The sequence below is a fragment of the Tursiops truncatus genome, chromosome 6 (genome assembly GCF_011762595.2).
Source record: "Tursiops truncatus isolate mTurTru1 chromosome 6, mTurTru1.mat.Y, whole genome shotgun sequence".
NCBI classification, from domain to species: Eukaryota; Metazoa; Chordata; class Mammalia; order Artiodactyla; family Delphinidae; genus Tursiops; species Tursiops truncatus.
In genome coordinates this window covers 15,058,640-15,189,236 of record NC_047039.1, presented here as the reverse complement: position 1 = coordinate 15,189,236, position 130,597 = coordinate 15,058,640, and the positions used below count along the sequence as shown (strand labels likewise).

General features: G+C 45.6%; 1 protein-coding gene, 1 long non-coding RNA gene and 1 pseudogene across 9 annotated transcripts; 2 read left to right on the top strand and 1 right to left on the bottom strand.

Annotated features, from left to right (window-relative positions):
* Positions 1–13,553: 13,553 nt before the first annotated feature.
* Positions 13,554–52,915, bottom strand: LOC141278940 (uncharacterized). 2 transcript variants are annotated; one of them, XR_012332397.1, is made up of 4 exons: positions 52,481–52,915; positions 49,720–49,843; positions 42,221–42,308; positions 26,165–26,212 (listed from the first exon to the last, which is right to left on the bottom strand). It is a non-coding gene; the product is annotated as an uncharacterized lncRNA (long non-coding RNA). The 2 variants fall into 2 exon arrangements; XR_012332398.1 differs by lacking the exons at positions 26,165–26,212; positions 42,221–42,308 and adding an exon at positions 13,554–13,672 and having other exon boundaries at positions 52,481–52,906.
* Positions 26,207–29,140, top strand: LOC101332547 (alpha/beta hydrolase domain-containing protein 17B pseudogene; annotated as a pseudogene).
* On the top strand, positions 51,736–95,465 carry SLC25A37 (solute carrier family 25 member 37). 7 transcript variants are annotated; one of them, XM_033857651.2, is made up of 6 exons: positions 51,939–52,071; positions 75,368–75,434; positions 86,706–86,748; positions 87,553–87,781; positions 89,806–89,862; positions 91,720–95,465. In XM_033857651.2, the coding sequence occupies exons 4-6, from the start codon at positions 87,559–87,561 to the stop codon at positions 92,238–92,240; spliced, it is 801 nt and encodes a 266-aa protein (XP_033713542.1). In that variant the 5' UTR covers positions 51,939–52,071; positions 75,368–75,434; positions 86,706–86,748; positions 87,553–87,558; the 3' UTR covers positions 92,241–95,465. The 7 variants fall into 7 exon arrangements, with proteins under 7 accessions (XP_033713539.1, XP_033713542.1, XP_033713540.1 ...); XM_033857649.2 differs by lacking the exon at positions 86,706–86,748; XM_033857652.2 differs by lacking the exon at positions 75,368–75,434 and having other exon boundaries at positions 51,962–52,071.
* The last annotated feature ends 35,132 nt before the right edge of the window (positions 95,466–130,597 follow it).

Genomic DNA, 130,597 nt, shown 5'->3' with positions numbered 1-130,597 from the left:
CCCCGGTCCGGGAAGATCCCATATGCCACGGAGCGGCGGGGCCCGTGAGCCATGGCTGCTGAGCCTGCGCGTCTGGAACCTGTGCTCCGCAACGGGAGAGGCCACAGCAGTTAAGAGGCCCGCGTACCGCAAAAAAAAAAAAAAAAAAAGAAATACATTTGTAAGGCTATAGCTGCCATAGATAATGATTCCTCTGATGGATATGGGCAAAGGCAATTGAAAACCTTCTAGAAAGGATATGCCACTCTAGATGCCATTAAGAACATCATGATTCATGGGAAGAGGTCAAAATATCAACATTAGCAGGAGTTTGGAAGATGCTGATTCCAAACCGCATGGATGACTTTGAGGGGCTCAAGACTTCAGTGGAGGAAGTAACTGCAGTTGTGGTGGAAATAGCAAGAGAAGTAGAATTAGAAGTGGAGCCTGAAGATGTGACTGAATTGCTGCAGTCTCAGGATAAAACTCTAACGGATGAGGAGTTGCTTCTTATGGATGAGCAAAGAAAGTGGTTTCTTGAGATGGAATCTCCTCCTGGGGAAGATGCTGTGAAGATGGTTGAAATGACAACAAAGAACTGAGAATATTACATAAACTTAGTTGATTAAGCAGCAGCAGGGTTTGAGAGGATTGATTCCAATTTTAAAAGAATTGTGGGAAAATGCTATCAAACAGCATTGCATGCTACAGAGAAACTGTTTGTGAAAGGAAGAGTCAATTGATGTGGCAAACTTCATTGTTGTCTTATTTTAAGGAATCGTCGCAGCCACCTCATCCTTCAGTAATTACTACCCTGATCAGTGAGCAGCCATCAACATTGAAGCAAGACCCTCCACCAGCAAAAAGATGATGACTCAGATGATGGTTAGTATTTTTTAGTAATAAAGTTGTTTTTTTTTTCGTTACGCGGGCCTCTCACTGCTGTGCCCTCTCCCGTTGCGGAGCACAGGCTCCGGACTCACAGGCTCAGCGGCCATGGCTCACGGGCCCAGCCGCTCCGCGGCATGTGGGATCTTCCCAGACCGGGGCATGAACTCGTGTCCCCTGCATCGGCAGCCGGACTCTCAACCACCGTGCCACCAGGGAAGCCCAGTAATAAAGTATTTTTAATTAAAGTGTGTACCTTTTTTTTAGACAATATTGTTGCACACTTAGACTACAGTAGTGTATAAATACTGTACACTATACAGTTTACATACTGTATCAACACAACTTTTATACACCCTGGAAACCAGAAAATTCGTGTGACTTGCAATATTCACTTTATTGAAGTGGTCTGGAACGGAATCCGTAATATCTCTGAGGTAAGCCTGTATATGAGCAAATAAATTCTCTTTACTTCTGCTTAATCTGGTTTGAGTTGGATCTCTGACATTTGCAGCTGAAAAGTCATAATATAATCCCTAACCTGACTCACCCTCCCACCTCTCCTTTCTGTGGGGACATTTCATTGCGCCCTTTAGGAACACATGTTGAGTGGTCAGCACATTCCCCTGTCTTCTCACCTCTTCCCTGAATGCACCTCCCAGCTCCTTTCATTGGGTGAAATCTGGTGCTCCCTCGGGTCCCTGGTCCCCCCAAACACCCACAGTGCTCTCAGAAGACAGTTGAGGGGCTTCCTTGGTGGCAAAGTGGTTAAGAATCTGCCTGCCAATGCAGGGGACACGGGTTTGAGCCCTGGTCCAGGAAGATCCCACATGCTGTGGAGCAACTAAGCCCGTGCACCACAACTACTGAGGCCCACGTGCCTAGAGCCCATGCTGCTCAAGAAGAGAAGCCACCGCAATGAGAAACCCACTCACCGCAACTAAGAGTAGCCCCCGCTCGCCACAACTAGAGAAGGCCTGCGCGCAGCAATGAAGACACGACACGGCCAAAAATAAAAAGAAATTAAAAAAGAAAAAAAGAAGACAGTCGATTTCCCCCCCTCCCCTTCAGGTAGCTCAGGGCATGAAGTGACTAGGAGCCCTCCTTGCTCTCTGTTGCCGTTTTAAACCCGCTTCTCTTCCTTCTACTTCAAACTCTTCAGTTCTTTGAAGCTCGGTCTCCACCTGTCGTAACTGCTGTGCCTGACAACCTGCTGGTCACTGCCGCGCACTCACTGGGACTTCAGCCACAGGCTCGTGGACCTTCTCTTTGGTCCCCTCCTGGCCACCATTCTCTCAGCAACCTCAGCATCCATGTGAATGATTCTTCCAACTCATGGGGCTCCAACACCACAGCCACCTGAGACCTCCTAATCACCGGGAATCAGAACACATCCCAAACCTCAGATTCATATCCCACCTTCTATCATCTTTTATCCTTACTGCTCGCTTCCTGTCGTACCTCCAGTCAAAAATTCTTTGACCTTCTCACTGCCAGTTCATGTGATCTGCATATTCTGGGTCTTACGGACCATCATGATAGTCACGCCCCTCAAAATCCCCTAAATCCCTTTATGTGTCTTGTTTTCTATTATCCTTATCATGCTGTATTTTTATATTGATGATTCATTTACACTGGGAACTGTGTTTCCCAGAATCCCTTTCTCTGAATCGTCCAGGGTTCGAGTTGGCCAAAAGCAAAGTCGTGGAAGATTGGGGAGGCAGAGGGGAACAGCGGTCATAACACCCTGAAAGTGTTGTTTAGAGTCAGACACAGAAGTGCCGGAGGTTCTCTCTGGGTCTCTCTTCCCAACTGCTGGCCCTGCTGCCCAACAGTGACCCCAAGCCCACCCCGGACACTTTGGTGTGAACTCACAGAGACAGTAGCCACGGGGAACCACCAACCGTGCATGGACTTCTGTCCTAGCGCCCTTTGTGATCCTGTTGCCGCAGTTGGATGTGACTAGCTTACAGCATTCCTGCAAATCCCTATTTGTTCACCAGTGCCAGAGCTGGTTAGTGGCTTTTCTCTGATCTTTCAGCTCCAAATTTGGACTTTTCTTTCCCAGCTCCTCCTATGATTGTGTAAGGTCTAATTACTATAATAAGCTCCTATCCCACAATGTTTACTTAGCTCAGTCCTAACGGCCCACTTTCTTCGAGCTTGCCCCAAAGAGGCTGAATGTTGCTAGAGAAAACACACAGTCCTACTGACTGGTTTCACTTGAATTCATGACCACATGGTAGTCCTCTGGTTTTTGTCTGTCCAGGATCCTTTCCCTCTTCTTTGGGTAATAACATCACAGATTTGCTGGATGAAGTATCCCTCACGGAATACGGTCTTGGTGACACTTTCAATCACATGCTCATTTCAACGTGGGGGGATGGAACTTACTCATCCCAACAGCTGCATTCTAGAACTGCCGTCCATGTATTCCTGCTCTAGAGATCCCCAGGGCTAAGCTAGTCCCTGGTACTCTGGTCCTTCGGCTTTTCCCACAGCCATGTGAACTCCCTCCATTCTTCCAATAGATTTGTTACTTAACGTAGCCAGAGCCGATGGCTGAGGCTCGCACAGACCTCAGATGAGCACTCTACTTGGCCCAGCAATCCTGCTACGTTCCCCCAGACAACGTGAATTCTCACTTTCCAAGGCAGTTATTCCATATCTTTCCTCTCTTCCCAAATCTGCGTTCTGGTCCACCCAACTTTGGTCTCATACTTTGTTAGGGAAGTGGAAGCATTTGACATCTTCCCATCACCAAGTCTACAAACCTACCGGGAGTTGAACTCATATCTTCTGTTTTCTTTCCAGTCACAATGCTGCCTGCATAAGCATTTTAAATCTCTCTGCTCCAATCAAAGGTCAAGTCCTCCACCTGTGCTCTGGACCCATCTCCATGGCCATCTCAAAGATTATATGCCTGAGTTTATCAACCTTCCCTCTCTCCTGACCATCACTTTCCCTTCCTCTATTGGATCCTTCCCATCAGCACATAATTGTGTCCTAATACCTCCCATCTTTTAAAATACAGTTGACCCTTGAACAACATGGGGGTTAGGGGTGTGGAACATCTTTGCATTAAAAAATCTGAGTATAACTTAAGATCCGTGCTTGGTATCCTCTGTTCCTCCATATCTGTGATTCCACATGCACGTTGGATTCAACCAACTGTGGATTGTTGAAAATATTTCCTATTGAAAAGTAACCTGTATAATTGGACCTGCACAGTTCAAACCCATGTTGTTCAAGGGTCAACTGCATATCCTTCCTTGACTCTATGTGTATATCATTCCATTCTCTGCTCCCTGTTCATGGCAAAACTTGTGGGTTTCCATTTTCAGCACTCCGGTGAAAGCTGCTCTTGTGTTCTGGTAACAGATGACATCCATCTTGCCGAATTTTGTGGTTACTTCTCTGTTCTCATCTTCCTTTTCCTCCCAGCGGCCTCCACAAAGTCAACCTTTCCCCTCTGTTTCTGTGACACCCCAAACTCTTGATTTTCCTCTACCTCACTAATTGCTCTTGAGATTATATCCAGCTCTTCACCCTCCCCCCTTTCTTTCAATGTTTATCATACTATAATTATCTTGCTTATTTTTTTTATATACTAGCTTATTTTCAGTCTTTTTTAACATTCACAACAATGTAAATTTCTTTGAGACAGGAATTTAGTTTTTGTTGTCTGTACTGTTCAATGGGCACATAGTATGTACTCAATAAATGTCTTTTGAAAGATAATCATGACATGTTTCCCAGACCTTTTATCATCCAGGTCACCTTTCTCCCAGTGCCCTCAAGTTGGTCACTATTCCTCTAAAAATATGGCCCCGTTTGGAGGCCCATATGAGCATAATTACTTTGGACCCTGACAAAGATTCACTCCTTGATCTAATTCTAGTCTGGCTCCTCTGAACCCTCTTCTCAACCAGGCCCTGACCTGTGGGCTTCCGTGTTCATCTCTGCTTAGTCTAGTTTTAGCAAGGATTCTGCCGTGTCAGTTTAGTGACAGTCCCCCATCCTTGATTTCTGAGCAAATTCCTTATCTCCCCACACTCAATATCTTACCACCCTGGTCTGCCTTTAGCAAAAATTTTGTAGAGTTGGTTTAGCCAGAATCCCCCTTACCCCTGATGTTCCTTCTTAGTAATTTTCCATCCTCTGACCCTGCTCCTTGGCTATAAATCTCCACTTGTGTTCAGAGTTGAGCCCAATCTCTCTCCCCCTCACTACAAAACCCCACTGTATTAGTCCCCATTACATAAAGTCTGCCTTATCACCTTTAACACGTATCATGAAAAAAAAAAAAATAACAACCCTACAGTTCTATTAATACAGCCAAAAATCACTGCAGGTCTTGGGCAGCCATATCCAAGGCTGTCCATTGAAGGACATGTAAATAGTGCCCCCTGGAGTTGTGCAACTTGGTGGTTCCCTGTATTATTACATTGTTGACCAGCACTAAGTGGGGGGAGTTAACTGCATTTTCAATTTTTTTTTTCATAGACATGCTATTAGGTCATTTTCCCTCCTTTCTGGGTATAGTTTTTTCTGTCCTTTTTTTTTTTTTTAATTTCTTGGATAGAAAGGAAATCTTCATACTTCTTCCTAGTAGGAGGAGTTTTAGTCCATCCTTGAGATCCACTGAGTTTGGAATCTTGCTTTTGTCATTCAGCATATTAATTATATGTTACCTGAAATGTTTATAAGTCTGCTTTATCCACCGTCATCAAAACATTGAGCAGGATAGAGTCAAGGGTAGAGACCTGTGACACATCAGTAGAGACCTTCCCTCAGACTGATATGAATAAAAGATCAATCCTCTTTAGGCATTCCTTAGCATATTATCATCTGTGGTACACTTAGTTCTCAAATAGGCAGAAAACAAGAATGTTTCAGAATAAAAAACAGTCCAGTTGATTCACATGTGGAAGCAGCATTGGACCCAAGGCTTTTAGGTTTTTAGGTTTTAGTTCTTATCTCTGGTACTTACTAGATCTATGAACTTGTATTACCCAGTCAAATTCTCTTGAATGCAGTGTACCTTATCTGTAAAATGGGGATTAAGTGATTTTGAATCTAGTTACAGGGTGCCGGATGAGTGAATCTCTTGAGGTACAATAGACCTCTCGAGTCTATACTTCTGTGACTCCCACTGGGATGGGGTCCTTCTCATGAATGTAGCGACCTTTTAGCATCTGCTTTATTGTCATTTATAACAGTGAAGCATTGGGGGGAAATTCCCAATAGCCACCAATAAAATATAGACTATGGTATAGACACAATAGGCTGTTTTGAAAAATGGGCCATTTTGTAGTAATGAAAAATTATGTTTTAGAAGGATTCTTAAAGATGTGAAGCAATAACTGACAAATATTATTTATATGTATAAAATGATCCCAGAACAATGTGGAAGGAAGCATATGAAATTGTCAAAAGAGGTTATTTTGGACATTAGGGTTATTAATGATTTTTTCCATTCACTTTACTTAGCTCTACATTACATATTCTGGAAGAATAAAACTAGAAAGCGTTTTGAGATACCTAATATATGCATAAAAAGTCATAAATGTTTATGCCCTTTAACGATATGAATTCCATTTGGGGTATTCAGTCTAAGGAAATAATTTAAATTACAGAATATACTGCATACAAAGATGTTAACGTGATGTTTTTTATAATAGTGTAAAATTGGAAACAGTCTAACAATATAGGAATGATTAGTTAAGAACACATCATCTAACTGAAACCAAAGGCAGACTTTTTAAATTGTGTGTATAAAGTCTATAATAACAAAAGATTATGAAGTAATGTTCAGCGAGACAGTAGAATAAAATTTTTTTTTTTTTTTTTTGCAGTACACGGGCCTCTCACTGTTGTGGCCTCTCCTGTTGTGGAGCACAGGCTCTGGACGCGCAGGCTCAGCGGCCATGGCTCATGGGCCCAGCCGCTCCGTGACATGTGGGATCTTCCCAGATCGGGGCACAAACCTGTGTCCTCTGCATCGGCAGGCGGACTCTCAACCACTGCGCCACCAGGGAAGCCCTAAAATTATATTCTTATTACAACTATATTATTTTTTACAAGGCCAAAAATAATGCACTAATTATCTAGACTACAGGAGGTGATTGTTGCCAGTGGTGAGACTCAGGGTAATTGTAAATGTTATTTTGACTTTTATACGCTTTCCAAATAGAAGCATTTATTATTTGTGTAAATAGTAAAAAAAAAAAAAAAAAAAAAGTATAATTATTTTAAAGTAAAAAGTAGCTGCTCTAGGGCAGGGAGACTGATGAGCTGAGCCTATCTCTTTCTGGGAGGCTCCCAGGGTTGGGTGGAGACAAGAATGATAATCTGCTGTCCTTATTCAAGGGCCCCGGGACTCCACCCCCAGAGCAGGGGCTCCCTGGCCCCAGTCGCTGGTCAGATGGAACACACTCCCTCCCAGCCAGACGCAGCCTGGGCCCTGAAGGTCTAGCCCTGGACGTGGGTCTCTCCTATGGCTGCTTGAAATGCTCAGAGAGATATGGAGGGGGCCTTCTATCACTCATTACCCGGCCTGCTCCAACCAGAAAAATCCTCACTTCCATCACTGTCACCCTCTCCTACTTCTACTCCATGGGGCACTTTTGGTAACGATGGTGATGCTGGTGGATGATAATATCTTACCAAGTCCCTCCGACACACCAGTCCTATTATGTACAGCCTTTCTGTGAATCCTTGCAATGAGGTCTGTACCACCTTGAGAGATACATACAGTTATCCTCACTTTACAGATCAGGAGATTTGGAGAGATTAAGCCATTTTCTCAAGCTCATACAACTACTAAATGGTAGATCCATTTAGTGTTGACTATTCCCAGTTCGTGCTCTTACCCACCGTCTTGATGTAGGTTGAATGCCCAGCCTGTGCTCTGAGCCATACTGTCTCCCATCCTCCTGCAGGGGCCACCCCACTATTTCAGCTGGCGATAGCTTTCTTTTTTTGTGTGTGTTTGTTTTGTCTGACGCTCAATTCTTTTTAATTTTGGAGTTACAAAGCAAAACCAAATTGTGCTTATTAAAAAACAAGTTTCCCAAACCACATAAATAAGTGATTCTAAAAGGAAATTTTTCAACCATTTATGACATTTGCCTTTACTCCGATTTTTTTTTTCTTTTGGCTTTCTTTTTTTATGTCCTTCTCCAAGCATCCTTCTTCCCCCAACTTCCCGAGATGTGACGCAGCAATTTCAGTAACCTGTGTGTGTGTGTATCATAGGTTCCCATTAGTGCCCTCCCCCAGTGGCATTTATATGATGAAATTGAAGCTGTATAGATAAAAGTCATAAGGCTCCAATGCACAACCAAAATATAAACTCCTGAAGTTGCATAGATTTGTGGTTGCCTATGTAGGTGTTGCATCGTGGGTAAGGATGTGCCTGACTTTTCTCTGTATCAGCCTACAGTGCCCAGTACAGGGCCTGCCACCTCATGTGACTCAATAAAAGCTCTCTGAATAAATGAATGAAGGAGAGAACAAATGAATGTTTCCCATTTTTTTTCACGGCTTGAGGGATCGTAGTTCCCCGACCAGGGATAAAACCCGTGCCCCCTACAGTGGAAGTGATGAATCCTAACCACTGGACCTCCAAGGAATTCCCAACAAATGGATGTTTTAATGACAACACATGTGGCTTCAGTTTCTTCATCTGTAAAACAATTATGATTTTATTCTCGTCTATGAGAATGAGAGCTCTGAAGCATGCGGAATAGACTGTATTCTAGCACCCAACAAACACACTGCCTGGCAGACAGGATATACGCAATAAAGGTGAGTTGTCGGAAGTGAATTCCCCGAGACTCCTAGCGGGGATCTGAGAATGGCCGAAGCAAGGCCTAAACGTGCCCTGCCTATTTCTTAGAGAAGGACATTTTGCTGTTAAATGACTGAAATGGATTGTGTTATCTGCCACTTTTGCAGAGTCTGTGTGCAAATTATACACCTGAGGCTCTAGGAAGTGGTCCCCAAGAGCTGGAAGCATTCAGTGTCCTAGGGTAGCCCCAGGCCAGGCCCTCAGGGAGCTATAAGGGAAACCAGGATCCTCCACTCCCCCTGGGCTTCAAGACTATAAAACTCGGTCAGACCCAGACCCAGCTTCCTTTGGAGAACTGAGGCTGGAACCACCCTGGGATTCTGCTCCTCTTTACTGAGGACCTGCTAAGGGGGAGGAACTGGAATGGGCTGCTGCTGCTTTTCAGGCAAAAGCCCCTTTAATTGCTGTAAGGAATCCAGGAGGGTAAAAGGACTGGAGGGGTTCCGACAGGGTTTCTCATTTCTCTGGGGGAAGACTCGCCTGCCTTCCCACCTGCCTGGAATCTACAGCTCTGAATAGTCTTTCAAAGAGCCTCCCTTTCCAGCGCTTTTCCCTCCTTCCCCGTCTCATTTTCCCTCCTCCTCCCTCTCTCCGCAGCCTCCTTACCCACCGCAGCACCTACACAGAGTCCTCTCTCAAACAGCATCTTTGAATCAAAAACTGAATGAGCCCCTCCTTGCCCTCCCCTCCTCTCCCTGCCCCAAAGTCTCTCTCCTGCTCTCCCCTCCACACACACATTTCCCTTCTGCCACCCCTTCACCACCATCCAACACAGCAGCTTCCGGAAGCTAGTAGAGTCGTTATCTTATTTTGCTCCCATATCTGGGGATCCCTGAATGCTGCGGGCCGCCAGGTGGGAGGAGGACCCCCGGAAAAAAGATGGGTCCTTGGAATGGGTCCTTCCTCAAAAGTGCCTTGCAACCAATCCATCTCTCTGCCACCGATTTTCCAGAGTGAGAGAGGAATTCCGCCCCCAGCTTTGTCAACATCCCTTCCATGTCCACCTAGTAGAGTGGCCCACCCAGCTGTACGCTTGGCCTGTCTTGTTTCCATGGAGCCCAGCTGGGCCTCCGTGTGGCTCCCATTCTCCCAAGCATCTTGGTGGAGTTGGCAGCAAGTGACAGGCTGGGGTGCTGGAGGACCCGGCTGCCAGGGGAACATCCATTTCTAGGAGGGGAAATCCCGTTGAGTGGGACCCCCTGCCCTGGGTTGCACCCCTCTGTTTGCAGGTGAAGCCAGGTCAACACAGGTCAGAGTTGTCTAGGAGGGTCATGGGCCGCTAAGGATGTGGGTGGAAGCAAGGGGGGGTGGCCCCACCCATTTTAGTGCTGGGGCTGGGGATGCTCCCAGATTAATTACAGGTGTATGAGCCTAAGGTCTTCTGAGCACTGGGACCTGGAGTTCTCTATCTCTCCCCACTCCCCTCCCTTCTCTATCTGACTCACCGGAGCTTTCTACAGTCCTGCCAGGCTCCCCAATCTCAGGAGCTGCAGCAAGGGACGGCTTTCCCTGGGCTTTGCCACGTCTTTCTATTACATTTACATTGTTTCTGCACCTCCCCCCCAGTGACCCTGCCTTTGCCCCTACCTAATTATGATGATAAGAACTGCAACAAAAATAAGCTAGTATCCCATGGCCGCTGAGCACGCACGTCCGGAGCCTGTGCTCCGCAACAGGAGAGGCCACAGCAGTGAGAGGCCCGTGTACCGCAAAAAAAAAAAAAAAAAAAAAAAAAAAAAGCTAGTATCTATTGAGTGTATCAAACTTATTAAACCTTATTAACTCTTCCAACCACGTGGAGTAAGAATTATCATCTGCATCTTCTGGTTGGAGGAATGGAGGCTTAGAAAAGTCAAGAAACTTGTCCCCACCATCACCCAGCTGGTGAGCGGCTCCCTAGAACTCGTGCCTCAGCCACTCCTGCCCACGAGGGCCAGCTTCGCAGTCTGGCTCCCTTTTGACAACTTCTCCCCAACCAGCCCTGTGTTCCATCCATCAGTCCTCCCAATCAGCAAGTGTCTACAAACCCCAGTCCGGGCCTGGGCCCCTGGAGGGGCTCAAAAGGCAGGAAAGCCATAGCCCCTGCCCTGGAGTTACTGAGGAGACAGGACAAAAACAGAGAAATTCACACACAACCCCTGGCTGACCCCTGCCAAGCCACTTCCCTTCTCTGAGCCTCGGTCTCCTTACCTGCAAAATGAGCGGGTTGCACCGGAAGGCTGCAAGTACGCAATCCTACTCATCTCTGATCACCTGAGTGCACCCCACTTAATTAGAAGGTGGGAACACTGAGGCCCAGGGATTAGGGCCATACCAGGAAAAAGCTGGAGCAAAGTCAGAAAAGAAAATCACAAGATTTGACCCTTAGAAGAAAATGGCTTTGTTATTAAGAATAGGACTAACACTCAAGAATGATCCCAGCGAGGGCCCAGAGCGGGTAGATGGGGGGGCGCGTCTACTGCTCCATCCTTTTGTATCTGACAAAGCCCGAGAGAGCGTCAGCCTGGTGTGGGTTTCCCCTTAGTTCTTGGGCGCTCAAGGAAAAGTAAGCCGGTTGCTTCTGATCCTTTCATTTCCAGGGTACCGCAGGGTGCCCGGAGAGCAGAGAGGCTCCAAATGAGGCATTTCTAAGCCTTTTTCTTAGGAGCAAGAAATGGTGTTTGAGTGTGGAGGAGTGACCGGGATGAGGCACCTCCAGGTTTGGAGATGAGGGGACTGACCCGAACTGGAGGCTGCCTTTCCTTCAGGGCATCTGGGTAGGAACACACGCAGCTCACAGCGTGGTTGCTTCCCCCGCCATCCTACAGCAGCGGTGGCAGAGCGAGATTCAAGCTCGTCTTTTCACTGCCGATCCAGCCCCGTCTTCAATACCAGGGCATGACGCTCAGACTGCAATTATGGCTCTACAGTCAGAAGTCCATCTTTGTTCCGCCTCTGAAAGAAGGTCCCTATAAATCACAGTATAGACAAGGTGAGGTAAGGACTGTGGTAGGCTGAACAATGGCTCCCCAAAGAGATCCCTGGAACCTACGCATGCTCCTTTATAGGGGACTAGGGACTGGCAGGTGTGATCAGTGAAGGACCTTGAGATGGGGAGATTAGCCTGCATTATCCAGGTGGCCCTAAATATCATCCCAAGGGTCCTTAAAGACAGAGGCAAGAAGGTAAAAGGGGAAGCAGGAGATACGAGGATGGGAGCAAGAGGGTGTGTGCGTGGGGGGGGAAGGGGTCAGGAGACGAACATGGGTAGCCTCCAGGAGCTCACCTGGAGGAAACATTCCAAAGCCTCCAGGACTCCTCCAGGTGAACATTTTGATTTTGGTCCAGTGAAACTGACTTCAGACTCCTGGTCTCCAGAACTCCAGTAGGAGAATCAATTTGGGTTGTTTTAAGTCACCAATATGTGGGCATTTGTTAGAGCAGCTACAGGAAGCTTATACAAATGCTATTTACCCACTGATGAGAATAAACTAAAGCATTTCAAATGTATGTCTTCAGATGTAAATAATTTATGATAATTCATTGTAAGCAGAAACCATGATGGCTTCTCTTGGCCGGTTCTTGGATATTTGGATTAAAAATCATTTTAAGTTAGTGGTTAAAGCCAAAACTATACCCTACCAGACTTGGCAAGGCCTAATTTTATATTGGTGATATGCAACTTTTGTTTACATATTTGAAAGTAAGTTTTAAAATCTCTCTATCAGACTTCTACTAATGCAGACTGCCCTCCCCTCAATGCATCTAGGAAGGAAGTATACTTTAGTATATAGGACACAAAGACTAATATACTAAGCAAGGAGGAGAGAATTAGCAAGTTAATTGCCCTTACTTATGTGTTCACTTCCATCCTGGTGAAGAATTATTTGTTCAGTTCTGTCTGGAATGGAGGTGTCTACTTAGAAATATGTATCTTTTGGGCAGTAATGTATCATATGCATGATATAACTAGCTGATAATTCTAGATGTTATAACAAGGCAAGCGCACAAACCGTTAGCTTTGGGACCAGACGTGTAACTAAAAAGAAAATTCATGGTTTGCTAATATTATTCTCCGAGAAGGAGGTAGCATGTGGATTTCAGCTTTTCAGTATGTCTTGGATGTGTTTGTGCTTTTGTGTAATTGTTATTCACAAAGATGATGTTTAGCACACATATTATCCGATTGGAATCATCACCGACTATACAAATTACTATCTGGAATAATGGCTGTGTTGATTGTAATCCTTTTGCTGATGAACATGGGCTTGAAAAAAAATACAAAAATCTAATCAGCACAGGCTAAGGTGCAAGTCATGCCGTAACAGGGAAGAAATTTTGTATCCTATTACAAGTTAATCAGTAAAGGAATGTTGCCTATAAGCTTACATTATGCATAATGGCCCGTCTCTGGGAACTCTGTCTCCCAGGTAATGAGCATTAAGCTAAAATACCTTTGTTTAGCTCACAGGAAACATCCTGACCAGACCCACCAGTGAATGACTACAAGAAAGAAGAAACTAGCACATTCCCACCAAAGTCTGCCTGGAACCAGGACTTTACCCCCTCCCCTTTTAGTATAGAAGAAGCCTGAATTCTAATTCGGAGAAGGTAGTTCTTTGCGACACTAGTCCCCCATCTTCTCCGTCTACTGGCTTTCCTAGTAAAGTCACTATTCCTTGCCTCAACAACTTGTCTCTCTGTTTATCATCCTATCCTGGGGTGCACAGCACGAGCTTGGATTCAGTAACGATGCTATCATGAGGTATTAACCCGCTTGCTTTCCAAAGCAGCTAGTAAGTGTTCACCGGTGCTCACTGAATAGTGAGTTAAGGACAGGGACAATCATTAGGTACTTAGAATGGTCTTTACCATTATTTCCTGGTGACAGGATTGCCAGCTTTGTGGAGGCACCATGGTGGGGCTCAAAGAAGTATCATCTGCTCTACCCTCCAGAACAACCGTAGCAACCTAAATATAAAACATGGAATATAAATCAACTACTTCTGTTCTAAGAATTCTGACATGGAATTGGAAGACAGTTGGAGACGTCACTGAAGAGTAGATGTGAGGCTTGAACCAGACCTTAAAAGAGAGAAAGAAATGATCAAATGAGAGGTAGACATGTGGGGTGTACCTGAGGCCTGCAGTTGGATCCTGCCATAAACAGCTTGCATGCTGTTGAAGTAAATTTGGGGTCCCATTAAATATCTTCTTTTTTTTTTATAAATTTATTTTTATTTATTTTTGGCTGCGTTGGGTCTTTGTTGCTGCACGCAGGCTTTCTCTAGTTGCGGTGAGCGGGGGCTACTCTTCGTTGCGGTGCGCAGGCTTCTCATGGTGGTGGCTTCTCTTGTTGCGGAGCACGGGCTCTAGGTGTGCAGGCTTCAGTAGTTGTGGCGCATGGGCTCAGTAGTTGTGGTGCACAGGCTCAGTTGCTCCGCGGCATGTGGGATCTTCCCGGACCAGGGCTCGAATCCCTGTCCACTGCATTGGCAGGCGGATTCTTAACCACTGCGCCACCAGGAAAGCCCTAAATATCTTCTTTATGTTATCCTCAGGTAAAGTATATATAAACACTGCCAGATACTTTTTTTAAAGGCCCAGCTGCTATTGCTTGTAGGTGGGCATTGATGTGCACACAGAATGCCCGGGTGTGGTGCTGAGTTGTCATCCCACAACTCCTGCTTTCCAAGGCAGAGAAGCACCACTACAGTGTGTTCTGTTACAGCCCAGACTGGTACTAACCTACAGGGGGTACATTTTAGGATTTGGTCTCTGTGTTTTGTTTGGGGTTTGTGGTAATTTGGGATGAGTGTACTCATGGACTGTTTTACATGATATGGTTCAGAACCTGTTGTCTGACCTATCCTGGTCAGTTTCAGCCCAGGATGTGACTTTTGTCTCCCCCTCTAGATTGTGGACCCCAGGACCACATCTCACTCTTCTGCTACATCCTCTTCCACACCTTGCCTGGTGCCAGGCCCAGAGGGATGCACCCTAAACCTGAATCAAATTGCAAAGCCAAACAGATGCCAGTGGAAGGATTTGGTGCGATTTAGTAGCAACCTATGAACTTGGGAAGCTAGAGAGTAAGGGAGAATGAGTCTTTCCTATTATTCAAATTGTCAGAGTTGCTTTCCTTCCATATTCTTGTGTTGAAATCACTGCTAGAAACCTTTCTTGTCTAAAACAGGTAAGTAACCACCTTCAAACAGCCAGGGGGTCTCTCTAAAGCTGCCAGGACCATATGTAGAGTTTTAATGGCAACAGGCCACTGATACCTTTTTCTTCCATTCCACCTGGGGAAAAATCCCCCAAGCCTACTTTACTCTGAGGCCAATGGACAGATATGCGAAGGTCCACCTGTCACTGTGGGCTGCTGGAGGGAGGATGTGGCTACTGAGTGTCTCAGAGCTGACTGCACGGAAGACAGCCCAGGCCTGGCTCTCTCATCACACATAGGAGCAGGACAGGTCTGCCCATCCAGCCTGAGCCTCCCTGTGTGGCATCGCCAAGCTGGGGGCTATTTCCTCCCTTGCAGACCTGGAAGCAGTGAGTCTGACAGTGACAGCAATCTGCCCTGACAATCAGGTATGAACACAGGTGGGAAGACCGAAACACCTGCCCCTTCCCATGAGTACTGGGGCAGACGTGCAGCAGTGACGCCCCTTCCAGAAGCAAGGACACCTTCTTACCCCTTTGGTGACATTTGCCTCTTGTAGAAGGGGCACTGCCCCGGGAAGGGCACATGCCTTAGATCATATAGTCGCAGGCAGTGGGGGACTCTTGGTCTGTGGCTCTAACCCACAGCTTTGCCCATTGGGCCACACCACCCCGCTGCTGCCTGTCACCTGTGCTATCATCAGCTCCAACTGCTCTATCTAGAAAGTGCTTCTCTCTCATTCTCGCTTTTCTTTTTTTGTTCCCTGGGTCTATTTGTTTTTGTTTGTTTCTTGTTTATTTTGTTCCAGGCACCCTTGTTGGGGAAGTAGACCAGGGAGGCCCCAGATACCTGGGCTGGGTGGACTGCTATCTCTGGTCGACACATCTGCCTGCAGGGCTCGCTCCTCCCTCACAGCTGGCAGCTGCCCACCGGGAGATGGCTGCGGCTTGGAATCTGCAGCGGCCCAGCTGAGGGCTGGCTCCCCGCCCCTGCAGGTGGTGGAGATGACGCCTCTGGAGTGCCAAGCCTCCCCCACATCACCCCAACACACGCAGGGCCCTACAGCCCATTTCTTCTCTCCTCCTGTGGTTTCTTCTTGCTGCTGTTTGGTCAAGAAGAGAGGAAAGACCCCGAGGCTGCACCCTGTTATTATGCGACAGTCATTTACATCCTCGAGCTCTAAGTCAGGGGTCAGGAATGAACCCAAAAGTAGGCATCGCTGGGGAGAACTGAGCACACCTGCTCTGGTTTGGGCAGGGCAGGCGGAGGTGGTCGTGGAGCCCAAGACCCTTCCCGTCCGCCTCCCGTGCCTCAGTTTCCCCATCTGAACCATCTTCTCCAAAACAACTTACTGCTCTCAGAGCAGAAAAATTGGAAGAACCTGAAATATTTAAAGAAAAAAATCACCCACAATTCTGCCATTAATATCTTGCTGTTTTCATCTATCTTTTTTATATAACTGAATCACCCTGCCTATGCAATGATGGAGCCTGTTTTTAAACAACAACCTTTCCATGATGAACAAGTCATACATGTTCATTATGGAACATTCAGAAAATTCAAACACAAAGAAGGAAAATGACTTTTTGTTGCTCCCTTGAGAAATAACGAACAGTAATGTTTTGATGTTGTCTTTCTGGTCTTTTTAATAAGCATGATATACCAAAAGGAAAAATAACGCACAGTATTCACACTTTCCATACTTTTGGGCCACTTTTCCTTTTTCCCTTAACTCAGCGTGAATAATTTTTATATTATTATATGTTCTTTTGCCTCATTTATGATGACAGAACATACAGATGTGCTGTATTTTATTTAACCAATCTCTATGGTTAGTCCTTTGGTTTGGTTCCAATTTTTCCCCATCAATAACTGGGCTAATTGTAGCTAAATGTTTCCCCCAGTTCTGTATTAACACCTCTGAATACCCCAGGCCTGGCACCCTCATAGATTATGGGGAGATCGTGCCTGATAACATGTCTGAAATTACTTTGAGAAATAGGTACATTGCTGCACATCTGTGAAGGGTTATTGTTTGTCAGTTAATTCAGGGAGTAGGTGGTGTTGGTGGAAATAGTGCATGTATTAAGCAAAGAATAATCATAGAATCAGACACTTAACATGGTACTTCCCGTGTGCCAGGTACTGTTCCAAGAGCTTCACATTATTTTTAACGTGCTTAATTCTTAAAACAACCCTGTGAGGTGAGTACTATTAATTGACCTACATTTAATTTTTTAATTTATTTTACTGAAGTATAGTTGATTTACAAGGCTGTGTTAATTTCTGCTGTACAGCAAAGCGATTCAGATATATAGAGATATATTCTTTTCCATTCTGGTTTATCACAGGATAAACAACTATTGAATATAATTCCCTGTGCTATACAATAGGACCTTGTTGTTTATCCATCCTATATATAATAGTTTGCATCTGCTAATCCCAAACTCCCACTCCATCCCTCCCCCACCCCACCCCCCCTTGGCAACCACAAGTCTGTTCTCTATGTCTGTGAGTCTGTTTCTGTTTCACAGATAAGTTCATTCGTGTCATATTTTAGATTCCACATATAAGTGATATCATATGATATTTGTCTTTCTCTTTCTGACTTACTTTACTTAGTATGATAATCTCTAGGTCCATCCAGGTTGCTGCAAATGGCATTATTTCATTCTTTTTATGGCTGAGTAGTATTCCATTGTATATATGTACCACATCTTCTTTATCCATTCCTCTGTCAGTGGACATTTAGGCTGTTTCCACATCTTGGCTATTGTGAACAGTGCTGCTATGAACATAGAGGTCCATGTATCTTTTTGAATTATAGTTTTGTCTGGATATATGCCCAGGAGTGGGGTTGTTGGATCATAGGGCAACTCTATTTTTAGGTTTTTGTAGAAACTCCATACTCTTCTCCACGGTGGCTGCATAAATTTACATTCCCACCAACAATGTAGGAAGATTCCTTTTTCTCCACACTCTCCCTAGCATTTGTTATTCGTATTTTTTCATGATGGCCATTCTGACCAGTGTGGGGTGGTCCCTCATTATAGTTTTAATTTTCAAAATCAAAATCTCTAATAATTAGAGATGTTAAGTATCTTTTCATGTGCCTGTTGGCCCTCTGTATGTCTTTGGAGAAATGTCTATTTAGGCTTTCTGCCCATTTTTCAATTGGGTTGTTTGTTTCTTTGTTGTTGAGTTGTATGAGCTTAATTAACTTGGCTTTTAGATGAGGAAATTGAGGCACAGAGGGGTTGAGTGTCTTGCCCAAGGTCACAGAACTAGGAAGTGGTGGAGCTGGGATTCTAAACCAGTCTGGCTTCCAAGTCTCTGCTTGTAACCCTCTGTTAAGAAGCCAGTCCCCCTGAGTGTGGGCAACTGGGAAATGGGGGGTAGTGGTAGGGTAGGTATGAACCATGATTTTAGTGCACCCATGGAATCCACGTGATGGTAATAGGCACCTGACCCAGCATACCTTAAGGGAGCTCATCAGCCTTCAGGCTCTGCCTCAAAGATCAGAGCACTTGGATAACAGCACAGAAGTGATTATTCAAAACGAGATGTTATCTTTTAAGGGACACTCTATATGTAGGAATAAAATGACGTGATGTGTTTTGTTTGCTTCGAAATAACGCTGGTTGGGGGCAGGGTGGGGGGGTGCATAATGAACAGATGGAGTGTAAGTAATGCAAAATCAGCTGTGAGTTGAATTTGTTGAAGCTGAGTGGTCTGACTGACTGGTGGGTCTATGGGGGCTCTCTCTTCTCTTGTATTTGCCGGAAGTTTGCCATGCTAAAACATTTTAAAAACATCTCAAGTCATTAGATAGTTCATGAATGATATTTGAGGGGATATTCCAACCCACAGTGTAAAGTCTTTCTTTCTTTCTTTCTCGCTTTCTTTCTTTCTTTCCCCCGGTATTGATCAGTTTGCAGAAACATCCTCAAAGCGTCCAGGTCTTCACTGAGAATGTATAGAATGAGAGTTAGAGGTTTGTTCATTCATTCAAGAACTATATCTTCATCTTGAGCACAGGGATGAGCTGTGAGGGATATGGCTGAGTTTGGGAGAAAATATACACAAAGGAAATGTTAACCACACAAGGGAAGCATTCAGCAAATGTCTCAAACCTTAGCAGAAGCTAAGGGGGTAAGGGAGGAGGGTGTGGGTTGTGTCCCCCTGCCCAGGGCTTAGAGTTCCTGAGGGAGGGACAGCTGAGCCCGGAGCCTGGAGAGCTCTCTTTTTCCTCACTCCCATCCTTCCCAGCTGAGTGCCCTAGGACTCAGGACTGTACAGGGGGTCAGCACTCTACATTTTGCAAAGGGAGATTTAACTTTTCAGCTGGCTGAACCAAAGCAAGAAAGCACCTCTCTTTCAACACCATCTCTTATCCTTATATGGTGGCAAACGTTCTGACAAATCTGGCTGCTGTGTATTTTTTCAGTGACTTAATTTGCCGGGAGGGCTAGCAGTGTATGGTATGTACGTAATCTACTCCAAAATGGAGTTTACATTATAAGAGATAGATTAATACAGAACAAAGCCCCCCAGAAGGTGAGGTGGGCCGGGCCTACGGACAATGAACTAGTGGAAGAAACATCTGTGTGCTCCGGAAGATCCTAGGTCTCTTAGGATCACATGCTCATCTTCTACCAATGAAAGCTCAATGAGGTTCCACCCTCCCCCACTCCCTCGTCCTGCCTTCTCCCTCCCTTGAAAGAGAGTGTTTAGTTTCCGAATTAACTCACTCTGGACTACGCCAGGATTTAGGGCAAAACAGAAAACTGAGATCCGGAGCTCTGTAATTAGGCCTCCTCGTGGATTTCAAGCAGGGCCGATCTGTGAATATGCCTGAATTTTCCGGTCTGGAGGCAGCAGGAGAGGGCTGATCAGACGGGGCTAGTAAGGCCCCCAGTTTTCCTGATCTGCCCCCGCTGTTGTGGCATATGACCACAGCTCAAGAGCTGGGTCACCGCAGCCTCCTGCCCACGCCTGCGCAGTTGGCCTGGGGTGCTGACAGCACTGCTCCGTAGGGGAGGGAAAGGGAAAGGTGAGCCGGGAGGAGGGCATGCCAGGAGTCAGGCTCTCTGTGGATTAGAGGAGCTGCCCGGAGGGCCCGTTGGAGGCAGAGCCCAAGGGTACTAGGCGCAGAGTAATTGGGGTCCTGCGGTCCCGAGTTAATTTCCATCTTTCACAGAGGGGCACACACGTTGGAATAGACAAGACAGAAATTTAAGCTGTCACTGCTCCCAACCAATCCTAAGAAGCAAGACTGAAAGGGGGCAAAAGCTCAATTTCTCAAAAGCTGTCTACCGGGGCAGAGACCTATGCCTGGAACAAGGCACCCCCCAAAGTGATGCAGCCTGGGGTTTCTTCACTGATGGGCAGGCACTCAGTTTTCCTGGGCACAGAAGTTTTCGTGGCACCCATAATTCCACTACCTGGATTCTTCCAGTTTTTACACGGAAAGGCCTTTTCCCCCCCTTATTCTTGGCTTTAAAGACTCCTCCCAAATTTCACCAGTCTGCTAGGAGTTTTTTTTTTTTTTTTTTGCAGTACGCGGGCCTCTCACTGTTGTGGCCTCTCCCGTTGAGGAGCACCGGCTCCGGACGTGCAGGCTCAGTGGCCGTGGCTCACGGGCCCAGCTGCTCCGCGGCATGTGGGATCTTCCCGGACCGGGGCACGAACCCATGTCCCCTGCATCGGCAGGCGGACTCTCAACCACTGCGCCACCAGGGAAGCCCTAGGAGTTCATTTTTACTGGTGAGATCTGTTCTCTTGCTTACGTGAAAAGGACCAAAACTATTTCCTGATGACAAGGCCAAATAGCTGTAGCTTGAGTCTGTTATCTCAAACCTGAATGTAACCTGAGGTGCATTCATTTTAAAAAAATGCCAAGTAAGGAATGAGGTTCTCCCAACTTACTGCACTGGTCAGATGCAACCTGGAGAATTATGTTAACTTCTGCATTTCACCTTTAAGAGAAATGTTGGCTATTTTATAATACTGCCAGAGGAGAGATCAAGAACTATGTCCCAAAAGGACTGTTCAGGAATGACAAGTCTGTGGAAGATAAAACTGAAGGGGACAGGAGAACCAGCTCCAAAGCAGTGAAGGCCAATGTTGGCTCAAAAAAGCAGAACCAGGGCAAAGGGTGGGGGAGGGATATGCTGGGAGACAGATTTTGACTTTATAGCAGCCAGAGCCTTCTAATAATTAGGCTATTTAAACATGGGAAGGGCTCAGGGAGGTAGTGAGTCAAGGCCTAGTCAGACAGTAGCCAAGCAGTGGCTGGACAGCCACTCCTAGGAGAAGTGCTACAGGGGGACTCCTGCACTGGGCAGGAAAGGAGCGCTAAGATTCTGTTATTTTATAACTCTATGAAATGTAGGTCCTATACATCATAAATTAGATTAGGGGATAGACTACAAAATTTCAGTGGCTTCTTAAAAACATTTAGAGTTTTGTTTATAGAAATGAAGAATGAATGAAAGTAAAAAAATGAAAACCATGGGTCATTTTTGTAGGCTCCTTTCAGCATTTTGATTTCATGTGTGTTTGTGTTCCTCTTAATTTCAGATCCTGTTTTCTTTCTTTGACTTCTACCTATATGTCCTTATATTCTCTCTATCTCTCCTTTTACACAGAAGATTTTCATTTATTCCATGGATGGTAGGTCTTTGGATCATATTGGAGGAATTTAAGGTCTGGTTATTTGGAAATGATTAGAGTAAAAAATCTATAATATCTTACCTAGCCTGGTGAGTGTTTCTTTGTACTTTTTCTCTCTTCTCCAACCACATCTTTTGGTCAAGACCACGTTTGTGTTTACGAAAAATCATTAGTGCTCATAATATTACAAGTAAAGGAAAAGAAAGTAGAATTGCCAGAAGGATTCCAGAGGAATACACATGCAAGTACAACCAAACTAATCTTGAAAAAAAAAAAAAGAAAAAGAAAAGAAAGAAATAATAAGGACTTTCCATAAAACTAGAATTGCATACACCATAATTACAATAATTGACATAATGCTGGGAAAATGACACTCATCGATTAAAACTGAAAAGTTCAGAAAGAGACTCAAATCAATATATAATGAAAGTCCCATTTAAAATCTGTAAGAAAAAAGGTGACTTTCATGAAATGATTAACTCTTTGGAAAAGAAGAGGGTCACCCCAAATTTCATAAATAAAACCATGGAAGACACCTGAAACATTGTAAATCAACTATACTTCAATAAAAAAATAATAAAAAAATAATAAAACCATGGAAGTACTGGGGAAAAGTATAGGTGAACATTTATATATTCTTTGGGGAAAAGACTCTTAAAAACAAAAAAACACCTAAGAAAGTACTTGAAATAAAAAATATTGATACATTTAATTTTAAAATGTCTGTGCCTCAAAACCACAATAAACCATATAGGCAAATAGCAAAACAAAAAGGAAAGTATTAACAACATACATGAATAAAAGTTAATGTCATAATATATAAAAAGCTCTTACTAATCAATAAGATTAGGAGCATTGTCTCAATGGAGGACAGAGCAAAGCATGAGAATATAAATCAACTCAGAAGAAACACAAGTGTCCAATGAACATGTGGCAATTGAATCTTGAACTGATGGCAAATTAAAGCTATGAGATGCTATTTTTTTTTTTTTTTTTGTCTATCCATTGGACAACATACTTTTGTTTAATGTAAACATTTAGCATTGACTTCAGTTTGGGAAACAAGACATTCTCATATACTGATGTGTGTGAATTGATGCAACCTTTTGGGCAGCATACTTGGCAATATATCTCAGAAACCTTGAAAATATTCAGTCCTCTTTGACAAAGGAAGTCCACTTAGAAGAATTTTTTTCTAAAGAAATCACTAGGGCTGTATGCTAAGGGTCAGCTGTAGGAATGTTTGTATTGAGCAGAAACTAGAACCAATCTAAATGTCTAATGGTCCAATAGTGACCATTTAATCAATGTTGATATGTCCTATGTAGCCATTAAAAATGTTGTAGAAGACAATAAGTGCTGGAGAGGGTGTGGAGAAAAGGGAACCCTCCTACACTGTTGGTGGGAATGTAAATTGGTGCAGCCACTATGGAGAATGGTATGGAGGTTCCTCAAAAAACTGAAACTAGAGTTGCCCTATGATCCAGCAATCCCAGTCCTGGGCATGTATCCTGACAAAACTATAATTCAAAAAGATACATGCACCCGTATGTTCATAGCGGCACTATTCACAATAGCCAAGATATGGAAACAGCCTAAATGTCCAACGACAGATGAATGGATAAAGAAGATGTGGTATATATATACACAAAGGAATACTACTCAGCCATAAAAAAGAATGAAATAATGCCATTCGCAGCAACATGGATGGACCTAGAGATTATCATACTAAGTGAAGTAAGTCAGAAAGAGAAAGACAAATATCATATGATATCAGTTATCTGCAGAATCTAAAATACAACACAAATGAATTTATCTATGAAACAGAAACACACAGATGTAGACAACAAACTTGTGGTGGTCAAGGGGGAGGCAGCTGGGGGAGGGATGGAGTGGGAGTTTGGGATTAGCAGATGCAAACTATTATATATAGGGTGGATAAACAACAAGGTCCTATTGTATAGCACGGGGAACTATATTCAATATACTATGATAAGTCATAATGGGAAATAATATGAAAAGAATGTATATATATATATGTATAACTGAATCACTTTGCTGTAGAGCAGAAATTAATACAACGTTGTAAATTAACTATACTTCAATAAAATTTTTAAAAAGTGCTGTGAAAGAACATGGAAAGATGTTCATAGTGTATGTTTCTGTATATTTCTGTTGCTGTTGTTGAAATAACTGTCATTTATTTATTTTGTTCAAGTTGGTTTGTTTTTTAAAAAATGGTGTACACTTTGAGTAAAAGAAGCGAGATTTAGTCTGGAAGCTTAAAGGACTGGAGCAGAATTGTGGCTGCAGGGTGCCTTGGGTCTCAAACCATCCTCCTGGATACAACCGCAAAGCACTCAGCCTCTGGCCTGGAGAACTTCTGGCCACACACTGTGTTTTGCAAGCTCTGTGTTGGTGTTACATTGTGCACCAGGGGTGGAAGAATGGACTAAGGGTGAAGTGGAGCAGCTGGCAGCCCTCTTGGGAACTCCTCCCTGTCAGGTGGCTTCTGTTCCATGTCCTCCAAGCCTGGAGCTGTGCAAGGCCCTGGACGGTTAATCAAGTCAAATCCAAGAGCTGTCTCACCCTCTGGCTTATAGTAAACATGCCTTCAGGCACAAGTGCCCAAGAGCTGGACAGTGATGCCGGAGCAGGCACTGGGGAGCCAGCATCTTTTAGGAGAGTCTCTTTGTTTTCCCCTCTCTTCCCCTTCCCTCCTCACCCCTCCCCTCTTCAGCCCTTTCCTCTTCTCCCTCGCTTCCCCCTTCCTTCCCATTCCCTTCTATATCCTCCTTTAGGGATAGGCCTGAGGCTAATACAATTTGGGAGAGGAGAACCTCTTTAAGAAAACAAGTACACAATTATGAAATCAAATTCAAGTACAGGACCTTGAAAGGGTTCTGTCTAAGTGAGAGGCCTGAACTTAAGCTTCATAGGCTTCATGGTAAATCCACCTTTAATCCTGAATCTGGTTTTTATTGTTTGCATGGACTTCCTTTTAGCTTGTATTATGTATGTTTTCCTAAACTACGTTAAATATTGTTTTACATTTTTTTTTTTTTTTTTAGCGGTACGCGGGCCCCTCACTGTCGTGGCCTCTCCCGTTGCGGAGCACAGGCTCCGGACGCGCAGGCTCAGCGGCCATGGCTCACGGGCCCAGCCGCTCTGCGGCATGTGGAATCTTCCCGGACTGGGGCACGAACCCGCGTCCCTTGCATCGGCAGGCGGACTCTCAACCACTGAGCCACCAGGGAAACCCTGTTTTACATATTTTTAAGCTTTATGTAAATACCATTTATGTAAATGGTATTCTCCATGAAATTTTTATACAGATTGTTTTTCTTACTCAACATTACATTTGGGAAATTTATCCATATTGATACGCATAACTTTAGTTTCTTTTAATTGCTATGTTCCATCACGTGACTCAGAATGTATCTACTCTCCTGCTGCAGTTTTTCAGTAAAAACAGCAGATTATAAAACAAAAGCAGGTTGTAAATGCGCGCGCGCGCGCACACACACACACACACACACACACACACACACACACACACTGCAGAGCAAGTAAATAAGTGTCATTTGTTGTAAGACTAGAATAGAACTAGGTCTATATGATATAGACAGCATTTCAATTCAGCAGGCAAAAATGGACTACTTAATAAATTGTATTGAGAGAATTGGCTATATGTAGACAAAATAAATAAAAGCAAATCTCTAACTTATATGATACACAAAATTATAATTTAGATGAATTAAAAACCTGAACCCTCAGAATACAAATTTTAAAGTATTAGGGAAAAAAGTATAGGAAATATCATTATGATCCCATGGAAAGGGGAACCCTAAATAAGTCATGGAAAGCAAAACTCATATAGTAAAAGACCGAACAATTTAAATTAAATTACTGAATAAATATCATCTAAGTTGTAAAAAAAAGGGACTATATAATAAAAAATACCCTAACATAGAAAATAAACTTATGGTTACCAAAGAGGAGAGGCAGGGGAGGGATAAATTAGGAGTTTGGGATTAAAATGTACATGCTACTGTATATAAAATAGATAACCAACAAGGGCCTACTGTACAGTGCAGGGAACTATATTCAATATCTTGTAATAACCTATAACAGAAAAGAATCTGGAAAAAATATATATGTATAATTGAATCATTTTGCTGTACGTCTGAAACTAACACAACATTGTAAATCAACTATATTTCAATAAAAGTTTTTAAAAAAAATACCAAAATTTTTTTAAAAAGACACCCCAAACAACATGAAAGACAAGCTGAAGACTGGGAGAAAAATTTGCAACTTATGTAAAAAAGAATGAAATAACAGATATATGTGGGGGAAAAAAAACAAGCACCCTTTAGAAAAATGAGCAAAGGATATGAATAGGCAATTCATAAAAGAGGAAAAACATGTAAGAAGACGCTCAAACACAGTTTTTATCAGGCAACTACTAATGAAAAAGTTGAAGAGATGCTGTTTTACACCTAATGTACTGACCACTTGGAAATGTCTGGTAGGTGAAGGGTCACTGAGACTGCTGGGAAGTGGGAACTTCTCGATTCCATTTTCATACTCCAAGATGATGCAGCCCCTTGAGAGGCAACGTGGGCATAACCTTGGATCCACAATTCCTTCTTGTAGGAATTTAGAATCTTGAAATATGGAAAAGACACATAAGACATTTACTGCAACATTGTTGGAGTTAGAGAAAAATTGTTAACAATCCTAAGTATCCACTGAAAGGAGAGGATAATAAGTAAAATACGGTATAGCCATACAATGGAATACTATTCAGCAGTTAAAACAAATTCACTTGATCAATATATTAACACGATTAGATTTCCAAAACACTGGTAAATCGCAAACTCATACTTATAGTATGATGCCTTTTATGTAAATGCAACACACAAATACATCAACATATTGTACGATTATAAGATTCTGGAAGGAAGCACACCAAACTCCCAAGAGTGGTTGGTCACTTGGACGGAAGGAAAGGTCAGGGATTTTTGAGAGGTGGTCAATGAGAAATTTAGTTTTATATATGATGCTCTAATTTTGTTTAAAAGGTGCATGCATTTATGTAGTTCTTGTTCAATTAAAATAATTTAAAAGATAAAAGATTAGAAGGATGTATGTTCACAGTGATAACTCTTGGAATGAAATTATAAATTTTACCTTGTTCTTTTTTCTTATCTGTGTTTCCTAAAATGTCCACAATGTTTGCCCATCACATTTGTAATAAGAAACCAATTATTGAGAGAAGCCACTCCCAATAGCGTCTGGGTTTTTGAGAAGATTCTCTGTTGGTTCGGTGAAAGGGAGAGAAGATGAATAATCTTTCATTTAGTGAGCTATGTTGCCTCTGCTGCTGTCCACCTTGTCCAGGGAAAATTGCTTCAAAATTAGCATTTTTGCCACCTGACCCAACTTACGCGCTGATGTGTGATGAAAGTGGAAGCCGCTGGACGTTACGCCTATCAGAACGAGCAGACTGGCAATATTCTTCTAGAGAAAAAGATGCTATTGAGTGTTTCACGACTAGAACCAGTAAAGGCAACAGAATTGCCTGCATGTTTGTGCGTTGCTCACCCAATGCCAAATACACTTCACTCTTTTCACACGGAAATGCTGTTGATCTTGGTCAGATGAGTGGCTTTTACGTAGGACTGGGATCACGGATTAATTGTAATATATTCTCATATGATTATTCTGGATATGGTGCAAGTTCTGGGAAACCAACAGAGAAGAACCTCTATGCAGACATAGAAGCTTCTTGGCTTGCTCTTAGGACAAGATATGGCATTCGCCCTGAAAATATGATTATATAAGGCCATATATATATATATATATATATATATATATATATGTGATTATATATGGCCATATATATATATGGCCAAAGTATAGGGACAGTACCATCTGTGGATCTTGCTGCTTGGTATGAGAGCTCTGCTGTTATTCTTCATTCTCCTTTGACCTCAGGAATGTCAGTCGCTTTTCCTGAAACCAAGAAGACCTACTGTTTTGATGCATTCCCAAACATCGACAAAATCTCTAAGATTACCTCTCCGGTATTAATAATTCATGGGACTGGAGATGAAGTCATTGACTTTTCACATGACCTCGCATTGTTTGAGCGTCGCCAAAGACCTGTGGAGCCTCTGTGGGTTGAAGGGGCAGGTCACAATGATGTGGAACTTTACGGACAGTATCTTGAAAGATTGAAACAGTTTGTGTCACAGGAACTGGTAAATTTGTAAAATATTCTGAAGATTTGCATACTGGGGTTTCTTTCTTGCTGAACTGCACTCTTTGGTAAATAACATAAAACCTGAAGGTTTTGTTTGCAAATCAGTCAGTTGCCTTCATAAATGTACAGGTAATGATTTGTTAACAGACTTAATGAAGGTTTTAATTACCAAACTAGAAACTGCAAATAACAGTATCACGCAGTCAGGCTGTGTAATTTATATTTTTTCTGTGACTTTTTTTTTAAACATCAAGATGAGTACTGTATGAAATTTTAATTCTATAAGATCAAATGCTATGAAAGTATTGCCAAATGCTTTTGCATATCAGAAACAAATTTATAAATTTTTTTTTTTTTTTTTTTTTGGTGGTACGCGGGCCTCTCACTGTTGTGGCCTCTCCTGTTGCGGAGCACAGGCTCCAGATGTGCAGGCTCAGCGGCCATGGCTCATGGGCCCAGCCGCTCCACGGCATGTGGGATCCTCCCGGACCGGGGCATGAACCCGTGTCCCCTGCATCGGCAGGCATACTCTCAACCACTGCGCCACCAGGGAAGCCCTATAAATATTTTTAAAACATCTCAATGTACTAAATCTTATCCTGGTATACAAATGTAATATTCTTTCAATAAAAAGCTGTATATCTAAAACAATTCAAGTGCTCAGAATAAACTGTGTGAAAACATGCAAGTTCACTAAAGATGACCTAAACCCTGTTGTACAGGGATAGAGATTTAAAGGTTATTTTATTGTAAAATACATTGAATTTTCTGTATTCCCTGGTTATCATACATTTTCTCCTTTAAAAAAAATGACGTAAGTCTTAATTTTTATGCCATTTGTTAATTTACCCACTAGTTACCTTGTAAATGAGAAGTCACAATAGCACTGAACTTTAACTAGTTTTGATTTAAAAGTTTGGTACTGTGAGGCAACAACTTAAAATTTTCATTTTAGTCATTTAAAAGGCATTTAGAGCTTCAAGAATAATTTTGTACCCAATGTTGTTTTAAATTCTGACTAATCTCGTAGAAATGCAATACTGTCACTATTAGAAATCCTGAAATTCTATTAGATGTTCTTTAAGACCACACACAGACTGGCTATTTGATCCCTTTTCACTTTGACTCTTTTTAAGAATAGGACCTGTTGTTTTGGATTACCACCTGAGAATTTCCTGGATTTACTCCTGGATGCAGGAGATAAGAAAACGTTTAATTCATAACTTTTATATTAACGAATGTAGTGCAAAAAATAAAGCTCACACAAAAACTAAGTTGCCTTTCCTTGAATGAATCCTGCTTGAATAAAACAATGAAAGAAAAATAAAATGAATGGTATGTAATCTAATTCGTAAATGAATGATTATTGAAATAATGCACACTGTGGATATATTTTAAGACCTTATGTAGTTTTAATTGTTCTGCTTGTTCTGTGGTTATGTCTAAGACTATAGTGTATGATTCTCTTCAAAGTATATCAAGTATTGTGAATGCTTTAGTTCAGATGTGTCAAATTAACAGTAAAACAATAATATGCCACTCAAAAAAAAAAAAAAGAAACCAGTTATTCGTCAAGGATTGCTGGAAGTTCAAAAATTCTTAAAAAGTTAAGAATATACCCTTATATTCTTTAAATATACACTTTTAAATATACCCTCCCTGTCCCACCCCCCAATTTAAATACATAGCACTGTGTTTGGGAAGAGTGGCAGGTTTTATTGCAAAATTAGGTAATTCCCCAAAGTCTGGAAGTATAGAAAAAGGTTCTGGGAATCGTTTAGCTTGGTTCGGGGGGTTCTAGGCAAAGGGCTCTTGTTTTTTACTCACCGATGTTCCATTAACCAGGACACTCCAGGGACTTGACTTAAGATTTACTGACAATAAATATTTAACTACAGTTAAACTTAGCTACTTTCTGGGAGTGAGTTTTCTCAGCTGGCTGAGAGTTTTCATCTCTTTTACATTTTTACATTGTAATGATTTGGAGTAGAAAAATTTCTAGAATGTTTTACGTACTTTTCTGCCTTCTTAAACAGAACACAGAGTATCTAGTTTCAGTTTTCCCAACTTTGCTCTTTCTAAAGGTTGCCACATGGCACACTTATCAGAATCTGTCTATAGCAACACCCTCTTTCCTGCTAATGGCTGTAGAAGTTAACTTCTTGGAATTGTTTGTAAAATAATCAGTGTGCGGTGCTCACACTAAGAGGATTCCCTAAGATAAAAGAACACACAAACTTTATGGCATCTATTTTGGCTGTTTCACACACCCCCTTTTATTCCCCCCCCCCCACTTTCTTGTTTTCAGTAATGTTCTAAAGTGCTGGCCTCAAGTCTGGAAGGTGGTACAGGTAGAAAAGAAAGAGCAGCATTATTTATTGCAAAACTGTGATCTCTATCAATGTCAAAGCTTTTGCTGTTGGCACAGAGCTCTTGCCACAGAACTGAGTTGCCAATAGATGAAATGTGTGAATAACCCTAAATTAAGACAGAAACCATAACCTTATAGCAGTTACACAGTATCTACTAGAAAAATTTGTGGTTTTACACAAGAATTTCCCAAGATACAGAAGGTGACTGTTAATGAAGCCTTTGTGAGTAACAGCCTTATACATCTGAGAAAAATAGGGTTTGTATAGAGCTGGGTCTATAATCTCAGGCCTACTCTTTGCAAAACCAGAAGGGGGAAGGGAAGGGAGGGTATAAAACGTAGCCACATAGAGGGAACTTTCCTCAACATAATAAAGGCCATATATGACAAACCCGCAGCCAACATCGTCCTCAATGGTGGAAAACTGAAAGCATTTCCACTAAGATCAGGAAAAAGACAAGGTTGCCCACTCTCACCACTCTTATTCAACATAGTTTTGGAAGTTTTAGCCACAGCAATCAGAGAAGAAAAGGAAATAAAAGGAATCTAAATCGGAAAAGAAGAAGTAAAGCTGTCACTGTTTGCAGATGACATGATACTATACATAGAGAATCCTAAAGATGCTACCAGAAAACTACTAGAGCTAATCAATGAATTTGATAAAGTAGCAGGATACAAAATTAATGCACAGGAAACTCTGGCATTCCTATACACGAATGATGAAATATCTGAAAGTGAAATCAAGAAAACACTCCCATTTACCACTGCAACAAAAAGAATAAAACACCTAGGAATAAACCTACCTAAGGAGACAAAAGACCTGTATGCAGAAAATTATAAGACACTGATGAAAGAAATTAAAGATGATACAAATAGATGGAGAGATATACCATGTTCTTGGATTGGAAGAATCAACATTGTGAAAATGACTCTACTACCCAAAGCAATCTACAGATTCAATGCAATCCCTATCAATCTACCACTGGCATTTTTCACAGAACTAGAACAAAAAATTTCACAATTTGTATGGAAACACAAAAGACCCCGAATAGCCAAAGCAATCTTGAGAATGAAAAACGGAGCTGGAGGAATCAGACTCCCTGACTTCAGACTATACTACAAAGCTACAGTAATCAAGACAGTATGGTACTGGCACAAAAACAGAAAGATAGATCAATGGAACAGGATAGAAAGCCCAGAGATAAACCCACGCACATATGGTTATCTTATCTTCGATAAAGGAGGCAGGAATGTACAGTGGAGAAAGGACAGCCTCTTCAATAAGTGATGCTGGGAAAACTGGACAGGTACATGTGAAAGTATGAGATTAGATCACTCCCTAACACCATACACAAAAGTAGGCTCAAAATGGATTAAAGACCTAAATGTAAGGCCAGAAACTATCAAACTCTTAGAGGAAAACATAGGCAGAACACTCTATGACATCAATCACAGCAAGATCCTTTTTGACCCACCTCCTAGAGAAATGGAAATAAAAACAAAAGTAAACAAATGGGACCTGATGAAACTTCAAAGCTTTTGCACAGCAAAGGAAACTATAAACAAGACCAAAAGACAACCCTCAGAATGGGAGAAAATATTTGCAAATGAAGCAACTGACAAAGGATTAATCTCCAAAATTTATAAGCAGCTCATGCAGCTTAATAACAAAAATCAAACAACCCAATCCAAAAATGGGCAGAAGACCTAAATAGACATTTCTCCAAAGAAGATATACAGACTGCCAACAAACACATGAAAGGATGCTCAACATCATTAATCATTAGAGAAATGCAAATCAAAACTACAATGAGATATCACCTCACACCAGTCAGAATGGCCATCATCAAAAAATCTACAAACAATAAATGCTGGAGAGGGTGTGGAGAAAAGGGAACACTCTTGCACTGCTGGTGGGAATGTGAATTGGTACAGCCACTATGGAGAACAGTATGGAGATTCCTTAAAAAACTACAAATAGAACTACCATATGACCCAGCAATCCCACTACTGGGCACATACACTGAGAAAACCATAATTCAAAAAGAGTCATGTACCAAAATGTTCATTGCAGCTCTATTTACAGTAGCCCGGAGATGGAAACAACCTAACTGTCCATCATCGGATGAATGGATAAAGAAGATGTGGCACATATATACAATGGAATATTACTCAGCCATAAAAAGAAACGAAATTGAGCTATTTGTAATGAGGTGGATGGACCTAGAGTCTGTCATACAGAGTGAAGTAAGTCAGAAAGAGAAAGACAAATACCGTATGCTAACACATATATATGGAATTAAAAAAAAATGTCATGAAGAACCTAGGGGTAAGACAGGAATAAAGACACAGACCTACTAGAGAATGAACTTGAGGATATGGGGAGGGGGAAGGGTAAGCTGTGACAAAGCGAGAGAGGCATGGACATATATACACTACCAAACGTAAGGTAGATAGCTAGTGGGAAGCAGCCGCATAGCACAAGGAGATCAGCTCGGTGCTTTGTGACCACCTAGAGGGGTGGAATAGGGAGGGTGGGAGGGAGGGAGACGCAAGAGGGAAGAGATATGGGAACATGTGTATATGTATAACTGATTCACTTTGTTATAAAGCAGAAACTAACACACCATTGTAAACCAATTATACTCCAATAAAGATGTAAAAAAAAAACCCAACAAAACAAACAAAACAAACGTAGCCACGAAGCTCAAGTATCACAGATAAGGACTTTTCTTATGCATATGTCGCGTTCTTCATTTTTCTTCCTATTGCAATAACCAGGCAGCAACACAGAGAGGTGATGATTCACAACTACATTCCAAGGCTCTGAGTGCAGGAAGTTATGGCTCATTTGATGTTATCAGTTAGCTGGGGTGGGGGGTGACCAGATCTAATAAAAACACATAGGACGAAAGTTCTAAATTCCTTTCAGAAGGAGTGCTCTCACCCTAAGCATCGCAGGACCTGTGTAAATTGCTCCTGCAATGTGTCTATGTGAGATTAACTCACAGAAATACTGTAGGAGAGAGATGGTCTGTTCGTAAGTCTCAGCCAGGGCTACGATGTTCATCTCTAGCAGATGCAGAGCAGATGAGGGCTCCCAGTGAGTCGATGTTGTTGCAATGAAGATGCGAAGGGGATGGCGCCGAAAGCATAGGAGTCAGGGATAGATGGGCTGTCTCTTCGCTTCCCCACCTCTGTGTGCCTCCGTCTGTCTTCAATAAATGGGGAGGCTCACCCTTTCCCCTGCCTTACAAAAGTCCAGCCTTAGAAAAGTCTAGCCTTAGAAAAGGCAAAAATAAATGATGCCCATGGAAATGCTTAGAGTTATTTGGGGAGGAAGCGGGTTGTGTTAGATTAAGTATGGTATTGTCTCTCCTGAGAGGCCTAATCCTCATAAGGGAACAGGACAAAGCTCTGTGGTTTGTCACCTGATCCTCCTTAGGGTAAAGCTAAGTCTGAGGGTCGGTTCCCATTCTAGGAGATTTGGAACACCCACAGCCTTGGGAGGGCATTGTGAATGTGCCTGAACTCCTAGAATACTGGTCCTGGAAAGGGTCCGAAGATCACTTCCCTCATTCTATAGACACAGAAATGAAGGCCCAGAGAGGTGAAGGGGCTTCTCCGAGGTCACACAGCTATTGCCAAATCCAGGGCTTCAGTTGACAAGCCCAGAGGCCCAGAGAGGTGAAGGGGCTTCTCCGAGGTCACACAGCTACTCCCAAATCCAGGGCTTCAGTTGACAAGCCCAGAGCCCTTTTCACAGACCTTCTCAAAGTGGCGTGCTCTGAGATTGCATGTAGCAAAAGAGGACTGCAGAATCACCTGATGTGTATACAGGGGCGCCAGGGAGGTGGCGGTAGCGGTGAGGAGAGTTGTTCAAATGCAGATTCCTGGGCCCTACCCCAGACCTACTGAATCAGAATCTTTGGGATCAGTACCTGAGAATCTGTATTTTAGCATGAAGCTATTCTTACACAGCCCTGCTTTATTTCAACAACACCTTGAAGTGTTGCTTCTAAATGACCTATGTAGAGTGGCGACCCTTTATAGACAGTCTCCTAGAGAATGTGGAAAGAACATATGCTATTAGTTGCCACCAGACAATGCCATGCCCTCAATTAGCGACAATGTATGACAGTCAGCCTCATGTCCTGTAGGCCACAGTCATACCCTTGAATGTTCTGAACAATCAAAACATTTGGGAAACAAACACAACTCATGTGGTCCAGTCCCTTTAAGAGCCTCTCTTCCCCTGGGTTCTGGAATGGGTGTGCTCTCCTCGGCAGGTCACTCCCACTTTATCTTACTGTCCCCGCCACCTCTCTGAGACATCTCCCTTCATACACGTGTCTCTGGCCTGAAAGCAGATGGTTTCTGATACAGGGCTAAACCCACCCCTCCCTTAATCAACCAAAAGTGCTCTGGCAAGTCTAGGGGAGATAAATATAGCTGTATTCCCTGTAGGAACTTCTTGGGAGGTTAAATATGGTGTGTGAACAAGTGATGGAATTGCTAGCAGCTTCCACTTAATGCCCATAAAGGGCCCTTTGCACAAAGACATCAGCTGTGCCGGGCACTTCCAAGCAGAGTTAATCTGAAAGGGAAAACCTCTGAACCCAGGTGGATCCCTGGTTACTCCATAATGGCTTGAAGCTTAGGGAGGATTTGTCTCTTGGGTGCCCATGCACCTGATTGCTCCCCGTGTGCCTCCCAACAGGTCCTCACCTGGCTCCAGACGGCTCTGCTGGGGTTAGAGCCTTTGCAGTGTCCTCCTCTGCCCAGGCAGCACCAGCAAAGATGGAGCCAGATTTCAAGATGGGTCCCATCAGGGAGAACCACTCATTAAAAGACAACCTTCACGTCAGCAAAAACCCAAGGTGGAGCAAAAGAGGACTGCAGAGCTTTCCTTCGGTCTGCATTTATTTTTTAAAAAAGGTATTTTGGGGACTTCCCTGGTGGCGCAGTGGTTAAGAATCCACTTGCCAATGCAGGGGACACAGGTTCCAGCCCTGGTTCAGGAAGATCCCACATGCCTCAGAGCAACTAAGCCCGTGCGCCACAACTACTGAGCCCGCGTTCCACAACTACTGAAGCTTGCACACCTAGAACCCGTGCTCCGCAACAAGAGAAGCCACCACAATGAGAAGCCCACGCACCGCAACGAAGAGTAGCCCCTGCTCGATGCACCTAGAGAAAGCCCGCGTGCAGCAACAAAGACCCGACACAGCCAAAAATAAATACATAAATAAATAAATATATATTTTTAAAGATAGTATTTAGGCTTAAAAGGAGAGGTAGGAAAGGACTGTTATTTGAATTTCTCTGAAATTTGCTTTAGAAAACAAAACCAGAGGCTCCAAGGAAGCAGGAGCCAGGTGTCTCCCAAACTCAGCTCAGCGTCTAGCAGCTAAGACGGTGCTCAAAAATGATGTGTCAAATGAATAAGCCACTATCTGGGTGTGACCACTGGCGGTACGGCCACTTCTTGCTGAGTGTCATTCATTGACACCATGGTGACTGAACCATGGTCCAGGGTAGACTTCTAGACTCAGGAACCCGCTTTTGTTGGCGCCTTGAGAGTATTCTGATTTCTCAGGGGCTGATTCGTATGTATCAGAGTCCCAAGATTAATATGTGGAACTGGAATGCCAAGTTACCCAGGAATCACAGAGAGAAATAAATGTGCTGGGGCCTCACATGTCCCCTCTCTGTGCGACAACCCTCCTGGAAACCACAGGTGACCAGATGGTGACCTGGTGGGCAGAGAGCCAGAACCAGGGGAACTAGGAGAATCAGACGTTTCATGGTAACAAGATAAGTAACAGGGCTTTATACAGCCATTCAGCCAAAGGCACACAAATACAGCCCTGCCATCAGCACTCACGGCCCCTGTGTGTCCTGGCATCAGGCAGGCTGTCACAGGAGGGGCCGCTGAGGCTTTGCAGAGGCTGCATCTTTCTTCATCTCTACACAGACAGGTGTCGCTGAGGTTTCCATCTGTGACGCTCCTTTTACTTCCAGATTTCAAGACCATTTCTGACCAGCCCATTCTTTTCCCCCATCCCCCAGTTTTATGGAGATAAAATTGACATAAACACTGTATGAGTGTAAGGCGTACGCATAATGAGGTACATATGTTGTGAGAAGGTTACCACAATAACTTTAGTTAACATCCATCACCTCATACGGTTACAAAACTTCTTTTCCTCGTGATGGGAACTTTTAGGATCTATCTCTTAGCAACTTTCTGGTTGAGAGTCCGCCTGCCGATGCAGGGGACACGGGTTCGTGCCCCGGTCCGGGAAGATTCCACATGCCGCGGAGCGGCTAGGCCCGTGAGCCATGGCCGCTGGGCCTGCGCGTCCGGAGCCTGTGCTCTGCAACGGGAGAGGCCACAGCAGTGAGAGGCCCGCGTACCGCAAAAAAAAAAAAAAAAAAAAAGCAACTTTCAAGTATACCACACAGCAGTGTTAACTGTCGTCGTCATGTTTTACATCACATACCCAGGACTTATTTATCTCATAACTGGAAGTTTGTACCTTTTGATCCCCTTCCTCCAATTCCCCTCTCCCCCACCTCCAGGAACCACAAATCTGTTCTCTTTTTCTATGAGTTAGGTTTTCTTAGATTCCACATCTAAATGAGATCATACGGCATTTGTCTTTTTCTGTCTATTTCACTTAGCAGAATGTCTTCAACGTCCACTCTTTGTTTTTCTTTAATTGAAATATTGTTACTTTCAATCCATTATCAGTCAGATTTTAGGAACCTGGACGTCCTCTTCTCTCTTTCAGGTGACAGCCCACCTCTGATGTACTGTGTGCAGACTTGCGACACACTCAGAAGAAAGCTAAATTTCCCTCATTGCCAAAGTGGTGAGCGTTATCGTTCTGTAGGCCCCCAAGTACTAACTGACAGCAATTATAAATCAGATTTCTAGATAGAAGATCAGTTTAGGGATTTTTCTTTTACCTTTCTACCCCTACCCCTCTCAGTGCCATGGGTATATTACAAAGAGCTTAGATGGATGACGGTGGAAACCTCCAATGTCAGCTAAGAAGGCCATTACTACTGAGGAATTCACTAGTGGGGACTGTCTGCACTGCCTGCGGAGCTCTGGTTTCATTTAGGAATAGAAATGTTCAGCCTGTGAGATCCAGCACATGGCAACAATCAAAGCACCACCCGGAAGTCAAGAGGAATAGAAAACAGTAGAATCAGAAGGAAGTGACGGGGCTTCCCTGGTGGCGCAGTGGTTGAGAGTCCGCCTGCCGATGCAGGGGACGTGGGTTTGTGCCCGGTCTGGGAAGATCCCACATGCCACGGAGCGGCTGGGCCCGTGAGCCATGGCCGCTGAGGCTGTGCGTCCGGAGCCTGTGCTCCACAACGGGAGAGGCCACAACAGTGAGAGGCCCGCATACAGAAAAAAAAAAAAAAAAAAAAAGAAGGAAGTGACGATCAGAGAGCACACAGGACCAGGGTCAGTGCTCGCGGGCACTTGATGTTCGTTGACTGACGGCCTGACAGACTGAATGAATACCTAAATAATCCCAGCGCCTCATTACACAGAGGAGGAATTGAAGCCACAGGGGAGGTTAATTTGCTGAGTCATACAGCTGAGCAATGGCACCTGGGCTTATAGGGGATCTGAGTCTCAGCTCTGTGCTCGTGTTATCACAATGATGGCAACTGGGTAAATCAAGGAGAGCTGGGGTGGAGAGGAGGAAATAGGGAATCATAAAAGAGTAAAATGATTTAAAATACAGGCATACCTCGCTTTGCTGAACTTTGCTTTATTACGTTTCGCAGATAACTGCGTGTTTTACGAATCGAACGTTTGTGGCAACCCTGCATTGTCAGATGATGGTTAGCATGTTTTACTAATAAAGTATTTTTAACTGAAAATGTGTACTTTTTTTTGGCCTAATGCTATTGCGTACTTAATAGACTACAGCATAGTGTAAACATGACTTTTATTTTTTACTTTTTGTTAAATTTTTATTGGAGTATAGTTGATTTACAGCGCGTTAGTTTCAGGTGTACAGCAAAGTGAATCAGTTATACATATACATATATCCACTCTTTTTTAGATTCTTTTCCCAAATAAGCCATTACAGAGTATTGAGTAGAGTTCCCTGTGCTATACAGTAGGTCCTTCTTGGTTATCTATCTTACATATAGTAGTGTGTATATGTTAATCCCAATCTCCCAATTTATCCCTCCCCCTGTGAACGTAACTTTTATATGCACTAGGAAACCAAAAAAATTCATGTGACTCGCTTTATTGCAATACTTGCTTTATTGTGGTAACCTGGAACCAAATCTGCAGTATGTCCAAAGTATTCCTGTAATTATGGAAGAGGAACCCAACCAGCATCAACCTCAGAGTTTGCCCCTGTCCTGCCTTCACACTCTTTCCTCCTTCCTCCCTTCCATCCAGCGTCTCCCTGGACGCTTTTAACTTCCTCTTGCTTCCACCTTCAGGCTCTCCCCTCTATATCCCCTGGAGTCGACATATATGCATCCCATACTAAATAAAACCCTCACTAGATCCAGCTCCCTTCAAAACATGGCCTTGTTTCTCTTTACTTTTTACCATCCAGCTCCTTAAACAAAAGAAACTAGACGTGCATCGTCCAGTGTGGTAGTCACTAGCTTCATGAAGCATTTGAAGCGTGGCTGGTCTAAACTGAGATGCGCCGTGAGTATGAAGCATACACCGATTTCAAAGACAGTATGAAAGAAGAATGTAAAATATCTCATCATAATTATTTTGAATAAGTTGGAATAAACAAAATATATTATTAACATTAATTTTCCCCGTTTCTTTCAACATTTTTAATGTGGCAACCAGAAAATTTAAAATTACATTTGTGGCGTGCGTTGTATTTCTATTGGGCAGTGCTGGTCTAGACTCTGCTTCAAAGCATTTAAAGACCACCTCGAACACAAAGTGCAATGTTCATAAAATTAAAACGGGTGTTGAGTCTATGGAAGAGGTTGTGTTCTCAAACCATCATTTTCAATAACCTTTTAAGTGAGGACACGCAGAGGTTGTGTGTGACGTGGGAAATCATGATGGAATTAACGTGGTGACCCGCTTGTTAATCAGGGAACTTGACCCTGAAAGGATAGTAATGATACAGCTAATGTTGGTTCAGGCTTTATGCCTCTCATAGGACATCCTGGCCTTCTTAACATCCTCAGAAGTTGTTTGAGGATGTGCCTTCCTGAGGACAGCTTAGCACCTTCTGGGACCTAACAGGAATGCCCATGGGGGTCATTTGATGCCCCACGGTGGAGGAGGAAGAGTGCGGAGTCAGCATGGAGTTAGTGGAAGACCTGGGCCCAGATGCTAGCTCAGCATGACCTCATAGAAGTCACCAACACTCTAGGTTTCCTCCTTGGTGCAATCTTTGTGCTGTAGCATAGTGCTTTCTCTGGAGTTCCCATCTTTCTGTTTTACACTTAGAACTGGGGAGGCCTTGAGGAAATGACTGGAGATCTTTAAGCCTCCATTTACTGTTTGTAAGATGGAGACTAGGACAGTGCTGTCTTACAGGGTGATGGAGAGTCAACGAGATAATCCATGTCTAGTGGATGCCCAATAAACATTAAGAACAAATAAAAGCTTAAAAACTGAAAGGGATCTTAAAGGTCACCCAGTTCAACTCCCACCCAAACTCAAGGATGCCCTTATATTTCCCCTGATATCTGGCCTCCCCTTGTTCACTGCCAATGGAGGGAACCTCACTGTCTCACAGGGCAGAACTTGCTTGTTTGTTTTTAAATTTTATTTTATTGTGATAAAATATACCTAGCATAAATGTTACCATTTTAACCATTTTTAAGTGTACAGTTCTGTGGCATTAAGTACATTCGCTTGTTGTTGTATAAACTTCCCAGCTCCAGAACTTTTTCATTATCCCAGACAAAAACTGTACCTACTAAACAATAACCCCCCATTTCCCTGTCTCCCCAGACCCTGGTAACCACTGTTCTTTCTGTCTCTATGAACTTGACTACTCTAGGTATCTCAAGTAAGTGGAATCCTACAGGATTTGTCCTTTTGTGTCTGGTTTATTTCATTTAGCATGATGTCTTCAGGAGTCATCCACATGGTAGCATGTGTCAGAGCTTCTTTCCTTTTAAAGGCTGTATAATATTCTATTGTACATGCACACAACCTTTTGTTTATCCATTTATCCGCTGATGGATGGTTTTGAATGTCTCTAACCATCAGTTCCTCCACCAAGTGAGCTGAATTGTGCCTTCCTGTGACTTAAACCCTTCTGCCCAGCTCTGCCCTTGGGCCAGAGCATCAGACTGGCCTCCTTCCCACAAGAATCCCTGGATGTGAACCACCAACTCCTCAAAGGCTAAGCAGTATTTCATAATTTCCAGACCCTTTGCCATTGTGGTTTGAATCTTTAGACCCACTTCAACTTGCTGATCTCCTGTTCAGAAGGAATCATCCTAAACTGAGCTGATTTGTTCTGGACCCTGGAACTAACCTCCCTTACCTGGACCCTACTCACACAGCCTAAGAATGCATTGCCTTTTTTGGGGGGCAGCCATATTTCACTGATGCCTCTATTGAACACGTTATATTGGGTGCCTCGAAAGGTGAGGCAATTCAGTTAGCAGTTTAGGGCTTGAGCTCGGGGGCCAGACCTCCTAGGTCAGAATCTGAGATCCATCCCTTACTGTGTGCCATTGGGCCTCAACTTCTCAGGGCCTTGTTTCCTTATCTATAAAATAATAATAATGGTAGAACCTGCCTCATTGGATGGCTGTGGAGGTTACATGAATTAGTGCCCGTCAAACATGAGAAGAAGGCGTGGCAATCAACAAATGTGCTATTTCTCTGCGCAGGGCACTGCGCCAGGTGCTGGGGGCAGGCAGGCAGCCAGGAAGACCAGCTATGGGCTCTTTGTGGTTCCCAGTCTAGCGAAATGGTTGGACAAGCAAACCATTACATGACAACCAGAATTTATTCATGGGCAAACATGTAATTAAAAGATATGTTTTTAAGTAGAAAGAAACCCCAATTACACTACAGTGTATAAAGTCTTATGAGGAGAGGATTGCAGGGTGACATGGGGGCACAGCAGGGAGACACCTAACTTACCCTCACTTATTCACTCAGTCATTCATTAAAAATAAATTCGAATTGGTGCAGCCACTATGGAGAACAGTACGGAGCTTCCTCAAACAACTAAAAATAGAGTTTCCATATGATCCAGCAATCCCATTCCTGGGCATTTATCTGGACAAAACTATAATTTGGAAAGATACGTGCACCCCTCTGTTCATAGCAGCACTATTTACAATAGCCCAGACATGGAAGCAACCTAAATGTCCATTGACAGAGGAATGGATAAAGAAGACGTAGTACATATGTACAACGGAATACTACTCAGCCATAGAAAAAGAATGAGATAACGCCATTTGCAGCAACGTGGATGCACCTAGAGATTATCATACTAAGTGAGGTAAGTCAGAAAGAGAAAGACAAATACGGTATGATATCACTTACATGTGGAATCTAAAACATGACACAAATGAACTTATTTACGAAACAGAGACAGACTCACAGACATAGAGAACAGACTGGTGGTTGCCAAGGGGGAGGGAGAGTGGGGGAGGGATGGATTGGGAGTTTGGGATTAGCAGACGCAAACTATTATATATATGCATGACAATCACTTTGCTGTACACCAGGAACTAACACAGCATTGTTGAGTTACAGGATTGTAAATCAACTATACATCAATAAAATAAATTGATGGGCTTCCCTGGTGGTGCAGTGGTTGAGAGTCCGCCTGCCGATGCAGAGGACACGGGTTCGTGCCCCGGTCCGGAAAGATCCCACATGTCGCGGAGCGGCTGGGCCCGTGAGCCATGGCCGCTGAGCCTGCGCGTCCGGAGCCTGTGCTCCGTAACGGGAGAGGCCACAGCAGTGAGAGGCTCGCGTACCGCAAAAAATAAATAAATAAAAATTGTTTTTAAAAAGCAAAAATAAATACTTACTGGGTTCCTACCAGCGTTAGGTACTATTGTTGATTCTGGGAAGTAGCTGTGAACAAGACAAAGATCTCTCTCCTGGGGAGCTTACATTCTACTGGTGGGAGATGGACAAAAACATAATAAATACAAATAAATAATAAAAATTAGATTGTACATTAATACCTACAACTCTACTGTCTATTAGAGGCAGAGCTGGCATGATTCTTGATAGATCATATGTTCTATGTGAGCGACAATTAGCATTTTGGGATGAATCCAGGGGTTTTGACTTGAACAACTAGAAGCAAACCCGTGAAGTCAGGATGCTTCCCAGAGGAAGTGGCATCTAACTGGGGACTGGAAGGACAAACAGTGGCCGTCCAAGTGAAGAGAGCCAGGAAAAACGTCCTGGGAGCTGGAGCTTGTCCCAAGCTGATGGGCAACTACAGCATCATGCGAAGTCTTACCAGTTCAAGAGGGCCTGTCCTGCCTTGCTTGTCCGTAAGGTTCAGGATTTAAGGGCACAATTTTATCAATATGTTTTTAGAGATTTAAAAAAACAACTTTGACTTTTAGCCTTCTGTAAAGCTACTCCTAGTATTGCGTCTTCCAAGAGGTTGATAAGTTTGCATTCCATGACTTTTTCCAGTAGTTGATTAAAAAAAATAGTTGAATTGAACTTGGTCAAGGACAGGGTACTGTGTGACACCTCCCTTGCTGGTATTGGCCCCATTAAGCAACCTCCTTGGGTAGTACAGCTTACAAATCAATCCAACCATAAAATAATACAACATGGCCTGCATTTCTCCATCTAACTCTGTAATAACAGCCCTAAGAATCAAATGAGATAAGATATGAGAAAGTGCGCGAAAACTTTCCAGAGTTCTACAAGTTGCCACTATTTAGTATGACTTGGCCACCAAACTTCTGGGAATGAAGAGACATGGAGATTAAGTTAGGACTCTGCTGTCATAGGACAGGTGATTAAAGGACAGAGCAGCCTCTCTGTATTTCCACCTGTATAAATGTGCTACATTGCAATAACCTCACACCTGGGCAAGTGCACAGCCTTTTAAAAGAAACATGCCTTACTTGCACCAAACTGATCAGTTTTGAGAGATGGCTATAGCTCTTGAAGTGACTTTTGTGAATGTGAAGCAAATGGTGAGAATGTGAATTGGTCCTTTTTATGATAATATGGAAAGGAAATCTGTTAACTGTAGCAAGTAGTGTTCATGTCCTGATTTTATATACTTGCATTTATCAAAACATTTTGATAAAAATGTTACAGACTTGCATTTTTGAAAAATAAAAAGAACACTTAAAAAGCAGAATCAACTGCTGATTAAGAGACAGAAAATCTTTGGTGAACATCAGCGTGCTATGAAAAACGTCCGTGGCTACTGTAAGAGCTAAAAACATTTGTCAAACACTAACGGGGAAATGACATTTCTGAATACATAAATACATATACATATATAGAGTGCTATATATATTTTCTTTTTTAATCCTGTAATGTAGGAATTAATGTGCCCGTTTTATAATTGAGAAACTAGACTCAGAGATGCTAAGTAATTTTTCAAAGGACACACAGCTAGATAGTGAGTGGTAAGTCAGGACGTCTGAGTTCAAAGTTCATCTTTTCTGCTATGCTCTGCTTCCTCCTCAATCGATTAAACACATGCCTGTTGCTCTCCTTTTATGTGCAGGAATCTGTGCTAGGTTCTGGGCCTACAAAGGAGCATAAACCAGAGATTCGGCTCTCCAGGGCTTAGGGTCTAGATGGGGGACCAAGGTATGTTCTGAAACAAACTACAGTACAAGGAAGTAAATGGTAAATGTCATGTGGGTGAGGTAGTACACACATCCTAGAGAAGTTCAGTGGAGAAAGATGTGTGTGGGCTGTCTGGGTCAGGGAAGGCTTCCTGGAGGAGGGCACATTTTATTTATTCATTTGCATTTATTCGTTCGTAGCCTACTCTGTGCCAGGCACGGTTCTAGGCACAGGGACAGAGCTGTGAAGATGTGACACCCAATGTCTGTTTCCTTGAAACTTACTCTGTGTGATAGTCAGAAACACACACACACACACACACACACACACACAGAGAGAGAGAGAGTGCAAGAGGAAGAAAAAACAAACAAAAAAACAAACAAAGATAAATTAAGAAAGTAATGAGTGCTATACATTTTTTTAAAAAGTGATTGTGGTACTGGTTTAATTTGTTCTCTCTGAGGAAGTGACATTAAAGCTGGTACTTGAAAGACAAGAATCTATCCATGGACTTACATATACTACCAAATGTAAAATAGATAGCTAGTGGGAAGCAGCCACATAGCACAGGGAGATCAGCTCGGTGCTGTGTGACCACCTAGAGGGGTGGGATAGGGAGCGTGGTGGGGAGACGCAAGAGAGAGGGGATATGGGGATATATGTATACGTATAGCGATTCACTTTGTTATAAAGCAGAAACGAACACACCATTTTAAAGCAATTATACTCCAATAAAGATGTTAAAAAAAAAAAAAGAATCTATCCATGGGAAGAGCGGGCACTGGACATTCCAGGCAGGGGGAATATCATCTCCATTCTCCTAAAGAGCGCATCTTCTATGCTCAGCAATCTATTGAATGGTTGGAAATATGGCAGCTATTGCTGCCTAGAGGATTGTGATCAACACGTTCTCAATGATGGTAAGGCTCAGGGTGAAACTCACCTGCGGAATCTGGCAAATGCGGGCGTGTGCTAATGTGCTATGTCAGGGGAACCCGGCCAGAGCGAGCATCGATGACTATTGGTTTTTACAGAGAAGGCATCTGAGATAAGACTAATGACCGCAATAAAGGAGTCTTATCAGCTTCTAGGGTTATTTCAAAGGTGGGTGAATTGAAAAAGTACTGAATGGAACACCTGGGTTTTTATCCCAGTTCTTCCACTATCCACTTCTGTGTCTGTGGACAAGTTACTTTACCTCTTGGACCTCTTTGGTCACCTGTGAGATGGGATTATAGACTATATCATATTCTAGGTCTCTTCCACTTCTCAGGCTTTGCAACTCCATGCTCCCAAGAAAAGTAGCACCCTGTTTTAGCATTTGTGACATGTATCAATACTTTGGAAGAAAAGAAAATGTCCCTTTTATCTCTCTTCTCCACTGTCTGTGCTCAGAGCCTCAGGAGCTATGGTGCAACATGGTTTAATTTCCTGGAGCTCATGAATGTCTGTAGCATTTTAATGTTATTATATAGGAATATGGAGCTCCTTTGAAGGAAACTCTTACTACTGTAATAAATATTGATCATTTACTCAATTTACATCCTCAAAGAACTTGAGGCAACATAACTATAATAATAAATAGAAGGTTGGGAGAGCCAGGAAGGAGGCGTGAAAGAGTGACAGGGTTCAGCTCACTTCCTGAGGGTCAGAGAAGACTTCCTGGAAGGGGAACCATCTGAGCTGAGAAATGAGTACCTGTGACAGGTGGGGCATGGAAGGCAAGTTTAGGCTATAAGCAGGACGACCATATCCTAGTTTCCCCAGGACGGTCTCAGTTTCTACCTCTGTCCTGGTGTAATTCTCACCAGTGTCCCTTGTCACTCTCAAAAAGCATCCCAGTTTGGAAGATAAATTACACAGTCGCCGTAGCTATAAGTGACACTCTCTCAGAGGCCTGAATCTCCCCATGGCTGACAGGATCTGAGAGAAGAAGAGAGAAGCCAGGAATGACTGTAAACTTGCCAGTTGGTTGCTTGGTAAAACAGAGGTAAGATACAGGAAAAAGTAGCCTGAGAAGGAGTTGTCAACTAGGAGGAAAGATTATGAATTCAGTTTTAGATTGGACAGATAGAGCTGGAAGGCACAACACTGGGTCCAACTCTTCCTTTTGAAGATAAAGGGACGCGGGCAAAGGATATGAGTCAGGACTGGAACCCGGGCTTCTCCCCCGACAGCCTGCAGCTCTAGCCTCTCACCACCACCACCCACCCCCGTCTTGAGCTCAACAGTTTTCCTCCAATATTCATGTCTGCTCGGAACCTGTGCCCTTTTTAGAAATATCTGTGCAAATATAATCAAGCTAAAATGAAGTCATCCTGGCGTAATCCAATGACAGGTGCCAAGGAACGTCGAGGATTGCAGGGGAGCCGCCAGAAGCTAGGAAGGGGCAAGGAAGGATCCTCCCTTAGAGCCTTTGGAGGGGGCATGGCCCTGCCAACACCTTGATCTTGAACTTCTAGCCTCCAGGGCCATGAGAGAATATACTGCTGTTGTTTCAAGCTGCCCGTTTGTGGTGTTTTGTGACAGCAGCCCTAGAACACTGATCTACCATCTGAGCTTCACATGGATCTGAGAGGCACGAGAACATATGGGGCTGGAGTGCAGAGGAGTGGTCAGGATTAAAAACAGAGCCTGGGCTGGGAATGGGAACATGGGAATGGAAGCGAGGACCAAAGGGAAGAGAAGAAAGGAGCTCTGAGGACAGACTGTCAGGAGGAAGGAGAGGCCGAGGAGGCAGACGGTGCTGCCTGAAGGGCAGGAAGAGAGCGGAAGTGAGGGAGGAATTCCTGAGGAGGCGGGCTTCAGAGGTTCCCGCCAGGAGAGGCGGGCTGATCCGGCAGTGAGATCATTGGTGACCTTTTCAAGAGCTCCTTTCGAAAAGTGCGGGAGTGAAGAACCTAGGGGTAAGACGGGAATAAAGACACAGACCTACTAGAGAATGGACTTGAGGACACAGGGAGGGGGAAGGATAAGCTGGGACAAAGCGAGAGAGGGGCATGGACATATATACACTACCAAACGTAAAATAAATAGCTGGTGGGAAGCAGCCGCATAGCACAGGGAGATCAGCTCGGTGCTTTGTGACCACATAGAGGGCTGGGATAGGGAGGGTGGGAGGGAGGGAGACGCAAGAGGGAAGAGATATGGGGGTACTTGTATATGTATAGCTGAGTCACTTTGTTATAAAGCAGAAACTAACACACCATTGTAAAGCAATTATACTCCAATAAAGATGTTATTAAAAAAAAAGTGCAGGAGTTAGAAACCACGGGAAGGCTTCAGGAGTGAATGCCTTGTAAGGAGGGATGGCCAGGGGCGATCATTCTTTCTGGGGCTTCAGAATGGAGGAGAGAAATAGGGCAATAGCTTAAGGCGTGGAACGGGGAAGAGGGATTTTATTAGGCTATGGAGGATTGAGTATATTTGTGGAAAAAGATGAGGAAAGGGAAAGATGACAGATGGAAGCTCTTTTGGTGGGTGGCTACGGATGGCCCAAGGTCACCCATGCAAACACACAGATGTGGCACACCCTACCCACAATTCAGCCACTGCTTGGCCTCCACTGGGGCCTCAGGGCTCCTCTGCTACCCATTCCGTCCACCTCTGGGGCCTTGAGACATCTGCTAGCTGATGGGTTCTTGAGTGAGAGTGGGAATGACGGCAGTGCAGAGACCCTGATGTGAGGAGGGTATGGCTAGCATCGTTGGGTCTCATCTGTGAAAGTGCAGGGGGCAGCTGCCATGGAGGATAGCACACGCATCCACAGGACAGGAGTCAGGGTGGGGGGTGGCTGTCGCACAGCAGGGGGGCCCAGCCCTATCACAAGGGACTCAGCAGCAGAGTCTGCAGCAGTGCGAGCCCGGCAGGCTTCTGGGAGGCAGAGCTGGGCAACACTCCTCTCTCAACCCGCTGATTAAACTACCAGCTCGGACCCTCTCTTGTCACCACCTTTCATAAAAGGAAGCCCCGTAAACTGAGGCAGCTCTGCCTTCTCTGTGCCTGGTGGCCCACCCCCCCATCCCTTCCTTATTTGATGGGGGGCTCTGGAGGGAGGCTAGCTTTTGGCCTCCATTTCTTCTGTCTCAAGGAGGGACTCATCCCTAAGGATGAATCACAGATAGAGCCTTTAGGGGACACAGTGCTGTCTTTAGGAAAGCAAGAGGTTCTGGGATTATAGGGTCAGATGTGTAAATGAGGGAGACACCCTGCATGTCTAGAGGCCCGCGCAGCCCTTCCAACGTATACACTTGACTTAAAGATAACGCAGATGTGGAGGAGTTCACATTGTGAAAAACAAAGGCAAAATGCACACCCCACCTGGTACCCAGCACACGATGATCTAGGAGACATCACACCAGCTGCAGTCCCTCCATGGTCCGGGCCTCCCTTCTGTTAGAGGAATTCTGGGGCTCCAGGGGGAGACACAGCATTGGCTAAATTCTGGGTAGGGTGTTAATATATCTGTGTGTTGCATGGGTGGGCAGGTGGATGCCAGGGTTTAAGTAATTATTGTGAAAAAGGTAGGATTTTGGAGGAAGCCTGGACCTCTTAACTCTATACTCTTAACTCCTTTCTGTCCTCTTTCCTCCCAACACCCCCAAATTGTATGTACTTCACCACGAGCTTCTATTCTATTTTTTTCTGTATTTCATTCACCATGTGTTAAGTGGCAGTGCCCATGGTAAGCGGGTGAGGAAGCATGCCAACCAAAAGGGTCACAGCCACATAGCTGCTAAATGGTGGAATCTGGGCTTGAACAGGCCCATGACTCCAACTCAAGTGCTCTTCCCCCTACACCCTCTGTAACTTCCCGTTTCTAAGCGGAGCTTGACTCCCGGCTGGGCTAAAGCAGCATGATGACGTCTTCAGAACTTCAACATTCGGGAACTTTATGTAAGACTCGGCTGGAACCAGCAAGTCATTCTGAGTCTCCTGGTTTACCCCACAGGGCAGGATCTCCGCTCTGCTCCTGGGTCCTTCCAGTGCTGCCTCCTTGTTGGCAGTGTGGTCAAAGCACTGGGTTATGGTGTCTGGGATCTCACCCCTCCTTGCAAGCAGGCCTTCCTCAAAGATCTAAGACCACGTCTGGCTGCTGCACTCTGACATCTAGGGAAGCCTCCTTCATTATGATGCCCATTTGCTACTATACAGAATATTGTTGGATGGGAAGGAAGAGCTGAAACCTAGGCGGGGACTCCAGAGATGATTCTCAGACCCATACCTCCAAACTGGCTTCCCAAGGGAACCTCCACCGCATCCTCAAAGGTGAAGGCCACCTGTGGAAGCTATGGTGCTGCCACCATCCCTGCTGCCACTCCCACTGCCACAATTGCCTCTCAACATTCATGAACTTGGTGTCCGGACCCTGCAATGCTATCGTAACAGGCAAGCCACTGCCCATCCCAACTGCTCCTAACCCTATGATTTCACTAGGCAGCGTATAACTTCAAAGCAGCAGGAAGGTGGTCTCTATCTGCTCTCCACTTCCCAGATCTCCCTAGTTCACCTAACTGGCAGAATATAAATTATATCTAGACTCCTAGTTGCAAAGGAGTCTGAGAAATGTGGTTTCAAATTTTCTGGTCACTACAGTACAAGGAGAAGTTTAAGATGGACGCTGAGGGCCAAACCACCATATATATTGGTGAGAAAAAATATTGAATATTCAAAATAAATATTCCAAAGATTTTCTAAATGCTTCTGGCTTAACGTTTGTTTAATGAAATTTAAAAAAAGTCTTAGGTACCTGAAGATTATGGGCATGTTCACAAGTGCCAAGAGTCCTCTTAACCATCCACAAGCTTACTTTTCTGCACCACTATCACCATTGCAGAGTTCAGGGCGTTTCTCATCCGTTGGGAGATTAGATCCTAAAAAGAATGATCCATTTTCATTCTTTCCATTTTTTCAATTATAGAAACAATACAAGCATTGTTTGTCTGAAAAATATAGTAAAAATACCTCTAATCCTATGTCACTATCACAATAACCACTTCACTCTTTTCCTCTGCATATTTACATCTTTGTGAATGTAATGTTCATAGAATTTTGTTTTGTTTTCTCACATAACATTGCATCATAATTATTTCCCATGTCGTTGCGTAGCCACAATTTTAATGGCCCCATAATATTTCATGAATACAGGTATCATAATTTGCTCAGCCAATGTTCTCTAGTTGAACATTTTGGTTGTTTCCAATTATTTATTACTATGAATAATGCTTTGAAGAGCGTCATGCATATTCAGACAGTTGTGTCACATTCCCTGAAGTGGGACGATGAGTTAATATGTACTGGTTAAAGGGTATCCATTTTTACACGAGTATCAACAGGTTTTGACCAACGTTTCTTCAAAATCACCTCTGGCAAAAGCAATTACTAAATTGTTCTCCAGCAATTACTAAATACAGAGCGTGTTTCTACCTAGCCCATCCTTAGCACCGGTCTTGGGAGCGACTTTTGGCAGCTACCAAAATTGGGGAAATGGTGCCCTTGGCTATGAAGACTCTATTGACATCACTGAATCTCAAATCCCAGAGAGCTGCCTGGGTTGTTATGACCCAAATCTTGGGACCAGGGTGAGGCCAAAGAGGGTGTGCAGCATCTTCAGGGTCTCCTGCACCTTTTCATATCTCAAGGCACAGCTTTTCTGACCAGAGAAGCCTTCTTTGGATAAGGTGCAGTAAAAGTTGATCAGCTCCAGCCAAATCTTAAGCCCAGAACATGCACATTTAGATGTGCAGATGCCATGCTTTCAGGGAGCCTTAGATAAACAGGCAGGTTACTCCCCTACTTTTTGATTACTCCCCCTTCCCCCAGATGGAGAAAGACAATATTATTTAGGTTAGAATAAAACAGTCTGGGTTACACTTTATTTAAGAAGATAGCTTGGGATGAGTTTGAGATCGAGAAGACCAGAGTCTTTAAAGATAGGCAGATGCAATCCTGCACTCTCTTGGCCACTTTGCACCCTACTGTGAGACCAGGCTTCCAGAGCCCCTCCAGCCCCAGGAAAACGTGCTGAAGGCGCCTACTCAGAAGGGCTCCATCCTGGTGACTACTTATTGCCCGGTCCAGGGCAGGGTGGATTTAGCCTCTTGGTGAGAATAAGGAGGCACAAGTTTTGCTCTATGTATTATGTGTTTTCAGTGAGACAGAAAAATTCGAGTAAGTGGCCGTTCTCCTCAACGAAGCAGCCTGGCCCAGCATCTTGAGTTTTCACTTTGTTCCCTCCACGGGACATGCTCTCGAGCTGCACAAAAGGAGGTGCACCCCTCATATCGCGCAGTGGGTCCTCAATTCTAGAACTCCACTCCACCTCCACGTGTGCCTCCACCCCTCCCCTCCTCCAGCCACCATAACTGCTCCATAAATGACGTTCGCAGCAACTTCCCCCCTCCAGGCCTGAGGAATGCCAAAGCTTGCTGAGCAATACTGTTTGCAAAATCCCCGGCTCTGGGGGCAGATTTTCCGCTGCTCCGAATCTCCCTCCAGCCTCAAGCATTGCCCAATCCCTACGGTCCGGCTTACCCTCCCCAGCGACTGCCCCAAACCAGGCAGCACCACCCCAACAGGAGGTAAGACAACTTCCCGGGACACCCCAACGTCTCCTTTCGCCCCCATCCGGTAGCTTGGAAATTTGCACTGGGCAGTGACGTCACACTGGGAGGCGGGTCCCCACTGTCCCGCACACCAATGGTGCGGCAGCGGCCGGCCTCTACTTTCCCAGTGATTGGTGCCCCTCTGCTCCACCCCAGCCCGCCATGGCGTCAGGCGCCGCAGCACCCGGGAGGTGGTTCCCACTTTAAAGAAGTGAAGTTTTTCGCCCCCTCCCCCTCCCCGCCCGCCTCCTGCAGCCTCCCGCGCCCAGCGGAGCCGGCGGATGGAGCTACGCTGCGGCGGCGTAGGGAGCCAGGCTGGAGGGCGCAGGATGGATGGGGACAGCCGAGATGGCGGCGGCGGCGGCGGCTGCAAGGACGCCGGGTCGGAGGACTATGAGAACCTGCCGACCAGCGTCTCCTTATCCATCCACATGACAGCCGGAGCGATGGCCGGGATCCTGGAGCACTCGGTCATGTACCCGGTAGACTCAGTGAAGGTGAGGCGCGAGGGGACTTTAGGGACGGAGCGAGCGGAGAGGAGAGCGCGCGCGCGTGCGTTTGCATCCCGCGCAGGAGCAGCCTGGATGCAGCTCTCCGAAACCGCGCTCTCCTCGGGGCCGCGGCGCCCCGGGTCTCCTGGGTCTCACCGGGAGTTGGCGCGCGTAGCCGGGGCGCCGAGGAGCGCGCTGCGCAGCTCCTTCCGCTGTGCGCCTGGGCCCTGGGGGCACCCCCCGCGCCCACGAGGGTGCCCCAGCCGGCGCCCCGCTCCGCCGCTCCCGCCGAGTTCCCGGCCCGGGCTGCTGGCGGCGCTGCGGCCGGCGAGGAGGAGTGGCGAGCGCCGCTGGCCTCGGTGGTGGCGGCGGGGTTCCCGAGGGAGGCGGCCAGTGCAGCTTTGCACAGTCTTACCACTGTCTGGCCACGCGATCGGAGAGTTTGCGGTCCCGGGTCGTTGCGGCTCCAGCTGGCGCTCCCGGTGTCCAAGCCGTGGCGAGCGGCGTCCGCCGGCCGGTGCCGGGTGGCCGAGGCTGCCCACACGTGCGCTGTCCCGGAGGGACCCGCCGCCGGGAGCGCTAACCACGCTCGCGCCGAGGAACGTGTCCCCGGTCCGGCCGGCCCGGCCACCCGCCCTCCGGCTGTCGAGCCGCTGAGAGGCAGTAAGACTTGCAATGACATTTGCCTTCTCATTTTGTTTCAGGGAGGCGGGCAGGCAGGGAGAGCGTGTGCTATACAGCCTTTCTTACGGTTTGTGTAATAGAGATTCAGTTGGCCCGGTACTTCCCGGGTAGTTTTAAATGCATTTCTGTAAGGAGGCAGTTTTAGCCAGGCGGATTTTGCCTGAGTTGACCTCAGTCAGCCTGTTCAGGATACCGAATGGCTAGGGGATAGAGTGCTGAGGGGGAGTAATTCTAGTACTGACACATCGCACTTTTGTGGGCAGAACTCATCTAAAACACACAGCAACCCTGGGGATTAACAGATGAAGAAACCGTGGCACAGAGAGGTGAACAGATTAGCCTGCCCGGGCTCATGAGCCACTGTATCCTCCGACTCCAGCCTCAGTGTGCTTTGGGAGATTTGGGGACCTCTCCGGGTGGCAGTTATCTTGGAAGGCAGGCCCAGCAGAGTTCCCCAGTTAGCATCTGTATCTTGTTGCTGATGCTGGCCCCATGTGAGTGGCGTGAAGGCCAGAATGTCTAATGCAGAGGGTTTTCCCTGCCCTGGGCAGCTCTCAGAGCTGGCAGTCAGGGGCTGCACAGACACGGGTCCAGAGAGAAGACCATGGGCATTGGCAGTAAGGTGAGCCCAAGTCTTATATTGTGCTGCTGGGACTGAGCCATCACCCCTTCTCTCCCTCCGGCAACCCAGTGGGGAATTAAGGGAATGGTCCTTGCCTGCCAGGGTTACAGAGGCCACAGGGAGATCTTGTCTTTTAGGTTTCCGAAGCTGCTCCAGGAAAGACCCTGGACAGATACCAGGTGGCATTTGTGTAGGAAAGAATCCCTCACATGTAATAAAATTCCCCATGTTTGAAGTTGTTGTCTCAGGCGCCTTGGACAGAGTGTGGGAAAGTTAGGAGCAGGGAGATGTTATTTGAGCGGCACCAGACCCACTGGGTCGTGGAGATGAATGTTCCAGGGACCTGTACCACTTCTGAGGCCCTTGGTCTCTGCTGTGAGTTTGGTTCAGGGCATCATTTTAGTTTATCTTTAGGATTAGGAATAGTCAGTCATGCCTTTTGAGCTCCCTGTGACACTCTGAAGAGGCATTAATCTCACGTGTTTAAATGTTGTGATCTGTGTTTCGTTTCCTCCCTGCCCCTCCTTCTGCCCCATGGACGCTGGTCTGTTTTGATCCATTTGTCACTGTGTACTTAGTATTACTTTCCGTAGCGGTTGGTTTTCACCTGTGACCAGGTTAACGTGGTGTGTATGATCGAAGGAGCTGGTCTTCCTGTCCTAGGCAAGTCATTCTGTGGGGCTTGACTGTAAAATGAAGTCTTGGGTTAACTAACCAGGAAGGTTTTCTTGGTTCTGCGATTATAATCCTAGCTCTGAATAACGACCCTTAGGGGTTCTTCTGGTTTTGAGCATGCAGGTTTGGCTTTAAAGCCCCTCTTGTTTTTTGGCTACAACTTTCTTGGATTACTCTTTTCACTTTGCAGCAGGGATGAAAGGCACAGAGTTAAGTGGTATGAGCCCCGCTGTGTGACCCCAGTGAGGCTGTGGCAGAGTGCCAACGTGTGCCAAGACCAGCATGGTTGTCATGTGTCCAACATGAGATATGCTTCAGTCACGGGAATGCTCTACTTGGGGAGACCTTCACTGTGTTCTTCTTAAATATTTGGGAAGATGAAGACTGTGAGTAATTGAATCAGGAGCCCTGGGCTGGGGTTCAAGCCCGGCCCCTAACTTGTTTCATGCCTTAGGCACGGTTCTGTGTCTTAGTTTTGTCACTAGTAAAACGGAGGCTGTGGACCAGTTCAGTATTTCCCATTTGTAACCTGTCCCCCTTTCTATGAACACAGAACACTCGTCCTCTTTTTTTTTTTTTTTTTTTTTTTGTGGTACACAGGCCTCTCACTGTTGTGGCCTCTCCCGTTGCGGAGCACAGGCTCCGGACGCGCAGGCTCAGTGGCCATGGCTCACGGGCCCAGCCGCTCCGCGGCATGTGGGATCTTCCCGGACCAGGGCACGAACCCGTGTCCCCTGCATCGGCAGGTGGACTCTCAACCACTGCGCCACCAGCGAAGCCCCCACTTGTCCTCTTTACATTCTTGAAATTTCAAAAAGTTATTACACCTGAAGACAAATCAATGTAAGTTGTATCTTGAAAGGGAAAAAAAAAAGTTTTCTTTGATTTCATAAGGCACACAGTTTTAACCTGTTCTTGTAAAGTTCAGTGAGAGTGTTGGATGGGCCTGCTTTTTCCAGTTTTTCTCTCCTAGGCAGTGTGAACCATGGTGCTCAGGGGTGGTCACTTTCATTTCTGAGCCCAGCGAGCTGTTAGGTTGGGTCATTGAGTGCAAATAGGTCAGCCTTGCTAATGCTTCCCACTGTAACATTACATACATTTTCCCATGAAGTCCCATCCCCCCCACCATGTCACCTTAATGATCTGCATTTTTCAAACTGGGTGGTGACCCATCAGTGGGAGCAACATTTTTTTAAAAATTAATTAATTAATTAATTTGGGGCTGTATTGGGTCTTCGTTGCTGCGTGTGGGCTTTCTCTAGTTGCTGTGAGCGGGGGCTACTCTTCGTTGCGGTACGCAGGCTTCTCGTTGCGGTGGCTTCTCTTGTTGCGGAGCGTGGGCTCTAGGCGTGCGGACTTCAGTCGTTGCGGCACATGGGCTTCAGTAGTTGTGGCTCGCGGGCTCAGTAGTTGTGGCTCGCGGGCTCTAGAGCGCAGGCTCAGTAGTTGTGGCGCACGGGCTTAGTTGCTCTGAGGCATGTGGGATCTTCGCGGACCAGGGCTCCAACCAGTGTCCCGTGCATTGGCAGGCGGATTCTTAACCACTGCGCCACCAGGGAAGTCCCGGGAGCAACATTTTTAAAAAGCCAGATTGGTGCGAGTACAGAACACGGGCACGTGTGGCATGCGGTAAGGAGCAGTGTCGCTCCATGAATTTCTGCTTGGGTGTGTGTGTGTGTGTGTGTTCCCTGAGTGGCTGTGTAAAGTGCACTTCTGGCTGGGGATTATGGACAAAAACGTCAGAAAAACACTGAACCTCATAATCACTAGTGCCTCTTGAGCTCCAGCAGTCAACAGCCTGTGATTATTAAGTGGGTATTTGGAAGACTTTGGGCAACTTTTCTCCTCTTTCCTGTGTCTTCCTCTGTCACTTGTCCCCGCGCTGGTGGCATATGAGTACTCACTCATCCATAAAGGGCCAGGCTGCTGGGACCCCGTACTGGTCCCAGGGGAGCGAGCGAGGGGCCTCCGTAGGGCTCTCGCCAAAGGGTAGCCACGACTTGCTCCTTTCCAACTGGGGCTTTGCAGCCCCTCTACCGTGAGCCTCTCCCTGGTGCTCCAGAGGGGCCAGTGGCGTGGTCGCCTAGACCAGCACTTGGGGTGGATGTGAGAACCCCTGATCGGGAGCGCTCAGGGCTGTGGGGAGAATGCCAGGTGGGTGGAGGAGGAAATTCCAACCAGATTAGGCACACCGCTCGCAGACCATGCTGAGTCCTGCGGTGGCGAAAGCCGGGGCAGAAGGAAACAGGAAAGATTTGAAGCGAGGGAACTTCCGCTGACCCTTTCACAGCCCTTCTCTTGTTTTGCTTGTCAGGGAAACTCAGTCCTCAAGCTCTGCTGGGGGAAGCCCTCCTTCCCCGCCAGGGTGCAGCCCGATGGCAGGGCACTGACTGCCGGCCGAGTGGGTTAAGGCTCAGCCTTCTCTCTAGGAGCTGGTGGCTGCCGGGCCAGTTAGAAACCTCGCTTGGCCTTGGGGGTTTCTGTCGCCGGCCCTGCTGAGCTCTGAGCAGCAGCAGCAAGCCAGGCAGGTGCCAGAAGGCTCTGCATTCCTCCACTTCTGACTTTGCTCATCCTTCCTGGTCCCAGCAGTGCAAGCTGACTGCTAGGGTCCTCTGGGGAGGTGGGGGGCAGGGGGCAAAGGCAGCTGCCAGTGTCCCTCCCACCCACTCCAGTGCTTTCGAAACCAAGTACCGTCCAGTAGATGCCATTCTGCTTCGAAAGGGCGTGAAATCCCAAATTGCTCTCGTTCTTGCAACAAAATTATAGTGATCTTTCCTGTCTCCTAGAGATCCCGCCCCTCCCTTCTTTTCCGTCCTCCTTCAGCGGGAGGCGCTTTTCTAAAAGGTGGATTTCGGAGTGGCGTGGAGTCCAGCGAGGAGTCCTCTTGAACTTCTGTACGGTTGTCTGTGTCATGAACACCCAGGCCGCGTGCTGATGCCCAGGGCTGGGGTCTGCTGGAGGAGTGGGAAAAGGGATCTCAGGCGGTCCCAGATCAGCACTTGGCCCCCATGTGGCCACTTTCTGGCCGGCTGCGGGCCCCCTCTGCCCAGAAGTGGGGGAGAGGGAGGCTAGAGCAAAGGGCTTGGAGGGGAGCCCCTAGGATTATAGTTGGCAGTCAAGGCGGCCTCAGCTTTTTAACAGCGGGAGGCACTTGGGGCTAATTGGGGGGATTCAATTACATCGTTTAAGCCATACAGGGGTGTGCACATGGGGTAGGGGGGTGTGCACATGAAGTGGGGGGGCGTGTCATGTGGAAGGGAGGGCGTGGCTCTGTGGAGTAGGCCTTCCATAGTTTCCTGGTTTCCGTTGGGCACCTTTTAGCCATCTGTGGCCCTTTCATTGAAGAGGACTTTTGTCCCACCGCTCTTTGGGGCGGTGACCAATCTCCAGACTTGAGTCCCACGTTTCTTCTTTTACAGGCTTGGGTTCTGGACCCCTTCTGACTTTCCCTGACCCACTGGATGAACTGGCTTGCTTGTGTTCAAGGAAGCCTTTGGTAGTCCCTCTTGAACCCCAGAACTGGCTCTTTTCATATCTCCCCTGGTACCCAAGGGGTACTTTCCTTCTCAGAGAGTTTTCTTTTTGTTTTTAATCCTCATTGAGTTCTGCTTCTCCGAAAGTCTGCCCTCCCCTCCCAGCCTCCACCTGGAATGTTTGCTGCCGTCATTTTTCATAGGAGGCTTGCATCCAATCACTGTCTCTTTAACTGCAAACCTGCCCTCAAGCTCCTTCTGGCCACAGTTTCTCACCCTCAGAGAACTATCTTGGGGCAATTCAGGTCCCAGTCTTGGACTTAACCGGTTGGGCAGGACACTTAGCTTTTCTGAGGTCTAGTTCTCTTATCTGTGAAATGCAGACACAAATTTTCTTCCTGCTTTTTCTCACCTGAACCAACTTTCCATTGCTTCCTTCTTCCCTTGTTTTCCCGTCGGAACCCACGGAAGTTCCGCGTAGCAGGCTCCCTTACATCTTCACTGAGTTTTCCTTCCTCCTGCCGGTGCTCTTCTCCTGAGACCCCCACTTCCCTGAAGCCTCTCAAGAAAAGATGGTTCCCATCGCCTCAAACCACATGCCTTGGGGCTGCTGCCCTCTGGCTGTTCATCACCCCCCTTATCAACTGCTCCTTCCCCTTTGAGGCTCCCGCCATCCACTTCCACCAGTGTCCATCCCTCTTCTCTCTCTGTCCCCACTCACCTCCTGCTCTACTGGGATGGCAGGATGGGTAGGGGCGGGGGCCCCTGAGCCTGACTGCATGGACTAGGTCCTGCTTCCCACTTGGGTGTGACCTGGGGCAAGTTGCTTCATCTACTTCTGTGCCCAGTTTCCCCACCTGTAAAAAAAAAGGACAAGATGGTACTGATGTCCCAGGTGGCTGTGAGCGTTGAGTCCTTACAGCGCTTATCAGAGCCTGACGTGTGTGAGTGTCCCCTAGGTGGGAGCTCTCAGGTTCATCATGGTCATCATCAATGACGTGATCCAGTCACTTTCCCTCATTCTCTGAATGTTGGCGTCTGGCTCGTAGATCGCTCCTCTACCCTGAATCCCATCATCATCCTGAGACTGTCCCCTCTTGGCCACCACCCAACGAACACCCAAATCCCTCCATTCTTTACGTTGCTCCGATCGAGGGCTGTTACCTCCACGGGGCCTTGTCCTGACCCAGAACCTTTCCGCCTCTGAAATCGTGCGTTCAGACGTCTCATAGCCTGGCCACAGCTTTCTCATGGTGACACTGTGCTAGGGCTCCTGTCTCTTCTCTCTCTCCTCTGAGCGCATCCCTGGCTTCCTCAGCCCATCCCTGCAGCCACTCCCGGGCCCGCAGTTTCTCTGGCTTTGGTTCTTCCAACGCTGGCCTGCCCACACCTAATCCCTAACAACCCACCACCCGCTGGGCAGCCGAGCCCTTTGGGAGAAAACCACACTGCTGCCCCGTGTGCCAGGCCTCTGCGGCCCCCAGCAGACCCCACTCCTCCAGCAGACCCCAGCCCTGGGCATCAGCACACGGCCTGGGTGTTCATGACACAGACAACCGGACAGAAGTTCAAGAGGACTCCTCGCTGGACTCCACGCCACTCCGAAATCCACCTTTTAGAAAAGCGCCTCCCGCTGAAGGAGGACGGAAAAGAAGGGAGGGGCGGGATCTCTAGGAGACAGGAAAGATCACTATAATTTTGTTGCAAGAACGAGAGCAATTTGGGATTTCACGCCCTTTCGAAGCAGAATGGCATCTACTGTCCTTTCCCGTGTTCTGGTCAGTCTGCTTTTGTCCTCCTCAGCAGCTGCTTCAGAGCATCTTGCTTCTCGGACCCCCACCCCTCCTTCTCCCAGCCTCAGTGTGGCATCTCGCTCCCTGTTTATAGAGGAACCAGGCCCCCAGTCAGGCTCTCCTGTGACAGTCCTTCCAACTAGCCTGCCGTCTCCCGCCCCTCCCTCCTCCTATCTTAAGGTAAGAGGGTCCTTCCTTCCTGTAAGGGGAATCAGCGGGGGAAGGGTGACGTGTAGGGACCACCCCATACACCTGCATTTGAATCCTGGCTCTCCACCTGGGCCACCTTACTTGGCCTCTCTAAGCTCAGTTTCCTTGTCTGCAGAGTGTGGATGTGAATCCCAAGACCTACCTTACAGGGTTGTGGAAAGAATTAAGTGGGGTGACATACGTGAAGCTCTTGCTTATTGAAGTTCTCAATAAAGGTCATGGGGGTAGTTATTGTGGTCAGCTGTCTCATGAGTAACCCGGTTCCAGTATCCTTAGCATACCCCCTCCCAGCCCCACCCCACCATGGGTTCCTTCTTAGAAGCATTTCTACGTCCAGTCCGTACTTCTCCCATCTTAAATAACGAACCAACCCCAGGCAGCTCACCTTGAGCCCACGTGCCCTTAAAATAACAAATGTTAGAGAAGGACGGTTGACATTCAGTCTCTCCCTCCTCCCCTTGTCACCCCCCAGCCCTCTCTGGGTTTTTGTGCCCGTCGCTCTGCTGGCACTAGGGTGCCAGTGATCTCCTGGCCTAATAAATCCAGCCATCGTTTTCCTGGCCCCTCTGACGACAGGCAGCCTGCTGGTCTTCCTCAGAATTCTGCCCTCTACCTTCTTTTCTTTCCTCGGGACACGTCTCCATTTCTGCTTGGGTCCTGATAACTCGCAGATGGCATCTCTGTGTCTCTGGTCCAGACTCTCTAGGAGCTAGATAAACAGTTGCCTTGAAGACATGTCCATTTGGCTGTCTTGGTGTCCATCATGGACGTCCTGCCCTCCCCTCTGGCCTGCCCTTTGGCCTGGGCCCCCTCCCTCAGAAAATTGGGGATGGTCTTCAGCTTTTCCCCCACCTCTGCCCCCCTTCCCCTTCTCCCCGTATGCTTCCAAGACCTGTCCACTCCTGCATCTGTAATCCCTCTTAATTTGTTCTCTTCTCCCTCCTACTGCTTCTACCTTGGTTCAGGGGACTCAGCAGCTGTCGCCTTTACAGGGCAGACATCCCTGATCACGGAGTCACAGTTGAACAAACCCTCCCCTCCCCTCACCCACACTCCCCTATTGCCCGGCCCCGCTTTTTCTCCACAGCATGTGTTACCTTATAACACACAATACTGTTAACTCGTACTTATTTATTTATCTATTTTCCTGGCCGTGCCACCCAGCCTGTGGAATCTTAGTTCCCTGACCAGGGATCGAACCTGTGCCCCCTGCAATGGAAGTGCAGAGTCTTAACCACTGGACTGCCAAGGAATTCCCTCATATTTATTATTTATACCGTTTACTATTTTCTTCATATTTGTAATGTTATTTACATTGTTTATGGTCTCCCTCCATTGGAATGTCAGCTCCCAGTGGGCAGGAATGTTTTACTCCTTCGTTCTCTGGTGTGTTCCTATTGCCAGAAGCAGTACCCGGCACACAGTAGGTGCTCAGTTAAGTACTGATATTTGTTGAATGAATTCCCACAAATCCTTCCTAGCTAGTCCTGCACACTCCCAGTTTTCTCTCCTTAAATAGGGAAGAGTAGCAATACCCATCCTGCCCACCTTTCAGATCTACTTACTGGATCTTGGAAGAAAGTGCAGCCAGGTTTGCAGTGAACACAGTTTAAAAAGCATAAAGCTCTCTGCAGGTGCCACGCCATGGTATTTATTATCAAACCAGGATCGTGTTAAAGGGGTAAGTTTAGCCGATTGGAATGGAAAGTCCAGCCTGTTCTCCACGGTGCTGCAGAGCCTGCAAGGGGCCTGAGGGGGTAGAGGGGCAGCCCATTGTCTCAGTTCACATCCATTGGTGTCTCCCCCCACCTGACACTCCCCTAGCTGTCCCCGTTGCCTTCAGAATAAAACCTGGACTACCTCGCATGGCATGCAAAGACCTAGACCTTCTCCCCCTCTGACTTAGCCACCGGGGATATGTAAAGGTTTTCCATGACTCTTGGTTGAATGAATCAGTTGTTTTAAAAAAGATGTGGGGGAAAAAGTGCTTTAAAACCTGCTATGAAACAAATGCTAGTTTTTGTTTTGCTGAGCGTTTGGAATCTCTACTGTATCTTGGTCACAAAGAGACTTTCTCAGCCCTTTTGCCTGTCCCTTTCTTGTGGTAGAACCCATAAGCCTCAGTGAAACCCTGATGAGGCTAGGAATTCATCTGGCCAGCCACTTCATTCATTCCACACTTAACTGAGGCCCCTCCTACCCCGGGCAACAAAAATAAGTCCTGGCCCCTATTTCCAGGGCCCGCTCCCTATAATTAGACCCTGAGCTTAGGTGATGGGACCGGCTGGCTCCCTTTGAGGAGATGAATGGCCCAACTTGATATCTGCTTTCAGATGGGCATGAGGGCTGGGGTGTGGAGTCTGCAGGGCCCAGGCTGCCATCTTGAAGGTCTGGAGTCAGATTGGGAGTGTCACTGGGATGTCTTTGCCTGGCGTTCTTGCATCGGCTCCTGTCCCCTTGGGAGACACTGGCCCTCAGTTGTACTGTTCCTCCGTGCCCCCCCACCCCCATCTTCTTCCTCACCCCTGCGGTTGTTAGTCATTCTGGAAGCTGAAATTGGTTCACAGAAGGTACCTTTGAGAATCCCCTCACCGTACCCTCCCAGTAATCCCAGACTGCCGGGAAGGGCCGTTGTCTGGTCACTAAGAGGTGTTTTGGTTTCACATTCGTGCTTTCTCTCTGAAGAGAAAACAAAACATGTTGAAATAGAGAGAAATCCCAGCAGCAGCTTGGTTGAAGCAAGAGTTGCATAACAGGTTTAAGAAATGTCTGGCCACCGTGGATCAGGTGAAGGGACTGCCGCTTCGTGTCATGGAGAGGACGTCCTCTGAGGCCAGCGGCCTCCGGATTCATCACACACATCCTGCGAGAGACTCAGAAAGCCACGGTACCGTGAGGTCCGGTGGCAAAAGCCCCTGATGGATCTCTCATTGTAGCGACAGCCTTTGTTCCCTGGAGATGCTGCCGTGGGCAGGGGCTGGGAAGGGGGGCGTGTCTGTCAGACTGGTGCTGGTGTTGAAGCCCCTAGAAAGGGCACTGAACTAGGAGGGGTTGGGGCTGGCCCCATGAATTTAAGTCCCAGTCCTGCCATGCGCCAGCTTTGAAACCTGGACGAGTCATTTCTCTGGGCCAGTGTCTCCTTGTCTCATGGACTGCTATTAGTCACCTGGACTAACATCATCTGTTTACCTACTTGACAGGGCTGTTGAGAAGCTCAGGTGGGATCATGTTTGAGGGCGGCTTTTGTAAACCTTGACAGGCCCAGCTAATGACAGATCATATCAGAGGCAATATGCTTAATGATTAAGAGCCCTTCAAGTTAACAACACGGGCTCTGCGGCTAGACTCCCTAGGCTGGTGCCTGGACAAGTTACTGAAAACTCTCTGTGCCTTATTTTTCTCATCTGTGAAATGGGGATAAAATAGTACTCACCTCAGCGTGTTGCTATGAGAATTATGATACACCTAGAGTGTTAAGAAGAGCGTCAGGGACGTGAAAGCACTCCTTTAATATTAGCTCGTAATATCATTTCTGAAAGGGTTATTTCTTGAATGCCTGGTTATGCTTGTATGTTGCTATTGTAATTGTATATTACAGTATTTTTGTATCGTTTCAACCTATATTCTGTCCCTTGATCCTCCTAGATCTCCTTTTTTTTTTTTTTTTTTTTTTTTTTGCGGTACGCGGGCCTCTCACTGTTGTGGCCTCTCCCGTTGCGGAGCACAGGCTCCGGACGCACAGCCTCAGCGGCCATGGCTCACGGGCCCAGCCGCTCCGCGGCATGTGGGATCCTCCCGGACCAGGGCACGAACCCACGTCCCCCGCATCGGCAGGTGGACTCTCAACCACTGCACCACCAGGGAAGCCCTTAGCTCTCCTTTGAAGATAGGAAAAGGCATGTGCAGTTTCTCATTTCATAGATGAGAAAACTGAGCTTCAGAACAATAACATGCCCTGAAACTTGGGCCTCTTTCTGCTGTACCAGAGTTGAGGAAAGGAATCAGGTAGGAGCAAGCAAGTGAGGTGCTGGGGTGCAGACTCAGATGTTAATGATGGCAGAGCCCTTGAGCTGGGTTCTGAGAGGAGATGATGGGGCCTCAGCTGCATTCTTGGGAGGGAGGAATTGGAGTTGAGGGAACACCAGCAGGAAATCAAAGTGTGGCATGGAACACGGGGCTCTAACGTATAGGTAGGAGTTCCTGGGTCAAGTACTCTAGTATGCAGGGCAAGCGGATGATGACAAATGGTTATTGCCATAGGATATTTTTGGCTCTGTCTGGCTTCTCTCTCTCGAGCAAGTTGCAGCTCTCATTTCAGCAGTGTGTCAACGTTGGACTCAATATAGTAATTTGAATTTGGACTGGCCTGAGGATTCCTTTCCAGAACACAGCCGGAAAATGACCTGTTGGGAAGAGCATTACCTCATAGTTCCTCGGTCTGCTAGGGCTGCAGTGTCCTCATCTTAAATAGGGCAGAGTAACAATGCCTGTCGTGCCTCCGTTTCAGGTCTACTTAATACATCTAGTAAGAAAATACAGCCTGGTTTGCAGTGAACAAACCTTTATACCATTTAAAAAGTATAAAGCTCTCTGCAGGTGCCAGGTTGTGGTATTTATTATCAAACTGGGATCCTGTTAAAGGGGTAGGGTTAGCTCGTTGGAATGGAAAATACAGGCTCTGGTTCCAGCCACTGCAGGATTTGCTACAGCTGCATGGCCTTGGGCACTTAACCTCTCTCCTTACACACAGTGTCTCCCATCTGTTGAATAAAGACCAGGGTGGCCGGCTGCTGCCACCTCTTTAGCTGGGTAATGACGAAGAGCCAATTATACTCTGGGGCGTGCTCAGAAATACATTTAAAATTGATGATGTAGGACCAGTGACGAGCGGGGCCGCATACGGCTGGCTACGGTGATTAAGGCCAGTGATTAAGGCCGACTTCAGGGAGTGAGGGCCCCGTTCATCTCCGTGGGGTTATCGCCTTAGAGGCTCCATTTCACTCTTCAGGTGAGTCTGCCTCTTTGAGTGGCAGGCGTGTGAGGCTGGGGACCAGGGAAGGTGGCTGATCACCCTGCAGTGTGTCTCTGTGTGTCTGTTGATGCTCTTACCTACCTTGGTCCCTCCCATCTCTGTTTGCCTTGGTTGTTCATGGCCACTGACCGTGAAAAGTAAGAGGGGAAGGAGGTAGGACACAGATGCCTTTGTCTCGGGGTCCCTGGTCCTCCTTTCCTCGCACTGCCGACACGGAGGGTTTTGCTTGCTCATTGCTTTGCCCTGGGCCTGACAGCCAGTGTGGAGGGTGGAGGTGGAGAGTGGGCGCTGGCAGCCCGCAGGAAGCTTGCTGGCTGGCTTGCTGGGGATGGGAACATGCAGGGCCCTGCCTCTGGCTTGCAGTGGGGTACTCTGCTCCCCTGGAATAGAGGTGGTCCCATGGGTGTCCTGGGGCTGTCTCCAGCCTGGATTAAAGGAGTGGGTGGTTGGCAGATGATCAGATCTAAGAAGTCAGAGTGGAGAAACGGGGGGGAAGCCTTTCTTTTTTTAAAGTATTTATTTATTTATTTATTCATTCATTCATTCATGCTGCACCGGCTCTTCCTTGCGGCATGCGGGATCTTTTAGTTGCAGCATGTGGACTCTTAGTTGTGACATTCATGCAGGATCTAGTTCCCCGACCAGGGATCGAACCCAGGCCTCCTGCACTGGGAGTGCAGAGTCTTACCCACTGGGCTGCTGGGGAAGTCCCGGGAAGCCTTTCTAAAGGAAAGAGGATGCTGGTGTGTGTGTACTTGAGTGTGAGGGTGGAAGGACGAACCTGGGGTGTGTCATTGACTATAGAACCAAGTCTCCTTCCTTAGTCACTCTTTCCACGGCTTGTTTGCTAAATGTTGGCTTGCATTAGCATGATTCATAGAAACATCTCTACCAAGAAAGAGTTAAAAGGCATTTGTAAAAGTGCAGCTTCATCCCCTGGACTTCACTGAATAACTAAATTAATTCAGGCGTGGGAGCATGTGGGTGTGACCACATGTGCTGGGCACTGGGAGCTGGGGGGCTCGACACCTCCGAGGTCACCCCACAGCAGTCCCCCGTCCGCCAGGAGGACAGAGCTATCAATGAATCATTTCCGGAGGGGGCGATGAGCCTCTTCTCATGGAAACCGAACCTCAGGAGCAGTCAGGAAAGGGCCCCTCGAAGAAATAATGTCTCAACATATCTGTATCTAGACTGAAGGAGAAGGAGATGTTAGAACAGGGCTGTACGATTCCCTGTCCCCTAGAATGTCATGGCCTGTCCCCAAGGTACCCCTCCCCTGACACTCTGATTTTGGGCTTCTGCTCTGAGCCGTCTGTCTGATCACAGAATCAGCTGAGAAAGTTTTTGTGGTTTGGGGTCACACTGGGGCCTCCACGTGGGACCTGCCCCGCATTCTGAAATTCTTCTTCTCTCCCCACCCTGTTCTGAAATTTTAATTCACTGTTTCGCCTCCGAGTGACTGCCCGGTGGCATCCAGGAGGCCCAGCCTCGTCCCTGGATGAGAACTTTCACTGCAGAGCTGAGGACCAGAGGAGGGTGAAAACCCAGAAGAAGGGAGGAAAGCTGTCATGTCAAAGGCATTTCTGCTCATAATTGGCTCGTAATTGATGGATGACATGACTGGCAAACGCCAGCTGGAGCAGCAGCCAGACAAGTGGCTAAAAATTAAATAGTCACGTGACTTGTCGAGGTTTAGGGTTTGCCTGAGTAACCTTTTCGGCCCAGGTCACTGTTTGTAGGGTGACCTGAGAGACATGACACACAGTGTCGGTGACCACTTTGCTTTCTGAAGGACAGAGGTTGAGCTGGAGCCCCATACAGGGCCCTGTTCTTGACACTCAGATTCCTATCTCATTCCTTGTCACTTTTTTTTTTTTTTTTTTTTTTTGCGGTACGCGGGCCTCTCACTGTTGTGGCCTCTCCGGTTGCGGAGCACAGGCTCCGGACGCGCAGGCTCAGTGGCCATGCCTCACGGGCGCAGCCGCTCCGCGGCATGTGGGATCTTCCTGGACCGGGGCACGAACCCGTGTCCCCTGCATTGACAGGCGGACTCTCAACCACTGCGCCACCAGGGAAGCCCTCCTTGTCACTTTTTAAAGGCAGCTGAATAGCTGGAGATTTATCTCCTGCCCTCTCTTTCCTTTGAGCCCTTCTCTCTCCGGTGGGTCCTCCTATAAATGCAGAGGGTTCAGTTCCTGGGGCTTATCCATCAACCTCCAGTGATTCTGATAAAGGCTGGAAGCTGGACTCTTGAGGCTTTTCCTCCTGGTGCCTGTACTAGTCCAGGTTTAGACAGAAGCTCCTGGATCTCACAGCTTCTAAAATCTGAGTCCTGCTTCTCCAAAACACTGGTCCAGTGACATGGGCAAGAGCCAGCCGACCCCAAGGCCAGCCCTCCCTTTCTGTGTCTGCGGATTCCCGTGGCACAGGAGGTCTTTGTTACTAAATCTTCTGGGTGTTTTGAAGGAGGACGTGTGTGGGCCTTTTTCAGTGTCGATAGACAATGCGGAGCTGTTCTCCAGGAGAAACAGTCGGGATAGAAGCAAAGGATTGATCTGGTGGACGTTACGCCATAGAAAATGCCCCGTTGGGATAGGAGTTGTCAGTGAAAGGGTTAAAAGTCTAAAATATGAAAGAGAGGCTAGAGAGTTCTCTTTTTACACTAAAAATTGTTTTTCCTTAAATCTTGGCTTCTCAGGCAATCATTGAATTAATGAACGTGTATTTATGCCAGGAAGCGTGAAGCGTTAAATTTATTTCAAAAATGACTAAAGATTTATAGTTAGTCCTTAGAGTACTGAGAATATCCCCATCATCAACTCAGACAGAGAAAGACATATATCATATGATGTCACTTACGTGTGGAATCTAAAAAAACAACACAAATGAACTTATTTACAAAACAGAAACAGACTCATAGACGAAGAAAACAGATTTACAGTTACCAAAGGGGAAAGGGGGTGGGGGAGGGATAAATTAGGAGTTTGGGACTAACAGCTGCACACTGCTGTATATAAAACAGATAAACAACAAGGACCTACTGTATAGCACAGGGAACTATATTCAATATCTTGTAATAACCTATAATGGAAAAGAATCTGAAAAAGAATTGTGTGTGTGTGTGTGGGTGTGTGTGTGTATCTATCTGAATCACTTTGCTGTACACCTGAAACTAACACAAAGTTGTAAATCAACTATAGTTCAATTGTTTTAAATACATAAAGCAAGGGCTTCCCTGGTGGCGCAGTGGTTGAGAGTCCGCCTGCCGATGCAAGGGACACGGGTTCGTGCCCCGGTCCGGGAAGATCCCACGTGCCGCGGAGCGGCTGGGCCCGTGAGCCATGGCCGCTGAGCCTGCGCGTCCGGAGCCTGTGCTCCGCAACGGGAGAGGCCACAAGAGTGAGAGGCCCGCGTACAGCAAAAAAAAAAAAAAAAAAAATACATAAAGCAAGATGATTTAAATCAGCTTTAGAAATGACTTTTCATTGTAAAAACAATAGAATAACAATGAGGAATACATGGACAAGTTGGAGTGACTCCTAGTTCCTTCTTTACCTCCAAAAAAGTCTTTCAAGTTTCAGAAGGAGGTAGGGAAGGAGTTAATACTGCAGTTTGTCACAATGGGGTCTGTGTGGGTACAGTTTTAGGTGGTTCTGTTTATCCTTGGAATTAGCACTGTTCCCTCCACAGGCTCCTGAGATTGGGCTGGACAGTGGTGCTTCCCCTGACCTGGGGTAAGAATTCTCATTTTAACCTTCCCGTGAATGTCTCTTCCAAGGTTCTTTTGAATTTTCTGATAATCTAATCACAAGAAAGTTTCTGAAATTCTCTTTCAGACCCGAAAAAATGAAAGTTAACTACAAAGCTGGGCTTTTACTAGAAGTTGCTTTTAAGTTGGAAACAGATTTCTGATCCTCTCTGAGTTGAAGGGACAGGAAGAAGCTTTGTCAGCCCAGAACTTGAACGTGGAGGGCAGGGGGATGATATGAGGAGAATCAAGGCGAAACGGATTCTTTCTCTGGATACACACACAGAACATTTAATTTCCATTTTAGGGTGAGTTACAATTAGCTCCTGATGACCAAAAGCCCACCAACTGAGTGACCCTGGGAAAACATGTCACTTCATCTGAGTCTCAGTTTCTCCATCTGTGGAATGGCAAGATGGAACTCAAACTATATGGTTTCTTAGGAAGCTTCCCGTTCTAAAATTTCCACTCCTTATTTGCATGGGCTGTATAACTCTGGGCACTGTCTTTTGACTTGGAATGTAACATATAGACTTGCAAGCACTTCTGCTTGAAGGAGGAAGCTAGGAAGACCACCCCTGCCCACGGCCCCCAGCTCTGGAATTCTCCCAGGGCTAGAATGCCCAAGGAGGAAAAGAGCTAGATGCCCAACTACCATTTGGGGCCCCTGTTTCCCAGAGTACCTGCCGAGAAATGATCATTTATTTAAATTACTTGAAACCTCCAACTACAGCACTGAAAGACTGCAAACGATTCATTCACACTATTCCAGAAATGCTGAATGGCCACAGCCCCACCCTAGAAGCAAGGAGAGCCTTGTAGCAGATGCTTCTGGAAGGCTCTGTTTATAGCTCTCTGAGTCCTTCCTGCCGAGGACCTTTCATGAGCTCACTACCAGGAAGCTGAGTCATCGAGGGGTCACCCGGCATGGCCACGGTCACCCAGCATTGCCACATTGAGAGGCTTGCAGCAGCCATTCCCCGCACGGTGATGGGAACCCCATCACTCCCCACGGCTTGTGAGGTCGGGACCAAAGAGACTGAAACATCCCATGGAGGGTCAGAGGACTGTCCTCTTTTCAGGGCTCCACATGGGCTCTGTGCTGTGCTCCTGGTACCCAGCTGGCTGCAATGACAACACCTTTCTTGGGGCCTCTGTTCACATCCCACCTGCCACTACCCGTGCCCCCAGGTGGCCCCCTTCTCCCATGCTTCACCTGCGTGGCTCCCCCCAGGCTTCCGGTCCCTGCTTCGAAGTCACTTCCAGAACCCCGCCCCAAATCTAAACTAGGATCCCTGCCTTTACTGTCTCAGCACCTTCACCTTCTCCCTTGCTTCAGGACATTTAGAGTTTGAAAGTTTTTATTTGTATGACTTAAAAAAAAACATATATTTATTTATTTGGCTGCACCGGGTCTTTAGTTGCAACACGTGGGATCTTCGTGGGATCTTCATTGAGGCGTGCGGGAGCTTTTTTTTGTTTTTTAGTTGCAACATGCAGGATCTTTAGTTGCGACATGTGGGCTCTTAGTTGCGGCATGCGGGATCTAGTTCCCTGATCAGGGATCGAACCCCGGGCCCCCTGCGTTGGAAGCGCGGAATTTTCACCGCTGGACCACCAGGGAAGTCCCTATTTGTATGAGTTTTGGTTTGCTCTTCCCCTCACCTACTAGACTCTAACCTCCTTGAAGGCAAGGACTCACTGCCTGCCCCCATCCCCAGCACCCCTAGCAGCGCCTTGTTTATGTCGTAGGGAGAATTTGTTGGTCGAATGACCTAGTTTTACCAACGTGAGACTCCTGCGGTCTGGCCACTCACTCTCATCCCCGGCACCCATCTTCTTCTCTCCCCCTGGAAACCCTTCTCATCAGTTGACTTTGATTTAAATCATACACTTGAGCTCTGTTTCCAGGATGAGGGTTTTCAACGGCATGAAATCTCACCCAGGATTGAAGGTTCCTGCCATTCTCTTAGGCATTCCAGGGAAACTTACAAATAGCTCCCCCAAAACTTAGGAAATAATTTGTACGTGCAAAAAGTCGTATTATACATGCAAGTGGATTTTGGAGGCTGAGAGGCGAGTCTTCAGGATGCTACCTTTGGTGTCTTTCCCCTGAGACCCTTAGAACATCGAGCCTGGTGTTTCTGGTGTTTTGTCATCTTTGTTATTGTCTGGTATATGAAGGAAGCAGAAGAACATCCCCTCCAGCTGTGACCTGGCCCCGCCTACACGTAAATCACCCAGCATTTTGGAGATGATCTGACAGCAGCATTTGTGGGAAATCTGGCTTCGGACACATCTGGGACATTTACCCAGGGCCCATGCTTAGCCCTCTAGTGTTCCCTGAACTCTGGAGCCTGGCTCTCCTAGGGCTTATATCCTGGGCTCTTATCCTGTGTGTTAGATCCCAGCAAATGTGAGATGCGTCACACTGTGGGACATAGATCCTCAGTAAGCAGATAGATAGCTGTTTGGGGAGGAGAGTATATCTGGGGCTTAACGTGCTTGCTTTGTGTACGCCTGTGGATGAAATGCAGCGTACCTCTGAGTCCTTGACTATCGTTATGGAGTGTCAAAGCACAGTGCTGGGGCGCTGAGATCACAACAGATGAGGCTGCCCCTTCCTTCGTGTTTCTCTCAGACTTTAATGGGAGACAGGCATGCAGACGCATCACCTGATATAATTATAAGTAGAGGAATGAGCAAGAGAAGGCTGGTGACAGGGCAGCTTTGAAAAGGCTTTTTTTCCTGTGGATAACAGGCTCATAGTGGGGCTTGCTTTAGAAGGTATGGCTTCTCTGGCGGACGTGGAAGCCAGTCTTGCAGAAGCTGGCAGGACCGCACTTGACTTGGGAACCGTGCACGGGACTCGCGAGGTGCCTGGCTCCCTGAGCCTGTCCAGGGTGGATCCAGGAGGGCTGTCACCCACAGCTCCCTGGCTCTGATGGCAAGGTAGGCCTTGGAAACACCGGCATCATCACCCAGTCTCTCACATACAAACGTTTGGCTGGTTTTCGACAGCTACCTCCATGCCTGAGCAGGTGGGGTATGATATCTTCCTGGCATGATATCTTTTGGGCTGACACAGGCCAAGGGTGTATTAGACAGGGACACACTGCATCACTGGGGCCGGGGGCCAGCATGTGGAAAAGGGTGAGCATCCCAGCTCTGCATCTTAAGCCTTTCTGCCTTACGTCAAAGCTTTGCCTTCCGTCCAAGAGCCCCTGGGCTGAACTTCCAGGTACTTCCTTCCAAGGCAGGCCTTGGAGCCAGGGATGTTGCTGTGTCCAGGCGATTATGCTCTGCATTTGAGCCTCTGGTCGCCTTCGCCAAAAACAGACAAGAAAAACAAAAATTGTTCTCCCAGCTGTGCAAAGAAACCTCAGGGAACCATTGGATTGTGACAGGATTTCAGACTGTGATTTCAGAAATGCATACGGAGTGAGCTGTCGATTAGATTGAGGATTGTTTAAGAATTGTGGTTAAAATACACATAACATAAAACTCGCCATCTTACCCTTTTTTCAGAGTACAGTTCAGTAGTGTGGTATATTGACATTATTGTATAATACAACCGTCACCACCATCCATCTCCAGAACTTTTCTCATCTTTGCAAACTGAAACTCTGTCCCCATTAACCAGCATCTCCCCATTGTCCCCAGTCCCCTAGCAACCACCATTCTACTTTCTGTCACTTTGCATTTGACTATTTCAGATACCTCATGTAAGTGGAATCATACAGTATTTGTCTATTTTTTTTTTTTTTTTTTTTGCGGTACGCGGGCCTCTCACTGTTGTGGCCTCTCCCGTTGCGGAGCACAGGCTCCGGACGCGCAGGCTCAGCGGCCATGGCTCACGGGCCCAGCCACTCCGCGGCATGTGGGATCCTCCTGGACCAGGGCACGAACCCACGTCCCCTGCATCGGCAGGCGGACTCTCAACCACTGAGCCACCAGGGAAGCCCCCAGTATTTGTCTTTTTGTGATCGGCTTATTTCACTTAGCTTGATGTCTTCAAGGTTCGTCCGTGTTGTGGCATGTGTCAGAATTTCCGTCCTTGTTGAGGCTGAATAATATTCCGTTGCATGGATAATGGCACCTTTTGTTTATTCATTCATCTGTGGATGGACACTTGGGTTGCTTCCACCCCTTGGCTATTGTGACGAATGCTGCTGTGAACGTGGGTGTACAGATATCTCTTCGGGACTCTGCTTTCAATTCTTTTGGATGTATACCCAGCAGTGGGATTGCTGGATCGTGTAATGATTCTATTTAAAATTTTTTTTGGAACTTCCATACTGTTTTCCGTAGGGGCTGCACCATTTTACACGCACACCAGCTACACACAAGGGTTCTAACCTCTGCTGGAATCCTTTTTTTTTTTTTTTAATACAGGTGTTTTTAAGCTGCGGGTAGTCCTAAGGTTTAGTAATGTAGATTTGCCTCCCCCCCCCCCAGATAAAACACTCCCCTCCCACACGTTTTGTTTTTTAAAAGACTCTTTATTGGTTTTATAGATTTAGAATGTTAGAGGCCAAAAAGGACCTCCTTAGAGATAATCTATTAACTCCATTTATCCATTGGACAAATATTTGCAATTGTAATAGATGGGTGAACAAAACGCAGGAAATCTTCCACCTCTCGGTTTACCCGCTGGTGGAAATTCATGTTGATGCCCAGCTAGGCGAACCGATTGCTAGGAGTTCCTCAGGGATTTGGTAGCCAGGCTGGATGGGAGTTGAGGTCTTGTGACGCTTGGAACAGGGCTCTCTCTGTTCTGTCATGCTCACGTTTAGTTGCACGTCTTGGGGGGGATCCCCCAGATCCCCCGTTCGGGAGAGTGAGACACACTTGGATTTATCCCCAGAATCCGAGGGACCTGAGAGCCGGCCCACACCCACAGGTGGAACGCGGCAGAGGGAGCAGACCCCAAGCAGGGCGCCCTGTGCCCGGGCCTGTAGCTCAGTTTGGCCCCAGCTGGCTGCCTCCCTGCAGTTCCGAGGGTGGTGGGTCCCTGAGAGCTGGGGAGGGCCTTCACTACCACTGTGGTGACTGCACGGGAGTGGGTTCCAATCAGCCGTTTCAGGGAACCTTGGCACTTAAGGGCTCTGCCTGGCCCTAGCCCTGGACTTAAGCACCAGGTAAAGGTCTCCAGAACTGCCCTGAGCCCTTAGTGAACTTTCTGCAGCGCTTTCCTCTGGACCCTTTGCACCAGTGTAAATTGACACTAGATTTTCCCCCACCTCTAGCTCCCCTGATTGTTACATAATCAGGAATCATGTGAGCAGCCGGTTCCATTCATTTAGAAATGGGGAGCAGAGAAAGGTGACTGTGCAAGCGGGGTGGGTGGGAGGGATGGAGACCCTTAGGGGCTGTTTTGTGCAGATCCCTCACCTCCCTGGGCCTCAGTTTCTCTTCTGTTCGGAGGGTCAGCGAACTGAAGGGCTGCCGGGCAGTCCTGACAATCAGTCAGGTCGTCTAGTCCAAATATGCAGTGATTGCGGGGGCCTTGCTTCCAACCAGGGTGGATCCCGGGGGCATCCTCCCCAAGGAAATGAGCATCTTATGAAGGAATTAGAATAAAAGTGACATGACATCTTCCTAGGAATTTGCTGTTTATCTCCCCCTCACCCCCATAAAAAGGATTAATAGAAGCACCAGCAGCTGGAAGCTTCTGGTAGGGAAGCATCTGGGAGAGATTCAGTAATTCGCGGAAGGTGCAAAGGAGCAAAGGTGCAAGAGAGGAAGCAGCAGAGCTGGGATTTACGTCAGGTGAGGCCCCAGAGCCTGTTCAGCTGACTGTTGTGGGTCTGGACTCCACTGGAAACTGGAGGGCTGCTCCAGGTTTGTCCAGCCTCTTTCTGGTCAGAGGGGATTGGAGTAGGGCTTCCATTCCTGTCCCTTTATTATGAGATTGTAGGAATTGTGGCCTGGAGTCCCCAGTGCCCTGTGGCTGGTGGCTTCCTTCCAGGACCCTGAGCTCTGTTGTGTGGTTTATGGCCTATCCTATTCTGTAGTCTAATGATTCCGTTCAAACCTGTAATGAGATCCTTTGTGCCCAACAGCCATTTATGAGCAAGCAGGGAAAAATACCCTCACCTTCTAGGCAAGATTAAGCTAGTTTTGGTGGTAGTTCTTAATGATATTTCAAAGCCATTTGTATTAACACAGGTGGTAGTTTAGGGATCATACTCGCTGGAGCCCTTCTACAAAAAGTTGCAGTGATGCTAACATTTACTACCTCCTCTACGGTGCTAGGTGGTCGATGTGCTTCGTGTTTTCTCAGTTATTCATCGCAGGAAGCACGTGAGGTAGGGGTTTTCACTGATGAGGGAACTGAAGGGCAGAGAATTTTAGTAACTTAATGTGTACAGCTCAAACATAGTGACGTGGTTGAGGACGGGGCCATCTTTGTGTCCCCAGGTCCTAATAATGGCGTCTGGCATGTTGTAGGAGCTCAGTATGTGACGGTGGAGTGAATGGATGAACTTCAAACCCCAGGAACGGTCTGAGCATTGGGTGGGTGGGTGATCGAACGAGGTTTCTTTGAGATTCCATGATTGGGATTTTTAGCAAAGTACTGTTGAAGGATGGTCAAGTGGGCGGGGTCCGTCAGTCGGAGTGCTGTCCAGTGTTAGTGCAGTGGCGACTTAACTCTGGGAGCTTGGGCAAGTCATCCAACCGTTTCCTCGTCAGCCAAGCAGAATTGGGGGAGGGCTGGATGGGTGGGAAAACTCTGACATCAAACAGAAGCCCAGAGGGAGGAGCCCCTCCACCCCATGCAAAACAAAACAGATGTTGCTGGAGCTTGGGGGGGCTGAAGTAGGTAGCAGGGCTGTCCGGACTCTGCTTCTCCTGCATGCAGGAGATGCGCTGGTGCTCCAGGGTGGGGGACCTCGTGTGTTCCCTGGGCGCTTCCACGTGGACCCTCGTATTAAGCCTGCTCTTCAGTGCGGTTCTGTAATGCTTCAGCGAGTTTCCCCAGATGCCAGGAAAACAGAACACTTTGGAGAGTGAGGTGTTTCTCCAGTGCTGCCTCTGACGCCTTTTCCTTACTTGTAGGTGGGGTGTTTTTAAGCCAGTGACATAGACAAAGCTGCTGAGTCAGGGGAGGCCCCGGGGAGGCCAGGTGAGTGACATTCTTCATTGAAAGCAGCCTGACCATTGGAGTATTCAATCTCAGCCTTTGCATTCTGATAGAGTGCCGGGGGTGTTCGTGGGTCAGGATGCCCTTCCTGCCCACCACCTGGGTGGGCGAGCTCTTTTCCAGGACCGAGGTGGGTTGGTATTGAACCGGGTTCTATTACCCAGCTCTGTTTGAGCCCAGTGTCCAGGCTGACAGCCAGAGTTGGAAAACAGTGATGCTGTGTGACCTCCAGGGGACGGGTCTCCATGACTGACTCTAAGTACCACCTGGACATAGACACCCCCGCCCCCCTCCCCAGGACCTGCATGGACTTAAGCAGCAAGGATTTAGGTGACTTTGACGCATCAGGGCTACTCCCTCTTTAAAAGGTCCGGCACGTGAGGTGGTGTACGCGTGACTTAGCACAGTCATAGAAGCAGGGCACATCAGAGACCAGGGAGAAGCTGGAAGTCATAGGTGACCCTTCCAGTCTACCTTTCCATGAGAGGTCCTGTAGCCTGGTGCAGGCTAATGGTGCAGTCCTGGAGCCAGACCGTGTGGCTTCCGGTCCTGTCTGTACTCTGTGACCTTGGGGCAAGTCGCTTATCCCCCTGTGCCTCAGTTTCCTTGTTTGTAAAACGGGGATAGTTAGCTGATATCTAACTTTATTATAATTATTTTATTTATTATATTATATATAATACATTATTATTATAAATATTTTATTATATTTATATTTATTATTATTATTATTTTGCGGTATGCGGGCCTCTCGCTGTTGTGGCCTCTCCCGTTGAGGAGCACAGGCTCCGGACGCGCAGGCTCAGCGGCCATGGCTCACGGGCCCAGCCGCTCCGCGGCATGTGGGATCTTCCCGGACCGGGGCACGAACCCTTGTCCCCTGCATCGGCAGGCGGACTCTAAACCACTGCACCACCAGGGAAGCCCTATTTATTTATTATATTTATTTTGTGGGTATTGGCATTGGGGCTCAGAGAAGTAAGGCAGTTTGCCTAAGGCCACATAGTCCTTCATGCTAGATGTGGACTTGAACATAGGAGTCCAGCCCTGGCTCGTCTTACTGGAGCCAAGCAAGGTGGGTCAGAGTGACCAGTGGTCCAGGCTTCCCCTCCACCCAGTGCTCTCCCGCCCTCTCTGTCTCCCAGTGAGGTCTCCAATCCCACCCATGAAATTCCAACCCTGTTACCTGGAATCTTGGGAATTTGCCCACCTGTAGAGCAGAGATCATTTAATCCTTTGGGCGGGCCACCAACTAGGTACTCTGAGTGTGTCCTAGGTACCTGGGGCCTGAGCCAGGTGGATTCTTTCATCCCTCCCTCCTGCTATAGAATTTTCTAGAGAAGGGGAGGAGTGAGCAGGTTTGGCTCCTATGATGAAGCAATGTGGGAATGGCATCCTTGGAGCCACAGGCGAGGAGGCTGTGAGCTGCTGCCTGTGGGTGGGAAGGCAGACTCCGTGGTTGTGCTGTTACAGTGACCTTGCAGCTTGGGAGCCAGCTGCTGGCCCGTAATGGGACCCCATGGGGAGGGCTTCTGTTGCACAGGCCTGGTCCCTCCTCCCAGATGCAGGAGATCCCAGCCTTCTTGCTTACCGTGCTGCTCTTTGTAGCTGCTTTGTCAAGTGCGGGGCGTAACCATAGAGAACACTTGACTGTAAAGTAAATTCCAAACACCTTAGCAACCTATTCAGACAGAGCCTCCTGGAGTTCAGCCGCCCTCCCTCTCCATGCACACCTTACTGCTGCATCCCCTGCACATACGCCCTCCAGCCAGAACCTCCTCCGTTTCCCAGACCCACCAGCACATTCACATCCCCCTCAGCCCGAATGTTCTCTTCCTTTCGATGCTCTGTTTGCTTTTTTTTTCAGTCAAAGTCACACGTGCACCTAGTCAAAAAGGCAAATAGTGTGGAAGGGACTGTAATGACAGCTCCATTTCTTGCCAGTTGAAATACCATCCCCCTTTCCAGGTGCAGCTCAAATGGCCCTTTTCTGCCACCCTTTCTGGGTTGGATATGCTCTGGGGTCTGTGGCCTGTTCCCAGGAGAAGCGGTGTTTGGTGCTGTGGCTTTTTCCCTGGGAGGCTGAGGAACTTGGTTTGGGTTGTCTTGGTGGAATATGTGTTTTCTACTGACTGCATCGTGGAAGCTCTTCACTTAGTCCTTTTTAAAAAAAAAAAAAAAAAATTGAAGTATAGTTGATTTACAATATTGTGTTAGTTTCAGGTGTACAGCAATATATATATATTTTTTCAGATTCTTTTCCATTATATAGGTTTTTACAAGGTATTGAATATAGTTTCCTGTGCTATACAGTGGGTCCTTGTTGTTTATCTATTTGATATATAGTAGTGTGTATCTGTTAATCCCATACTGCTATTTATCCCTCTTTTCCTCTTTCCCCTTTGGTAACCATAAGTTTGTTTTCTGTGTCTGTGAGTCAGTTTCTGTTTTGCAAATAAATTCACTTGTACTATTTCTTAGATTCCACATATAAGTGATGTCATCACTTAGTCCTTTTGTCCCTAGAAATAGCAATGGCCCCTAAGCACACCCTTAATGGGCCTGAAGGTTTCAGGGTTGCATCCGGAGAGCATGAATGACAGATGGCAGGGATCCTTTGCAGTCCAGGCCCAGCACCACCGAGGCAGCAGGTAATCAGGAACGTCTGACGGTGGCTGGTCTGATGAGAAGAGCAAATGTGACTTTTGTGAACATTGGACCCCGTGGGAAATAAGTGAAAAGGCAGAGCGGGCTTGAAGGTTTGCTCTCCCATGTGTGAACCCACTTCCTCCCACCCTCCCCCAACATCGGGGCCACCTGAAAACCCTGGGAGGTCTGGGGCTTTCTGTAGGCGAGGCAGGGACGTTGACACAGGCCTGATTTAGCTGGAGGTGTGGTCTCACCCCTCTCATCTCTTTCTCTTTTCTCTCTCTTTTTTTTTTTTTGCCATACGCGGGCCTCTCACTGTTGTGGCCTCTCCCGTTGCGGAGCACAGGCTCCGGACAGGCAGGCTTGGCGGCCATGGCTCACGGGCCCAGCCGCTCCGCGGCATGTGGGATCTTCCCGGACCGGGGCACGAATCTGTGTCCCCTGCATCAGCAGGCGGACTCTCAACCGCTGTGTCACCAGGGAAGCCCCCCTCTCATCTCTTTTCTGTTCACCTTTTCTGCCTGGTTCTCCAAGAGCTGGCCCTTTGGCTGCTTTCATATAGGGGTTCTCAACAGGGGCTTTCAGAATGCAAAGGCCTGGTCCTCCCGTGCACCACCCGTCTTCCTGCTCCAATGTACAGCCGTTCTCCCAACAGACCCCCCTTTTTTGCGGATGGGGAGAGGCAAGGACTGCTTTTGAGGACTCATTTTCTCTTGCTGGCTCCTAAATTTTCCTTCTGATTAAAAATCAGAGACACAGTATATTCTCCTTATGGATATACTTTTGCCAACTTGGGAGATGTAAAAAGACACGATTTGGAATTTTGAACCTGGGAATACACTTTGATGTGCCTCAGAGTGCCGCGAACGGCATGGTTCCCCTAGAGGATTTTCTGCATTGCTCCGTTCCTGGTTAATGTGGTGCGGGGGTGATGCTAGATGCTGTCCTCATGCCTCATTTTTTATGATTTCCGCGCGTGCTTTCAAAGGGCCAGGGCGTGATCGCTGGAAGCACCACCAGGAGTCCATCCCCTGTCGTGAGCACCATGAGTTCGTGAGTCCTGTCTGAGTCAAGATGCTGGCCATTTTGAACTCGGAGCGCTGAAAGGTTGACTGTGCGTTGGCTCCCTTGATGTGGTTCGGGTTTCTTCGTCTGCTGTATGTCCCTCCTGAGGCTTCTGGAAGGTGCAATGAGGGCTTTCCAAGCCCTCGATGGGGTCTGTGGCTTTGCTCCGGAAGGCAGTCCTTTCCCCGCAAAGCACTGTGCCAGAAAAAGCCCCTCCTTCCTGGACCGCGTGTGAACCGGTTCTTGGGCGGCCGTCTCTCCTCTGGGCGGCTGTGCACGGGCGCTGTAGCGTGAGCGGCAGACAGACCCCAGTGCAGCTGCACACAGTGTCAGGGATGGGCTGCGGGTGGAAACGCGCTGCCAGGGAGGCCTTGCACCCATGGGTGCGTGGCTATGGGGCTTGGAAAATAGGGAGGGGGCTGGGGGCAGGCCCTGCCGTCCAGCGTAGGCATTTTACTGTGGTTCGACTTAGTGATGTCAGTGCTACTTGGAAACAGTTGGCAGATGGGAGGGAATTCAACTCGCCAACCTGACTTCTAATTCTGAAGCAGCCACTGGCGGCAGATGCTCACGTTGTTTGGCATTTTCCTAGCACTTTCTCGGTGCTTGAACCTTATTTCCTTTCTCTGGGAGGAAGTCTGGAGCCGAGATTCCTGGCCGACCTTCTGAAGCGCAGCCTTGTTCCCTCTGTGGGAGCTGTGGCTGCCCATGTGATGTTTGTTCATTCATACCCTGAACTGGGAGCCCCAGGCACGCCCCTCCCCGTCTCCCTCCCCATCACACCTGCCTCAGGGGAGGATCGTGGCAAATGCGTTTGAATGGATGGCTGAATGGATTTCACACTATCTTTTTCTGGTCTTGAAAGTGCCACTTGTCATGGGAAGTTTTTTTTTTTATCTTATTGCTTGGTTTTTATTTTTGAGAAATTCGGAAAGAAAGATTGGGAATCCCCAGCCGTGTCCAGGTCAGGTGGGAGGACAGTGGCCAAGGGACGCCGCAGCGGCTGGGGCCAGGCTGGCTTGGCCTCTGCAGGATCCCTGGGGAGGTCCGAGGACTCCCTGCCGGACTCAGCTTGCCCTCTTCTTTCTGGTGGGCCCAGATCCGTGACTGCTTATCCATGTGCCCTTGGGCAAGTCCCTTTTCCATTCTGGGCTCCAGTTTCCCAGCAGAAAAGGCAGGTGCTAATAAGCTAGATGTGCTCTCTGCCCAGCCCTTGCAGCTCCTGTTATACGATCCTTCGAGCTTACCTGGGGTGGAACACACATTTTCCACTCCCTCCCTGCCCTCTGGGTGCGAGAACAGGCCAGGACTTCCCTGGTGGTCTAGTGGTTGAGACTCTGTGCTTCCACTGCAGGCGCGGTTAAAAAAAAAAAGAAAAAGAAAAAAAAGAAAGAGAGAGTACAGACCTACAAGGTAGGCTTGTCCTGTTTTGTCTTCTTAGGGGAGAATTTGAGGAAGGGGCTTGACCCCTCCATTCCGGTCTTGATGGAGTTGGTTTAAAATTTGGATCCCTCCTGTAGAATTACTGTTCTAAGCTGGGGGAGGGGGGGTGGGGGGGGGTAGGGGGGTATTGCTTAGGTGAGGCAGTGAGTGGCAGAACCAGGCCAGAGACCCAGGTCTCCTGATCTCGGGGCCCATGCACTATCCTCCATCCCGTCCCTTTGAGAGCAACGGCAGTTATGCGAGTTGATGTGGAGTAAAAGGCCCCAGCACGTGCCACACGGGGCTCGTCCCGCTCACTTGTCCCTCGCACGGCCCCCCACCAGGCCTAGTCTTCCAGGCTGTTCCCTGCAGCCCATGCTCTGCAGGGGCTGCTCCGGGGGTCCCTCTGACTCCTAGAGCTGATCTCTGCACTTCCTGCTTCCAGGGTCCGTGCCACTGGCTGCCGCTGTGTCTTCTCAAGTGAGTTCTGCAAGGTGTGACTGATTATTCAGTGAGACGAGGCTTCCAATTGCCAAAGACAAACCTTGAAAAAGTGCCTTGAAACAGAGCTCAACAGTCTGCTTTCCTGAAGGACTTCCCAGAGTTTATTGTGCTAATTAATGTACATTATGAATTTCCAAGAGGGGAGAATCAAAGTGCAAAGAATGGGAATTTATTATAAACAGGAGAGCTGGACAGCTAGGTAGGAACCGAAACTCAGGACATGAATGGCAGTTGGTGAAATTCTGTCTCCATTTTCTTGTTTTTTTATTTTATTTGATTTTAATTTCTGCTTTTTCTCTGTGCATCTTCATTCATTTTCTTTTTCCTTCTCTCCACCCTCACACCTTTTTTTTTTAATTGTGGTAAAATACACATAACATCAAAGGTACCATCTTAACCATTTTTAAATGTCCTGTTAAGTGGCGTTAAGTATGTTTATACTGTTGTGCTGCCGTCACCACCATCCATCCACAAAACGCTACATCTTTTTTTTTTTAATTAAAAAAATTTTTTGTGGCCGCGTGGCTTGCAGGATTTTAGTTCCCTGACGAGGCCCAGGGATTGTGCCCCCTGCAATGGAAGCACAGAGTCTTAACCACTGGACCGCCAGGGAAGTCCCAGAACTCTACATCTTACAAACTCCAAATCCTACCCTTTAAACAATAACTCCCCGTATCCGCTCCCCCCCAACTCCTGGCAACCATCATTCTACTTTCTGTCTCTATGAATTAGAGGTCTCTAGGACCTCTTATAAGTGGAATCATACACTATGTGTCTTTCTGTGATTGCCTTATTTCACTTAGCATCATGTCCTCAGGGTTCACCCATGTCATAGCACAAGTCAGAATTTCCTTCACTTTTAAGGTGAATAATATTCCACTGTGCGGGTGGACCACATTCTGCTTGTCCATTCATCTATCGATGGACACTTGGGTGGTTCCCACTCACCCCTAACTTTTTCTTCTTCTCTAGTCCACAGGTAGATAGAAAATGCCCAGCCCTCAGTTGTACATTTTATGGGCAGTGTCACAGAAAAAGAAAAAAAAGAGACTCTATTGATTATCTCCTCTCCAGCCCTGGTCCCTGCAGCCTCGCTCTCACTTGCCCACCTTCAGCTTCTCTCAGGCTCCCTTCTGAGGATGCTTTCATGACCTTACGTAACGGTACAGATGGGTCAGTCCTGCCCCCTTTTCTGAGCTCTTTCTGACAGTCCGTATCATTCTCCTCTTACTTCACACTTTCCTTGTTTATTTCCTCTTCGTCTCCTGGCTCCCGACCCCGAGTGGGTGCCCCCTGCAGGCTGATTGGAGAAATGAAGGTGCTGCAGGACCAAGGAGGTGCTGGCCCCAAGCCTGGCTGTGGTGGTTGACGTGGGCTGAGAGGGGGCTTCCTGGGTCCTCAGCGCTCATGGGCCACTTGCTTCTGTTCCGGGCGGGGGTCATTGAATATGGCCTGCCCACCTGGGTAGCCCACCTCCCCGAGAACAGAGAAGTCCACTGAAGTCCAGCTGTCCTTTTCCATAGGATGATATGTTTTGGTTCAAAATTTATTTATTCCAACTGCCTCACCCCTCCTATAAAGAGGGGGGAGGTGAGAACTCAACCCCAAAGTTCCCTTGTAAGTCTCCGTGAGCCGGCTGACATGAGCAACTTTGTAAGGTAGAGACCACCCGTGCCCTCCGGCCCCTGCCCGCCGTGCCTTCCCATATATAGGGGGCAGGTAGGAGGGGGGACAATGATCGTTGACTGCACTCCAAGCCAGGCGTTTCCTGAGGTTACCTCACAGTCTGCCAACAGCTTTCTGGGGGATTTTTCCATACCCCAAGATTAAGGAACCTGCTTGAGGTCCCAGAGCGGGGATGGTGCAGACCAGCGATGTCAGCTCGGCCGGCTCCAAAGCCCTGCCACCGTGCGCCCACTACTCCCTACCTTCGCCTCTCCACATACACCGCCCTCCCACACAGCCCTCACCGCTCCTCAAGCGACCAAAGCTGTGTTGATTACTGCCGGGGCCGGGTGAAGAACGTCATTAGAAAGCGTTGGGGCCTAGAAGGGGCCTTTATTTTTTATTTTTTTTAATTTTTTTTTTTTTTTTGCGGTACGCGGGCCTCTCACTGTTGTGGCCTCTCCCGTTGCGGAGCACAGGCTCCAGACGCGCAGGCTCAGCGGCCATGGCTCACGGGCCCAGCCGCTCCGCGGCACGTGGGATCTTCCCGGACCGGGGCACAAACCCGTGTCCCCTGCATCGGCAGGCGGACTCTCGACCACTGCGCCACCAGGGAAGCCCTAGAAGGGGCCTTTATTTAGCAGTTCTCCGAAAGTGTGAGTGAGGATCAGGGTCATCTGGGGAATTAAAAAAAAAACTAAGCCAGACAGAGGAAGACGAATAATCATATGATATCACTTATATGTGAAATCTAAAAATTTTTAACAACAGATACCAGTGAACTTATTTACAAGACAGTAATAGACCTACAGACATAGCAAAGTTGTGGTTACCAAAGGGGAAAGGTGGGGTAAATTAGGAATTTGGGAGTAACATGTGCACATTACCATGTATAAAATAGATAACCAACAGGGACCTCCTGTAAAACACAGGGAACTATACCCAATATTTTGTAATAAGGAAAATAAAATTCTTTTCCCTGTAATGGAAGAGAATCTGAAAAATAATATGTATATATATATACACGTATATACATATATGTGTGTGTGTATATATATATAGAGAGAGAGAGAGAGAGAGAGAGAGAGAGAGAGAGGGAGAACTGAATCACCTTGCTGTACACCTGAAACTAACATGACATTGTAAATCAACTATACTTCAATTAAAAAAGAGTTTTAAATCAATATGTGTTGGGGTGGTGCCCAGACAGGTATTTTTAGACATTTCCCAAGTGACTCTGATCATTAGCCGCTGTTTGGATCCTCCCCTTTGCTTTACGGTTGAGGGCACTGGGGACCAGAGAGGTGAGATGCCACAACCAAGGCCACTTGACCCTGTCAGAGCCAGTGAGGGCCAGGAGCCAGTGTCTCACTCCAGTCCTGTGTGTTCTCTCGCACTGCCACACCCCTGCTTGCGAGGGGCTGCTGGGACCGAGGAAGGCTGTCCTCCGTAGGCTGGTCTTGCCACCCCAGGCCAGAAACCAGGAGGAGGCGGCACAGGCAGCTGCTGCAGACCTTCCCCGAGGCGGGTCTGTCCTCTGGGAATGGGCCTGGCAGGAGCCACTTCTTAGTGACAGGCCCCAGCTAGGCCCCCAGGGACAGGCTGCCTCTGGTCCTCTTGTGGCTCAGAGACTCACACTCTGGGCTTGAGAAATGCAGCCAGATGTGAACTTTTCATCAGTAAGGAGAGCTCTAGATATACAGGGTGATGGGAGGGACAGGTCATTACGGGAAAGCATGCTTATATTTAGGGGAGGTGAATAAGGGACATAGTACCGCTTCACCCTCGTGGGTATCCTAAGTTGCACGTGTGTGTGTTTGCGTATCCGTTCATTCAGCAAACATTTATTGGTCCCCCACTGTGAGTTAGACACTGTCATAGGCATTGGAGATGTGCTGTGACTCGGACAGACACAACCCCTGCTCCATGGAGCTTAGAACGGTCTGGAAGGCCAGGTACTAGAACCATATTACTTAGCCTCTTGACGAATCCTTTATTGTTATTAACCGTAAGGATAGTAACAGACATTTAATTTTCTCACTCCTTCTCTCAAAAGAGGAAGCTGAAACTTAGGACCCCTGCCTTGTCCAGGGTCACACCGTAAGTGATGGAATCAGTTCTGTCTGAGAGCAGAACTTGCCTTCTCGGCCACCTGGTTGTACCATCTCCTGCATCAGGCTCCTGATTTTTATCGGGGGCAGTGACAAGAGAAAGCCAGGCGAAATATGAAGCTTCATTTGCTCTAAAGCTTGAGCAATTTCAAATATCCATTAGAATTTAGTGCTAGAGGACCTCTGCCGTCCCTGGAGCACCAGTTTTGTCTCTTCCAAAGGGAGCACTTTGCGTTTCGTGTACTTTATTTTCTCTGGCCAGCAGTGCCCTTAGGAACAAAGCACAGGTTTTGTAGCCATGAGTCAGCGACCCTTCTGGTTGGCACACTCACCCACTTCTTCCTTTGGTCTTGTTTGCTTATAATGTGTCCTCTATTATCAAGGTGCCTAAAATCCTTTTGAAACGGGTTAGAATAGAAAACACTTAAACAAAAAGGTACAGGGACACTGACCCTGTCCATTCCCGCCCTGGGAATGTGGGACCCAGGTGTCTGGCGGCTTCCTCTGGCTGAGTCAGGGGGCATTTTCACCAGTCTGTGGTAGAAGAAAAGAGGGGAAAGTCGTATTTAATAAAGCTAAATTGAACTTAAAGGCCAATTTTATAGTCAGAAGTAGTCTTTACTTTTTTTTTTTTTTAAAGCATGAAAGGTGTCCTGGGACTTCCCTAGTGGTCCAGTGGTTAAGGCTCCACGTTTCCAGTTCAGGAGGCATGGGTTCGATCCCTGGTCAAGGAACTAAGATTCCGTGTGCCGCGCCGCAGGGCCAAAAAATAAAACCACCACTAATTTGGTTTTCATGCTGTTCCTCTGAGCCCTGGGGTTCCTGGTCGGGGGGATTTCTGCCTTGAGGAGTGAGAGGAGGGGACAGAACTTTTTGTCCCATTTCCAGTCAGAGAAGCTCTTTTATTTTATATATTAGTTTCTTTATGATTTTGTTTAGAGGTAAAAGGGTATTCCTACAAAAGTTTGGAGACCCTCTGCTCTAGACTCTGTGTGTTGGGTGGAGGGGAGTGGAGGAGGGAATGCTGCTTTTGCAGGACTGAGCCAGTGTGGTACAGTTACCCACAAATATTTCTTATCTACTGTACTGGTCAGGGCTCTTCAGAGAAACAGAGCCAATAATGTGTATATGTGTGTGTGTGTGAGTGTGTGTGTGTGTGAGAGAGAGAGAGAGAGAGAGAGAAATTGGTTCACATGATTGTGGAGACTGGCAAGTCCAAAATCTTCAGGCCAGGCCAGCTGGAGACCCAGGGAAGAGTTGATGTTACAACCAAAGACTGGAGGCAGAAGTCTTTCTTCTTTGGGGGACATTAGTTTCTTTTCTCTTCAGGCCTTCACCTGATTAGACGAGGTACACCCACACAACGGAGGGTAACCTGCTTTACTCACAGTCTACTGACTTTAAATGGTAATCTCAACTATAAAATGCATTCACAGCAACATGTAGACTAGTGTTTGGCCATAATTGGAGCCAGCATGGGTACCGTGGCCTCGCCGGGTTGTTGGCATATAAGATTCACCATCACACCTACTCAAGTGCCTGGGGAATGTGATGGGGATGACAGAGATGGGGAAAGTTGGTCTTTGCCTCCAGGGGGCAAGACTATACTTAGGAAGAAGTTAAGAACAAGACCATCTAGTTCAGTGCTAACTTGTATAGACGAAACGTAAAATGCATTTAGAGGAGATGAGGGGGTGGGTGATGGAGGATTCCAGGGAGATTTATGGTTGGGGCTGAATGGAGCTTCCACAACACAGAGGCCTCAGATAAGTGAGGGCACAGAAGACTTTAGAACCGGAGTGGGAACCCCTGGATAATAATGATACTTCTATTTCAGGGGTCCCCACCCCCTGGGCCACACAGCAGGAGGTGAGCAGCAGGTGAGTGAGTGAAGCTCCATCTGTATTTACAGCCACTTCCCATCACTTGCGTCACTGCCTGAGCTCCGCCTCCTGTCAGATAAGCAGCGGCATTAGATTCTCATAGGAGCACGACCCCTATGTGTGAACTGCACATGCGAGGGACCTAGGTTGCGCGCTTCTTATGAGAATCTAATGCCTGATGATCTGAGGTGGGGCTGAGGCGGTCTCATCACCCCCAGATGGGACCGTCTAGTTACAGGAAAACAAGCTCAGGGCTCCCACTGGTTCTGCATTACGGTGAGTTGTAGAATTATTTCATTATATATTACAATGTAATAATAATAGAAATAAAGTGCACAAGAAATGTAATGCACTTGAATCATCCTGAAACCATCCCCCCCACCCCGATCCGTGGAAACTGGTCTCTGGTGCCAAATCCCGAGGCCCAGAGAGGTTAAGGGATTCATCAGAAGTCACACAGCTTCCCAGTGGCCGGGCAGGTGTTCCTACTCCAAATCCTGCCCCTCATTTTTACCGCCTTTGCTGGGCATAGTGAAATCCATGTGAACGTGTGTGTGTGTGTGTGTGTGTGTGTGTGTGTGTGTGTGTGTGTGTGTGTGTGTGTGTGTGTGTGTGTGTGTGTGTGTGTGTGTAGGGGTGGGGGACTACTCCAGAAAGGAGAAGAATAAAAATTTTCTTCACCCAGAAATCCTGTGAATCTATAAAAATGGCCTGTTATTTTCTCACTCTCTCCCTGGGTCTTCCTCTCGCTCCTGACCAGCCTCATTAACCCCACTCTTTTCTTCTCTCGCCCTCCCCCAGACACGAATGCAGAGTTTGAATCCAGATCCCAAGGCCCATTACACAAGCGTCTACGGAGCCCTCAAGAAAATCATACGGACTGAAGGCTTCTGGAGGCCCTTGCGAGGCCTCAACGTGATGATGATGGGCGCGGGGCCGGCCCACGCCCTGTATTTTGCCTGCTACGAAAACATGAAAAGGACTTTAAATGCCGTTTTCCACCACCAAGGGAACAGCCACCTAGCCAACGGTATTTGCAAGCATTTGTCTGGAGTTAGAAAGGTCTCTCCTTCAACAGACCCTTCCCCAGGGTTCTCCTCCCTGTGACCCAGCAGCCTGATGCCTCATCTCCGCCACGCTTGCTCATGAATCGAGGACTCTAGATATGTGTGTGCACACACACCCAAACACACGCACACACACACGCGCACGCACTTTTTTTCATTCCCCTCCTTCGCTCTCTGAAGCCCAGGGAGAATCAGTGACAGAGGTGTTTCATTGTTGAGTGGGTTTTGCCTTTTTGCTTTTTTTAAAAAAAAAAAAAAAAATTCAAAAGCCATTAATGATCAGATCTAGGGGAGAAAAAAAGAAACAAACAACCCTGAATAGAAACAAAACTTTTGAATGCTGGATTCCAAAAAAAAAAAAAAAAAAAAAAAAAAAAAGGTTATCTGGACAGCTTCTTTGAGACTATTTAAAAACTGGCCCAACAGGTCTCTACAACGTCAAGATCTAACTAAGCTTTAAAAGGTCAAGAAGTTTTATGGCTGACAAAGGATTTGCTCCTGCGCAGAGGACCTTTCCCACCTAAGCTTCTGGGGATTGGGGAATTTCGCCCCCGTTCTCTTCCGTCTGTTGCATCTCTCTGCAAGCAAGGGCTGAAATCGTTTTCTTTTGTTGTTTTGAGGGAACCAGGAGGGTGGGGGGTGGCCTGAGCTGGCTGCAGGCAACTGTTTTATAGGCTTGTCTTACTGGGTCCTGCCAAGTGGTTATTTTCGCCTCCTGTGGGTTTGGCTTTTGTTGGTTTCTGTTTGGGTTTGGAGCGAGACTCTGGCTAGTGGCATAAGGAGAACTTACTTTAACAAATTTATTTTTCAGCAACAGAGAGGTAGATGTGACTGGCAACAACTTTCTACCCCTTCTCTTTTTTGTGCTACTCAGAACCAGAAAGCATCCCTCCCATCAGCAAACCCTGGTAATAATGACTCCAACCTGGCTGGTTTGCAGACATTGGTTTTGCTTTTTCAAAATCGGCCCCTAGTTGCATTTGTCCGGACCGTCACCAAGATCTGCACTCTTGATGCTGTCCTCAAGTTCGTGGCCTCAGGGCCCTCCTTTTGCTGAAACTGCCTTTTTAGCTCCTTGGTCTCTGAGCCCCTTGAAGGCGGTTTTGAACGGAGCCCAGTTTATGTCAAGTTCTACCCAGCACTGTTATTGCTTCACTGTGGTGTGTGCTTTGGTCGCGTTTTGACCTTTCTGGGGATGATCCTAAGCGTGTGGGAGGGAGGGAGGGAAGGGGATAGATATGCATTTGTGAAGCCTTAGCCTGTGTCCCTCATTCTTCCCACCTTTTAGCAGTTATCTTAATTACTGGGCAGTGTCACCCACAGAGGGAGGAAACCCAGAGCCAAATGCAAAATTCCAGGCTGGAATCTGGCTTTCGAAGTTCCTGGTTCTTGAAGCCAGGCCAGAGGAGACCCTCAGATGGGCTCGGCCATTTCTGAGACACGTCATCACTTTGCAGACTCACCCTGGAAATCTGCCATATGCAGATCTCCCTGACGCCCTTTGCCCTTGGCCATTTGCTTTAAAAAATGCCTGGATTTTATTAAGGAATTTTCTTAAAGATTTCTCTCTCCCCGCCCCCACCCCTGTCTCTGCTGTATACATGATATCATCCCCTTCCATTGCCCCCAGCGTAAGGGCAGAGTGGGTTAATCTGTAGACAAAGGCCAGAGATGCGAGAGAATTAAAATCTCTGTGGTGGAAAAAGCCACCAAGTGTGTTTTCTGGTAGCATCCAGTGTTGGCAGGTCTAGCCTTTTCCTAGGGAAAATGAGGTTCTGCAGTATTGAAATGTGAGTAACGGTGCCTGTGTTACCTTCCTCATTTTTATCCAGTATTTTCCATGATCACTTTAGGGTTTTAAGAGTCAGTGCTCACCTGGGTGGAGTTGGTAGTGAGTTTTGCTTCTTAGAAAGCAAGGTCCAGAGTTCCAGGAACTTCCTCAGAACCCCTGGTCCCAGAGGGTAATTTTCTGGAGTTTGTTTTGCAGGGATAGCTGGGAGTATGGCCACCCTGCTCCACGATGCGGTAATGAATCCAGCAGAAGGTAATGTTTCATGGTCCCAGGGAGTGGCAGTAGGGGATGCGCAGAGGGGCCAGAGCAAAGTTGGGGGGTGGGGACAGAAGGTCGGGCAAGGGAACTCCTGGTCCCCAGTCGGAATAAGCAGGAGAATTCGTACCATGTTCTCAAAGGCCTCGAGAAGGCACGTGAGCATTTGAGCTCTGGGATTCCTGTTCGCTTAAACAGAGCTACACAGACCAGTAGCATCCGTGTCTCCTGGGAGCATGTTAAACATGGTGATTCTCAGGTTCCACCCCAGACCTACTAAACCAGAATATCTGGGGGTAGAGACAGGATATCTGCTTAACAGGCTCTCCTGCCAATTCTTTTGTGTGCGTTTGCACTACTCTGAAACCTGTGTGTGCTCACGTGCGTACACATGTGCACACACACACACCCCACTGGGCCCTCGTTAACCATTATCAACCATAGACGAATTTAGAAGGAACCTGTCAGAGGCCATTCATTAGGGCTTATGTTCAATTTGCTTTTTTAAAAGAAATTTGAAATTATTATGGAAAATTCCAAACAGGCGAATGTAGGGAGAAGAGTATGGTGAACCCCCATGTGTGTATCACTCTACTTCATAAATTAATATTTGGCCATTTTGCTGTAGCTGTCTTCTCCCACGTTACCTTCTTTTTTTTTTTCCTTTGGAATTTTGGGAGCATTATAAAGCAATTCTTAGCTGTTCAGACGAGTTCTGTCAGCTTTTTCAGTATCCTCGCGTTCTCAGCCAACTTGGGTCTGAATGGTGAGGAGGTTTTGGACCCAGTGCTGGGCATACCTTCAGCTGGGTTATTCTCTGTGTGAGATGTAGGACTCTCTCCCTTTTCCTCCTCTATCTGAAAATGGTCCCTTGCCAGAAGGGAGAATCAGAGGTTAAAAAGTGCAGCATTTTAAATCTTGCATTATAAGTTTGTCTGGTTTAAGGTTACAATTTATTTGCTGTCAGCTGCCTCCCATGCCTTAGCAGATAGGAAACTTGTTCTGACTTTCAGGGATGTATGGGTCAGATTGGGAGGTGGGCTGCTTTTTCTGTGTGTTTAAGGCAATTCATATCAATGAGCAGTAAGTTAGCCCATGTCAACCAGGCAAGAATTTTATTTCTACTTTTTTTGAAGGAGAGAAAAATGAGGTTCAACTCCACCCTCCTCTCCTTGACATTATATCGTTTTAAGGACTTTATTTCTTTAAAAGTAAAGCACACTGTACGTGTTTATCTTGCAATGCGTGGGGACAATTAAAATTCTAAGTATTTGGCCCATGTCCTTTGACCCGCCAGTTACTTTTGTGTTAATAAAGCCAGGGTCCTCACTGGAGTTTGCCATTGAGCTTGGGCTGATATCATTCTAGTGTCTCTTCCAAGAGCACTGAGACCCAGAAGCTAAAAACACTGTCAGAGGTACAGACCACTGAGAATAAAAGACGGGACCTGTGTCCAATAGACGTACTGGGACGGAAGAGGGCCGAGGAGCCAGGAGCAGGGTTTAGATTTCTCAGCGTGTGTGAAGCTCGAGGCAGCTAGGGCCTGGGGGCTCAGCTCGGGGAGTCTCGTCTGAAGTGGCTGCCTGGTTTGGGGGCCACGTCAACCAAGAGTCAGGCAGGAGAAACGTCAGGAAACAGCCACCTCCTGGCCCTGGATCCCGGAGGCGAGTGTTTAAACGGGATGCCCTGGAGCTGGCCCTCGGTGGTTTCTCGGGCTGGGGCTGGGTGTGTGCTAGCTCTCTGTGCCCTGTTACCCATGTGTCTAAACTTGCTTGTTTCTCTTTATGGCTTGGCTTCCCATCTCACTCCGACCTGGGGTGGGGCTAAACCCAACCACCCGGGACCCGCCCACAGTTGTGAAGCAGCGCTTGCAGATGTACGACTCGCCGCACCGGTCGGCCCTCAGCTGCATCCGGACCGTGTGGGGGACGGAGGGCTTGGGGGCCTTCTACCGGAGTTACACCACGCAGCTGACCATGAACGTTCCCTTCCAGTCCATCCACTTCATCACCTATGAGTTCCTGCAGGAGCAGATCAACCCGTACCGGGGCTACAACCCGCAGTCCCACATCATCTCAGGCGGGCTGGCCGGGGCCCTGGCTGCAGCCGCTACCACCCCTCTGGACGTTTGTAAAACCCTCCTCAACACTCAGGAGAACATGGCCCTCAACCTGGCCAACGTCAGCGGCCGGCTGTCGGGCATGGCCAACGCCTTCCGGACGGTGTACCAGCTCAACGGCCTGCCGGGCTACTTCAAGGGCGTGCAGGCCCGCGTCATCTACCAGATGCCGTCCACTGCCATCTCCTGGTCCGTCTACGAGTTCTTCAAGTACTTCCTCACCAAGCACAAGCTAGAGAATCGAACTCCGTACTAAAGGAACGGGCTGTGGGAAGTGATGCCAGAATCTTTGATGGTGCAAAGACTTTCCCTGACTGCTGCCCTTCCCCTGCCCTCACACCAAGATTCCTGGGGCAGGGTGTTGGCAGGATCTGCTCTTTGACGCCTTAGAGAGAGGAGAGGACGGGACAGCCGCTTACACGACGGCCGTCCGTCCGCAGGGACATCCCAGGTGGTAGAACGTGTCGAAAGACTGACAGGGGAGCGAGAAAGTGCTTTTTCTCTTCCTCCCCCCCCCGCCCCCCGCCCCCGAGAGCGATGTAGCCTTTCTGCTTCAGTATAGCATCTCCTCCCCTAGAATCGTACGTAGATCACCCAGGAGGGAAGAAAATGTGGAGTGACTGAAAACATTAAAGAGGAAAAAAAAATTATGTATATAGAAGTTCCAGTACACAGTCTCACATAGATGGATAATGTTTATCCTTTATTTTTCTATGTAGAAGTTTTGGGATTTGCGTGTGTGCCTGTGTGTGTGTACAAGCAAGTGTTACAGCTGGGAATATAAAGCTGTTTAAAAAAAAAAATAGCTGAATTCTTCCATCGGGTTAAGTCAAAAGGCACCAAAGTAATACGTTGCTCCACGTGGCCTAAAATTGTGTTGAGCCCGCCCCAGATGGAAGTTCCACTTGAATGTAAAATAATAAATATAAGGTTTATATTTTGAATTTTCTTTTCATAGGGGAAAATGGTACGTTGAAAAACAAGTCAAAATAATGCTATAATACTTTTAGCTACTTTTTTTTTTCTTACTCAATCAGTCACCTTCATGTGCCTTTTCCCTTGGTCTTTTCCTAGAAATTCCAGGACCAAAGATCTGGCCCTGGGGCTTTTCCTCTTGCTGTGTGCTCGCCCTCACGCACACGTACTGGGCGGCAGCACGGCTCACACTGGAGCACAGTGGCCCCAGTGGAATTAGGGTGGCTGGTCTTACACTTACTGAAACCATTTCCTTCCCTTGTGGGTGACGTGAATGTATGCCTCGCGGGGCCAGCACTTAAAAGCCCTTGAAATGCCAATGCTTGGCCACTTGTTGGGCGGGCATGTGTGATAAATCCTACCTTGATCCTAGGACTTAATTCTCCAACAGTCTTAACCCAGGCACTTCAGGTATCCTTGTCTGTGTGTGTGTTTGACTAAATCTCCTGATCTCCTGTGTTTCCCTGTGCAGTTTTAGGGGTTTTACAAAACACAGCAAGCATATCTACGGCATTTGTCTGTACACCTGCCCATCACAAATTTCCACCTTAAGAGCCTCTCACCGCGCAGGGACAGGCCAGGCTCCCCAGCCCCACTGCGCAAGGGACCCGGGCCCTCGTGCTCAGTCAGGACGCCTCTCGAACCATCTTTAGCCTTGCTTGATCCACGCCAGCTGGGAACACGATGCCTTGTTTCCTGAAATGGCCTATCTGAGCCAGATTATCCCTGAGAGCAAACGCAAGCCTGTTTCCTCCAGCCAGGCCTTCCCAGGCCTCTCTCCGAGGGAAGACCCAGTGGCTTCACAGTTTCCTTTAGAGCTGTCTTTCAAAATGAGCAGGAAGTACGTGTGTGTTTTCCTTCTGGTCGGCCTGGTCCTGACCTTGACCCTTTGCCCTTCGCCTTTCGCCCTTCGCCTTAGGCACGGTCCATGTCTTGCATTCTCACTGAGGCTCAGACCCGGGCTCCTTCGGATGCCGTGACTCCTGGGATGAACTCAGGTGGTGCTGGGACTTTGGCATCTCAGAACATCGTGTGCTGTGCCTCTGGGAGTAGTTTGCAGGTCCAGGACAGCAGAAACCCATGTCAGGCAGCTCCCACACGTGCCCCAATGAGCAGGGGCTGGGGGGCCTGCCTGCTGACCTGTCCCACCTCGGAGTTAGCCCACCCCCATCCCCCGGTGGAAATCAGTTGCAGCGAGCTTCCCCGCTCCGTTGCAGTTGCATCCCCACTCAGGGATGCCAGAAGCCCACGGAGACCAAACTGCTGGGGGAAGTGTTGACATCTCTAAACATATACCCCGTCAGTGTTACATTTTGCAGATGGAAGAAAATCTAGATCGAATTCTAAAATAATTATCCAACCACCCCTTTTTGTCCACTTCAGATACACCACACTGCTGCAAAATATTCCTTATTTCTTATGGGATTTTGTTTTTCGATGGTATTGAGGAAAGAAACGGCTCACTTCTCAGGGAGAACTCCTTTGGGTCAGGAGAGATAGAGTCCAGATTTCAGAGTCGGAAGGTCTGATCCTGGCTTTCCTTTCCCAGTGTGTAGGGATCGGCTGGGAAATGGGGGTGATGCCACCTGTCCTGCCTTCCCCACTGGGTCTTCCAGAGGCTGAACGAGCGATGTATCTGAAAAAGCTTTGAAAGTTGTGAAGCGCTAAACAACTAGAAGTGGTCTTGAATTCTGGGGGAGGTAACCACCGCCCCCCGCCTCACCCTGAGCTCCAAAGCTTGTCTTGCTGCCCCATGCAGACTGCAGCCCAGTTGACTGTGACTTTGACTTGGCCAAGAACGAAATAGGAACATGTTCTCCCCATCCCCCAGCCCTGGCGATGACCAACCTAACGTAGTCAGTCACGGCACAAACTTGGTCACTGGTGTCTTCGGTGTCATTGGGGCGTCATCTGCCGCCCAGCAATGCCACTTGAGTACAATACTCAATAACAGTGACTTCTGTCCAGACCATGATTTGTGATCCAACCCCTCATACATCTGAGTTTTACTTTTTAGAATTAAAAAATTGATTTTTTTCCAAATGGGATAAATCTTCAAGCCATGTTTTTTTTTTCTTAACTTTGGATCGAAACTCGCTAGATACTGGCCTGCATCCTTTTGTGTGGTTTCTTTTTCTTTTCTTTTTTTTTAAATGCTGATGTCTTGTTCCAAGAGCTGTCCTCCAAAGTCCCCCCCCCCCCAAGGCTGCACTGGCAACACGTTGTTATGCCATTAAGGTTTTATTTAACTTTATTTAAGGATGATTGTTCCTGTTCAATACAAATGTACTGCTGCTTCCCACCTGCGAGACGCACGATGTATGTTGCTAGGGTGGGCCAGTGTCCTTTCTTAAATTCCTGTCGTAAATATCATGGTTTCTGCCTCTTGATTGTCACCAGTTCCTGGAAGAAGGGGAGAAATGTGTGTTTCTGTGTGGGGATATTTCTGATATGCTGCTACAGTTGTGACACTGGAGCTACAGAAAATAAAGCCTTGATCTTTGAAGTGTTGTGGGCTCTTTGGTGGGGATGTTGAAATAAGAGGGAAGTGGATGGAGAAAAGGAACCTAATTCATGGAGCTTGTGCCGCCTGCAGTCTGGTGCATTAAGGACCAGGATCTATGGCTTCGATGGGAAGTGCCCCTCAGCCCTCTTATCAAAATGGAAGCAGGTGGCCAGGGATGGTCACGAGAGATGATGGAGCAGGGCTGGGAGCCTCCATGGCTTTGCTCACTCTGCTGGGGAGGGTGGCAGCTCTTCTATCCTTGTGGGATCATGAGTGTGAGAGGCTGCCAGCACCTGGGATGCCCAGCCCTGGTGCCTGGCACGCTCATGCCTGTTTTCCCTCTCTCATCCCTTTATGGAGGCTTAATCAGGGTCCCTCTACACGGAAGACCCCGAGGGGGACCAGAATCCACCCATACTTCCTAAAGAGCACAGCTTAAACCAGGAACTAGACCTATTCTGGAGTTGAGAATGGGGCTGGGGTGTCTCGGACCCCTTTGAAAAGCCAGGGACAGCTCTTGACTCATCACAGTTTGGGAGGTCAGAGCGCCTGCTTTCAGCATAACCACCAAAGACTTTAGTGAGGGTGGGGAGTCAGGGTTGAGGTCAGGCTTGAGAACCAGCCATGGGCAGCGGTGCCAGGAGGTGGGCAGCGGTGCTGATCAGAGAGTGGAGAAGGCTTTAGGTAAACTTCCTGCTTTGCACTTTTACCAAAGGCCAGCACTGTGCTTCTCAAAGCTGCCTTGTGGCTTGTTGATTGCCTCCACTCCGGACCGGAGGGCATCCAGTGCGTATGTACCCATTCAGCAGATTTCTCTCCCTGCCCCACGGAGTCCACCTGCCAGCAAGTCCAGAGCGCCTCCCGCGAGCAGAGCACCGTGCCTGGCGCCCTGGGGACACGAGCCAAGTGTCAGTGGTGTTCCCACCCTTTCAGGCCATACAGTCTAATAGAAGAATATAAGAGAAGACATCAAATCAAGACCCACCAAGATGGTAGTGGAGGTGGCCGTGGATGTAAAACAGTAACTTGATAACCTTTAGACCAGGCTCCACGAGACACTTACTAGTCCATCCAATCCCCAGCTCTGTCCCCACTGTTGGTGTGCCGTCTTGTCCTGCACCAGCTCCCCGGAGCTGACTGGGCTCATTTTTTCCCAGCTTCGAATTCGGTCATGTCACGCTGGTAGCTTGAAATCAGCAGTGGTAGGGATGTTTACACCACAGAAATGGGCCAGTGCTATAAATCCGGGCTCTTTCTTTTTGAAGAGCCAGCTTACCTGTCCACTACTATGGGCACATAGCATGGGGCTTGGTGTGTGATATTCGCTGAAGTTTCACTGAGTGAAAGAGATGCTGGCCGCACTTTTTGTCTTCGACCCGGGGTCCCCTCTAGTTCTGGAGCTCCTGGTTCGTCCTACGACAGAGACCATCTTCATCACTTAGGAGCCCTTTCCAGCCCATCCACACTCTTTAAATTCCAGCCCAGAAAATCCATGAAAGGAAGGGCTTCCCTTTCCTCCCGGGCCAAGCGCTCCATTCTGTTCCAGTTCTCACCTCTTCGGGGAGAGACTCCACTTCTGCCCGCTCGAGTGACCTAAATGCAACAGACACCTCCGAGAAGCATCTAAGAAGCCCAGGGTTGTCCAAGAGATAGACACGGCCCCTGGGAGGGGTGGAGGGGGGCTAGTACTGCTTACAGAGAAATGAAGGCTTGGCTCTGGTCTAAGGCAGAATGCATGCATGGCCTAAGAGTTCGGGAGAACAGCTGGGTTGAGCCATAAAGGCCTTGTAGGAGAAACCTCGGTGCCGAGCTGCAAAGGTGAGCTTTGACCGTCATCTGACCTTGAATCGGTGGGTAATGGGGAGTCATTAAGGGTCTCTGAGTGGAGGACTCCACGACTGGAGCTCAGCTTTCGGAAGAGTCATCTGGCAGAAGTAACAGGATGGAGTGGAGGTGGGATACCAAGGAGGCCGGGAGATGGTTGATTTGTGTCACAGTGAAGTTGCCCAGAAGAGAGGTGACTGAGGGGAAGGCAGGGGACACTGGAACAGCGTGAGCGTGGCTGATGAGCGTGTACAGTGGAGCTTGGGGCGGGGCGCGGCTGCAGGGCAAGGTGAGGATGGGCTGGCTGAGGGCAGTGGCCGCGTCGGCAGGAAAACCTGGCTGGCAGGAGGAGCAGGTGGTGGAGGAAGTGCCTCGTCTCTAGAGCCGTTGGGCTCCCCTCGGTCCCCCTCCTCCCTGGGCGTGCTCGACGTGAGCTGAGCTCTTGGCCAGAGCTTCCTCTTCACCTCCCACCTTCCCCTCGCTTGGTGTTGGTTCCTCGCCCTTCTTCGGCCCACACCCTGACTACCTTCTTTGTTGCTTTCCGGGCCTCCTAAGGATGGCTGCTTGAGAAGGTTTTGCCTTTGGAACTCCTGGCTCTCCACCCCTCTTGGTGCTGATCTGCCCTCACAGCTTCACCTGGCCCCCCTGGAAAGATGATTCCCAGATGTGGGAGATGGCGCTCCCACCTCTCTCCTGAGCTCCAGATCTAGGTGTTCAGGTGCTGGCTGGAGATCTCCCAGATCTCAGCTACTGTTCTCCTAACCCCAAGAGACTTTGGCCCCTCCTGCCGGAGGCTTACCATGTTCCTTACGTTATTACTCCCTTACTGTGCTACTCCCTTACCCTGCTACTCCCTTACCCTGCTACTCCCTTACCCTGCTACTTCCTTACCATGCTACTCCCTTACCCTGCTACTCCCTTACCCTGCTACTTCCTTACCCTGCTACTCCCTTACCCTGCTACTCCCTTACCCTGCTACTCCCTTACCATGCTACTCCCTTACCGTGCTACTCCCTTACCCTGCTACTCCCTTACCCTGCTACTCCCTTACCGTGCTACTCCCTTACCCTGCTACTTCCTTACCCTGCTACTCCCTCACCATGCTACTCACCATGTTACTCACTTGCTCAAAAACCTTCCAGGGCTCCCCAGTGCTTATTGACTTTAAGAATAGGCTAACCTGCATATGGCAGTGCCAGATTCAGGGAGTAAAGAGAAAGAGAACAGCTAATGGACATATGAGACCCTGAGGTCTTGATCTCATGAACAGGGCAGGACAAGAACCATGTGCAATGCTTACATTTAATAGTGAGGAGAGAAATGGGGACCAGGAGAGACTGGAGTGGTCAGAAAACTATGAAGATAGCCAAGAGGTGAGGAGGAGTCATCCATTCGACTTGGGTAGGTGTGATGTAAAAGCAGTGACAGCCATTTACAAATTCCCAGATTGTCTCTCCTTGCTCTTGCCTTCTTTGTCCCTGGTTTGTCTCCCTTCCCCTTTACTCTTGCCTCTTCTGATTCCTTGCTAAACCCCACCTCCCCCAGGTTCAGCTGCTTGCCCTCCAAGCGCCGTTCCTAATATACCTGACAGAATATTCCAATAGCCACCCAAGACAATAATCAGGCAAGTAATCAGAAATGCCCGTCACAAAAGTCAAATCTGGAAGCAAACTGGATATCTATCAAGAAGTTAAATGATTTATAGAGCATCCGAGCTACCCTGGTGTTCTAGTGGGAACCAAGGAAGTTTCATCAGGAGTCCTGGGTCAGATACATTGTTTAAAATGTGGACTCCCCGATACATTTATAAAATTCGAGAATACTTCCAAGCTTACTCATTTCTCTAGCCTTTCCTCCTAAAAGTAACCTTACTTTGGGGAACACGTAAGTCCCCTTTTGTGAAGGGGTGGATATGCGATGGCATATCCACGGTTTAGAATTCCACTTTAGTTTCCTGTTGACATGGCTTCTTTAAGAAAACCTTTGCTCTTGTTTTTATTTACACGTGGCAGCCGTGATCTTTCACTTTCTATAGCAGGTGGGACAGCTGGGGAGAGCCACCAGCACCACTGCTGAGAGGACACAAGTGCCACCTTAGGAAGGATAGCCCAGCCTGTGTCTGCTGTCATCTGAAAGTCCTATGTGAAAAGAAAAACTATAAAATCAAGATCACACTGGAGATGTTTGGGTCTCTGACCGAAGGCAGTTGAAGTCCAGGCATTGCCTTAGAGTTCTCATGAATTTCTGTTATCAAGGACTTACTACTGAAATCACTTACTACAAAGCAGACCCCACGTGAAACCCAGAGTGACAGAGGCATTGTGGACACCTGGGTTCTTTGTCATTGTCACCCTGGCTTTTGGTGGCTTCCTTTAAGAGAACAGGTGGTTTAAAAAGAATAAATGAAGGAGTTCAGTCCTGGAGTCTGCCCAGCATCCTGCTTTCAGCCTTAGGTGTTTCTCTTGCCCGGAGTGGGTGGAGCGGGGCACGGGGGAAGCGGAGAAGTTTCACTACATCTACCGTTGTGACCTGGACATCAGTGTGCAGTTTAACACAGGAAGTTTGGAAGGGGAGAGAGAACAAAAGAGTTATAAAGCTGTTCTAGAAGACCCAGTGTGGAAGTTTTCAGGACTGTACCAAAAAACATGTTCTGACCTCTATGTTACTTGCCAAGTTTTTGCAGAAGGGAAGCCTCTGGCCTTGCCAGTGAGACCCTCCTACAAGGCATTTAGTATGAGATGGAACTGGAATGAATGGCTAAATCTGCCTGTGAAATACCCTGACTGGCCTAGGAGTGCCCAAGTGGCCCTGACTATTTGGGATGTGTTGGGCCAGGAAAGGCAGTGTCTGTGGGAGGACCAACCGTTTCACGGTTTGGAAAATATGGCATGTTTTGCCAGGGGATGCATGACTTGAAAGTCTGGCCTAACGTGGAAGCAGATGGATCAGAACCCACAAAAACTGCTGGCAGAACAAGCAGTGCTCTCTCAGAAGATGAGGTGAGCAGCCTTGCCAAGTTACCGCTAACATCAACAGCAGATAAGCAAATAATGTTGGGTTTGATTTCCGGTTTCTGCAATGTGGAAGACTAAGATAAACTGAAAATCCTCCCACAACAAACAGCTAAAAGTATGAAGTAGCAGTAAAATAGGTAAAACAATTTAGGAAGGTAAGCCTTGCCAAAGATGAGTTTGCAATCTACAATTACAAACCAATGAAAGCTAAAGTCAATAATCATGACAAAGAACTGGAATATATCCACCAGAAATTCAGATAATGGAATATTGAAAATAAAAAAAAACTATTTAAAAATAAAACAATAATATAAAAACATAAATCAAAGAATAAAACACAAAAAAGAGAAAGATTATTTACTACTATAGCTATATAATGAAACTTAATACTGGTTAGAGTAATTCTTCATCTTTTTTTCTCCTTTCTTCAAACTCAAGTGTTTGTTTGTTTTTTTAAATAAATCTATTTATTTATTTTTGGCTGTGTTGGGTCTTCGATGCTACGCGCAGGCTTTCTCTAGTTGCGGCGAGCGGGGACTACTCTTGTTTGCGGTGCGCGGGCTTCTCATTGCTGTGGCTTCTCTTGTTGCAGAGCACAGGCTTTAGGCGTGCAGACTCAGTAGTTGTGGCACATGGGCTCAGTAGTTGTGGCACGTGGGCTCAGTAGTTGTGGCTTGCGGGCTCTAGGGCACAGGCTCAGTAGTTGTGGTGCACACAGGCTTAGTTGCTCTGCGGCCTGTGGGATCTTCCCGGACCAGGGCTCGAACCCGTGTCCCCTGCATTGCCAGGTAGATTCTTAACCACTGTGCAACTATGGAAGTCCAAACTCAAGTGGTTTTATAAGCCGGATTTACAAAGCTGCTGAGATCAATGTGACCATGATAGAAAAACCAGAGAAGGAAAGTGAAAGAAAGGAATATTACAGACGGTTCTCACTTATAAATATAGATGCAAAATTTCAGCTGAAAATTAGCAAACTGAATCAAGCAATTAAAAAATACATCATGCCCAGGGACTTCCCTGGTGGAGGGAAGAATCCACTTTTCAATGCAGGGGATGCAGGTTTGATTGCTGGTGGGGGAACTAAGATCCCACGTGCGGCGGGGCAACTAAGCCCGGGCGCAGCAACTAGAGAGAAGCCTGCGCACCGCAACGAAGATCCCGCGTGCCCCAACGAAAGATCCTGCATGACGCAACTAAGACCCAATGCAGCCAAAACTTAAATAAATAAATAGATATAAAAAAATACATCATGCCGAAACAGGATTTATTCCAAGAATGTAAGAACAGTTTAACACAGAATATCTATCAGTGTACATTATTACTGCATTATTGAGTGTTTCAGGGGTCCCCCAAGATGAGATGATGGAATCACAGGGCTCAGAGGCAGTTGTAATCACAGCTAAGATTTATTATAAACAACACAGTAAGAATATACAGCTAGATGGTTCAGTAAGGGAAAAAGATATAGGTGAGGTCTGGAGAAATCAATACACAGGCTTCCTACGCTTCCCCTTCCCAGCCCAGGAAGAGACACACTTGAGTATGCTTCTTTCTCCAGGAAGAAAAATGAAGCCTTTTGGAAAAGCCCATTTGAGACTCAGAAATTAGGGTTTTTACTGGGGGTCTGGTCACACAGGCATTCTCTGCCCTCAAGTACCAAAATTCTAGCCTCCGAGAAAGAAATCAGGTGCTCACCATAAATCACAATATACAAACAACCTAGCCACAGTGAAACATCTATACCCGTTAGAGAATGTTTCAGCAGTCAAGTTCTCACACCTTAGCGGGAGCCCATCGTTGCAAGCAGGTTCTTCTAAAGATAGCAGCTTCAAGTCTGCTATGTTAACTATCTCCTGCACATTAAATTAAAGGAGAAAAGTAGCATATGGTCAAAAGAATCCCCAATCTTACCAACTTTTTGGTAAGTTTCAACAAACATTCATCATACAAAGTTTTGGTAAAATAAAATAGGACTGTCTTAACCCGATATAAGAAATATACCAAGAAATGATAACCAACATCTTACCAAATGGTTAAGTGTAAGAAACATTCTCATAAAGTCAGGAACAAAACAAGAATGCTTCTACTACTGTTCCGATTAGACACTGTACCAGAGTTTCTTGCACCAGCCAGTACAAGAAAACAGTATACGTAGAGCTAAGAAATAAAAATTATTTCCAGATGAAAATCACATAGAAAAGTCAGAACTATTAGATAAACTGTTAAAATAATGAGTTGAGGGCTTCCCTGGTGGCGCAGTGGTTGAGAGTCCGCCTGCCGATGCGGGGGACGTGGGTTCGTGCCCCGGTCCGGGAAGATCCCACATGCCGTGGAGCGGCTGGGTCTGTGAGCCATGGCCGTTGAGCCTACGCGTCCGGAGCCTGTGCTCCGCAACGGGAGAGGCCACAACAGTGAAAGGCCCACGTACCGCAAAAAAAAAAAAAATAATAAAATAATAATAATAATAATGAGTTGAGAAATGTTGTTAGATACAAGATTAATAAACAGAAATCAGTTATTATTCCAACATTCCTATTATTCCCTTTTTACCAATCTAAAAATACAGTCTTTAAAAGATATTTTCACTAGCAACAAAGACTACATGAAATTTAGAAATAAACCAAACAGAAAAGGTATAGATCTTCATCTTGGAAATCCAACAATATCACGCCTAGAATTCTACACTAAAGAAACTCACTTTGGGCATAAGGCGATACATACAAGTATATTCACTTCAGCCTCGATAATAACACAAAAAATTGAGCTTGTTGGGAGAATAAATAATAAACTGATTTACTCATACACTGGGATACTATACAACAGTTTAAATGAAAGCATTTGAGCCATGTAGATTAACATGGATAATCTCAGAGACAGAATTAAGTTTTTAAAAGCAAATGGAAATGAAGGAATGAGGGAAGTCTTTCCAAATATTTGTGGTTTTTTTCATCTTTTTTAAAAAGTGTGAAACAAATAAGGTAAACTGTTAACATATGTTCAGTTTTGACAGTGAATACATAGATGTCTATTACATTATTCTGCATAATTTTGTTTTGGTTCAAAATAAAAATTTAAATACATACATACATCATTTTAAAACTCAGACATTTAACTTGCCAGGACTTGGAAAACAATAAATCTATAGTCAACGAAGGAAAAAAAAAAAGAATAAATGAAGAGTGGTCTTGGGAGCCTTTGCTCCTATTGTTTGTGGGTGTGAGATATAGATTCTGGCTTCTGCTGAGTAGTGAGAATATGTTTTTAGAGGATGCCTCTAGCTGGGTTGACAGGTGACAAATATATATCTCAACATTCATATTTTGAACTTCATGCAATCAGGTGAGTGAAATACTGCAGCAAATCTTCTCCCTTTGCCTGATCGTATCTGTGTAAAGTTTGGAATAAAATAATGTACAAATTTTAATGAAAATAATTATGGATACCACCCATATGCCATTTTTTTTCTGTAATGCTGGGCTTCACAAAGTTTTAACGGGTGTTGCTTTATAGAAACCACTTTTATAAATTGGAGTATAGTTGCTTTACAATGTGTTAGTTTCTGCTGCACAGCAAAGTGAATCAGTTATACGTTTACATATATCCACTCTTTTTTAGATTTCCTTCCCATTTGGTCACCACAGATCATTGAGTAGAGTTCCCTGTGCCAAACAGTAAGTTCTCATTAGTTATCTATTTTATATATAGTAGTGTAGATATGTCAATCCCAATCTCCCAATTCGTCCCACCCCCCTTCTCCCCTTGGTAACCATACGTTTGTTCTCTACATCTATGACTTTATTTCTGCTTTGCCAATAAGTTCATCTGTACCATTTTTCTAGATTTCATATATAAGCAATACTATGCGATATTTGTTTTTCTATTTCTGACTTACTTCACTCTGAACGACAATCTCTAGGTCCACCCACGTCTCTGCAAATGACACTATTTGTTCATTTTTATGGTTGAATAATATTCCATTGTATATATGTACCACATCTTCTTTATCCATTCCTCTGTTGATGGACATTTAGGTTGCTTCCATGTCCTGGTTATTGTAAATAACACTGCAGTGAACACCAGGGTGCATGCATCCTTTCGAATTATGGTTTTCTCTAGAAATATGCCTAGCAGTGGGATTGCTGGGTCATATGGTAGGTCTATTTTTAGTTTTTTAAGGGACCTTCATATTGTTCTCCATAGTGGCTGTACCAGTTTACATTCCCACCAACAGTGTAGGAGGGTTACGTTTTCTCCACACCCTCTCCAGCATTTATTTTTTGTAGACATTTTTGGTGATGGCTATTCTGACTGGTGTGAGGTGATAACCTCATTGTAGTTTTGATTTGCATTTCTCTAATAATTAACAATGTTGAGCATCTTTTCATGTTCCTCTTGGCTATCTGTATGTTTTCTTTGGAGAAATGTCTATTTAGATCTTCCTCCCATTTTTTGATTGGGTTATTTGGTTTTTTTGATATTGAGCTGCATGAGCTGTTTGTATATTTTGGAGATTAAGCCCTTGTCAGTTGCTTCATTTGCTAATATTTTCTCCCATTCTGAGGGCTGTCTTTTTGTTTTGTTTATGGTTTCCTTTGCTGTGCAAAAGCTTTTAAGTTTAATTAGATCCCATTTGTTTATTTTTGTTTTTATTTTCATTACTCTGGGAGGTGGATCAAAAAAGATCTTGCTGCAGTTTATGTCAAAGAGTGTTCTGCCTATGTTTTCCTCTAAGAGTTTTATAGTGTCTGGCCTTACATTTAGGTCTTTAATCCATTTTGAGTTTATTTTTGTGTATGGTGTTAGGTAGTGTTCTAACTTCATTCTTTTACATGTAGCTGTCCAGTTTTCCCAGCACCACTTATTGAAGAGACTGTTTCTTCTCCATTGTATATTCATGCCCCCTTTGTCATGTATTACGTGACCATAGGTGTGTGGGTTTATCTCTGGGCTTTCTATCCTGTTCCATTGATCTATATTTCTGTTTTTGTGCCAGTACCATACTGTCTTCATTACTGTAGCTTTGTAGTATAGTCTGAAGTCAGGGAACCTGATTCCTCCAGCTCCGTGTTTCTTTCTCAAGATTGCTTTGGCTGTTTGGGGTCTTTTGTGTTTCCATATAAATTGTAAAATTTTCTGTTCTAATTCTGTGAGAAATGCCATTGGTAATTTGATAGGGATTGCATTGAATCTGTAGATTGCTTTTGGTAGAAACCACTTTCAGTAGTGAAAGTCCTTGACAACAGAAGTATCTGGGGACTCAAAGCAGTGCCCAAATTTCAACTGCCTTGGCCCAGGACTAAAAGAACTTCACCAGCCTGGAAGCTGATAAGACCCAAGTGCTAGCAGCTTCCTTTGGTTCTTGCTTATTTTCTAGCACTTCCAGTGGTCTTATCTATGGATTACTTTATGTCCATAATAATTAACCTCTATGGTCAGTTCACAATCTTTAGGCAGGGGCCAGGGACTGAGGGCCTGTTGTATGTCTCCCTCTCATGTTTCCCCTCAAACTCATGATATGAATGAGATCTGGGTAAATTATACATTAAGAAGATTATGATTAATGACACTGAGATGATAACTGTACTGGGAAGAACAGCTGGGATGTTCTAGATGGTAATACTGGACCAAACCCTGATCCTGTTATTCATCATAGAAAAACTCCCTTCACACAGCATGGAACATGGGGTTCTAAGCCTCTTGGTGTTCCAGTGAGCTAGGGTTGCCAAGAGCACTCATTTGCAAATGTTCTTAGATTCCTACTGTCATGCTTCATTTGATCCCGCTTCCTATTCTGAAGAGATTATTTTTGCTGATTTGACTTAGGTCGAAAATCTTTGTTTATTGATGCTATCTTGTATTTCAACCTTGGCCTCTATAATTCTTTTGTTTCTAAGATCAGCAAGTTTCTAAAAGCCAAATTTGAAAAGTGTATAATTACCTTATAGTGAATACTAATATGAGAATAATTTTTTTATTGTTGATATAATGAAGTAATTTATTTGCTCTGGTTAATTTTAACCATTAAACCATATCAGATGGGTGCAGTCCAAAGGCTTGGACACTAGTCCTGGTGGTCACTAACTAGTGGGGTAAACTTGAGTGATCTTGGACATATCATTTACTCTCTCTGGTCTAGTTTCCTCATCTGGAAAATGAAAGGGTTGGGTCAGATGACCTGTAATAGTTACTCCAACTACAATAGTCTATGTTTGTTTAATACAGGCTCTATCCAGTCTCCAAGTCTGTAATTAAAGTATGGTTACATGCTTTTATATGAGATGAGAAGGAGACTCTTCACAGGCCTTTTAGCGTAACTGCCAGAAGGAATCATTCATTATCATTTTGCTTTACTGATATTTACTTCTCACTCCCTAAACTACTCTACAAATAAAATATAAAAATCCAGGAACTCAGTATAGGAAAATGATGCATGTAAATGTATTTCACATCCTTGTCTTTACCATGTTTTTAATTGCTGCATCTCTATGCAATGGTAATTAAATAATTTGCCTATGTCATTCTGAATTCTGAGTGACGACTGTTGTCTGTGTTGAACTCTAGGTCCAGTGCCTGAAACAAAATAGGTCACATTGAGAGCCTGCAGTCTGGGGAACGTGATAGCAGCAAGGCCCTCATTTTCACATTGTACATAATTATAGGAAGACACAATGAGGTTTTTCTGTGGCATTTAAAAAAATTGTAGGGTCTGTATGTCTGAACTTTTAAAAAATACATACTTCAATTTTTAGAACAGTTTTTGGTTCACAGTAAAATTGAGGTACAGAGAGTTCCCATATACCTTCTGACCCTACACATGCATAGCCTCCTCCATTATCAACATCCCTGACCAGGGTGGTACATTTGTTACTATTGATAAACCTACATTGACACATCATAATCACTCAAAGATCATAGTTTACCTTGGGGTTCACTCTTGGTGTTGTACATTTTATGGGTTTGAACAAACGTGTAATGACATGTGTCCACCATTATAGTGTCATGCAGGGTCATTTCACTGCTCTAAAAATCCTATGTGCTCTGCTATTCATCCCTACTTCCTCCTAACCCCTGCAACCATTGATCGATTTGCTCTCTCCATAGTTCTAACATTTCCAGAATGTCATATATTTGGAATCATACAGTATTTCATCTTTTCAGAGTGGCTTTCACATAGTAATATGCATTTTAAGTTTCCTCTATGTCTTTTCATGGCTTGATGGCTCATTCCTTTTTTTTTTTTTAAATTATTTATTTATTTTTGGTTGTGTTGGGTCTTCGTTTCTGTGCAAGGGCTTTCTCTAGTTGCGGCGAGGGGGGGCCACTCTTCATCGCGGTGCACGGGCCTCTCACTGTCGCGGCCTCTCTTGTTGCGGAGCACAGGCTCCAGATGCGTAGGCTCAGTAGTTGCGGCTCACGGGCCCAGTCGCTCTGTGGCATGTGGGATCTTCCCAGACCAGGGCTCGAACCCGTGTCCCCTGCATTGGCAGGCAGATTCTCAACCACTGCGCCACCAGGGAAGCCCCAATCGCTCATTTCTTTTTAGCACTGAATTATATTCCATTGCCGGGTTGTACCACAGTTTTTTCGTTTTGTTTTGTTTTGTTTTGTTTTGATCCATTCACTTACTGAAGGACATCTTGGTTGCTTCCAAGTTTTGACAATTATGAATAAAGCTGTTATAAACATCTATGTGCAGGTTTTTGTGCGGACATAGTTTTCAACTCCTCTGGGTTGAAAGAAAAGTGATTACTGAATTATATGGTAAGATTATTTTAGTTTTGTAAGAAACCACCAAACTGTTTTCCAAAGTGGCCGTCCCATTTTGCATTCCTACTATTTTTGCATTCCCATCTCAAGCAACAATCACTGTTAATTGTTTTTAGCAAACTTCTGGAGTCCCACTGAGTTTGCAATGCCTCAGGGGTTAATCAGCACTGGATTTAGGGAAGTGACAACCAGCCCTGTAGATTAGAGTGGAGGAGGGGGGTGTTCAGAAGGCTTGTAAATGTCGTGTGTGTGTGTGTGTGTGTGTGTGTGTGTGTGTGTGTGTGTGTGTGTGTTAAGAATTATGTCTGCAAGGATGTCATAGATTAGAGAAAAAAAAGTGTTTTGAGGATTAATGTGTGAATACACTGTCTCCACTTGGATGGACTGTGTTACTTATGGACACAATTCTATAGTAGTATTTGATTCTCAGAGCAATCAAATTCTTTTTTTTTTTTTTTTTTTGCTGAATTTCTATTTCTTGCCACAGGGTGGCATCTGATTTTCATTAATATCCGAGACACACTTCATCTCTCACCACTCAAACTGGAAGCCCACATCTGTCTCAGCCTCTGGTTGCTTAGAGTACCACAATTTTTTCAAATGGCAGCATTTCCAAAGGATATTGCATTACCTTGGGTTCCTCTAGGAGTCTTGAACTAAATCTTTTGTATCTGTAACTCAGATCTGTATCAAGGCATGCTCATGCATTTTACATTTTTTTAATGGATCATTGCATTGCAGATCCTTCATAGTTTGGGAACTTTTCCCTTGTGTTTCTTTGCCTTACGCCCAAGAGTGGAGGCATGAATTATTTTGACATATGCTTATTATATGCCACGTGCTATTTTGCTTGGGAGTGAGACAGTACAGAGAAGCCTTTACTCAAAAATCTAGGTTGCAAGCTGGGTCTATACAAGATATATGCATGAAACAACCCTGAAGGAAAATTTCCCAAGGCAAATTGGCTAAATTGAAGACCATTTGTATGAGTAAGGTCTCTAGATCATTAAGGGAAGGGATCAAGTCTGATTGGGTTCACCATTGTGTTTCTAGCACCTTGCACAGTACCTGCAGGGGTCATGACTCAGCTGAAAACTGTGGACTTTGGGGCCCTGAGACCTGGGTTCAAAAGCCCACTTGCTAGCAGTAGGACCTTGAACAAGTCACTAAGATGGTTTGTGCTCTATTTTTCCTCTGTTATGTGAGGATGATAATTAAAACCTCAAAAGACTGTTGTAAAGATTGAGTGAATAATATAAATGAAACCAACTGCCAGTGGGTATTAGGGCCCTGCGTTTCTTCTCTTTTCAAACATGTAAAATCATCTTGAGCTGGATGTCGCAAGGATTTGGCCCAGAGACACCATTCCCGCGTTCCCGTGTGCAAAACTGTTGTGTCCATTAAGCACTATAGAGTCAGTGCCTTAGGAGTACCAGCTTTACAGGGAACAGTGGGAATGTTTGGAAACCAAAAAGAAATGTACTGATTTCAAAATATGAAAAGAAAACTGAAAAATCAAAATTAATGAACATTTAATTAAATGTCTATTCAACATTATATCAGTTAGTTAACTGCTTCTAGCTCTTATATAGCCACGTAGAAATTATATTTAACGTGGGATGTGAGTAAATTCAAGCTTTTTGATTTGATGTGGGATGAAGACTTAGGGACACAGGCCTATAAAGTTCTTAAAACAGTTCCACTCCTATGGCTGGTGCAGTCATGGAATCCTTAAGGATGAGCTGGCTTGCCGTGCCAAATGAGGCAGGGCCTGGGGGCTTATCAGTCCTCCCGACCTGTTACTTTCCTTCCACAGCTAGATCAGTAGTTGTGGTGAGCTGACAGAGGGTGAGCCTGGCAGAGGATGAAGAATGGATTGGAAAAAGCGTTCTGTGGATTCTTTCTCATTAGTGGATACTCTTTGGCTTCTCAGTAATCAGGAAATTAACAATTTAAATTTGACTTAGACTTTATTTTAAAAATCTAGCCGTATCCATGGATCTTTTCAAGTTGCAGTGAGCGCCCCAGAAAAAGAAAAACTCTTGGTGTATGTTGGTAATATGAGAGGACACTCATATTACAGTCTATTTCTTCTTAGTTACTAAATGCACGCTTTATGTAAGAACATCCTCCCCTTGGGTTGAGCTACGGCACTACCTTCTCCTTCTGTAAAGGTGGGGAGTGCTGGATGAAGCTGGGAGATAAGCAGAAGCATCTGTATGCTATAGAAAGAGGAGGAAATGGTGCGTCAGGAGCTTGGAGCTCCCAGGACTGGTTTTGATACCCAGCAATTAAGTTCAAGCTTACGTCTCCCAGAGTCACTGCATTAAAACACAGGGAATTTTAGGAACCCAGGAGAGTGACTGCTAGACTGCTTAGACTGCTCACCTGACAAAACCTCCACTATATGCCAATAAGGATTTAGTTGCCAGAGAAATTGGTGTGTAGCGAGAGGGGTGGATTAGCTTCTTTGCAAAAGGAGACTTCAGTTTGTAGAAGAAGCCACACTGGTTTGCGTTATAGAGGATGCCTATATTCCCAGGCACCTGTTATGCTCTGTGATTGATAAGATTTGCATCCGTTGTTTTTCCAGAAAGTTACTGAGCAAAGTGAGGAACTCCATCCTAGAAGGGCAAAGCCAGAGTTGTCTGTGATTTTTTGAAAGACTACTGAACCTGAAACACAGCTCAGGAAAGCGGGGCCTGAGGAAATGTGACCAGGATGGGCAAACTGATGAGCAGAGCACCTGAGCTAACTGTGGAGGAGGAGGGAGCCAGAACGAGGTGCACAAAGTTTACCTGGTTTGTTGAACAGGTGTCATCTCTGTCATACATCACTAAGCGCCAGGCTGAGACAAAGACGACTTCTTCCTTCTCATGGTGTTGCTGTTTGCACTTGACATTAAGACTGGCAGGATGAGAGGAGGGATGTGACCGTGATCCAGCTCAAAGGGGCTCAAGACCCAGGGACTTTTAGCTGTGAGCACAGTCTAAGAAAGGGCAAGTCCTGGTGCAACCAGGCACCGGAGCCCTGTCTTCTGGTGTCTTCTTCATTAAGGCAGAGAATGTGGGTTTCTCAAGTGGCTGGTCCTGGGGACTTGAACTGCCTAGGACTGCTCTCTTTTTTTTTCCTTCCTGTCGTGGTATTGGAAAGGCTGTGAGAATAACTTAACCAACCTGTTCTTGATTAGAACTGTAGAGAAAAAAAGAATATGCTGGGAGATCATCACAGTTGCAGATTCACCTCACTTTAAGCAGATGATGAAATTCAAAACTCTGGTTTACGTAGATAATAGTGCATATCAGATGCAATGAGTTTACCTCACGAAAGAATACACACTAAGATTCTTTTTAAAAGTAAGCCTGCTTGGTGAATTTGTAAATATTGAAATATGCAAGAATCCCATTTGCATTCAGCTTTTAGAAATATGTATGTTCACCTAAGGAAGGGACATGTGGCATTGAGGAAATTAACAGACTGCTAAATTTTAAAAAAATATTTATAAATTTACATCGAGAATAATGAACTTGTTTGGTGTTCAGTTCTGAGTTTTGAGAAATGTATAAAGTCATGTAATCACCACCATGATCAAGGTACAGAATATTTCTATCACTCCCCCAAATTCCCTTGAGCTGCCCTTTTATAGTCAAATTTTTTCTCAACCCCTGACCCTTGACAAACTGTTCTCCATCTGTATAGTTTTGCCTTTTGCAGAAGGTCATACAAATTGTAGACTCTTTTCTATTGTGTGGATATAACTCAGTTTGTTTATCCATTCACTAATTGAAGGATATTCGGATTGTTTCTAGTTTGGTGATTATGAATAAAACTGCTCTAAGCATCTGCATACAAGTTTTTGTATAAACATAAGTTTTCATTTCTCTAAGGTAAATATTTAGGAATGGGATTGCTGGGTTATATGGTAAGTGTATGTTTATCTTTATAAGGAACTGCGAAATGGCTTTCTAAAATGGCTGTATTGTTTGTATTCTTACCAGCAATGTATGAGAATTCCAGTGGCACTAAACAATATGACATAATTTTTGCTCTTAATGATAACACATATTTTCAAGAACTTAAGACAAGAAAAATAGCCCATGATTTTTATCCGGAGTTTTAGAATTTCTGTTATTCTTTATCTTTCCTCATTCCTGAAGTTCTAAGTTTCCCTTTGGTATCATTTCCTTTTAGGCTGAAGAATATCCTTCAGCATTTCTTTTAGAGCAGATCCTCTGCTAACAAATTCTTACTTTTCCTTAAGCTGAAAATGTCTTTTATTTGCCTTGAAGGTTATATTCAATGGGTTTAAAGCGTGAGTTGACAACTCTTTCAGATTGTTAGAGGTTCTGTTCCATTGTCTTCTGGCCTCCATGGTGCCTGATGAGAAATCTGCAGTTATTTGACTAACGTCTCTTGTATGTAATATGTCATTTTTCTCTGGCTGTTTTCAAGATTTTTTTCTTACCACGTGTTTTTCATCAATTTGGTTATGATTTGCTGGTTTTCATTGAGTTTCTCTTGATTGAGGTTCACTGATACTTTTGATTTGTAAATCTATATCTTCCACAAAATTTGGAAAGTTTTCACCCTTATTTCTTCAAATATTGTTTCTGTACCAATATGTCTCTTCTCATTTTGGGACTCCAGTGACGTGAATGTTAAACTTTTGATATCATCTCACAAGTTCCTAAAGCTAAATTTATTTGTTTGAAAATTTGTTTTTTCTCTCTTCTTCAGATTGGAAAATCACTACTGATCTACCTTCAGATTCACTCACTTTTTCCTTTGTCATCTTCACTCTGCTATTGAGTGAATTCTTTATTTCAGATATAATATCTTTTAGTTGTACACTAAAAAGTAGTTTTTCTCTGATGAGAATGTCTGTCTTTATATTCTTGTCAAAAGTATATATCCATATCTCATGGAGTGTGGTTATAATATCGCTTTAATGTTTCTGTCTGATCATTCCAATATCTAGGTATTCCCAGGGTTGGCATAGACAAATTGTCTTTTCTTGAGCCTTGGCCATATTTTCCTCATTGTTGGCATGTTGAGTAATTTTAGATTGTATCCTGTGAACACATTGAATAGTATGTTGTGAAAGTCTGAGTCCTGTTAAAATCCTCTGGAGAATGTTTATTTATTTATTTTTTGTTTTAACAGGCAATCAACCTGATTATGTTCAGACTGCAGGTTCAGTTTTACCTACTTAGCGGTGGTAGATCCAACATCAGTTTGATGAATCTGTGCGGGCATGTACCACTCAGAGTTTAGTCTGGGACTTAGTCAGTCTTTATATCATAGTTCATTTCTCAAAGTCTTCACTATGCTTCTTTGGATCTGTTCCACATGTGTGCCGTTCAAAAGTGAGCTTGGGGTTTGTAATGGTTCCTACACAGAATTATGGTGGCTGCTTCTCCAGCTCTCTTCTCTATAAAATTACCCCAGCCCCCAATTTGATGCGCTTCTTGTCTTGTTTCCTTTGACAAGAAATATAGGTTTTCTAAGAGTTTTCGTATACCCCCATGTTGTCACACAGTTCCATGGGATGGGGCCTCCCTAGGGGCAAAGTGGCAAGAGAAAAAATACTGAGAATTGTCCCCACCATTTTTGTGCTGATTTTAGGATCACAGGAGCTTTTTTCTCCAGTTTTATGTGTCCATACCACTGCTGTCACTGCAGTGGTGTAGAAAAGAGAGAAAAAATAGAATTCTTGCCAAGTTATTTGCAATAGCAAAATATTCTGTACAACCTAAATTACAGTGATAAGGAACTACTTTAAAAATAATGGTATATGCATACAATTGAATACCATCCAACTGTTTAAATAATAAGAAAACTTCTGATATGGGAGGGTGTCAAAGACAATCATTTTTTAAGTAAAAAATTTTTAACTTAAAAACAACACACAAAAATAAAACAAAAAATGAAACAAACAAAACCCCCAAAAGAAGACAAAGCAAAGTTTTATAATATGTTACTTTTGGGTGAAAAGGGGAGGTGAGAATATTTATTTATCAATATATTGCTCATCTGTGCAAAAAGTAACTCTAGAAGGATACACAGAACACTAATAACATGGTGGTACAAGGATATAGGCAGCAACTGAACGATGAAGGACAGTAGGAGGGTGACATTTTATGTACATAACTGAACTAAAAAGTTATGTATTTAATGTCTGCACCATGTGGTTGCAGTATCTATTTTAATAATTAAATGGAAAAATAAGCTCAAGTGTATCTAAGAAGCAACCCTTCACCCAGAAAAATACGCCAGTGTGTCACCAACAACGTTAAAGACCAACAGAGCATGGCTCTAATGGCAGGTTCTCAGATATCTGGCACAGGCTCATGTGGAAGAAATGTTTTTATGTCCTGGGACTTGCCCTTAATCCACAGAATCTCTGATCACATCAACACCCATTTACTCTGCCTTCTTGAAAGTTCTACTTTCACTTCTGCATCAGGCCAGTTATTCCAGATGCCATCAGGACCAGAAACCCCAGGATGGGAAAAGCAACGAAATGCCTCTCCAAGCCTTGCTGATGAGCAGACCCACAACGAGCCAGCCGTCTACTTCTCTCTAAGAAGCCCCTCAAGACATGAGCAGTCATCTGGGATTTCCAGCTGTGCAGATATGAATGTGTCCTCCTTGTAAGCTCAGTAAGTCCAGTCATGTACACACACCTGTGTTTCCCAAGAACCACCATCTGGTGTTGGGTGTGTACGGTAGAGTCATCTTATTTGAAACAAAGCAGTATTTCTCTTTGGGTTTTTTTGGCTACTTTGGGTCTTCATTGCTGCGCGTGGGCTTTCTCTAGTTGTGGCGAGCAGGGGCTACTCTTTGTTGCGGTGCGCAGGCTTCTCGTTGCGGTGGCTTCTCTTGTTGCGGAGCACGGGCTCTAGGCACGCAGGCTTCCGTAGTTGCAGCACGCAGACTCAGTAGTTGCGGCATGTGGGCCCTAGAGTGCACGGGCTTCAGTAGCTGTGGTGCGCAGCTTAGCTGCTCCGTGCTATGTGGGATCTTCCCGGACCTGGGCTGGAACCCGTGTCCCCTGCATTGGCAGGCAGATTCTTAACCACTGCGCCACCAGGGAAGCCCCAAAGCAGTATTTCTTTGACTTAATCTTCTCCTCAAAACTTTGGGTATTCCAACCCCTCACACCTTCCTTCTGTCCTTTGGAGCTCCTGGGGTCTCATATGAGCTCAGTAATGTCCATCTGGATTTGCCCATCTTGTTCTCGTCCTCAGTGGCCCTGACCTCATCAAGCAGTTTTATTGTCTCTGTTATAATCCTGTCCCCAGAGTCCTGTGGTGACACTGGGGCTCCGGGCCACAAGGAGCTACCTATGACCTCTGCGTTCTTGTGGCCTCATTACACTTTCATTCTGTGCTCCAGCAGGTGAAGGCAAGAGTGGAAACTGCCTTCTACCTTTACAACCTTGAACTAAGGGGACTGAAAAGCTCTGTGCTCTTTGTGAGCACTGAGACTCGGAGCAACCCCAGGCCACCAGCATCAACCTCTAGAGACTAGTTAAGAGAACAATCCCAGCACATGTCTTGCTGTATTTAAAACTACCCAACCCCCATTGTCAGCCATTTTCCCCAGAGAGTCCTGTGATCCTCACCTAAACACGCCCCTGCCCTGATGATTTCCATTTTTATCCATTTGCCTGCCAGGTGAGTCAAAGGGAGACTTTCATTTGTTATTTTTATTTAAAATTTTTATTGAAGTATAGTTGATTTACAATGTTGCGTGAGTTTCAGGTGTACAACAAAGTGAATCTGTTATACATATACATATATCCACTCTTTTTTAGATTCTTTTCCCATATAGGCCATTACAGAGTATTGAATAGAGTGCCCTGTGCTATACAGTAGGTCCTTATTAGTTATCTATTTTAGTTATAGTAGTGTGTACATGTCAATCCCAATCCCCCAATTTATCCCTCCTCCCCTTACTCCCTGGTAACCATAAGTTTGTTTTATACATCTGTAACTCTATTTCTGTTTTGTAGATAAGTTCATTTGTACCCATTTTTTAGATTCCACATATAAACGATATCATATTTGTCTTTCTCTTTCTGACTTACTTCACTTAGTATGATAATCTCTAGGTCCATCCATGTTACTGCAAATGTCATTATTTCATTCTTTTTTATGGCTGTGTAATATTCCATTGTATATATGTACCGCATCTTCTTTATCCATTCCTCTAGAAGGTTTAAGAGTCTTGCTCCTGAGGGCTGGGAGCCAGGCTCAGGGGTCATTGACCTGCTTCCCATGGTGTCTCAACATCACTGGATTTACAGTGAGAGCCTTCCCTCTGTCTCTCCAGCACAGGCACACACACACACACACAACCACACAGACACACACACTCACACACACAACTGCAGCAGTTGTACACTTACGGAACTTGCAAAAATGCAAATAGCTTCTGATAGCATTTAGTTACATTAACGGATGCCATCACAAAAACCTGGAATATCTTTCTCTTTTTTTCCTCCTTACTGCTTATCTCTAGATGCAGGGCTGAGCTGAGACATGTGGGTGCCCAGAGCAGGCCCATTAATTGACATCCTGTTACACCATTATTCTTGAAATGTCTGTTTAACATTTATATTTATGGGAGAGGCTGACGGCTGACTGGGGGAAGATCAGAGAAGAGGAACACCGGGGGTGCCCCCATCCTCTTTTAACATCTTTAACATCAGCAGTTCCATTCTCACCACAAACCTGTGCTCACCCGGCCCTGCCTTGTCAGAAGGAAGTTAGGTGGCCATGGGTTGTCATTTGAGCGTGCACCTTTGGGGTTTCCTCCTCATAATTCATAAGAGTTTTCTTCCAATCACATCTAATACTACCCTGGAGAGAAGTATGGACATGCACAGCTGGTTATATCTCTGATGATATTATAGTGCCTCTTATAATAGGCAATCCAGGCAGCCACCCAGATTTTCTTCTTCTTCATCTGGTCTTGATTCTATGTTATCTCTCTCCTGGGTATCAGGTTGTGTTTCTGTCTCCCTGCCGTGTATCAATACCTTACTTACACGGCCCTTCCTTAGTGAAGACTTTCCCAGGAACCAAACTCCACAGCGACCTGTGCTCCTCTGAACTCACAGACTTTCACATGTATGGTAATTATGTTTTTCATTTGCCATCCAGCCATCTGTCTATCTGTTCAGCAAACAGCAGTTGGATCCATGACTGCTGCTGGGCATTGGACATAAGAATGGGACACTGTGTTTACCTTGAAGGGTCTTATGATCTACAATCTGTCTCAAACTGTTATTCATTTCTGTGGGTATATGTGATCGTTTTGGCTAAATGGTGTCTTGAAATCACGGATCTTGTCTTTTGTTTATTTGACCAGTGTTGTAAGTTGGGTTCCTTGGAAGCAGATGCTGAAATGGTTAGTGTGAAGGAGATTTATTAGGCAGTGCTTTGGAGGGAAGGAAGCATGAGATTAGGCAGGGGGAGACAGCCAGGGGTGATGCAGTCCTAACAGAAGCCGTTGCCAACGCTGTGGAAAGTTCTGAAGCTGGGATGACCCTTCAGAGCTATTCTAAGTTGGAAATAACTGGTTTGGGGACATTTCAGACTTAACTTTTCAAATATCCATACCAAATGGACATCTGGTCCAATGATGCTCACTTCCTGATGGATTTAGTGTGGGATAAGAGTAGTCTGGAAGTGCTGTTTCATAGCCTCCGATTCACCGAGTCTACTTAACTTTACAGGCGCACCCTTGGGTAAATCTGCATGCATACCACTCAGCCTCCTCTCTGGGGATGCTCAGCTCTTAGGAGCAGCTGCAGCCACAGCCCTGCATTCACATTTGAAAACTTGCCATGAATTCTGTGTTCAGCAGCTCAGAAAATCCACCTGTCAAATATGGGATGGGCTTGGAATTAACTAATATTTTCTGCAATGGAATCTCTTAACATTATCCCTAATATCACTATAATCATCTTAAAAATGTCTCTACTCTCTGCCTTTTCAAAGCATACTCATCCTTTGAGGCAGAACTAAGATGCACTTTAAATAAATAATATTGAGCATCTATTATGTGATAAGCACTGCTGAACCCCGGGGAAAGGCAACTTTGAGAGAGGTGCTATCCCTGACTTCAGACCTAAAGACAAGGAGGGAGGGACATAAATGAGTAAATAAGTAATTAGAATACAAGGTTTTAGAATACAAGAATTATATACGTGGAATGACTGCATAATTTATTGTCCTAATCTGGACATTTTTGAGAGCAAAATGAGGGAACAATTAATATACAAGCAGGAACATCAGGTATAAACTGGGACCATCCCAAGCAAACTGGAGTATAGGGTCATCCTATTAATTAATAAAATGTCACAGGAACTTGGAAAACAGAGTATGAATTCGGATTGAGAAGATGGTGGAAAGGCTAACGAAACGATGTAGCTTTTTAGCTGGAATTTAAATAAATATGTTCATAGTTGTAAGATTGAGCCTTCCCAGGAGAGGGAACCCTGCAGGGACGTACGTGGTGAATTCCAGAATACATATAATGAATATTTCAGTGAGATCTGAATGCAAGGCGTAAGGTTGAGTACAGTGACAGGTGACTCAGGAATGTTGGGTCGGGTCCTGATGGTGTGGTGTCTTAAGTGTCTTACTAAGATGTTTGAGCTTAAAACGGTTGATAACAGGGAACCACCAAAAATTGTTGAGCATGGGGAGGAACTGATAAATAAGGTAGAAGACAAATTAGTGATGCTAAAGGCTGGAGTCAGAGAGGACAGTTAGAATATAGACCAATAGTCTAATTAAGGCCAGTGAGAATGGAAAGAGAGTGGAATTTCGACCTACGATAGAACAGAAGTCTTGGTTCAGTTGAATATGAAGGAAGAGAGGAGAGGTCTCTGGACCAGCTGCTGGCTTAATGCTGCCATTACTTGAAGCAGTGAGCACTGGAGGAGATTGCTGAACCGGTTGGAGGGATGAGCTAGTGAATTGTGCTTGGTGCTCGTGGGAGACTGAAGGTGACAGCCCAGCTCCCTCCATGGAGTTTCCGTGGGGGACCCACTGGGAGCTACCCATTGGTGGCATGCTAACAGCATTCAGTGAAGCCCAGTTCCAAGACATTGAAGTGGTTCCAGGGACCAGAGGCATGAGGATGAATAGGACAGGACTCTCGGGAGAACAGACCTCATTGCCAGGAGTTGCTGCCAGCTCTTGGGCACTGCAGCTGAGGACAGCTGCACACAGGAGAATGGAGGAACCACTGTGATGGGCCACAGCTGACAGAGCTCCATGAAAAACAGCCAACAGGGACTGCTGGGGAAACATTCTTCATCCACCCCATCTGGGATCCTTCTGTCACCATGGCAGAGTTACCGAGGACATTCTCATTAAGGGCAGAAATGGTTGGATTTTTCTCATGCTCCATGCCGATGAGCAAGTAGATCTGGTGGATCAGAGGGCTAGGTACTGTGGGAGCCTGAGCCAGGCCTAAGAGCCTAAGGATGCCCTCACTCTCCCCAGCGAGTCTCTAAAATGACTGAAGGTGAGACTATGGCTATTCTATTTCTATATTACCGAGGGCAGAGCAGAGGCCTTGATATTTTTTGTTTAGACTGACTGCCACTGTATTAGTCCAAGAGCTATTGGGCCGACCAAAGTAACAACTAGTGGTCGCTAGAGCCGAGGGCACAGCCCAGAGGTGATGCAATGGATCCTTCGCCCTTTGAGATGATGAAGAGCCGACCAGCTCCTGTCCTTTTGGATGAGACAGGACATCTCTAGCCTCTTGGCTCCAGACACTGGTATCTTCTTCATGTCAACATAAGGAGAAATTGTGGCCTACTGGCAAAGTGCCCATTAAGAACCAAAACTTGATTTGGAGACCTTGTGTCTTAGTCAGCTCAGGCTGCCATAACAAAATACCATAGACTGGATGGCTTAAAGAGAAAACATCTCTTTTCTTACAGTTCTAGAGGCTGGGAAGTCCAAGATCAAGGCAGATTCAGTTCCTGGTCAAGGTCTACTTTCTGGCTTTCAGATGGCCACCTTCCTGCTGTGTCCTCACATGGCAGGGAGAGAGGTGGCAGGGTGGAGGGAGAGAGAGAGAGAGAGAGAGAGAGAGAGAGTGTGCCAGTGCACCAGAGTACCAGTCTCTCTTCCTCTTCTTTTAAGGACACTGACCACATCATGGGGGGCCCATCCTCATGACCTCATCTAAATCTAATTACCTCCCAAAGGCCCCACCTCCAGGTACAATCTCACTGGAGGATAGGACTTCAGGATACGAATTTTTGGAGGACACAAACATTCAGTCCATCACATATTGGAACTCCTTTTAGCCTTACATTATCACTTGCTGGAAGGAGCGATGCAGTGAGGGTGATGGTGCTGGGGAACATTATGGTTTCTTCTGTGTACTCTCTTTAAAAAAAAACTCTAAACTGAATCATCAGGATTAATCCCTATCTTAAGTATGTCTCTTAATTGCACCAGAAAACACTTTAAAATGGGCAAGACTTATCCTTGGAATGTACATTTTGGATTAAGATCAATTTTAGACATGTCATTTCTTTAGCTAAAGTGAAGGGAAAACAAGTTTTATTTGATCTTCCGTAAGATCTTTCCTCAGTGTCTTACTTCTTCTCCTGCCATCAAATTCTTACCTTGACTGAAAAGCCACGTTAAGTGCAAGGCAAATTCCTTACCTCTTTGTATAGAGATTAGCAGTCTCTGGGGGATGGAAGACTCAAGTGACTAAGTGCTGCCAGTTCTAGATGCTATGCTTTCTGGGTTTCAGTCCTTCATCTCTACAATTATAGGTTATCTTTACTGTTGAAAATCATGGGTACAAAATCTACTTGAAATTGGGAACAAATGTCCAAATAATTAAAGAGTGATAGGGACTACATCTTGAAGAATCAAACTAAAAATCTTAAAAATAAGTTTATATGATTTTGTATGTAAAATATATATTTAAATTAAAACTGTGTTTTATTCTTAGAATGCACCAAGAATGACATAAATAGTCATTCTTTTTTGGAGTTTGTGATTTTTTTTTGTCAAAAGTATATACTGGCATAATACAGTGGCCTCCATTTCTTGTTTGAGTTTAATCCTACAATTACAAAGAGAATCATCTTTGGAAAAATATTCAAGAACTTCATTGATTTGTTCAAGGGCTTCTCTTAATTCAAGGGTACTCAAACCATTCTTTATGGAGGTCACTTTTATGTCACGTCCTTGCAATTTTCTCTTCTTCCATTAACCATGGTATTTCTAGCTGCTCTTCATTTATCAACAGTTTTGCATGTGATTGAGTCGTTCAATATCAACTTGATTGACTTTATCAATTTTTTCAGTAAGATTTTTGATTTTATTTTGCAACCAGTTGGCATTGTGTTGGTGTTTATAATGATCAGGGAAAGATTGGCTAACAAAGATGTTGACCCAAAGGGCGAAACTAAACACCAACACTGAGGGAGGAGGGATGTTTGAGAGGGCACTAATTTTTAAGTGGAAAATCATTTCGTGAGCATTTTCTGATTAAAACCACTTTTGCTTCCTTAGCCTACAGCGTAGTCCCCTGGATGATACATATTGGTATAATGAGGATCCACTATAGGTCTTAGGATTTGAAACACATTATGGCCATACTTCTTACCTTGACATGGTTAAGACAAAGTGGGAGTTGTGTGAATAGCAGATGTTGTTTGTTTTTTTAACCAAAAAAAGGATTAAATAATAAATATCATATGATATTGCTTATATGTGGAATCTAAAAAAAGGGTACAAATGAACTTATCTACAAAACAGAAATAGAGTTAAATATGTAGAAAATAAACTTATGGTTGCCAGGGGGCAAAGAGGGGGGAGGGATAGACTGGGAGATTGGGATTGACATATACACAAGACTATATATAAAATAGATAACTGATAAGGACCTACCATATAGCACAGGGCACTCTACTCAATACTCTCTAATGACCTATGTTGGGAAAAAAATCTACAAAAAAGAGTGGATACATGTATATGTATAACTGATTCAGTTTGCTGTACAGCAGAAACTAACACAACATTGTAGATCAACTATACTCCAATAAAATTTTTTTAAAAATAAATATTTAACATTTCTCTAAGATCTAACTATGAGCAATCTGCACCTACCTGAATGTAAACTCCCTGAGGTTTCCCCATCTTGATAAATCCAGAGGCAAGAACATGAAAGTTCTTGACATAGGCAAGACATCCAACAAATGTTAGGTGAGTGTTCACTAAGGTGGAAGCAGGAGGGAGGGATTCTTCCACTAAATAGTTATGTTATCTTGATAATCTTTTAATTTCCCCAAATCTCAACTATAATATGAAGAAAAAGAACGGAAAAATCTCAAAACCTCATGTACAGTGCTAAAATTCTGTGATTCCAGTTTATTCTAGGTATTTAGAGAAAATCACTTTTTACCAAATTTTCTAGAATCTCAGGGTAAGCCATAATTGTGATTTGGAAAAATATCTTAGTGATAGTAGTAGGCCAGTGAAGTAGGCAACATTTGAGTGGAAATATGTTCATTTGTTTCTTTTTTTTTCTTTTTTTTTGCGGTACGCGGGCGTCTCACTGTTGGTGGCCTCTCCCGTTGCGGGGCACAGGCTCCGGACGCGCAGGCTCAGCGGTCATGGCTCACGGGCCCAGCCGCTCCGCGGCACGTGGGATCTTCCCGGACCGGGGCATGAACCCGCGTCCCTTGCATCGGCAGGCGGACTCTCAACCACTGCGTCGCCAGGGAAGCTCTGTTTATTAATTTTTAAAACTTGAGTGATGAAAATAATTTTTAAGCTTCGTGGAATTTGATTTTCAAACTAGAACTGCGGGTGTAAATTAGAAGATCCTGATTCTTGTGCCTGGAGTGAAAAGCAGCCCCCTCCCCACTTCACAAAAAGGGAAGGCCACCTGGCATCGAGGTAGCAGCGCTTTTCATTGAGTGGGGAGATTTGATACGTATCCTGCCAAATAAAGTGCACATTTAAAAAATTTCCCTGCACAAATATGCATGACTGCTTGCTTTTCTCAGGCTGCCGTTCGTTCTGGGAGAAAAGCGAGGACTTAACATCCTCAAGGCTGGGGTGTGTTTTAGCATCTGCCCAAATGTTCAGGCCTAAAATAGAGTTTGTTTTGGCCATGACTCCGCAGAGGTGTCAAGCCATTTCTAAGCACGGGATAAATGGCAAGAAAGCTTTGCAAAACCTCTCATAACCCAGCTTGTCTGAAGGTTTGGTTGCATCACAGTTGATGGGCTAAGAAGCCTTGTCTTCCCCCTGGGTCAGTGGGTTTTACTGGTACCAAGAACATTTCCTCAATGCTGTTGTTCAACCAGCAGGTCGCTGGAATAGGGAGTTTTAGTTTTTGGACATTTTCTCATACTTTGGTTATAGTATCTTGAAGCATGTTGGGAGGTAAAGATTCTATAGGCTCTACCTTCCCTCCTTTGTAAATGCTCCATTTAGCACTTGTTACACAGGGTTTCAACTAGTTTTATAGCTACTTCAGCTGTGTAGCTCTTGTCTCCTCCCACCGAGATTTATAACTCCTCCAGGGCAGGGACTGGGTTTTCTATGTATGTACTGTACCCAAGTAGTATTTCTAAAACATAAAGAAATAGTCTTGTCAGGGTGGGGGGAACATGGGTCATTTAAAGTTTTTCTTTAATTTTTCAAGATTAAAAATGTGCTTTGTTATTATATTTATACAAAGACAAATTAAATATATTAAATACTCTCGTTGCACCATAATGTTGGGTTCGATCACTTGGGCACCCTCTACCTCACTAGCCCTACATTAGTTATGTAAGAGGTACACAACAGACTTGTTGAATTATCCCAGAATTTTACAGAAGAGTCAACCACAAATTAATTCTTTCCGTTTTCCATTCTAAAATGTTTTGATGTCAGAAAACATCCAACGAAAATATTTTTTGGAAGTGCTTGAATCCTTAATTTCCTAATTCATATTTCTTAAGGTATTTTTAAGCACCCAATTGCCTACAGGAAAACAAAAATCATTACAAAGATATGTTCCACCATGACCGTAAGAACATGCGATCTAAGACAACCGCGTGATGTGAACATAAAAAGAGAAAATAAAATATAAATGCTAAACCCAATCTGCAAACTCTTCATGTCAAATACGAGGCAGAGATGAGAGAAATGTTTAGCGTAGGGGGCAGAAGCATTTTGAGAAGAGCATAAGGAAAAAAGTCATGGGAGTTTGCAATTCACTCTTCATGGGACTCAAGAGAAGCCATCAGACTGATAATCTTTGGGAATTTGTGTGATTTTAGAGATCGTTTTAATTGTGTAAGGAGGAGGACTAGTAAGTTTTTTGGAGAAAAGGATGACAGTCCAAGCATATAATGAAGCTCTTCAAACAAATATTTTATTGAAGTATAATTGATTTACAATGCTGTGTTAATTTCTGCTGCACAGCAAAGCGATGCGGTTATACATATATAGATCCCTAAAATCAATAATAATGTAAGTGCTTCTTGAACTGCACAAAACACTAACATCTTCCATTTGGCCGACATGAGTTGAGCACCAGCTATGTGTCAGGCTCTGTTTAGATGTTTGGGTCCTTTACCTAAGCTACATCCATGTGGATGTGGTGCCATTAATCTCATGATACATATGAAGGTAGCTGTATGAGAGGCAAAGAAGTATATGACTTGGCCTTCCCCTTGAGAAGCTTCAGTCTAGTTGAGAACACAGTACATATGAAACAGCTGCTAAGTAAAATATACTATAGTAAACATCAGCTTTCCAGAACTGTCGAAGGTTGAGTCATCCTGGAGAATCCATCCAGTTTTCCAGATATCTGAGAGGTTGTCCCTTAAAACATAAGACAGCAACATTAAAGAAAATTAGTAGTTGTACTTAGTTCCAATACAGTAGCTCCCTCAGGACCTATTGAAGTATGTGTATAAGACAGTTTCTATATTAGAATCATCTGTATTTTATTGTACCTAGGTTTTATGGTTTTTCTATCCCTCCTTTGTAATTGGTTTGTCAACGTACCTTTTAATTTACTGATGATGAACTAGCAAAGGTTCGAGAACAAACTAATTCATTTTATTAGGTTTGGGTGTAAAACACCCAACAAATTAACCCTAAGTAATGGGTTTCTTTTTTCAGGAAAATTCTCCAACCTTTGAATGGACTCCTGAGAGACCCTCCCCTATTCCTGTTTCAAAGCTTCTCATCCTATCCCTGATTTTATTCTAGAGAATTGAGAAATCAAGAGAACTGAGTGCTAGATGAATGAGTATTATTGTATATTACATTTACTAAACTGAATATAATTGAGCATCAACATTTGACAGACCTGGTGTTTGAAATTATGAATAGGAAGCAGATGAACCATCTTAAGCAATGGTGTGAGAGAAGAGTAGTTGTGTGGAAGTCTTTCCTCTGGAAGGTAAGGAATCATATTTATTTGGAATCATTTTAGGAGTTATCGATCCTCATTTGTTGAAGGATAATATTGAAGCCAAGAGAAGTTAAGCGATTTGTTCACTTCAAGTTCACACAGAACCAGTTGTAAAAAATCTGGTCGTTTGATCTTCCTCTTTCTTTTTTTTCTTTTTTTTTTTTTGGCCGTGCTGCACAGCTTGTGGGATCTTAATTCCCCGACTAGGGATCAAACCGATGGCCCCTGCAGTGGAAGCACGGAGTCCTAACCACTGGACTGCCAGGGAATTCTCCTGATCGTTTGATCTTAAGTCCAGTTTTTGACATATTAATTGTCACAACAAATGAATAAACGTTTCTGAGTTGAACCAAAGAAAGTATATCCGGGGGCCCAGCCTCAAACATTTACTTACATGACAAAAGAAGAAAAGGAAAGAGAGAAACCCCATGACCCTAACCCAAAACCCCATTCCTCCCACTCTACTGAGGAGTCCATGCTTCACCTTCTCTTATGGACTCTCCAAGAAGATCAATGACCGACTCCCATTTCTGGTGGTGGCAGGCCAGGGCCTTTGGACCAACAATCCAGAGCTGACACTGTACTAAGAAATCACTAGGCTAAAGAAGGAACGGAAAGAGGGGGCTTAGAGAAACAAGGGGATTATGGAAGCTGCTTTTGCTATGAGGGCATTTGCTAATTTGAGCCAAAACAATTTAAATATCAGCTTTATTAAGGTATAATATACATATATTTTAAGTGTATAGTTTGATAAATTTTGACAAATGTCACATAGCCACTTCCACCATCAAAAAATGTATGGGCTTCCCTGATGGCGCAGTGGTTGAGAGTCCGCCTGCCGGTGCAGGGGACGCAGGTTCGTGCCCCGGTCCGGGAAGATCCCACGTGCCGCGGAGCGGCTGGGCCCGTGAGCCATGGCCGCTGAGCCTGCGCGTCCGGAGCCTGTGCTCCGCAGCGGGAGAGGCCACAACAGTGAGAGGCCCGCGCACCGCAAAAAAAAAAAAAAAAAGAAATGTAACATTTCCATTACACCCCAGAGTTTCCTCATACCCTTTGCAGTTCATTCTCTTCTTCCATCCCAGGCCCAGGTAGTCACTGATCTGCTTCTTGCCACTGTAGTTCTGCCTTTTCTAGAATTTTATATAAATGGAATCATGCAGAATAGAGTCTTAGGTCTGATTTCTTTCATTAATGTGTTAATATGGTGAAATATATGGATTGATGTTCAAATGTTAAACCAACATTGCATTCCTGGGATGAACTACACTTGGTCCTTGTATATTTTTATCCTTATATTGATGGATTCAATTTGTTAATATTGATATTTTGTGAAGGACTTTGTATGTATGTCAATGAGGGATATTGGTATGCAGTTTCCTTCTAATGTAATGTCTTGTAATGTTCTTGTCTGGTTTTGACAACAAGCTAATGCTCGCCTCATAACATTTTGAATTAGGAAGTATTTTCTCTTCTATTTTCTGGAAAAGTTTGTGTAGAATTGATTTTATTTCTTCCTTAAATTGTTGTAGACTTCAGTGAAATCCTCTGGGCTTGGAGTTATCTTTGGGAAAAGGTTTTTGATAACGAATTACATTTATTTTAATAGAATAGAAGTTATTCATATTGTTATGAATGTTATTGTGTTAAGAGCTGGATTTTGTTATATTACTTTCAAGAGTATTGGACCTTAATTGAGCTTAACTTGAGGTTAAGTTACTTGTAGACCAACTTGATCTATTTGAGGCTTGCCCCCCTTCTTTTTTTTTTTTTTTTTTGAGGGTAGATTTTGTTCTAGGACAAAACTACTAAACTGCTGAAGCATGGTTCTTCTAAAGACTCTACCCCATGCTCAGTAGTGTGCTGGTAAATGTTTAACAACTGTTCTCCAAGAAAAAAATACAAACCTGAGTTGTAGTGTTTGTTTACTTCTATTACAGCCAATTTCAGTCTACCAATGTAACATCACACAGCTCTCAAAATTCCTGAAAACTTAACAAGCAGACATCTCAAGCTTGTACAAGCCAGCTCCAGCACACCACCACCAATGAATGTCCCATATATTAGAAGATCTCTCCACCCTGACTGATCAAAATAAGAACTGTTCTTAGCTTTGAGTAAGCTCCAGAAATTGCTTCACCTACTGCTTTCTGGTTGTTCTTTCTTCAGCTTCATGGAATTTCACTTCATACCTGTGCAGGTAAGCATTCAGCCGAAGACTCAAGCAGACCCCTTTGCATATCCCCAGAGCAGTTTTTCTCTCTCTGTCTCTCTCTCTACAGCTCCCTTCTCTCCCGCACTCTTCCTCACAAATTCTGGTCACCTCACATTCCCCAAACTCCTAAACTTGATGAGAGCACCAGGCTGTGTTTGGGTCCCCTCTTCTTTTGCTGTAGCTTGAAAACTGTCTACAGGCAGCAGGTTGGGGCAATCGTAGGGCTCACCTGGTTTATTTTGCCTCTCTCGGGGAATCAGTCCTAAGCTGACTGTTGTCCAGTAACTGAACACAATTGCTTCATATGTTTTGTCCAGTTTCCTAATTATTTTTGGTTAGAAGGCAATTTCTATAGCAGTTAATCCTCAATTGGGGTAAATTTAAACTTGTTGTTGGCAGCCTCACTTAGGTAAGGAGTGAATTGATCACAGGTTACCAGGCAAGCATTACTATCCAGTTTTCTATTTTCCATTCACCTTCTTTCCTTCTGTCTCTGTCAGAGAAAATGATCTTCCTACATAAACTGTAACAGGGATTAAAATTGAATTAGATGAGAAATATGAGATATTGCAAGTCAATGATTGCAAATCTTTTGGCCCTAAAAAATTTCATCGTGTGCCTGTAGAGCATTATGCCTGAGATTTCCCAGCTGTTGTTACCAGTGACGTTTGAAGGGTTACAGACAATGAGAGTTGGTATCAGAAGTTTGGAGATGGACAACTGTGGTTCTAAATTTGAAATGCTGAGCAAAGTATGTTGATCAAATTCTAGACCAATGAGCTTGATCTTGGGAAAAGTTCTCGAATGAACTATTAGAGGAAGCATGTCTGAGAACCTCGAAAGGGAGTTAGTCATAATAGGCATCAGCTTGGATTCCAAAGAAAGTCATATCAAGCTGCACACGTGCACAGTGTCTGGCACCAGGTAGAAACTCAGAAGATATTAATTAAATGAATGAATAAATTACTGACTGAGTACGCAAAGTCTTTTCTTTGGACAGACGACAAAACTAGCAGTTCAGGAACACACAGCAGAGAGTACAGCTGACTTGCAGCAAAACATAGGATAAAGTCTGCACAGTTCAGCTCAACTTGTGTTTATTGAGTGTCTACTGTGGGCCAGACATTCTGCCAGTTATCAGAGGTGCAAACATGACTAGTACATGGTTCCTACAATTTAGATTTAGACTTAGACCTATAAACAGATAGTATCAATATGATGTGACAAGTGATATGAGAGAAGGACGCAGAGGCTGCATTGGGAACTCAGACAATGGATGAAGAAGCGCACGGCTCAGCTTACGGGAGGTTACAGGAAGCTTCCTAGTCTTGAAGGATGATGACACCGTCTGTGGCACCAACAGCATCAATGCTGCGAATACTCCCTCCAGCGTGGGTTCACCTTGGGCACTTTGCATTTTAAGTTCTGTCATCCTGGGTAGATTTCTCCTCCTATTTCGCCACATTTGCCTTATCTAGTGGAGACTCCTCCCAGATTTTGGTATGGGACTGTCAGTCAGCGTTCATTTTCATTTTTGTATTCTCCTGAATCTCCTTGAATATTTAAAGCGAAACCTAAGGAACCATAATTAGAGACTGTGTCCAACTGCTAAGTGAAAATTATTATTATATTAGGATGATAGTGCTTTCAAGAACTGTGTTCTCTGAGTGGGGGTTCCCTTTAGGGTTTTTGATGCTGTGTCAATACAGAATAAACAAGAGAATCTTACAAAAACCAAAACACAGTGATGAAAATATTTTTACTATCAATGACCCCTTGAATTTTCTTCTCCCTCTAAAAGCCAGGTTTTAAGAGATATCTTATACATAAATTCTTTTTAATTAATAAAAATTAATTTGAGACGTTGCCAAGTAGAGTTTCTGACCAGCATAAACTATCTGGTTCGAATTCATGTAGTTTAGCTAAAAGCAAAAAGTCATAATAAGCATTTATCAAGAACTGACTGTGTGCCAGGGGCTAAGAGCCCTCCTTGCATCAAATCAGGTAAGCCTCACAACCATCATACGAAGTACACACTGTTGTCACCATTATTTCACTCATGAGGAAACTGGGGGTCAGAGAGATTGAGTACACAGGACAAGGCTCCACAGCTAGTGAGTTGTGGTGCTGCACTGAATTTCAGGCAGTCTGGCTTCAGACTCTAAACTCTTAAACCTTTATAGAGCAGAGTTGACTCTTGAATTGGATCATGTGGTTACTAAGTGTAAATGAATGATCTCTATTAGACTTTCTGAAATAATGAAAATAGCCCATAGACATCCATTACTACCTCTGGGGACACCTAAACAGAAGCCTCCGCTCTAACATTTAGATACTGATTAGTATCCTGAACCTTGCCTCGCATGAATAGTGCATATTCCACATCATCTTTAGAATGGATCCTTCCCATCCAAAGAATGCTAAGATACAACCCTGATGTGGTAACTGGCAATACACAGAAACAGGGGCAGCCTTCCCCACGGTGCTCATAACCTAACCAGAGTTTTGTTTTAAAACAACTGGACTTATTTAAAGGAGAAACACCTCACCCAATGGTCTATTAATCTGCAAATATGTATTTAGGGACGTTTGAAGTTGTTCTATTTACCTAATCATCACTAATGGCTACTTTGGATTGATGACAGCTGAATGTGTAAATACGGCTCTTAGACCTTTCTCAAGGTATGATACTGGCCCAATAGACCGTAACAGCTTCTTAAGAGAACAGGATTTCCTTGAAGCAAAATCTGAATATCAAACAGAGCTCAGAGTGCTTTAGGAGTTTCTTAGTAGGTCATTTTGAACTGCTCTCCTCAGAGCTAAATGTCAAA

Bases quoted from the DNA above. Each gene is read 5' to 3' on its own strand.
- SLC25A37 (XM_033857648.2), top strand. From the start codon at position 51,856: ATGGAGCTACGCTGCGGCGGCGTAGGGAGCCAGGCTGGAGGGCGCAGG. The intron at 87,782-89,805 runs GTATTTGCAAGC...TTTGTTTTGCAG, and splicing joins GAACAGCCACCTAGCCAACG to GGATAGCTGGGAGTATGGCC. The intron at 89,863-91,719 runs GTAATGTTTCAT...ACCCGCCCACAG, and splicing joins GGTAATGAATCCAGCAGAAG to TTGTGAAGCAGCGCTTGCAG.